Source organism: Pelophylax lessonae, assembly GCF_965119305.1.
Source record: "Pelophylax lessonae genome assembly, chromosome: 9".
In the NCBI taxonomy this organism is placed as follows: domain Eukaryota; kingdom Metazoa; phylum Chordata; class Amphibia; order Anura; family Ranidae; genus Pelophylax; species Pelophylax lessonae.
In genome coordinates, this window is record NC_138776.1 from 135,294,189 (window position 1) to 135,432,455 (window position 138,267).

The 138,267-nt window shown below is 44.8% G+C and overlaps 2 protein-coding genes across 2 annotated transcripts in view; both read right to left on the bottom strand.

Moving 5' to 3' along the window:
- Positions 1-34,496, bottom strand: part of DNA2 (DNA replication helicase/nuclease 2) — a gene marked incomplete at its 3' end in the record, with an annotated part of 82,032 nt that extends 47,536 nt beyond the window's left edge. The window contains exons 1-7 of the mRNA XM_082269275.1: positions 34,362-34,496; positions 21,406-21,579; positions 21,128-21,311; positions 20,887-21,032; positions 16,975-17,097; positions 6,183-6,384; positions 1,272-1,389 (exon numbers count right to left, since the gene is read on the bottom strand). Of these exons, the coding sequence (XP_082125401.1) occupies positions 1,272-1,389; positions 6,183-6,384; positions 16,975-17,097; positions 20,887-21,032; positions 21,128-21,311; positions 21,406-21,579; positions 34,362-34,483 (1,069 nt within the window). The 5' untranslated portion in view covers positions 34,484-34,496. The remainder of the gene's footprint in view (positions 1-1,271; positions 1,390-6,182; positions 6,385-16,974; positions 17,098-20,886; positions 21,033-21,127; positions 21,312-21,405; positions 21,580-34,361) is intronic.
- Positions 34,497-52,891: 18,395 nt separating this feature from the next.
- On the bottom strand, positions 52,892-121,079 carry SLC25A16 (solute carrier family 25 member 16). Its single transcript, XM_082266702.1, has 10 exons — positions 120,887-121,079; positions 103,871-104,012; positions 98,919-99,011; positions 90,417-90,550; positions 78,836-78,899; positions 70,270-70,391; positions 69,941-70,007; positions 67,051-67,213; positions 64,960-65,028; positions 52,892-53,342 (listed from the first exon to the last, which is right to left on the bottom strand). The coding sequence occupies exons 2-10, from the start codon at positions 103,962-103,964 to the stop codon at positions 53,168-53,170; spliced, it is 981 nt and encodes a 326-aa protein (XP_082122828.1). The 5' UTR covers positions 103,965-104,012; positions 120,887-121,079; the 3' UTR covers positions 52,892-53,167.
- Positions 121,080-138,267: the final 17,188 nt, after the last annotated feature.

A 138,267-nucleotide genomic window follows, 5' to 3' on the forward strand; every position in this document is an offset into this window, starting at 1 on the left:
AAAATAAATAATGCAGACACCAGATCTAATAATTGGTAGGCTGAAAAATTTTACAGTTTTTGATTTTGGGTTAACACTGCTTCAAATGCTTTGATGTATGTCTTGACAACAAATTTTGTAGCTTATATAAAAAGGAGTTTGTGAGTGCCATTGCATAACATTCCACTTCTTTCCCTTAAACTCTTTGGTTGCTTTCGCAGTATGCTTCGGGTCATTGTCTATCTGCACTGTGAAGCGACGTCCAATGAGTTCTGAAGCATTTGGCTGAATATGAGCAGATAATACTGCCCGAAACATTTCAGAATTCATCCTGCTGCTTTTGTCAGCAGTCACATCATCAATAAATACAAGAGAACCAGTTCCATTGGAAGCCATACATGCCCACGCCATGACACTACCACCACCATGCTTCACTGATGAGGTGGTATGCTTTGAATAGATGAATAGATACCCAACACGTCAAACCTTAAAAAATTGTGTGCATCCGTGAAATGGTGATAAACTTCAGCACTATAATTTTACATAGTGACACTTTAGAAGCCCCTACAGGTCACAAGTTTAGAGTTATGCAGGAGATCTAGTGCTAAGCTTATTGCTTTCACTCCGGCGTTGATATGCAACATGTGAATCACAATCAACAATTTTGTGTGTAGGCGCCCACGACTTTGCAAGTGTATGAATGGTGAGGGGGCAAAGACTCAAAAAGATTTTTTTTTTCTGGGGAGGGGAGGATTTCATGTGTTTGGGTGTAACTTTAAATTTTTTTTACCTTACCAGGGGAGTTTGGAAGCGATCAGGCGGCAGCTGCAACCAAGAGTGTGTGTAAAACCCCTGATGTCAGTCTGCAAGATGTACAGACCTTGCAGTAAAAGGGTTATGTGCTTTTTAAAAAGATTATTCCTTTTTCTTAAGGACAAGGCAATCTAAGTGGGCAGAATTTCAGGAATACTGAAAGTGACCAAAGCATCTATTAGTATTTGTCTGATCACAATCAGAATCCACAATATCTCAGGGAATGTTATAAATGCACTTTAAAAAAAAAAAAAAAAAAAAAAAAAGGTATACACGGGGAGCAACCTCTCTACTAGTTCTGGTAAATTTCTTCTTTTTCGCTAGACTTAATTTTGCTTTAACATATTTCTTTTCCCTTTTACTACTACTTTATCTGTATATTTGTGCAGAATTATTCGTGTCTGAGCCGTTAGATAAATACAGAGTCTCCTCCCATTCACAATACAATACAATATTTAACCCAGTGTTATGTCACACACCTCTTTTGTCTAGATGATTTGCAGGTACTGTGTACATTTTTCCAGTCTTCAGATATAGGAGTAGACCAGACTCGGGATCCTCTCTTCTTTCCTGACTTAGCAAAGTATACAGAATAACCTGACACAAAAATTGAAAGACTAATATGAATGACAGGATCAACACAGCTCTATCAATGATCACACACTGTGTGTAAAAAGATACAGTGTTTGAACACAGATTTGAACATCTTTATCCTTTGAGTTTAATACACTTTTGTTTTTTTATATATAACAAACACAGGTTATACTTGCCTGCTCTGTGCAAGGGTTTTGCACAGAGCATCCCCGATCCTCCTTTTCTGGGGTGCCCCGGCATCGCTCCTCCTCTTAATCGGGTGCCCCCATGGAGAGCGGATTTAAATGGGGGAACCCAGGAGTCCCATTGCTACGTCCATTGAAAGACAGCAGGACTTGGCCCGGCCCCTCGTTCCCTCATCACTGGATTTGATTGACAGCAGTGGGAGCCAATGGCTCCTGCTGCTATCAATCTATCCAATGAGGACCCGAGACAGTGGCTGGAGCCGCTGGGCTAGTGCTCATCGCTGGAACATTCAGGTTCAGATACGAATAATGGGGGGTCTGGGGGACATCTGCAACCAAGAAGGTTTATGCAAAGAATGCATTAAGGTGAAAAACCTTGAGACTTTACAACTTCTCTAATGTCTGTTTAGCTCATACCCTCAGTTATACTCTTTAGTTTCACTGGCTTATTGCAATACAACAAGCAGTTAAACTTAAGTTAGCTAATTGGATTCAGTCAGTTACTAAGATACAACAAAAAGATAGGTTGACATTTAATGTGATCAAATTAAGCACTTGACCTGTCAGCCATTTTAAAAATTTGCCTATAGTAAAAACTGTAGGCTTGTACATATTTCTGACCAAGTTCATGTTATATCAAGTTTAGGGTGTAACATTAAATATGGTCCCAGTCTGCAGCCCCCGCTGTTTCCTATCTAGATTTGGTTGTGTGTGGCTCCACCTGCTTCATTCATTCACAGGAATCAGAAAATGTAAAAAGAAGCCCAAAAATGCCAATCTGCCACAACAATGTTCCCGTGTACTCCATTGATACTTCCTCTAGTCCCGTCTCAAAGTCATTACCTTGGTGCAGACCTGCAGTTGGAGGAATAGTCTGCAGGTGCCAGAGCCTTGTTTCCCGCAATCCACTGATCATGATTGCAATGCTTTGCCGGCTCAAATGCAAAAAAAAAAAAAAAAACACACCACACATGTTACATGTTCCTGCAGCTGTTCCCCCATCGCTCCCCGCCTCCCTACGACAATGGCCAAGGGATCATCTCTCCACACACACACTGTCACTATTTTTTTTTCTAAAAGAGTGTGGCCGTGTCTTTCAGAGTTTTGTGAATTAATGAACTACAAGCCTTTCAGGATGATGGCTTGTAGTTGTCAAATGACCTACCAGGGCGCTGTTGAGTGCTCTAGTAGTTCATGGATTCTTCGAAGTGCAAGGATACAGATACACCGACAGTCTGGAGGAGCCCTATACAGCACCCACTATCTGCTGATCGCAGGTGTGATGGTTTCAAGGCTCCTACAAAGAAAAATCGTAAACGCACTTTTTACCTGAAAAATAAAAATGCTAATTTTTTTTTTTGCTTTTTAAAAGTGAACTTATCCTTTAATGTAACTGAGCAAAAAGGAAAAGATGTTCTCTTGCATAAACATTTTACTTAGAAGCAGCAGCATCACAGGAGCATTATCAGTAGTTTGACACCTACCCAATACTGCTTTCAATTACTGGATTACATTGATGCTGTCATCAGGGCTAAATTATTGAACAGGAAGAGCTGTTACGGAAAAACACTGTACAAGAGTAGAAATGCCTATTGCAGATACACACCATTTACAAGGACTTGTCTAAACTGTTTGAAGGATAGGGTTGCCCAATTCCAGGTCTGCTTTAAAGCGTAAATAGCCTATAAAAACGCATTATTCAACATTAGTTAAAGCAGCAGAGTTTGTTTTTAATCTATAAAAACCCCTTACCTGCATTAGCAGTTTTATTTTGTAAAGGTGAACTAACCCTTTAAAAGTCCTGCCTATGAGCAAACATAACAAATGACCTATAATATATAGGAGAATATCCTACTTTGTTTCCTGGAGCTCACTACACTTGCCCTCTGTCCTCTCTCCTGTAGCCTCGCCAAGCTGGGCGGAACGTCGGATGGCCGCATCGATCATTGGCCTGCAGAGATGAGGCTTGGAGTGCTCTGCACACTTCCTGGAGTGGCAGTATGCGTTCCACAGGAGTTGGCACACATACACCAGGCTGTAATGGGGGCTGTCACCTATGCATCACATAGTGGTGTGCACACAGGACCCACCTATCACATGGCAGTATATGAAGAGAGTAGATTGCACATAGTTCACCGTGCGAAGGAACAGCTGGGGATATCTCTAGGACTGCCCAGGTGAGCCCTGTAACTATTAACACAGTATATATGGCCCCCAGTGTTTATGCAGACTATTGCTCTTCCCTGCAGACTATTGCTGTGGTGATGTACAGGCTGGTGAGACAGGGGTCTCTATTAACAATACGATTACCCCTACTCCTGTAACTATAACAATATATATAGCCCCCAGTGTTTATGCACACTATTGCTCTTCCCTACAGACTATTGCTCTTCCCTGCAGACTATTGCTGTGGTGATGTACAGGCTGGCGATACAGGGGTCTCTACTAATAATATGTATACTCCTACTCCTGTTGGTACTGCTTGGCAGTAGTATATGCACTGCGCTGATCTGGACCTAAGTGTTTTCTGCTTTGGCTTGTCACATCTTGCGGTGTGGTGCCTCCATCTCCGATTTTGTTTTCTGCTGCCTTTGGCTAATTTATGTTCTGACAGCAGAGATGTATAGTAACGAAGTAGAACTACTTAAGTACTGTACTTAAGTACCGAAATGCGAATCTGTACTTTCCTGGAGTAGAATTTTTTTCTCCTACTTCTACTTTTACTTCACTACATTTTTTCGATGATTTCGATACTTCTACTCAAGTATTTTTTTTTTGTGCTGCATAGTTACTCGTTACTTTTAAAAAAATTACCACTGTCAGAACAGTAGATGGCAGGTTTCATAAAGCTCAAAAAACTTGACTGAGCTTCGTCACTCTCACAGCCAGGCAGATCACTTGAAGTTGAAGGGCCAGGGGTGGAAGGTGGTGTTTTTGGTTCGTCCATCTTTTCAGCTGATCAAAAGACTGCGCATGCTCCTGTTCTGTCTTTTGATCAGCTGAAAAGATGGACGAACCAAAAACACCACCTTCCACCCCGGCCCTTCAACTTCAAGTGATCTGCCTGGCTGTGAGAGTGACGAAGCTCAGGAAGGAGACCACCCCTGGCTTTAAAAGGTGGATGCTTTAAAAGGGGAAGGGAGGGACATACTTTATCTGTTTTTTGTTTACAAAAAGTTACAGCCTAAGGAATTGTGATTGTCCTTTAGGTTAATCATTTGAATAAATCATTTGAAATAATAAAAAACAATATGATGTTCAAACTTTTGACTTCTTTCTTTAATAACTACATAACACAGTACTTCTACTTCTACTTTCAGTACTTGAGTAGAAATTTTTTTTCAAAACTACTGGTACTTTTTACTTTTAGTACTTAAGTAGCAATTTTTTTGAAAAAACTACTTGCAATACTTAAGTAAAAAAAATGTTGAATACTTTAGTACTTCTACTTAAGTAACTTTTTCTGCGAGCACTTCCACTTCTACTCAAGTCACTTTTTGATCGAGCACTTGTACTTTTACTCAAGTAGAAATTTTGAATACTTTATACAAGTCTGTCTGACAGTAATACTACCATTACTTCATGTTTATATCATCTTATTGAGTAACATATCACTTCCTTCTTGGGGGTGATATTCCATCACAATGGATGGATATTTTGTGGGCAGGGACCTCATGCACACGCCCTGGAGAGGGAGGTTCCCTATCCAATTGTATCTGGTTCTTTGAGTCATTGTCTAGTATATAAAAGCATAGGCTTAGACATGCTTTTTCAGGCAATGCCTCGAAATGCGTAAGCCTTTACAGCTTTGGGGGGACGATCCAATCTTGATCTCGATGCTGAGGACTCTGTATTTTGTCTGATATGCCTTTATCAAGAACTGGTTTGTGAGTATTTTTATTCCATTTTTTTAATAAACTTTTTAGTGCCGTTCACATTTCTGCGATGCGGGAACGCTGCGAATATACAGCATGTTGCCGCATCGCATCCGCGCCCCTGGCAGTTCACCACTGCCATATGCGATACGCTGGGGGTGTCAATTACAAGTTAACGACACCCCCAGATCAGATCGCATATCGCAGTGCGATCTGAAAGTTCGCACAGAATTGGATCGCACTAGTGTGAACCACCATGCGATCCGATTCTGCTGTGCGTGTTTCAGCCATACAAACTGTATGGCTGAATTTGCACCGCACAGAGATCGCATGTTAATTTTAGGAGCAGCGCGCCTCTGTGATCGCACAAATGTGAACCGGCACTTAAGGATAATGCACTAGGCCGGTGCGCCCTTGTGTTTGTTTTGTTTGTCGTTTTTAGTGGTCCCAGACTACCCTGGTCTTGAAAGGGGCTGCAAGGCCAAAGCTTTCCAGATTTGCCAGGTCAATAGTTCTCAAACATCTGCAAGTTTGTAGCCGAGGTGGATAGAGGATTGCATCACTCAGAGCGCAGGGAACAGGTGCATTGCACCAAAGTTTTACTTGTTTGCATTAAAATCCCTGCCTGTTTGCCCATTTTGGTTTTGTATATGAAGTCCCACTTTAAATACAGTATTTTCACACTAAATATGCTGGAGATGAAGAAAAAAAAAAAAACTATTACAAAACAACTTACCTGACTTCTGTGCTCAATGGAATTTGACTCCTTTCCAGTTTTAAGCTCCAGAGGCATGATTTTTAAATGGCTTTTAGTTTTCTGGTGTATTTTTACTTTGGCCGTTACATCAATTTTACCTTTCAAGCCAAATCTTGATGACCAAATGTTTTCTTCAATGTCCAGAAACTCAGACACTCGAGCTGCAGTTCCACCAGCCGATCTAGAATTCAACCAATATATTACACTGATACATAATGTACATAAATCTCTCACACAAGACTCACTTCAATATTAATATTTTAAAAACAGTTACAACTGTAAATACTTTGGCAAAAAAAAAAAAAAAAAGAGCGTAAAAGGCTTTCTTGTAATCTCCCATGTAAAGAAATATTGCTGGTATAGATATATTGTGGCAGATTGTGTTGTACATCTCATCTAAGGTGTATGAAAAAAACTGAGAAAAGTCAAAATGGTGACAAATTTTATCTCCACTGTGCAGCAGTTTAATAAGCTGCAATAAGTGGAGATGCTATTTTCTTCTCATTGTAGCACAGTGAAAAGCTGCCAGTAAAAAGCCTACACAAAGAACCAGTTTAATAAGGTGCAATGAAAATTATGTAAGTTATCTCCCTCCCTGCTTCTCCACCTCAGAAGTGACAAGAAAGGAAGAGGGAAAGGGCAGGAAGTAGTAATTATATATATATGCATATATATATATGCTGCACGATTCTGGCCAAAATGAGAATCACAATTTTTTTTGCTTGGAATTAAGATCACGATTCTCTCACGATTCTCTGTGTAACATCTTTTACATTATAAAAAAAAAATTGGGATAACTTTACGGTTTTGTTTTATTTTTTTATTCATTAAAGTGTATTAATTGCGTTTGAAAGACTGCTGCGCAAATACAGTGTGACATAAAAATTTACGACAATCCCCATTTTATTCTGCAGGGTCTCTGCTAAAAAAAAAAATATATAAATGTTTGGGGGTTCTAACTACTTTTCTAGGAAAAATAAACTGATTTAACTTGCAAGCAACAAGTGTAGGAAAAAGGTTTAGTCTTTAAGAGGTTAAAGTTCCTTCCTCCGGCAGAGGGAAAGAAAAGATACAATGTAATCATTTGTGTTTACAGCTCAGTGGGAGACTAATGCCGATAGGCTTTTGCGGGAGGCTCTTTTTTTTTTTTTTTTTTGACAGCTGCTCCCTCATGTCATGTTAAGATCGTCAGGGGGAGTGAATCGCGATCTCGATTCTGTTATGATTAATCGTGCAGCTCTAATATATATATATATATATATATATATATATATATATATATATATATATATATATATATATATATACACACACACATACATATACATACATACATACATATATATATGCCACTTTATTAGGAACACCTGTTCAATTGCCTTGTAACACAAATTGCTAATCAGCCAATCACATGGCAGGAACTCAATGCATGCGGAATGGGAAAAAAATCCACAGGTATTCTTTTGTGAGATACTATATATTGTATATGGTTGGAAGGCTGTATCGTTTTATTTTGAAAGCCCTGCCCTCTACCAAGATGGCCGACTCCATACACAATGCAGAACAATGGGGGAAAGATCAGCTGCAGAGAGACCACAGACAATACTGTGTAATACCAGTATTGCCTGTGGCCTCTCTGCAGCTGATCTTTCCCCCATTGTCATCGCTCCCTTCATTTTAAATAAGCCTTATTATAGGCTTACCTGTAGGTAAAAGTAAACAAAATTACTATACTACTGCTTTAAGTAGCTTTGAACGTGGCATGGTTGTTGGTGCTAGACAGGCTCTGGTCTGAGTATTTAAAAAACTGCTGATCTACTGGGATTTTCATACACACACAGCCCTCCCTAGGGTTTACAGAGAAGGCTCCGAAAAATAAAATATCCAGTGAGCGGCAGTTGTGTGGACAAAAATGCCTTGTTGAGGTCAGAGGAGAATGGGAAGACTGGTTTGAGATGATAGAAAGGCAACAGGGACTCAAATAACCACTTGTTACAACCAAGGTATGCAGAATATCATCTCTGAATGCACAAAACATCGAAACCTTGAAGCAGATGGGCTACAACAGCAGAAGACCACACTGGTTGCCACTCCTGTCAGCTAATAGGAAACTGAGGCTACTATTCGCACAGGCTCACCGAAATTGGACAATTGAAGATTAGAAAAACTTTGCCTGGTCTGACGAGTCTCGATTTCAACTGCGACCTTTAGATGGTAGGGCCAGAACTTGGAGTAAACAACATGAAAGCATGGATCCATTCTGCCTTGTATCAAGGGTTCAGGCTCGTGGTGGTGGTGTAATGCTGTGGGGGACAATTCTTTGCGCACTTTGGGGCCTTGTGTACCAACTGAGCATCATTTATACTAGGGATCGACCGATTATCGGCAACACTGATATATCGAAGGCCAATATGCACTTTCCCTGATATATCGTAATCGGCCCAGGCAGTTACCGATATTGCCATGACATCATTGCGTATGTTGCGCCATGCGCCCCCACGCACTGGGACAGGTTTTGCCTTCTTAGGCCTCCTCCCTCAGCCTCGTTTGCAGTCTTAGTGCGTTTACAGCCGCCGCGGCCACATACTGGAGTCTGCACTGCAGTCGGGACAGTCAGTAATTCTCTCTCAATCATACAGTACAGCTGCAGTGACCAGTCAGTCACAGTGCACAGTGTGTATAAAACAGCCCCCGTGGCCACCCACCCACAGCTGCCCGGTGCCAGCCATCCACCCGCACACAGCCACAGGCCTGTACCAGCCATCCCCTGTACCAGCCAGCCACCACACAGGGTGCCAGCCAGCCAGCCACCACAAAGGGTGCCAGCCAGCCACCACAAAGGGTGCCAGCCGGCCAGCCACCAAAAGGGTGCCAGCCACCAAAAGGGTGCCAGCCAGCCAGTTTTTTTAAGCCTATATTCAATTTCATTAGCGTCTTTCAAATCTCAATGGAGATGAATGCAGATAGAAAAATTAAGTGTGGTCTGGGACTATTTCTCATCTCCCGGAAAAGCAGCAGTAGTGTGCAACACGTGCAAAAACAATGTAAGCATGGGATCAATAACTGCAGAAAACAAAAATACATCAAATCTTTGGGCCCAAAAACAAAATGAATTACAAAGGTGAAACATCACTATCTCAGGCAATAACAACAGATATGTTTCAGAAAAAAACAGGTGGCTAAAATCAGATGGAAGATCCCAACTGCTGGACAGAGTAATCACAGAGATGGTCACTGATAACCCGCCATTTACAATGGTTTACTGACTCTGGATTTAAGCGGTTGATGTCCATAGTTGAGCCAAAGTACACACTGAAGAGCGACAAGTTTTATCGAACTGAAATGCTGGGAAAGATTCACCAAAAAAGGTATTTGAGAAAGTAAAGGCTATGCTGCAACCAGAGAATGCTGGCAACTCACTTTTTTATTCACGACTGACTGCTGGTCAGGAAAAACAGAATCACTAATGAGTCTTACATGCCACTTCATTGACAGCGGATGGACAAGGAGGCATTTGGCGTTGAATACAAAAGTGATGCAAGGATCCCACACTGGGGAGTACATTAGAGAAATGTTTCTAGGCATGCTAGAAAAATGGGGAATCAGCAAAGACAGAGTGATGCTTGTGCTTCGAGACAGCAGAGCGAACATGGTGAAAGGAATGAGACTTGCTGAAGTGTCAGACCTCTGTTGCATGGCACACTCCCTCCAACTGGTGGTAAATGATGGTCTGTCAAACCAGAAAGCTTTGCTTGACATAATTAGCATGCTGAAGAAGTGCGCAGGCCATTTCCACCAATCAATCCTTGCCAAGCAGCGACTGAGGTGCATTCAGGTAGACATTGGCCTACCCAAAAACAACTTGATTCAGGCTGTTCCAACACGATGGAACTCAACACTTCACATGCTGCAAAGAATGCTGGAGCAGAAGCGAGCTCTTACCATATATTCAGGTGAATATGGACTTGGAGGACATTCTTGTCCTACTGCTGATCAGTGGGACATTGTAGCCAATGTCATTGAGCCCCTCCTCCCCATAGAGGAAGGGACACTAGAGGCGAGTCATTACGACTCATCTGTGTCATCCCATGTGTGAGAGTGCTGAAGATGCTTCTTCAACAGAATGAAGGATTCAACACACGTGGCATTAAAACATGTAGGCAGGCCATGAGGGGCAGCCTCACCACGTTTTGAGAAGAATGAAGAGAATAAAAATGTTGTGCTTGCATGTCTTTTGGATTCTCGATACAAGAACCATCCTCTCTTCTGATGATGTATTGGCCAAGGCAAAACAATGGCTGACAGAAGATATTCAACAAAAGGTGCAGGAGGTTCCTGCCGAAAAGAAAAGTCAAGAAGAGAAGGTTTCTAATGTGGAAGAGCAGGATGCAGGAGAAAAAATGTCCAAAAAGACAACGGACAGAAGAGAAACTTTATCGTGGTCAAATAGATGCCATGTTCAGTGTTTTATTGAGGCCTCATGCGGAGGATTCTTCTGAATCTGCAATAATGAGCCTGGATGATTAACTTCATCTCTATTTAAAGGAACCAGTAATTGACAGAAGTATTTATCCTCTTCAGTGGTGGAAAGACAATGAGGCACGCTACAAAAGACTTGCTTCTCATGCTAGAAGATACCTTTCTGATCCTCCTTCCTCGGTACCAAGTGAGCGTGTTTTTAGTGAAGTGGCAGCAATTTATGAAAAGAAAAGAAGCCATTTAACTGGTGAACATGCTAAAATGTTATGCTTACTACGCTAGAATATTGTTCTACTTAACTGAGAGTATTGAAAGTGTAGTAGTATATAGTACTAGTGTCCACTCCACTCCATTCCACTGTCTAGCTTTTTTTCTAGCAGTTTTGCATGGACTGCAGTTAGTGCACTACTGCAGCAGTAGTCCACTGACTCCTCCAATCCACTGTCTAGCTTTTTTCTAGCAGTTTAATTTGCACTGACTTCACTGCAGTAGTGATTTAAAATCATTGCAGTGAGTGCACTACTGCAGCAGTAGTCCACTGACTCCTCCAATCCACTGTCTAGCTTTTTTCTAGCAGTTTAATTTGCACTGACTTCACTGCAGTAGTGATTTAAAATCATTGCAGTGAGTGCACTACTGCAGCAGTAGTCCACTGACTCCTCCAATCCACTGTCTAGCTGTTGTCTAGCTTTTTTCTAGCAGTTTAAATTTGCACTGACTGCAGTGTTAAAAATGTTAATAAACATTAACATGTTCGGTAACAGATGTGTCTAAAATTGTATTTGGCAAAACTGTAAATGTTCAAAATATTGGCGCATATCAGCAAATACTAATATGCATTGGCCAAAAAAATTGGTATTGGTAACGAAAAACCGATATCAGTCAATCACTATTTTAAATGCCCAGGGCCTACCTGAGTAGTGTACCCATCTTCTGATGGCTGCTTTCAGCAGGATAATGCACCAAATCACAAAGCTCAAATCATCTCCATCTGGTTTCCTGTACACGACAATGAGTTCACTGTACTCCAATGGCCTCCAGTGTCAGCAGATCTCAATCCAATAGAGCACCTTTGGGATGTGGTGGAACAGGAGATTTGCATTATGGATGTGCAGCCAACAAATCTGCAGAAACTGCGTGATGCCATCATGTCAATATGGACCAAAATCTCTGAGGAATGTTTCCAACACCTTGTTGAATCGATGTCACAAAGAATTAAGGCTGTTCCAAGGCAAAAGGGGGGTCCAACCCGGTACTAGCAAGTTGTACCTAATAAAGTGGCCAGTGAGTGTATATATATCTCCATGCTAAACCCCCCCCCCCCCCTTTTTGCTTTCATGGCCAAAAATATTGGCACCCCTGCAGTTTTGTCAGATAATGCACCACTTGCCCAGAAAATTGGTGCAATTACAAATGTGTAGGCATTCTCATGTTTATTGCTTTTCTTTGTATTGGTAGGACACAAATAAGTGGAGACAAAGCAAAATCTGACACATTCCACGCAAATCTCCAAAAATGGACTGGACATAATTATTGACAACTTTTCAAAATTTAAATTAAATAATTGCATTCCAAGTTTTTAATGTTCCTGTAATTTGTTATTAAAGTCACCGGTATCAATTAACAGGTGCTGACAATATAGAAACCAGTTAAAATGGTGTAAATTGTGGAAAAGTGTGGACAATCTATTCTAGGTTACAAGTCCACCTCCAGAGATCTTAATGTTCCTGTGTCCACTGTGCGCAACATTGTCAAGAAGTTTACAGCCCATGGCACTGTAGCTAATCTCCCTGGATGTGGACGAAAGAGAAAAAAAAATTGACCAAACATTGCAACGAAGGATTGTTTGAATGGTTAACCACTTAAGCCCCGGAAGATTTTACCCCCTTCCTGACCAGGCCCTATTTTGCGATTCGGCACTGCGTGACTTTAACGGACAACTGCGCGGTCGTGCGACGCTGTACCGAAATGAAATTGACGTCCTTTTTTCCCCACAGAGCTTTCTTTTGGTGGTATTTGATCACCTTTGATCATGCACTATAAACAAAAAAAGAGCGACAATTTTGCAAAAATAATATTTTTCACATTTTTTTTATATGAAATTCCACCCCCAAAAAAATGTAAAAATCAAAATTTTTTAACATTTTAGGCCAATTTGTTTTCTGCTATATATATATATATATATATATATATATATATATATATATATATATATATATATATATATATATATATATATATATATATAGATAGATATATATATATATATAGATAGATAGTTAAAAAAAAAAAAATCGCAATAAGCGTATTTTGATTGGTTTGCGCAAAAGTTATTGCGTTTACTAAGGAAAAGATTTTTGTCATTTTTATTGTTTTTTTTAACGAGTTATGGCGGCGATCTGCGAACATAAAAAAGCCAGATTGGAGTTTGCCAAAACATACCTGAGGAAGCCAAAAGCTTTTTGGTAAAGCCCATCATTCTACTGTTTTCAGAAAAATAAATAATGCTTTTTAAGAAAAGTCCCTACAGTCAAACGTGGTGGAGGTTCACTGATGTGTTGGGGTTGCTTTGCAGCCTCAAGCACTGGATGTCTTGACCCTGTGCATGGCATCATGAAATCTGAAGACTACCAAAGAATTCTGAGGTGCAATGTAGGGCCCAGGGTCAGAAAGCTTGGTCTCCATCAGAGGTCATGGGTCCTACATCAGGACAATGACCCAAAGCACACATTAAAAAGCACTGAGGCACTTCCCACCACCGCCCCAGTTAGCCCATTGCGACTCCATATACATTGGCCTGTAAGTATTTGGCTCTCTCTTTGAGCCCCTCATATTTACACAATATTTTTGGCATTATATTTTTGATTATTGTTGATTATTGTTTTTTAATTTACTGCTTTCCAATACTAGCATGTCTCTTTCGTTCTAGACATAGTTCTTATGCATTTACCCTGAAGAAGCGAGTTATAGCTCGCGAAACGCGTCAGTTGAAGACATTCACTACGATATATGTATTTATGGCTATATTGATGAGACTGATATATTGTACCATTACAATGTATACATTTTGGGGTACACCATTATGTACTTGATGTATCTTTTATCTACTGTAATAAAAGTAATTATTTTATTTATTTCATTTGGTTTCAGTTCCTCTTTTCAGCCACTGCTACACACCTCATATAAAGTCCCACGGGCCATTTCCCCTTTTTTCCATTACTACAGTAATCAGTGCTATAAATATGCACTGTTACTGTAATGACACTGGCAGGGAAGGGGTTAACACTGTTGGTGATCAAGGCGTTAAATGTATGCCTCATGCTTACTGACTTGTGTGGGGGGGTTCTGTGACACAGACAGAGATCGCAGGTTCAGTTATGCTGAATCCTGTGATCTTTCCCTGTTTACACAAGCGGGCGGATCTTCTCTCTTCCCCGATTGTCGGGGAAAGTGTGAGGCGGCAAACGCCGCCTTCTCCTCCTCTGGCTGACTCCCGCTGTGTCTAAACACAGCGGGAGCGCACCACCGAGACCACTAGGACTCCAGCGATGTAGGTCTACGTTGCTGGACCCAGGAGAGCCGCTGTGCCGCAGTAGCAGCACAGTGAACGGTCCTAAAGTGGTTTAATCAAGATGACAGCGATTTTCGTTACATTAACACTAACCATACAGGTGGTTGTTATAGAAACAAAAATGACTGAGCAAGGCTCTGGAATAGTAAAGCTTTCCAAATAGCGCCTTCCGCACAATGTTCATTAAGCGGTTCTCTGTTCGGGACAAAAATAAATAAATAAATAAATGTCAGCAGCTACACTTACCTGTCCAGGAATCCGGCACTGTCTTCATCTGGGCTAGTTCTTCACTACTGAATGGTCCTGCAAGTGACAAGTCTCAGAAGACTGCAAGGAGGGAGGGGGAGCAGATACCTGTCAAAACTAGGTACCTGCTCCCCCTAAAAAAAAAAAAAGAAGAAGGAGGACAAGCCAAATGTGGCAAGGGATGGGGGGCGGCGAATGGGTGAGGGAGAATTTCAAGCAGAACTTCCCTTTTTGGGGAAGCTCCACTGTAAGGGCTCTTTCACACGGTCCGCTCCGTAGGCGGATCCGTGTTGCTCAGCGGGGATCGATCCGCGATCCCCGCTGAGCCGGCGGATGACAGCTCCGTCTTCGCTTGCAGAGCGGAGAGGGAGGTGTCTCAGCCCCCGCTGCCCTCTATGGGGGATCGGATGAGAGCGGACCGCTTGTCCGCTCTCATCAGATCCGATCCGATTACTGAACGGATGGAAAAATAGGGTTTCCATCCGTCCAGATTTCACGCACAGGATCGGATGCGGATGGCAGCGGAGGTGTCTCCGCTGACACCCGCTGCCCCATAGAGCTGCATGGAGGATCCGATCAGATCCGCCTAAAAAACTGACAGGCGGATCTGATCGGATCGCCCGTGTGCAAGAGCCCTAAGAAAGACAAATTGTATAAATAAATAATATCACTCTTATTAAAATAAATACATGTGGGTGAATAATAATTACATAAAACTCATATAGGTGACGGTAAAGTGCTCAGTGCTCAATAAATACACACGTGGGTGAACCCATTATAAAATCTTGGTATTCAATCCTTATAAAGTGCTTATAGTGTCCAAAATCACCCACATGTATTTATTTTAATAAGAGTGATATTTATTTATTTATACATATAGATTAACTCTTTAAGCACTTGTACACTTTTTATACATATATTAATTTTGAAGAGATTTTTATGGAGTTTTATTGATATTTAATGTATTGAATATTTTAGAGGTACACCCAGAAATTTGCAGGAAATGCTTGAATTATTTTGAGCACTATCACAGTAATTGAGCACTTGGAGTGTTTTTATCAATATTTAAGATTAAGTGGTCTGCGACACTTCCCTGAAGCGCGGTACCCCTCCACTTCTAATATATACCTAACACTGTATGGTTTACAGAACCAGTACACGCAGCATCTAGGAAGCTTAGACACAGATTCTCCAGACAGCGCGAGACTCATACCTATGTTATACACACACACATATATATATATATATATATATATATATATATATATATATATATATATATATATATATATATATATATATATATATATATATATATATATATATATATATACATACATACATACACACACATTATATATTTTTTTTTTTTTTATTTATTTATTACACACACATATACACATATATACATATACACACGCACGCCATATATCCCCACAAGCTAGATGAGCAGCATGTATCTCCGCCAATAGCAGAAGGGCGAGGGCGGGAGCCAATACCACACGTCATCAAGAACGCTGGTTGAATAGCGAGTGGCAACCAGCGTTCTTGATGACGTGGGGTATTGGCTCCCGCCCTCGCCCTTCTGCTATTGGCGAAGATACATGCCGCTCATCTAGCTTGTTTGGGATATATGGCGCGTGTTTTGCGCCTGGTAGTCACACCCAGACGTCTTGATGATGAAACGCCTTGGCGACACCAGACGCAACGTCCACATGCCCCCTTACTGAGCCGGCTTACTGTTTTCTTATGCTGACCTATTACAGACGGGACCCCGCAATAGGATCCCCAGCCACCATTTTTTATGTGTTTGCCTGTATCGTACCATTGTGAGTAGTCCTTTTAATACATTTTACTTCTGTTGTTTACAGGACTACGCTATGGTCTTCTGTATATTTTCTTCTATGCATCCATCTGATCATTACAGAGCCATCTTGAGGAATTAACCCTTCCACGGTGATATCCATGGTCCCTTGGAGTCTTCGAGATTTATGTGATATTTCTTACTTGGCGAGGTTCTCATATTCATTTGAGTAGCCATGGCACTCTAGTAAGCTGCCCTCTATACTTGTGCACTGTGGTGTCCCCACTCCACACATTCCCTGGGTGTCACAGGAAGGAAGGACTGTTATCACACTACCACTCCTTGGATTCAGTTTTTTTTTGGATTCTCACCATTATCTTGTTTGTTCTTTGGGACTTTAGTCACTTTTTATTCCTTTTGTTTTTTTTTTCATTCCGTTGGATGATGTTTAGTCATTGTACTATTTATGATGTTTTTTATTATTAGCACTGCATTTTTGTTATTATTATTGTATCTTTGATCACTGTCTGTAGATCTTGTGCTAGCTGCTTTTTTTCCCCATTTGCACTCATTTTTTCAAATTTTTTCATCATTTATTATTAGCGCAGAAACACCCTCCCTTTTTTTTATCTAAAAGTAGAAACATGCCAGTTGCATGAAGGGTAGCTTACAGGTTTGTAGACCCCAGTTGTTGGTGCGCAGGGATCATGGAGTCACTTGCCCACTTTTCAAAAGATGGAAGATATTCCCCCACTTCTTGCATTACATCAGCTTGGCTTAAATTCAGCTGGTACCTGAGAAGATAAAAAAAAAAAAAAAAAATATTGCGTAAAACAGCAGACAAACCAGGAATTGTCAGCATGCTTGCTAGTCCATTTCATTCACAAGGCGAAATCCCCCTACAAAGAATCACTGCTACAAAAACGACATATATACAGCTAGGTCAATGTATATTAGTACACAGGTACAATTTTTGTTTTTCCAGGTATTTACCAAAACATATTCAAGCTATAGTTATATAATGGATATGAAAAAATGGGGGTATTGCTGCGCTAAAAACATCGATATAAGATGTGATTACAATAATATAAAAAGTCACAAGGACTACAATACTACAAAGTATATGTAAAATGCTGTAAAAAGTCACAAAGACTACAATCACATAAATTGCATACAGCTGCCAACACCTGATCTTAAATTAGAATATAAGGTCATAGATAAACATATAACAAATATGGTGTAGCGCTCGTATTGATAATAAATTGAACTAAACAGTCCAGATAAATATAGTATAAAATCAAAATGGTTGGAGATCAAGTCCATCAAAGAAAAAGAGATGTGCTCCCCGTAATGAATGTCACACTTTCACCATCCTGAAGTCTAGTGCATATAGACCACCACCAAATGGAGAGAAATGGCCCCTTACCGCAATGCAATGATCCCCACCACAGAGATCATTAACCGCCTGTATTGGAAACCGGATGAACCATGAAGATGACAGCCCAGCTCACTACGATAACCACATCAGCTCCGCTCGATAAGAGTGCATGAATAAAGAAAGGGGACAACTCCCATAGTGAAGTACAGTCACAAATTTATTACTGCAAGGACTAAAGTGGCAACTCACATTTAGAAGGAGATAATAAGACATATCTCTCTGGGGAGCGATCCCGGGACCTGGTTCCCAACCAAGAAAATGGCCGCCGCGTCCCCTCGTGTGTCCCAGCGTGGCGTGCCGCAGGCTCCTCCTACGCGTTTCGTCAGCCAATGACACGAGGGGGCGCGGCGGCCATTTTCTTGGAGCGCTACACCATATTTGTTATATATAATGGATATGGGCTGAAAGTGAACTCGGGTTTATAATCAAGGGTATGAATATCCAAATCAGAGGAAGGGTTTAGGAATAACAGCTCTTAACCACTTTACCACCGGAGGATTTTCCTGCTAAAAGACCAGGGGGTTTTTTGCGATTTTTTACTGCGTGACTTTAACGGACAATTGCGCGGTCATGCGACGCTGTACCTAAACGAATTTCACGTCCTTTTTTTTCCCACAAACAGAGCTTTCTTGGTATTTGATCACCTGTGCGATTTTTTGATCACGCGCTATAAACAAAAAAAGAGCGTAATTTAATAACAAATATTTTTCACTTTTTTTATATGAAATTCCCCCCCCCAAAAAAAAAAAAAAATGGAAAAATCAAAATTTTTTAACATTTTCGGCCAATTTGTTTTACGCTACCTATGTTTGGTTAAAAAAAAAAAAATTGCAAAAAGCGTATTTTGATTGGTTTGCGCAAAAGTTATCGCGTTTACTAACAAAGGGAAAGATTGTCATTTTTGGTGTTTTTTTTTTTAACGAGTAATGGCGGCGATCTGCGATTTTTTTTGCGGTACTGCGACATTGCGGCGGACAGATCGGACCCTTGACTGACATTTTTGGGGGTACCAGTGACATTACTGCAGTAATCAGTGCTATATATATGCACTGTTACTGCAAAAATGACACTGGCAGGGAAGGGGTTAAATGTATTGGACAGGGAGGGGTTAAGTGTGTCCTAGGGGCGTGCTCCTAACTGTAGTGGGACATGGCTATTGGTGTAAAAACAAAGATAAACGGTTCTACATAGTAGAACCGTCTGATCTTCATTTTTACACAGGGAGAACTGACAGGCGGCTTGTTTACATAAGCCGCTCTGTCTTTCTCCCGCTGTACCGGCGATCGTAGTGTGACCGGCGGACATCAGGTCCGCCAGTCACACTCCCGCACTCCTCCGTGAATGAGCCGAGGCGGGCACGCGCCTCAGCGGGCGCGCGCTCGCTATTGGCTCTAGAAGGAGTGACAGGCGAGCGACGTAGACCTACGTCACTCTGCCTGGCCCGACTGCCGCAGTAAATATACTGTGAGCAGTCGGCAAGTGGTTAAGAATAGCCATCCGCTCTTTTTCAAGGGACCAAAAGTAATTGGACAACTGAATCAAAAGCTGTGTCATGGTCAGGTGTGGGTTAATCATCTGTTTATCATCAGTTCAGCAGGTACAAGGTGTGGAGTTGATTCTAAGTGTGGTATTTGCATTTAGAATCTATTTCTATGAACCTACATCATGCGCTCAAATGAGCTGTCCATGCAAGTGAAACAGGCCATTGTAAAGCTTCAACATCAGAGAGATAGCAGCAACATTAGGAGTGGCCAAATCAAGTTTGGTACATTGAGTAAAGAAGACACTGGTGAGCTCAGCAACATAAAAAAGGCCTGGACTTCCACAGAAGACAAAAGTGGTGGATGATCGCAGGATCCTCTCTATGGTAAAGAAAAACCCATTCACAACATCCAGACAAGTGAAGGTCACTCTCCAGGAGGTGGGTGTATCATTGTCAAAGTCTACAATCAAGAGAAAACTTCACGAGAGCAAATACAGAGGGTTCACCATAAGGTGCAAACCATTCATAAGCCTGACGAATAGAAAAACCAGATAAGACTTTGCCAAAAAAACATCTAAAAAAGCCAGACCAGTTCTGGAAAGTATTCTTTGGACAGATGAAACGAAGATTAATCTATACCAGAACGATTGGAAAAAAAAAAATGTGTGGAGAAGGCTTGAAACATGATCCAAAAAGCACACAAAGTCAGACGGTAAAACATGGTGGAGGCAGTGTGATCGCATGGGCATGCATGACTTCCAGTGGCACTGGGTCATTGGTGTTTATTAATGATGTGACAGAGGACAGAAGCAACCAGACAAATTCTGCAGTGTTTAGAGATACACGGTCAGCCCAGATTCAGCCCAATGCAGCAAATTGATTGGACAGCGCTTCACAGTACAGATTGACAATGATTCAAGGAGCTTTTGAAGGAAAAGAAGTGGAATATCCTTCAATGGCTGAGTCAATCACCTGATCCCAACCCAATTGAGCATGTATTTCACTTGTTGAAGGCAAAACTAAAAGACAGAAAGACCCACAAACAACAACTGAAGACAGCTGCAGTTAGAGCCTGGCAAAGCATCAGAAAGGAGGAAACCAAGTCTTGTAATGTCCATGGGTTCTAGACTTCAGCCAATCATTGCCAGTAAAAGGATTCTCAACAAAATATTAAAAATTATCATTTTTTCTTTCTGATTATATTAATTTGTCAAATTACATTTGAGCCCCTGAAAATGGGGGGGGGGGGGGGACTGTGTAAAAAAAGAAAACGGTTGCAGTTCCTAAAATTTGTACTTGATATTTATTGTGCAACCCCTTGAATTACAGCTTAAATTCTGCACTTCAAACTCATTTGGATTGTTTTGTTTTAATTTTGGTGGCATACAGAGCCAAAAGTATAAAAATTGTGCCGTGTCCAAATATATATGGACCTAACTGTATTTATGCAATCTTTTTCTCAATTTGGTTAGTTTTATTTTTAAATAATTTTAAGTGAATGCTTCCGAAAAGAAAAGAGCTGTGCGCTTTAGAACGGCCAGTTTCCATCTCCCATTTCCAACCCACAGTGGAAACAAGTATAACTGGAATTGCATGAGCAAACCACCAATATACAAGCCCCTCTGCACAGTGTGGGGAATAAAGGATAAAGTAGTTACTTACATTTCTTTCAGATATTTGGGTCCATGTACAGTTTGAAGAGCAAGCTTTTGCAAAACATCACCACCAAATCCTTGTGTAGTTGCTTTTTGAAAAAGGTCATGTAACATTGTACCAATCAGCATTTGCCGCGATCCTTTATCGGAAGCCTGCAAACCATTTTCAAAAGATGCAAACATATCAAAATCATTAAATAGTGGAACGATTTAAAAAATAAATAAATAAATAAGATAAAAAGACCAACCTTGAATTTTTCACTTAACACAGATCTTCTCAAACATCGTATGGCATTGGCTATGCTAGTACCGGATATAAGCAGATCAGGGTTTAAAATAAGATAGCCAGAGTCCCTGCCTATAGTCCATGTATTCTGTATACAGTCACCCTCGAGATGAATTAGGTCACCAGGCTTTACAAGTAGATCAAACCTGTGAGAAAAATAAACATTAATAGGAACTTGGCACAAAAAGCTTATAGAATATTTGGTATAAAAAGGTATAGCTTATATTTAGGAAGATATACCAGTCATCTTTGAGAATGCAGAGCTCTGTATCCTCCCCGTCCTGGCTTGCTGTAATAATAAGATGTTTCTCTTCTCTGAGTCCCTGCATCTCCTTTACATCCAGCACACAGTATCTGTTATAGAAGCCTCTGCACAGTTTAGTCCTGGGGATTATTTTCTTCAGGGACCTGGAACTAGTAGGAGAACATTAAACTTAACAGGTCATCAATACAATACACTACGTGGCCTAATGTATTAGTGGAGAGGAGGGAAGAATGCCAAAATGGTGAAGAGCCGCTTTAAAAATCCAGTTCTCCATTCTCACCATTGTGCCAAAAATCAGAACCACTAGAGGCCTGCTGCTCACTCACTCGGGGCTTTAGCAAGATGACCTCTGGGAAAAGGAAACCAGAGCAATTCTGGAGACAATTTACAGCCCACACTGATTTTGTTAGCATAATTATTAATGTGGAATGTATGTTCCTTGCGAAAGCACATTTTATCAAGTTATGTGTAAAGTTCCACATTAAGAAATATAAAAGCTCACTGCCTAAACCCTTTCTTAAAGCGGTGGTAGTCTAGGAAACAAAAAAATAAATAAAGTTTCCCCCTGGCAAGGAAATATAATTTGAGAGTAGGAACCGCATACTAGAACATTATGAAAGACTTACCTTTAAACAAAGCCTGCTAGCGTTGCTTTGTCTTTGGTGCTCAGGCTTCCATCTTCACCCAGTCTTCCTTCCTTCGGTGTACACATTTAGGAGATATTCAAATTCCACGGAGCCAGCGATCGGATATGCTGCGAAGGTTTGCAGTGTCCGGTCGGCTCCTCCCCTACTGCACCCCTCGCCACCATCCCTCAATACCCCCTTCTATGGGGACAAGCATATGACTGATCTTATGATAGTACCCCTATGTGGGTCACTTAGCAAAGGGGTAAGTCTGATATAAACACTAATCACCTTGGACACTGGCTGGATAGCATTTGGATAGATCCCAGCAGGCCAAATTAGCCATCTGGGATCCCCATCTGTCCTGCCATAACATTCCTAGAGGTACATGTGGGGCATGCACATGTTCAGTAATATACCAATGGTCCCCCAATATCAGTGAAAGTCTTTTGAGTGCTTTTTATAAATCACATTTAATATCAGTTTTATCCTCAGTGTTACTGTGCGTAATATGCTATTATATATGGATGCTAACAACTGTAGCTGCACTTTGTGGATCAATTTTAATTAAATTTTCTGTATAATTGTTTTATTTTGTTTTGATGATGAAATTGTGGTACATTCATTACATGGGTTCCATGAACCAACCCTGTCGGCGGTTAAATGGCAGTGCTACGAGAGGGAAGGGTATAGTATCACTGCCACACCCCTAGAGGGAGGGGCTCCTAAGATCTGAGGGAGGAGGTTTGAGCAATGCATTGCTATTTAAACTTGCGAGTAGGTCATGACACAGTGGCTCTGAGGAAGAGGCTAAGCCACGAAAAGCATCAGCCGTCATCTTAATAGGACTATGGACTAATACATGGACTATTCCTGACACTGGAGCGATTGAGCTTGACATGATTATTTCCTACCTTTGTTTGTGAGTAGCCATTTTTTATGCTGTACTAATAAAGCCATATTATTGAGGATAATGCGCTAGGTCGGTGCACCCTTTTTTTGTTTCTTTTTGCCTGTAGTACTGTTGGACTACCCCAGTCCTTTTAGGGCAGCAAGACTCTAGCCATCCGAGACACCATATGCGAGTCCCATGGGAAGTGTGGTCGGGGAGCTTGGATTCTAAGTGCAGGAGAAAGGTGGTATCACCATATCGTTTTGGAGCAGGTGTGAATGGAGTAGGAGATTGTTTGGCCTTTTTCCAAATGTCAGTTTCTGGGGATCTAGGGACACAAATTCCCGTAACTCTTTGAATATGGTTACAAATTCTTCTTCAGAACCTAGATAATTCAGGGCATTGCCACCATATGTGGTACATGGTGCCTACTTGGCCGCAATATCTAAAGCAGTTTGCTCTCGTGGGCACCAGGCACCATCTTAAAACAAAATAAAATGGAAGGCATATGCACCTAGTGCATTACCAAAAGACATTTATTCATTAGAGGGTCAATAAAAAATAGATACTCATCAAGTGGCAAATATTAGTGAGCCATAAAAACACACAACGCTGAGCAGTGTGGAAACACGTGCCGTAATCACATCGCAGGGTATACAGCTGACATGTTTCGGGGGCGCAACCCCCTACCTCAGAGCTACGGGTCAGCTGTATACCCCGCAATGTGATTACAGCACGTGTGTCCACATTGCTCAGCATTGTGTGTTTTTATGGCTCACCATTTGTCACTTTGTGGGTATCCATTTTTTATTGATCCCATTATGAATAAGTGTCTTTTGGCAATGCACTAAGCGTGTGCGCCTTCCATTTTATTTTGTTGTAGTATCAGATTACCCTGTCTGAGGAGGGCAGCATCTGCTCAGTTTTTGGAATTACCATTGTCCTTGCTGTTCTGCACTTTCACAAGACCTCATAGCTCTGAAAGTGACTGCATGCCTTTGTACCGTCTTAAAAAGTTTTATAAAATAAAAAGTTGATTCTATTAGGTGGTGTTTACAGATATTTTAGATAAACCATTGGCGATTTCCTGCTAATCAGAGTTTGAGCGAGGTGCCTATATCTTTCTCATACCGTTGTATATATGGCTAGCATGCTATATAGGAAAGAAATGCGCCCCTTGGTTATAGCTCTGGATTTACAAGATGACTCAGTGTCGATGATGGGTCTGCAAGGAGTTTGATCTTAGTTTTGATAGAAGATGGAATTTAGTTGTACTGAAAATAGATCAGCAGGGGGTAACTGCAGCTTATTTTGGTAATATTCCAGAGAATGTTGGTCCTTGCTCTTCAAAATCTCCAATCCGAAGAACTGGTTTTTCCCATTAATAAAACTGGTATGGTAGTAATCCTGGGACGAATTTCAAATTATTTAGAATAGCTGCCATGAAGAGAAGAGATGAATGAGCAGAAGCAAGCTAGTTCTCCGTTTGTCCCAAATAGCAAGCAACTATAACAAAGCGTATAAAATAGGAGGGCGCAAGTAATTAGGGATCCAAATTCAGCCCTCAATTGATCACAGGGGGCACGAGGGGGCTTTTATAGGAACCCATGGAAGAGGAGGACCTTGGATGGTGGTTTATATAAGAAAGTGGTTACACAATTTCTAAATGTATCATTTAAAAAAAGGGACAGCACAACACAGTTTGTTTATGCAGGTTTCTTTGTGTCCAAAAATCTTCCTAAATTGTCTCCTTCCTGCAATTTGCGGTCTGTCCATACCCATCCCCACTCCTATTCACTACAGCATTGACGCCACTCTGGTAATTGCATTCATTTTAAAACAGATTTTAAATAACATTGGCACAAATGCTTCACTGTTTTGGCACAACTGCTGCAACATCTCATAGAACTTGTCTTGCAACTTTATTCATCAAAAACAAAAAAGAAAGCATTAAAAAAAAATTTTTTTTTTACCTCAAAGCGGTTGTAAAGTCAGACGTTTTTTTTATCTTAATGCATAAAGATAAAACTCCTTCTGTGTGAAGCAGCACCTCCTAATACACCGGAGGTCCCTTTCTATCCAGTGATGTCCATGAGTGCCTCAGTTGTCTGGGACTCTCTCCTGGTTGGCTGAGACATAGCAGCAGTCCTCCTGTCCCAGCGGAAGCCCATTCGGGGGAAACGCATAGGATTTGAGGAGAGCAGCGCCATCACTATCCTTTGCACGGTCTGCACTGCAAGCGGCCGCGCCGCCTTGAATCCATGCTTGTATTTTTCGTCTGCTTGGCTTCAGGTGTAAAACTAAGGAGAAGAGTGATCCTCCCAATTCTTCTGGAGGCTGGATGGGAACTACTTTATAGGAAATAAACCAACACGTTTTTGAGCTCCACATATGTTATCTCTGGTAAGGAGCCATACATTTTTATTTTCCCCACGAACACGAGGTGTGTGTGTGTGGTGAGGATGGGAAGATATACTGTGAGGAATTAACCCTAGAGTCACCTTTAATGTTGCTTGCTAGCAGTTTCTGGTAAGAAGCCATGCACAGTACCTATCCCTAGGTGAAGAATTTGGCGTTCTGGACTTTCTTTTCACTTGTCACGTTTTGAGAAGAAATTATTGGAATTGTGTAAAACGTTTTTCCCAGGATTTAGTTGGGAAATCACTAATATACTGTTTTTTCATTGATTTTTATTATCACCAATATATTGTTCTCACATTGCATTTTGGTGTTATTTCAGTTGATTATAATCCAGCTATACATTTGTCGTTTTTTGTGTATATATATATTGTGACGGAAGTGTAGGTAAGACAGAACGCACATGGAGAGCAGGAGTGCCAACAAAGCCTTTTATTGAACGGTAGCGGGTATGTTCACAAAGAAAGGGCCAAACAAAGGTGCCCAGGGTCAGACCCAACGTGGGTAGGACAGAGTTGCAGATAAACGGGTTAGTCCATAACAAGGGGCTCCCAATAGAATGGGCAAAGTCCTGGCCAGCGAGGGATTGGGCCACACACAGATCAGGGCAAACAATGAGGTGACAAAGTTCAGGCAGAGTTCTGGTAGGCCCAGTGTTAATCCACTCACCAGCAGGCAGATACAGGATGAATCCAAAATCCAGGTTGTAGGAAGGGACAGGGTAAATCCAAAATCCAGGTTGTAGGAAGGGACAGGGTAAATCCAAAATCCAGGTTGTAGGAAGGGACAGGGTAAATCCAAAATTCAGGTTGTAGGAAGGTTTGAAGAGGCCCACAGGAACCAATAGGGGATTCTGTGTTCTCTGGCCGCAGCTCAGAGCCACACAGTCTTCCAAACAGCAGAGATGAACTACACACAGGAGAGACTCTCACTCAGCTAAATATATTAGGACTTGTGTCCCAGCAGGTGGGACAGGCAACTCCCAGCCTGGCGTCCAGTTGCCCCAGCAACCAGCCCCGCCCCCCTCTATTTGAGCCCACACAAGGAATGTGTTCATTGTCCACAGTGAGCATGAAGGCGGAGAAGCAGACATTCAGGCACCTTGCTGGGGAGGGGAGAGGGACAGCACAGTGGGGGGGGCAGGCAAAGGAGTGAGCAGCCAGGGGGGAGAAAAGAATCCCATGCTGGGGAAGATAGTAAAGTACTGGGGGTGCAGAAGAGAGGAAAAGAAGGGGGGGGAAAGTAGGATCCGTGACAACCCCTCCCCCTTTTATTTTACAAGTGCCGACAGGGGGACCTCGGCAGGTCTCCTTGGAGGCACTTGTGGTAATAGGCTCACCTACTGAAGGTCCTGCTGCCGGGTATGGTGGGACAAGGGGATAAACACTGTAGACTCCCTGAGGAGGATTGGGCGCCATGGTGGTCAGCCAGTCACTGGGAGGTTGGGGTAGAGGTCCTTCCGCTGGGGCCAACTCTGGGTAGTTGACTGGGCGACTGTGGCTGGCGGATGTGGTGCGACGGTTCTGAGGGCAGCTGGCCTGAAGATGCCCAGGTTGGTTACACCTATAGCACCGGAATTTGCTCAATGTGGGGTCAGAGTCTAGTTCCTGTTTAAATTTCTCACGGTCCCAGGTCAGGGTGGTATTCTGGTCAGGGTTGGTAACACTCACCGGATCCAGGGCAGAAGGGGAGTCCCGTTGGGTTTTCTCGGCAGGCAGGCCGTGGCTGGCTTGGCTCCTGGTCACAGCTCTGACGTATTGGCACTGTAGCTCTCCTAAATCATTTCCAAGCAGAATGTCCGCAGGTAGTCCAGCCATGATTCCAATTTGGCAGCGCTTTTCCCCAAACCCATAGTCAAGGCGAACCGACGCCTTGGGGATGTGTTTCGTAGTACCACCTGCCATTTCAATAAAGAACCCGGGGCCTGGCTTGATGGCTTCTGGTTTTACCACGCGGGGATCAGCAATGGTGAGGAAGGCCCCAGTGTCCCGAAATCCCGTAGTTCTCTCTCCATCAATCAGGACCTCCTGCAGGTGGCGCTGCCTCTGCTCTGGGTAGGATGGGACAAGGGGATGAACACCGTAGACTCCCCGAGGAGGATTGGCAACAGTGGGAGTCAGCCAGTCACTGGGAGGTGGGGGTAGTGGTTCTTCCTCTGGGGTCAACTTTAGGTAGTTGACTGGGCGACTGTGGCTGGCAGACATGGTGCGACGGTACTGAGGGCAGCTGGCCTGAAGATGCCCGGGCTGGTTGCACCCATAGCACCGGCGGTCCAGAAATGGCCCAGAAGTACGAGTTCGGTAGGAAGGGGCTGTGGATGGTGTTGGGGCGACAGGGCGCTGGAGGAGTGGCAGGGGGTTGCTGGGAAGTGGTCTGCCTGTGTTCTGGGCTTTGAGCGGCTCGACTACCAGTCTCTTCCAATGGGGTTTAATGGCAAGGGCCTCGTCTGCCAGTGCAGCAGCCCGCTCAAGGGTGCCAGGGTCCCTCTCCTTCACCCACTCCCGCACCTCTGCTGGGCATTTGGCAAAGAATTGTTCCTTTAGAAAGGCCTGGACAACTTGTTCAATAGTAAAGGCCTGCTCCCCCTCCAGCCAGCGTCTGCAGGCCTGCGAGATTTTGTGCGCATACATCTTGAAGGAAGGCTCAGAATGACAGGAGAGGTCCCGGAATTTGATCCGGTGGGTTTCTGAAGTTACCGCGTAGTGTTCTAGTATAGTCTGTTTGATCCTACTGTAATCTCGATTCCACTGTGCGTTCATTGTCCGGTAGGCAGCAGCCGCACCCCCTTCCAGCAGGCCCACTAGGTGGCGTACCCAGTCTCCACGGGGCACCTCCAGCAGCTGACATAAGTGTTCGAAGTCCTGGAAGAACCCTTCCACACCCCCTGTAGCTTCACAAAATGGCTTGAAGTCTTTACGAGTCACCCTTGGCCGATCAGGCCCACCGACTCGTGGGCTGGGGAGAGGGTCATATCCCCTGAGGCCTCTCATGGTTTCTCGCTCATGAGCCCTTCGGATAGCCTCCCGCTTGTCATCCAAGGTGGCCCCGGGCCCCAGGATAGCCATCTCCTCTTCGTACCATGTGATCCAAGGGCTCCTGGGACTTGAGACGGTGGATGCACTCTGTTCATTCTCTGACGGCGGAGCATTCAAGCTTTCAGTTCTCTGAAGGCCGGCTTCCTCAATGGCGGTGACCAGCTCTTCTTTGGACAGGCCCCTGTAGGTAAGGCTTAACTCCTGAGCCTTTTCTTGCAAACTTGCCACAGTCCAATTTCTGTACTCCCCACCCCGCATTGGGTCCAATGTGAGGGGGCTGCTCTCCATCCTCTTCAGCGTTCTGATCCCGCCGCTGCCAACCAGTGTGACGGAAGTGTAGGTAAGACAGAACGCACATGGAGAGCAGGAGTGCCAACAAAGCCTTTTATTGAACGGTAGCGGGTATGTTCACAAAGAAAGGGCCAAACAAAGGTGCCCAGGGTCAGACCCAACGTGGGTAGGACAGAGTTGCAGATAAACGGGTTAGTCCATAACAAGGGGCTCCCAATAGAATGGGCAAAGTCCTGGCCAGCGAGGGATTGGGCCACACACAGATCAGGGCAAACAATGAGGTGACAAAGTTCAGGCAGAGTTCTGGTAGGCCCAGTGTTAATCCACTCACCAGCAGGCAGATACAGGATGAATCCAAAATCCAGGTTGTAGGAAGGGACAGGGTAAATCCAAAATCCAGGTTGTAGGAAGGGACAGGGTAAATCCAAAATCCAGGTTGTAGGAAGGGACAGGGTAAATCCAAAATTCAGGTTGTAGGAAGGTTTGAAGAGGCCCACAGGAACCAATAGGGGATTCTGTGTTCTCTGGCCGCAGCTCAGAGCCACACAGTCTTCCAAACAGCAGAGATGAACTACACACAGGAGAGACTCTCACTCAGCTAAATATATTAGGACTTGTGTCCCAGCAGGTGGGACAGGCAACTCCCAGCCTGGCGTCCAGTTGCCCCAGCAACCAGCCCCGCCCCCCTCTATTTGAGCCCACACAAGGAATGTGTTCATTGTCCACAGTGAGCATGAAGGCGGAGAAGCAGACATTCAGGCACCTTGCTGGGGAGGGGAGAGGGACAGCACAGTGGGGGGGGCAGGCAAAGGAGTGAGCAGCCAGGGGGGAGAAAAGAATCCCATGCTGGGGAAGATAGTAAAGTACTGGGGGTGCAGAAGAGAGGAAAAGAAGGGGGGGGAAGTAGGATCCGTGACATATATATATATATATACATATACACTTTTTTTGGGGAAGCGCACTTATATTTTCTTCCATAGCAGCAGGGTCATTGGCTCCCGCTGATGTCAAACTCAATTAGCCAATCGGGATAGAGCGGAGGACGGGCCGAAAGGCAGATCTGTCTCTGAATGGATACACGGAGCTACACCTCGGCTTGGGTGCCCCCATAACAAGCTGCTTGCTGTAGGGGCATTCAACAGGTGGGAGGGGCCAGGAGCTCCAGCCAGGGACAGAAGAAGAGGATCTTGACTGCTCTGTACAAAACCACTGCACAGAGGAGGTAAGTATACCATGTTTGTTATTTTACCAGGGAAAACAAAAAAAAACAAGACTTTACAATCTTTTTAATGCATTCTTTGCATTAAAGTAGTTCTATAGGCTGAAGGTTTTATACCGTCATGCATTAAGGTAAAAAGCCTTCAGTGTGCAGCTTCCCCCTCAGCCCACCCTTAAAGAGGAAGTAAACCCTCCTCAGTAACTTTTACCTATAGGTAAGCCTATGATAAGGCTTACCTATAGGTACTGTAAATATCTCCTAAACTTGCACCGTTTAGGAGATATTTACCTTACATGCAGCCAGTGACGTCACTGGTGCATGCGCTCTGAAGGAACGGCCGATCGTGCCGTTCCTTCAGAGACCCGTGCCGTGACTGTCGGCTCCCGCACGCGCGAGTGACGTCACCGCGGCTCCGGGCAATCAGATGGCCGGATGCCGCGATCCCGGAAGATGGGCGACTGGACATGTCGCCTGTCATGCAGGTAAGCGGATGGCACGGCGGGGGCTCGTTCTAAGGTAAGTATTTCATAATGAGCTAGTATGCGATGCATACTAGCTCATTATGCGTTTCTCTTGCAGGTTTAAAAAAAAAAAATGTTTTGGGGGTTTACAACCTCTTTAAGCCTTGTACACGCGATCCGATCAGACAAAATTTCTTTAGTTTTTGTTGCATGCTACCGGTAGTCTCATATGGAAAGTGAAGAGGTTACTTTCATACGAAAAATCTCGTACGACAGAATTCAACTTCAGAAGTGATGTCATGTGTTGAATTGTTTTGTATGTATTCTTTAGTTTCCACGCATGCCTAGTCTTGCTTGCTTATGATTTTTTTAGGACAAAAATTGTACTAAAATGAAAATCCGACGTTGTGTTGACGTACGATAAAAAAAAAAAATGTATAGCCTGCACATCCAGTTTTTGTCGTCCGAAAATTCGTAATCAGCCGTCGAAAAGCACTATACTAACAATCCAAAAATCGGCAGATCGTTTGTCGGACAAAATTTTACTTCTGATTTTTTTATCGTGTGTATGGGCCTTAACCACTTGCCGACCGCCGCACGACTATCTACGTCGGCGGTCAGCCCCTCACAGGCAAAACTAACGTAGGGCTACGTTGTTTGCTTGTGAGGGTCTAGGGAGCGAGCGCGCGCGCCCCCCCGGGGCGCGCTCCCGCTCCCGCGTGGTCACGGACCCCCCCGCGCGTGTGACCAGCGGACCCGATGTCCGCCGGTCACTCGGCGATCGGCGGGGGAGAGGGAGAATGTCAGGCAGCTTGTGTAAACAAACTGCCTGTCATTCTCCTCGCTGCAAAGACACTGATAAAACGGATCTGGTATGTAGATCCGTTGATCAGTGTCCTTACAGCTAGAGCCACAGCCAATCACAGTAGAAACCACGCCCCTAGGGACACACACAGCCCCTCCCTTCCAAATAAAGTTAACCCCTTCACTACCAGTGTATTTTTACAGTAACAGTGCATATGTATAGCACTGATTACTGTAGAAATGTCACTGGTAACCCCAAAAGTGTCAAAAATGTCAGTCAAGGGTCCGATCTGTCCGCCGCAATGTCGCAGTACCGCAAAAAAAATCGCAGATCGCCGCCATTACGCGTTAAAAAAAAAAACAACAAAAATGACAAAAATCTTTCCCTTTGTTAGTAAACGCGATAACTTTTGCGCAAACCAATCAAAATACGCTTTTTGCGATTTTTTTTACCAAACATAGGTAGCATAAAATAAATTGCCCGAAAATTTTTAAAAATTTTGATTTTTACATTTTTTTTTGGGGGAATTTCATATAAAAAAATGTGAAAAATATTGCTATTTTTGCAAAATTGACGCTCTCTTTTTGTTTATAGCGCGTGATCAAAAAATCGCACAGGTGATCAAATACCCCCAAAAGAAAGCTCTGTTTGTGGGAAAAAAAGGACGTCAAATTCGTTTAGGTACAGCGTCGCACGACCGCGCAATTGTGCGTTAAATTCACGCAGTGCCGAATCGCAAAATACCCCCTGGTCGGAATGGGGGTAAAATCTTCCGGGGCTTAAGTGGTTAAGACTCACCTGAGCCTGATTCCGATACAGTGATGTACACGAGAGCAGAAGCTCTCCTGGGTCTCTGCCTCTTTATTGCTGTCATTCACTGCCAGTAAGGAGGGAGTGGGTGCCGAGCCATGCTCTCTGTGTCGCAGACACACAAAGGCGGCTCAGGAGTGAGTACTCACGAGTGCCCCCCAGAGAAAGCAGCAGGGTGGAGGGGCAAGCAGCATGGGCGGGGGAACCAAGAAGAGGAAGATCGGGGCTGCTATGTGCAAAGCCACTGCACAGAGCATAAGTAGGACATATTTTTTTATTTTAATAAGAGGATGAACATTTACAAACCCTATAGGCAGGGCTCGACAAATCCCAGACACCTGGGATTCCATGAGCGCACTCACCACCAGCTTAACTTCCCTGGTCCGACGCCCCCAAACATGCAGTACACGCGCAGTGACTTGGGATGGACGCTTATTGAAGTCTCTCTGCTCGTCACAGGCTTCAAACCAGGCTGTCAATAGCGCACGCCCCTCCCACTCTCAGATCGGCACCGGGGGAAGTCCTCACCCTTCAACTGCCAGCCGGGGATGAGCCATCAGTCCAGGAACTGGAGTGCTTCTTTCCATACCCTGCACCTTCCAAGATGGCGCTGGTCTCAGCGATCTCCATGCGGGACAGCAGCTCCCCTAAGTTAGCCGCGACTCTGAAGACAGTCAAGGCCTATTCCGATAATCCGCTCCCTGCTGGCCGCTCCCTGGATGCATCTCTCCTTTCCCAGCTTTGTGAAGTGGTGTGAGAGGCGCTGGCATCGTTACCGCTGAGATCCAAGAGTTTGGACACTGCACTACCTCACTGGAGGTCCGCATGGATGCCCCTACTACAGTCCTGGAGGAATACGAGCAAGTCTTGGAGGAGGCTCAGTATGAATTACAAATCCTCAAAGTCCAGCTAAAGGACATGGAAAACAGGGCGAGGAGAAGCAACCTGCGCTTCCCGGGCACACGGGCATCTGGGGCAGCAGTAGCACCTCCTGAGCACCTGCTACACCACCCCCTCTGAAGAGTGATCCACCATGGATAGCTTTTCAGAAGACACAAGCCCCTTATAAGGAGCATGGTGGTCACATTGACCTCACCCATGGAGGACTGTCTGCCTCCACCATCCCCTGACATTACAGCTCTGGGTGGAATGGCCGGTCCTTGTCCTAATAGTAGACATACAGAAGAGACAGTACATGGCTGCCACTTCTCTGCTCTGTGTACTGTCCCCATAGCCACACCTGTCCCGTAGATATACCTGCCCATATAGCCACACCCATCCCCATAGCCACACCCACACCTGTCCCCATAGCCACACCTGTCACCACAGTCACACCTGTCACCATAGCCACACCCACACCTGTCACCATAGCCACACCTGTCCCCCCATAGCCACACCTGTCCCCCATAGCCACACCTGTCCCCATAGTCACACCTGTCCCCCATAGTCACACCTGTCCCCCATAGTCACACCTGTCCCCCATAGCCATACCTGTCCCCCATAGCCATACCTGTCCCCCATAGCCATACCTGTCCCCATAGTCACACCTGTCCCCATAGTCACACCTGTCCCCATAGTCACACCTGTCCCCATAGTCACACCTGTCCCCCCATAGCCACACCTGTCCCCCCATAGCCACACCTGTCCCCCCATAGCCATACCTGTCCCCCATAGCCATACCTGTCCCCATAGTCACACCTGTCCCCCATAGCCATACCTGTCCCCATAGTCACACCTGTCACCATAGCCATACCTGTCCCCATAGTCATACCTGTCCCCCTAGTCACACCTGTCCCCCATAGCCATACCTGTCACCATAGTCACACCTGTCCCCATAGCCATACCTGTCCCCATAGCCATACCTGTCCCCATAGCCATACCTGTCACCATAGTCACACCTGTCACCATAGCCATACCTGTCCCCATAGTCATACCTGTCCCCCATAGCCATACCTGTCCCCCATAGCCATACCTGTCCCCCATAGCCATACCTGTCCCCCATAGCCATACCTGTCACCATAGTCACACCTGTCCCCATAGCCATACCTGTCCCCATAGCCATACCTGTCCCCATAGTCATACCTGTCCCCCTAGTCACACCTGTCCCCCATAGCCATACCTGTCCCCCATAGCCATACCTGTCACCATAGTCACACCTGTCCCCATAGCCATACCTGTCCCCATAGTCATACCTGTCCCCCTAGTCACACCTGTCCCCCATAGCCATACCTGTCCCCCATAGCCATACCTGTCACCATAGTCACACCTGTCCCCATAGCCATACCTGTCCCCATAGTCACACCTGTCCCCATAGTCACACCTGTCCCCATAGCCATACCTGTCACCATAGCCATACCTGTCCCCATAGCCATACCTGTCCCCATAGTTATACCTGTCCTCAGGCTTCTCCTCCGGCTCAGTGAAGCTCCTCTCCATCATCATCTCCAGCCAGTCCTCCTCGGTGGGAGCGGGGTGCTCGGAGTTCTGTGAGTCCATGGATGATAATGGCGCTCCCCGTTACTCGACCGACTCTTCAGTCACTCCCCGTTGTTGTCGCCGCCGTTCAGTCACTTCCTGTTGTCACTCCCCGCCACCTTTCAGTCATCCCCCGTTGTCGCCCAGGGCCACCGTTCATTCAACCCGCGCTGACGGGACGGAGAGCTGAGCGGGACAAACGTGCTTAGAGGAGCGCTCAGGAGGGCGGGGCCAGCCGCTGCGTCTGACTCCTCACACAACCTCCGACTCCTCATTAGCTGGGCGCCTTTCTGAAGGCGGCTATGGAGAGCTGCTGTAGCTGCTGCTTGTGGGCAAACTATGTGAAACACACCATACAAGCTAGAAGAGGGAAAATCTATCATATACATTTCTTGTAGGAATAAAACCTGACAGAAATCTGAACTCTTCCCCACTCCATCCAAAACAATAAAAAAAAAATCTTAGTTGGCCATAGACGGATAGAATCTTGAATGAAAATTCTTAGGAAAAGTCTAGGAATATTCATACATACATTCTCAGGACATTCAAAAGTCCTTCAAAATCATTTGGTTGTTTTTAACATTTCATTTTGGAATGAATGGACTTTACCGAACGAAAAGCACGTTCACTGTTAGAAAGTCATTCGTTCCTGCTCCTTCGTATTTTCTGGTCACTGCAGCTGAAAGCGAATGTCAATATGACCTCATTAATGATTAGAAAAATGAACAAACTTTCTTACAACCAGGGCCGCTGCAAGGTTTTTTGTCTACTCAGAGGGAGTGGCGGTGCTGGGGGGCCAGCCGCACTGGGTGCAAAATCCGGGGGGGGGGGGCAAACCCCACCAGTGTCACTACGCGACCGGTTTAGTTTTTTTTTTAATGGAACACTGGGCCCACCGTGCTCCTGAGACTACTTAAATTTAAAAATGGCGCTTCCCCGCGCCAGCATGTCACCGCGCATGCGCCGCCATCGTTCGGGAAAGGCCGTACACGTTCGGCTATTCCCGGGAATAGCCAAACATATACGAGCTTTCCCGAGCGGCGCATGCGCAATGACGCGTTGCCGCCGGGCAGCGCCATTTTTAAATTTATGGCGTCTCAGAAACAGGTAAGTGTGAGACTCCTCCACAGCCGCACTACCTGCCATTATGTGGGGCTGCGGGCATACTACAAGAGAGGCAGTGCTGCGGGCATGGTACACCTGTACCATGCCCGCAGCACTGCATCTCCTGTAGTATGCCCGCAGTCCTGCATTCCCCTTTACCATGCCCGCAGCACTGCATCTCCTGTAGTATGCCCGCAGCCCTGCATTCCCCTGTACAATGCCTGCCGCCCTGCATTCCCCTGTAAATGCCCGCAGCCCTGCATTCTCCTGTAAATGCCCGCAGCCCTGCATTCTCTTGTACCATGCCCGCAGCCCTGCATTCTTCTGTACCATGCCCGCAGCCCTGCATTCTACTGTACCATGTCTGCAGCCCTGCATTCTCCTGTACCATGCCCGCAGCCCTGCATTCTCCTGTACCATGCCCGCAGCCCTGCATTCTCCTGTACAATGCCCGCAGCCCTGCATTCTCTTGTACCATGCCCGCAGCCCTGCATTCTCTTGTACCATGCCCGCAGCCCTGCATTCTTCTGTACCATGCCCACAGCCCTGCATTCTACTGTACCATATCTGCAGCCCTGCATTCTCCTGTACCATGCCCGCAGCCCTGCATTCTCCTGTACCATGCCCGCAGCCCTGCATTCTTTTGTACTATGCCCACAGCTCTGCATTCTCTTCTACCATTACCATGCCCACAGCACTGCATTCTCCTGTACCATGCCCACAGGGGGGGGGGGGGTCAGTGTAGGAGGGGTCAGTGTAGGTGTCAAGGAAGGGGTCAATGAAGGGGGGTCAGTGTAGGTGTCAGTGAAGGTGTCAATGAAGGAGTCAGTGTAGGTGTCAATGAAGGGGGGGGGGTCAGTGTAGGTGTCAGTGAAGCGGTCAATGTAGGGGGGTCAGTGTAAGGGTTCAGTGAAGGGGGGTGTTAGTGTAGGGGGGGTCAGTTTAGGTGTCAGTGTAGGGAAGGGGTCAGTGTAGAGGGGTAAGTGTCAGTGTAGGGGGAATCAGAGTGGGGGGGCAGTCTAGGTGTCGGTGTAGGGGTCAGTGTAGGTGTCAGTGAAGGGGGGCCAGTGAAGGAGGGGCAGGGAAGAAGGGTCAGTAAAGGGGGGCCAGTGTATGTGTCACTGTAGGGGGGTCAGTGTAGGTGTCAGTGAAGGGGTCAGTGTAGGTGTCAGTGAATGGGGTTCAGTGTAGGGGGTTCAGTCTAGGGGGGCCGGTGAAGGGGGGTCAGTGAAGGTGGGCCAGTGCAGGTGTCACTGTAGGGGGGTCCGTGTAAGGGTCAGTGAAGGGGTCAGTGTAGGTGTTAGTGAAGGTATCAGTATGGGGGGGGGTCAGTGTAGGGGTGTAAGTGTAGGGGTCAGTGAAGGTGTCAGGTAGGTTAGTGTAGGAATCAGGAATGTCAGTGTGGGGGTCAGTGTGGTAATAAGGTAGGTCAGTGTAGTAATTAGGTCGGTTAGTGCAGGAATCAGGTAGGTCTGTGTAGTGTTGAGGTAGGTGTCAGTACAGTAATCAGGTAGGTTAGTGTAGGAATCAGGTAGGTCTCTGTAGTGGTCAGATATGTCTTTGTAGGTGTCAGTATAGTGATCAGATAGATTAGTGCAGGAAACAGGTAGCTCAGGGTAGTGGTCAGTGTAGTGGTGAGGTAGGTCTGTGTAGTGGTGAGGTAGGTTTGTGCAATTGTCAGTATAGTAATTAGGTAGGTCAGTGTAGTGATCAGGTTGGTGAGTGTATTGGTCAGGTAGGTCTGTGTAGTGATGAGGTAAGTCAGTGTAGGTGTCAGTATAGTAATCAGGTAGGTCTATGTAGTGGTCAGATAGGTCTCTGTAGGTGTCAGTATAGTGATCAGGTAGGTTAGTGCAGGAAACAGGTAGGTCTGTTTAGTGGTCAGTGTAATTGTCAGGTAGGTTTGTGTAGTGGTCAGGTAGGTTTGTGTAGTGGTCAGGTAGGTCTGTGTAGTGGTAAGGTAGGTCAGTGTAGGTGTCAGTAAAGAAATTAGGTAGGTCAGTGTAGTGATCAGGTTGGTTAGTGCAGAAATAAGGTAGGTCAGTGTTGGAATAAGATAGGTCAGTGTAGGTGTCTGTGTCGTGGTAAGGTATAGGTTTGTGTAGTAGTCAGGTAGGTCTGTGTAGTGTCTGGCTAGGTCAGTGTAGGTCAGTGTAGGTGTCAGTGTAGTGGTCTAGTACATTTGTATACAGGGCGTAAATTACTTACCTTGCCCCGGGCGCTGACAACTTACGCTACGCCACTGCTCAGAGGAAGGATTTGCCCCCTTAATGACCAGGCCATTTTTTGCTATTTGGCACTGCGTTACTTTAACGGAAAATTGCGCGGTTGTGCAACGCTGTACCAAAATAAAATTGATGTCCTTTTTTTCCCACAAATAGAGCTTTCTTTAGGTTGTATTTGATCACCTCTGCGAGGGTGGGGTCACATGAGGGGGGCACATCATAAGGGGGGTTGTTGAAGTGATCAGCATCTTCATAGCTACTTGTATCACTTCCACATTGAAAGCCAAGAGTCGGCTTGTTATAAAAGCACATGTCTACAGCATGTTAAAAATCCGAATCCCCAGCAGGTGGCGGGGGATTCAGATTTGACCACCACAACCCCCCCACCTGCATTTACACGCACATGAGCTTTAATGGCATCCCAGTTTTAATCCATAGGGTTTAATATTGAGTTAACCCACCCTTTGCGGCTATATCAGCTTCAACTCTTCTGGGAAGGCTGTCCACAAGGTTTAGTAGTGTGTCTATGGGAATGTTTGACCGTTCTTCCAGAAATGTATTTCTGAGGTCAGGCACTGATGTTGAACGAGAAGGCCTGGCTCGCAGTCTCTGCTCTAATTCATCCCAAAGGTGTTCTATCGGGTTGAGGTCAGGACTCTGTGCAGACCAGTCAAGTTCCCTCACCCCAAACTCTTTCATTCATGTCTTAATGGACCTTGCTTTATGCACTGGTGTGCAGTCATGTTGAAACAGGAAGGAGCCATCCCCAAACTGTTCCCACAAAGTTGGGAGCACGAAAGAGTCCAAAATATCTTGGTATGCTGCTGACGCCTTAAAAGTTCCCTTCACTCTAACTAAGGGGCCAAGCCCAACCCGTGAATAATTCCCCACACCATAATCCCCCCTCCAGTAAATTATTTGGACCAGTGCACAAAGCAAAGTCCATAAAGACATGGATGAGCGAGTTTGGGGTGGAGGAACTTGGCTGGCCTGCACAGAGTTTTGACCTCAACCCGATAGAACACCTTTGGGATAAATTCGAGTGTAGACTGTGAGCCAGGCCTTCTCTACAACATCAGTGCCTGACCTCACAAACGTTCTTCTGGAAGAATGGTCACATTTTCACATAGACACACTGCTAAACCTTGTGGACAGCCTTCCCAGAAGAGTTGAAACTGTTAAAGCTGCAAAGGGTGAGCCAACTTAATATTGAACCCTACAAACTTATGCCTCGTACACACGTACCGATCGTCGGCCGACCGATTGGTCATCTTTTGTCCAGGGCTGTCCTGTCCGCTGAAAAGTGCAAAAGACTGCACACAAATTTTGTCCGCCGACTGCAAAAGTGATGTCATGTGAGGGTTAACTTTCCCTGTGTTTTTTCTTCTCTGAGCATGCCCAGTCTTGCAAATCTGCTGATTGTCGGCCGAATTCTGTACTGACTGGCGAACAATCGGCCGTTCTGGTGTTGGCCAACAAAAATTTTAATGCTTGCACGACAGATTCTTTTCGGCCGAAAGTGCGCTGTCGGAAGCATCATACTAACAAGCCTACAATCGGCCGATCGGTCGTCGGCCGAATATTTGCGGCCGACAATCGGTACGTGTGTACGGGGCATAAGACTGGGATGCCATTAAAGTTCATGTGCATGTAAAGGCAGGCGTCCCAATAATTTTGACAATATAGTGAATGTTTGTCCTTTCTGCTCTGTACAGCTCTATGACAGGTACAAGTTCCAGCTGTGTGTCATTACTCATCAGTCTGCAGTCTGTGTCTTTGATGTGTTTGATATCATGAAGCTGCCACTACGCATGGCAGTTTTTCTTAGATGTTAACCGCTTGCCGACCACCGCACGATGATTTACGTCGGCAGTCAGCCCCTCACAGGCAAAGCGACATAGGGCTACGTCGCTAGCCTGTGAGGGTATAGGGAGCGAGCGCGCGCTGCCGGAGGCGCGCTCCCGCGCGGTCACAGGCCCCCCTGCGCGTGTGTCCGGCGGACCCGATGTCCGCCGGTCACTCGCGATTGTCCGTTAGAGCAGGAGAAAGGCAGGGGGCTAATGTAAACAAGCCGTCTGTCATTCTCCCCTGTGTATGAATAGTGATCATACGGTTCTACTATGTATGCACAGGTGATCAAATACCACCAAAAAAAGCTCTGTTTGTGGGAAAAAAAGGACATCAAATTTGTTTAGGTACAGCGTCGCACGACCGCGCAATTGTCCGTTAAAGTCACGCAGTGCCGAATCGCAAAATAGGCCCTGGTCAGGAAGGGGGGTAAAATCTTCCGGGGCTTAAGTGGTTAAAGGAGAACTAAAGGCAAAAATTCTTTTCATTTTTAATTTGCTATCTGTGTCCCATAGGGGAGATTTCCCTTCACATCATGTCTCATAGCCAAAACAGGAAGGGAAAGGAAATCCCTGCACATTAGAAGAATCTCTTGAGGACCCCCAGGTCACCATAACTAGTGTCGCCATTGGAAGATTTCCCTGCTATTATTTTTCTGGGCACTACCCAACATTTGTGATTTTCATTTACTACCTACTTTTAATGATAATACAGACAGCAATAAAAACTGACAGGTGTTCTATTCGCTCTCCACTCTATCAAAAGCTAAAAAAAATTTTGCCTTTAGTCATATTAGTTATACCTTAAGGCCCTTTTCACACTTGTGCAACTTGTCCTGCGACATGGGACAGCAAAGTCGCATGACAAGTCGTACCCTGTGATTTCCAGTGAGTACCACTCATATCTGTGCGACTTCAAAGTAGTCCCTGCACTACTTTAAAATACAGAAAGGGGTGCAGCGCTACAATATAAAATAATATAAAAATGTACACTCAAAATGTATAATGTGAAAAAAGTCAAGTAAGAACAATCCAATCACAGATACTGTGTAAGCATAAAAGTAAAGAAGAGTCTTTTAGATGCCACAGAGCCAAGCCATAGGATTAAGGGAAACCCGTGCTGTGAAGGATGAAACTATTGCACCTCTTCATATGTGACTCCATCACCAGAGTGTGTGCTAGCCTCTCACCTCAATTCCCAGACCTCTAGGGTCATTACGCAGTGTGATATCAAACACCAGATGGGCTCCCAATTTGCACAGCTTTGCCTCCTACCTCCAACCTCAGACCAATCACATAGTAAGAGATTCCGCCATATAGAGGAGGGAACAAAAGGACATCTAGTGCTCTCCGTATATTCAACAATTTATTGCTTAGTAAAAGGTAATGCACTTACAAACATAGCACTTTCCAAGTGCATAACGAACAGCAGATATGTAGAAACAGCACAGCCGGCTGGCCGTCCAATCGTAAACGGCATAGATTCTGTAACGGCAAGGTTAGGTCAGTATATCGACCACTATCTACAACCTTTGGTATGCGGTACATCCGCATACCTTAAAGACACCAAACATGTTATCCAACTTCTTGGGGACCTAACGGAAATTTCAGATAGCATACTGGTGACTGCTGATGTGGGGTCGCTTTACACCATTATAAATCATGAAGATGCTTTGAATTCTGTGAAGTGGGCCCTAAGTAAGTCAGATTTGACTTCTAAACATCGTAAATTCCTTGTCGAATGTTTGGATTTTTGTTTACTAAAAAATTACTTTTGGTACCACCGAGAATACTTCCTACAAGTGAAAGGAGTTGCTATGGGAGGACGGTTTGCTCCCAGTGTGGCAAATTTATTTATGTCGCACTGGGAGGAAGAGGTGATCTTCACAAACCGTCCTCCCCAACTGAGTTGTTACCATCGTTTCATCGACGACCTCCTCCTAGTCTGGAGAGGAGATATGACCAGTCTGCAGCAATTCATGAACCATCTTAGTTCCAACAATAGGAACATTGAACTAACTTGGAATGTAAACACCGAAAGTATTATATTTTTGGATTTGGAGATATTTAAAAATGAAGGGTGTTAAAAAACTCGTACCTACTTTAAACCCACTGATCGTAACTCTTATATACCGACAGGAAGTTGCCATCATAATCTTTGGTTATGTAACATACCCAGAGGGCAATTTCTGAGGATGAAACGAAATTGCTCTCAGGAAGAAGACTTTCGTTCTCAGTCAAAAATATTGGCCTCTAGGTTTTTAGAAAAAGGTTATGATCCAGAGCATATAGAGAAAATACTGTCCAAAGTGAGTGAGATCGAACGAGAAACAACTCTCATGCCTTCTACAAAAATGGCTCCCAGTAATGAATTTTGCTTTGTGCTGGACTATAATGTCCAGTACAAGAAGTTTGAAAACATTGTGGCCAAGTATTGACCCATTTTACAACATGACAGGGTACTGGGCCCGACCCTTCCAGCAAAACCCAAATTTGTCTACCGAAGGGCACCAACCCTTAGAGATCAGTTGGCACCAGGGGTTCTGGATCCTCCCATTAAATCTGATAATAGGCTTTTTCCATCTATGAAAGGTTTTTACGCCTGTGGAAGGTGTGCTGCATGCAAAACCTCAAAAGGTAATATTAAAAGAAGGAAGGAGTTTCTGGCTACAGCTACACAGGAAGTGCATGTTTTGAAGGATTTCATTACATGTGAAACCAAAGGTGTAGTTTATATGCTCGAATGCAAATGCGGATATCAATACGTGGGCAGAACCACGAGGGCATTGCATATCCGAGTAGGAGAGCATATGAACAGAATCAGACAGGGAAAGGATAAGCACAATGTCCCCAAACACTTTAAAAGATACCATCACTGTGACCCCACCGGATTAAAGTTTTGGGTGATTGAGAAAACTACTAGACACTGGAGGGGAGGTAACTTTACTAGGCAACTAAGTCGAAGGGAATCATTCTGGATTTACCAGACCAAAGTTTTAGTACCGGGGGGATTAAATGTGGAATTTGATCTGAATTGTTTTATTTCCAATAGATGATAAATGCTGATTTGTAGGTGATTTATATGTTTTTTGTATGTTTTTTTGTATGTATATGTGTTTGTAAGATCCATACGGAGCATCGCGGTTACACGTCTCTTTTAGCTTTTATGAGAGGATTTTAGAATTGTATTTACTATCCTATTTTATAAAAAGTTTTATAAAAAGTTTTTTGAAAAGTTTTCTTTAAAAAGTTTTTTTTAAAGAATTTTTTAGAAATTTTTAGGTAATTTTACCTTTATGGAATAAAAACCATTAAATTTTAGAATATATTATGCACTATGTATGGTCGCTCTATGTCCTGATAAAGGCTTTGTGCATCCAGCATCTATGAAGTGCAATATTATATCTACTTGCCCTTTATTACATTGACAGAGTCTGGGAGGAATTGATCCGTGTTTTTTTCCCCAGTTTCCGGTCTGTAATAAGAGTTTTTTGCTGGCTCCGGAGTCCCCAGGAAGTAGGGCTGGTTTTCCCTATTTCAAAATGGAAACCTGAGAGTTTCCTGTTCCGCCCCGGGATGATTTGTCCGGTTGCCTAGCAGCATCGATAAATAGTGTGCGGGTGCCGCCCTCCACGTACCCCGCTGAAGAAGTCACGCCCACTGACGCAACGCGTACGGGGGAGGAGCTGTGACGTCACCCGCGACGCTCCGAAGGGATCGCACACCGAGCGGCCAGCCGGCTGTGCTGTTTCTACATATCTGCTGTTCGTTATGCACTTGGGAAGTGCTATGTTTGTAAGTGCATTACCTTTTACTAAGCAATAAATTGTTGAATATACGGAGAGCACTAGATGTCCTTTTGTTCCCTCCTCTATATGGCGGAATCTCTTACTATGTGATCGGTCTGAGGTTGGAGGCAAAGCTGTGCAAATTGGGAGCCCATCTGGTGTTTGATATCACACTGCGTAATGACCCTAGAGGTCTGGGAATTGAGGTGAGAGGCTAGCACACACTCTGGTGATGGAGTCACATATGAAGAGGTGCAATAGTTTCATCCTTCACAGCACGGGTTTCCCTTAATCCTATGGCTTGGCTCTGTGGCATCTAAAAGACTCTTCTTTACTTTTATGCTTACACAGTATCTGTGATTGGATTGTTCATACAGGACTTTTTTCACATTATACATTTTGAGTGTACATTTTTATATTATTTTATATTGTAGCGCTGCACCCCTTTCTGTATTTTATGCTCTTTCTGGGTTTTGATAGATTTGACCTATACTGGTGTTCAGCAGCTTTTACTCCATTTTGCTGATTGTAGCGCTAAATGCGTTTCTATTTCATTCCTGCACTACTTTAGTCCGACTTTGATGTGACCATACACCTCAAGATTACTAAGGCATTGTTTCAAGTCTCGTCAAAAACACGACTTTCAGGTCGTACAAGTGTGAATGGGGCCTCAGGCTTATTCACATGGACGACCACCGGTAAGAGAAATTACCTCCATGCACACTGTGTGCAAACAGCCATACACAAATCAATGGTATGCACAGCCACTGTTCACAGGTAACATCCGAGTAGCTGCATGCGATTAGGGGCCCTGGACGCATAGTAGCTCTGGCTGGCCCTGGAAACATAGAAGCTCTGGGTGGCCGTGGACGCATAGTAGCTCTGGGTGGCCGTGGACGCATAGTAGCTCTGGCTGTCCCTGGATGCATAGAAGCTCTGGGTGGCTGTGGACGCATAGTAGCTCTGACTGGCCCTGGACGCATAGTAGCTCTCACTGTCCCTGGACGCATAGTAGCTCTCCCTGGCCCTGGATGCATAGAAGCTCTAGCTGGTCGTGGACGCATAGTAGCTCTGGGTGGCCGTGGACACATAGAAGCTCTGGCTGGCCCTGGACGCATAGAAGCTCTGGCTGGCCCTGGACGCATAGAAGCTCTGGCTGGCCCTGGACACATAGAAGCTCTGGGTGGCCCTGGACACATAGAAGCTCTGGGTGGCCCTGGACGCATAGAAGCTCTGGGTGGCCGTGGACACATAGAAGCTCTGGTTGGCCCTGGACGCATAGAAGCTCTGGGTGGCCGTGGACACATAGAAGCTCTGGCTGGCCCTGGACGCATAGTAGCTCTGGTTGGCCCTGGACACATAGAAGCTCTGGCTGGCCCTGGACGCATAGAAGCTCTGGCTGGCCCTGGACGCAGAGTAGCTCTGGCTGGCCCTTAATTCTGGCAGTGCAGTTACCATGGTGTGTGCAGTAACTCTGGCAGTACAGGTATCATTGTGTGTGCAGTAATTGTGGCAATGCAGGTACCATGCTGTGTGCAGTCATTCTGGCAGTGCAGGTATCACACGCTTAAAAGGCCAGCAGAAGAACATCTCAAAGGACTGCCCCTCCTGTAATCATTTTTCTGCAAGCCCTCTTTGTTCCCCTTTGCCCTGAGCTACCATCCTCCTCTTCTGGAAAGTGCATACTAAGCCAGTCTAGGACTAGGATTTCCACCATAAATGTGCTCAGGCAGTATAATTCCAGCACTTGGTAGATTAAACTTTATTACTGTTCACTGCTGCACTTGAGGTGGCCTTGCTAATGTTTATGCTGATCTGAAAGTCAAATGTTATCTTTTACTTAGCCCTTACTTTTAATCACTTTGTATGCTAAATTGTGGTATTGCCATTGTTAATCCTTCTATGCTTGCCTAGTTACCAGCCATAGTGGATGCCCTTATATAAAGTTTGCCTTTTCTACCTGGTTTTGTCTGGTTTCTTTGATATAACACTACTATTGGGTACTAAGTATTACTTTCAATGATTTCTTGTGATATTGTATGTATATGTGTCAGAGGAGCTGAGGTTCTTGAGAAGGTTCAGGCAAAGAACAGAGGACACATCTTATCCAGTGGCTCCTACGGGGGTAGCTCTACATTAGTGATTGGGATATGAATGATAGTGATTATACAGTATAACAGAACAATATTATCAGTCATTATACTATTAAGCCCATATATCGACAGTCCCATAAAAAAACTGCAAAATTATTCACATCCCGTCACTGCCAATCGTCAGTGCTCAAGTGCCTCCACCCCACTGAAGTGAATCACTCACTAGAGCAACATGACTTCCTGGGGCTAAGAGGTCAACAAGCTCTTTTTTGTATTGAGATAACTTTTGGACTACTCTACAGACAAAAGGATTTACACATGTATGTCATCTATGGGCCAGCATCTTGGACCATGAAATAGATAGTGACTGAAATTGATACCCAAATAAATCCAGCTCCCCTTAGTCAGCCAGTGGCAGCTGCAGGGGAAAGGAGGGACCACTGACAACGGCTGCACCATGGAAGCATATAGATGACGACTCCTGTCTTCCGTAGGCTTTGTTGGGCGCTCTTTCAATTCCTCTGCAGCCACCACTGACGGACACAGGGGATCACATGACCAGGCTGAAAAAAAGGTAAGTATATACATTTTTTACACAGGTTAGTTAGTATAGGCGTTAATAGGAGAGAGGGAGCATGGTTAAGACTAATTTGACTTTAGATGGAATTCTACTTTAAGGCATTTTGTTTAGAAGAGTATTTTAAGTTTCTTTTACAGAGCTGTTGCATAGTAAAAATATAGCCTAATTTTGTAACGCCATTTATTTCAAACTGTATACAGTCGTTTCAGACTTTTGGGTCACCACTAGTGCATTGTATAGAAACCATATCTTCTATAGCATTGGGCTTGGGATCCAATTAGACAGTATAACCATAAGCGCACTTTCACGCTGATGGTGTGAAAAGCAAAGTATGATATGACACATTCGATGTCTAAATACCTCCATCCCCATATATATTTTTAAAGCAAAAAACAAGTTTTGGGACTTTGAATGAAAAGTTAATCTCATTTAAAGTCGCAAAACTTGTTTTTTGCTTTACTGATGCAGTGTGGTTTTCCGGCATCTCATGTGCAGTGCAGTATACCCACAGATATTCGTGCAGGTTACCTGCGCTTTGCCATAGACTTCTTTTGCATCTGGCAGTTTTGGTGCATTTTTTGAAAGCTGCACCACGTCAGTGTGAAAGTGCCTTAAAGGTTACACAATGCTCTAAAATACCATCAGTTCTGTATGTGCATCTGGCTGATGGGACATAAAGTAATGATTTGCATGGCTCCGCCCACTGCCCTGAAATGATTATAAATACTCCTATTTTTTGGATATGTGAATGAATGGGACATGTAAATACCTTCTGTACTAAGAAGGCTTTACCCTGCAAGTAAAATGAAACAAATACACACTATCATTAAAAAAAAAAAACTGACTTTTCAACTCCTTTTATGCATTCTATACATTAAGATAAAAAGCCTTCTGTGTGTAGCAGCCTCCCCAGCACCCTCTAATACTTACCTGAGCCCCATCTCTCTCCAGCAATGTCCACGAGTCCCTCAGCCGTCCGGGACTCTATCTCCTGATTGTCTGAGACACAGCCACGTGGCCATTGGCTCCCGCTGCTGTCAAAGTCAGTCAGCCAATCAGGAGAGAGAGGGGGCAAGGCCTAATGGTATCTCTGTCTGAATGGACACAGGGATCTGTAGCTCGGCTTGGGTGCCCCCATAGCATGCTGCTTGCTGTGGGGGCACTCGACATGAGGGAGGGGCCAGGAGAGCTGAAGAGGGACCCGAGAGGAGGAGGATCGGGGCTGCTCTGTGCAACACCAACTGCACAGAGGGAAGTAGAACATTTTTTTTTTTTTTTTTTTAAATAACAAACAAGAACAAGACTTTACAATCACTTTAACATCCATTTATTGAAATTATACAGAAATTCTAAAACTGTATAATGATTATATTCTTCAGTCATCTCAACCTATTGGCAAAAATCAAAAACTTTATTGTAACACCACAAAATAAAAGAAACAAAAAACATACTAAAAAAAATTGTTCATGTGCAAAAATAAATACATACAAGATCAGAGAAGAGAACATACCAGTGTTTTTACACTGGTAAAATTCAGTAGTCCAGATACTATTAACTACAGTACCTCCAGGAAAATGGTGCCTACTGCTTATTGCAACATAAAAAAAAAAATGGTGATATCACTTTTAAATTAAATCTCTGATACTGGTTTTTCTTCTATAGAAAAATGAACAACAAATGCAATAACTCATACAGGAAATGTAGATGGCAAGCGACAAAACTCATCACACAATTAAAACAAAATATACAGAAATTGACACGAAACCAAAATAAATCTTTTATGTGATTACTTTTTCTTAAAATAGTGAACCTTCTGTTACATTAAACCATGACACTATTCGAGGGTCCTTTCACACGGACTTTCCGCCCGGCGGACTCGACCTGCCCATTGAGTAGACAGATCCTTCTCCGCTCTCTGTGCTGAGACAGACCTGTCAGATCCCCGCTTTCCTCTATGCGAGATCGGATAAAAATGGACCGCCTGTCCGTTTTCATCCGATCCTCCAGATAGATGAAAAATAGGGTTTCCATCCGTCTGGATTTTATGGACAGGATCGGATAGAAGTGGGTGTCAGCGAACATGTCACCGCTGACATCCGCCGCTCCATAGGGGTGCATGGAGCATTCAATCAGGTCCGCCTGAAAAACTGACAGTGCCCGTGTGAAAGGGGCCTAAGGCATAAGAAAAGGTTACAAAAATATTGAGGCAATAACTGAAAATGCAACATTTTAATATACTGTATTAATTCAACAAAGATGACACTAAACTAATCACAAAAGGTAGAGGTTTTGGCTGGAATCATTAACAGCAGCATTTTCCATGTATCATAACTACCTAAATTTACTTTGGAGTTAATTTACTAAAGGCAATCAGGCCATTCACTCTGCAAAGGAATTATCTCTTAGCTTAGTGAATTAGGTGAAGCTTTGCTAACTTCCATCATCCAATCATGTGCAAGCGAAAAAATACTTTATTTTTTTCTTTGCACATGATTTGTTGTTCCTTGCAAAGTGAGTTTTCACCACATTCACTAAGCTAAGAGAAAAATCCTTTGCAAAGTAAATATCCTATTTGCCTTTAGTAAATTAATCCACTTGTGTCAGTCAACAGGTAGAGGTTTTAATGGGTGACACAGCCAGAGTGCATAGCACATGGCTCTACTCATGAGCAGCTGGTTTGCTATTTTACACAAACCAGAATGAAAATGACTTACAAGCAAAAAGACAGCTAACCAAGAAAATCAACGCTGTCCTTTTTTTAAACTGACTCTGATGCAAAAGTAGAATAGAATGACTACGCCACTACCGTGTACTGTAGTAATGTAGTGAGTGGCAGGTGGACCAGGCACTAGACACACTCTAGGTGTGTTGGATTCTAAAGATTCCTTAACCTGGAGTAGCTTTTGAAGAGAGCGAAAATCGGAGGTACAGGCTATGGACACCCAGATATCATTCCGTCTCCTTTTTCATTTTTTGCTGCAAATTTGCTTTAAAGCTACACTTTAAGTACGATCTTAATTGCATACTTACATTGGTCCACCTTGGCGCAATGTAAGTATAAAGATCTAATACCTGGGGATCAACCGAGGAAGCTGTCAGTCACTGTAGTAGTCAGCACCACCACTGATCGCTGAGATCTTCTGGGTCCTCTGCCGAGCAGCACCACAAGTGGTCACTTTCCCAGCATTACCGTCATTCACAGAACACCTTGTATTTTTTTCAGGAAATACAAGGCGACTTCTGATTGATCAAGGTGGAGAGGTTGGGGGGATGGTCATCAATACATAAAACCTACTTTTTCATCTTTGTTGGGAGATTGGCTTTAATGAATCTCCATGGTAAGAGCAGAATATATATCCAACTTTATGATCTGCTTCTATCACTTGCTGAAGGCATATTACTGCAAGTTATCAGCAAATTCTCTATTCAATTTTATATTCTATACGGTGCAAATTATGAAGGTGAAAAGATAAAACTTCAGGGTTTAATATAAAGAAATGATTACATGAGCGCATGGCAATATTTGTTCTTTGTCTGACCAACAGGAATAAAAAAATAAAAAAAAACTTGAAATACTCAACAATTAATTTTTTGTTCTTAAAATACTTTCTAATACAACCAAACAGTGTCCATCTTGATAAAAGGTTACACTTGATCTTTAATAAAAAAAAAAAAAGTGATAGTAAGAGAAGGAAGATTAGAAAAAAAATCCTAAAATGAAATCAATTGGAACCCAAGGATGAAATGTTGGTGCCTTCATTTCTATATCTGAATTGGAACAGCTGAAGGCTGACTGAACAAAAACAAAGTGGACAGAAATATTTTGGACTCATGAAATTTTCATTTAAATGACAAAAACCACATGCAATTCAAGATCTAATACTGCATCATGTATTTGAAATGTCAAGCTTATATCTGCAGCAATATAATAGAAATAAGTGTTTGCCATGGACATAAAAGCAAACCCATTTTGGACAAATGGGACATAATAAAGCACGAGTTACTAAGATGTATGCCAAACTGCATTCATGAAGCTCAAATCAGCTAAAATATTCCTGCTGAATCATCTGAAATGCAAGCCATGGTTGGCCCTGACGGCAGCAGCTGATAGAAAATTGCTGACCGAGCAGTGACCTCATCCAATCAGATGCAGTCGCTGTTCGGGTTTTCTGATGGCTATGAGTGTCGGCATTCACAATGCAATAGCCAGCAGGGTAGATGCTTCCATCTATCAGATAGTGCAAATCTCTGTACAAGTATGACTAGCTGTAGCAAGGTCTAAATAAAAATAAAAGACTAGTATAGATAATCTGTGTCCTTTCCACACAAAACGACGGAAATGTGCTATCTGTAGGGAAAGTTTAGTACAGCTGCTGTGTCAATAAAAACTGCTTACAGTTTATCCCTAGATCTAGCAAAATAATATTTTATAAACTACATGGCAACACAGGAACTGAAATTCACAATTATATGTACACAGGCGCTACATTGTGCCCAGTAATTGCAGCTATTTATTGCAGGGCAGGTTAGCACACAGACTGCTATTGTGCTACAACTAGAATCTCGTTTCAGGTGAATTCTAATGGTCATAGGCCATTAGATTTCTGTTTTCTAGTAATGATCAGCTGATCTGATGTCTTGCCTCTCCTAAAAATACTAGTTGCCTGGTTGTCCTGCTTATCCACTGGCTTCAAAACTTTCTAAATTACTGACCTGCAACAAGTTTGCGGATCATTAGTTCTGATTTCACTTGCTGCATGCTTTTTCAGAGTCAGTGACTCAAAGTACTAAAGCCAGAGACAGTCAGGCAACTAACGTTTTTAGAAATAAGTGGGTATTGGCTGCCTACATCAGTCTCTCAATATAGGTTTGCTTTAAAGCTAAACTCCAGGCAGATACACACATTAAAGCAGAACTCCAGCCATAAATAAAAAAAAAATTCTGCCACTAGAGGTCTTAAAGTAGGATTTCAGGCTAAACCTGACTAGTCTTAAAAACTCCCCTTCCCCTCCTAACACCTATTCTAATTAGCCCATGTAAGAAAGATGTATAGATTTACTTATGTTCTGCCTGTGTCAGCCAGCTGCAATGAAGAAGAGAGCATTTGACAATGGCTAGGAATGCCTGGGAGCGGTGATTTCACCCGTAGGCTCCCATGGCCCATCCATGGTCAACAGTCCGTCCTCTCCCCTGCAGCCAGCGCTGACACAGGGGAGCTGGATCATGTGACTGGACTGGAGCAGGCTTAAAATAGGTAACTATATGCATCTTGCATTCACAGGTTAGTCAGCATGGTTATTAGAAGGGGGGAGGGGATAGTTTTAAGACTAAAAGTAGAATTCCCAAAACCCAAGTTTGATGACCAGCATCACTCAACCCATTTCTCAGAGTCCAGGTCACCCTGGATCTTCCCCAGCACTGGGCAGTAAAAAGAGAAGCAACACAGTGATGAGCTCATGTCTCTGTCACTTTGCTTTCTCTTCCTACCAGCATGATTCTTGTCCGTACATTTACTGACTGGCTCCTCGTGCTGTTTCTTCCTCTCAAATTTCAGCCCTGCCAGTTAGGGACAGCAAGAAATTGATACATTTATATATTAATGATTACCGAGCTGCATTATTTTGTATCTTTTTATTTTCCTGGAGTTCAGCTTAAATGCAGTTCTGTATTCATTAATATATTCTTCAATATATTTTTTAAAGCGCAAGCACGTGATTTTGACTCGTTATCAGTCTCTTGCATTCATTTGTATAGCAGATCCCAGACAGGGGGAGAGAGAAGCACAAGGAGCCAAGCAGTTGTACTGCAGTGCAAGGAGCATGGTGACAGGAGGGGAAAGCCGAGTGACAAAGTACGGAGCTCATCGGTCTGTTGCTTCTCCACTTATGGCACTTTTCCACTGCAAGTACCGGCTCGGCTCTACTCGGCCCTGCTTGGCTCTGTTTGGTTTTCCACTGCATGGTATGGTTTGCTTTTCCACTAAAGTAAAGTGGGTGGGATAACAACGATTCTCTGACCAATCAGTGGCTAGTAGTGACAAACAGTCAAGGCTGCATGCAAAGGATTGTGGGATATGGTACCAGTACGGCCCTCTTGGAACCACAACTGAGGTGGTACTGTTTAAGCGAGCCGTACCGTTTAGTTCCATGTAGTGGAAAAGCGCTGCCGAACCGTACCGAACCGTTCCAACACCGTACCATGCGGTGCCATGCAGTGGAAAAGCGCAAAAGTGAGCCGAACCGCTCGGTTCCATGCAGTGGAAAAGCGCCTATATTGTCCAGTCACAGGGTGGAGAGAAGATCTGCGTTACTGACATGCAGCAAAAAAGAAAAATAAACCTCAGATCTCCTCTCCAGCCAGACAGGACTGTATAGAGCCGCAGCAGCTGTGTAATTCTCAAGACTGGATGGACAGAAATACATATAAGAGATTGGTTTTACATTTTAAAGGGATTGTATTTCTTCTGTATAATAAGTTCTGTATATTAAGTTCAGCTTTAGGATCCTGTGTGAAACACGTCTCTTATAAGCAAGATATTGCAGTGTTCTTAATAAATTGTCTTCTGGCTTTTGCATTACAAAGCCTAATTTTTTACATTTTATTTCTCAAAAAAAAAAACTAAATTGTAATAAAGAAATCCAAAACTGCACAAGAAAAAAAAATAAAAAATTATACAGGTTAAAGTTACTCCAGCGAAAACATGGAGAACTACTAAACAAAGTTCAGTTCAAGATTTCTAAATCATTTATATATTTATAATATTTTACAAAGTCAGCCAGCTGGAATTTTCTATTCCGTCAGAGCTAGAAGTGTATCATTAAATTACGATGATCTATAAATATAATTAGACATCTTTATAAAAATCACTCTTTTTAAAAAAAATGTTTATATATTACAAAAAGAGGCATTTACTTGATACTGCCACAATGTATCTAATAAAATTTATTCATTTAACCCAATATTGTAGAATCAGCTGTGGAAGAGAACATTAAACTGAGGATCGCTCTTCTGCAAATATCCTACTATAAAAGGATTTTGTTGCGTAAAGCTTCAGATGTTGTAATCTTGCTACTTTGGTGGTGGAGATTCATTTAGGTGCAGAATCTGCCTCATAAATTCATATGTTGTAAAAGCCACAGCTTGAGAAGGAATGCAGCGAATGTAGTTAAGAGACAGACCTCGGTATAGTCCTTTCCGTATGCCATGCTCCATGCAGACATATTTCAGGGTTTGAAACATGGTTCTGTTAGGGGAAAAATAAAATACATTATTTTAAAGTGTAAGGTAACTTGATTTTATTTTTTTTGTATGATCACATCACATGCATATTTTATTTTATCAGCATTTCTCAACCACGGTATCCTAGTAAAGCATTGTTCTATGCCAGCGGTTAAGCCTCTTTTTTTTTTTTTTATGCAGCAGTGCTGTCCAGTCTATCAAGCTTGTATAAACTGCCGCAGCGACTCTGAAAGCTGTGCGGGCCGCCCACCAGCTTCCCGACAACCAATGACATCATCGGTTGCTAAGGACATGTCAGGCCTATACAGCTTTCTGCGATGTGCTTTGGTGGCATTTGGGATGTGTTGGTTGGCGCTCGTCTGTCCGTGTAGATGGGGAGGCACATGCAAGTGCGTGATAGGTGATAAAAAGTTCTGCAGGCTGCATAGGAGCTCCTGGAGGTACAACAATGTTTGTAATGGTAGTAATTTAATTCAAGCACAATTAGACATTAAAATGTATTCTTACTAATTGCAGGAATGGTGATTTTACTACCTTTAGACTTCGTATTTGAATTAATTGATTTTAATTAGATAATATTTTCATATGTGGTTATCATTTAAGTTGTTTCACATATTCACAATTATATATATTATGAGGGAGGGAGAGAGGGGGAGTGGGGGAGGGAGAGGGCTACTGCCAGCAAAGCAATGCAGGCCACCCGCCCGCGTCCTACCACCTGATGACATCGGTTTTGTTTAGTACTGATAGCAGAAGGGGGAGGAGAGAGCCAGGAGGAGGTGCACTCCGTCTCTGTCTGTGCATAAGAGTTAACAGAGGGCAGCTCTCACATCTCAATGCACATGGTTTGGTTACCGCCAAACCTAGGGGGAAGGGGGGGTTTGGGGGCAGGGTTGCACTAGGGGGGAGGGATTTGGGTGGGGGGGGGGTTTGTGCTAGGAGTGGGAATTTGGGGGAGAAAAGTTACAACCTAAAAATCACTGAACTCTGCCTCACAGAGTACATTTTAGGGCTTGTTCACACCAGGTGATAACACATGCAAAATCCCATGTTATTTCAGACAGCACAAAAATGTGCTGCCTTTTGAGGTTGTGCGTGAGTGCAATTAATTCGACCCCACGCATCAAATGTACGTATGTTTGTGTCCATTAAAAAATGCAAAGTATGGGAACACACAAAAAAACAGACAGAGCTTGGAAGCACCTCCTGAAGGAGACCTCAGAGTGGTGTGTCCCAGGATGGTGCCTTTATGTAATTCTTCCATCGGAAGTACCTGGTTGATCCTGCCAGTCACCTTTCTTCACTGACCACACAAAGCACAGAAACTGATCTATGTTAGCGTGGTCAGTTTTCATCCTTTGGTTGCCCATTCAGAATTGCAAACACACAGCATTCCTATATTAGGTAGTTTGTTCAGCCACCACACCCTCTGACACAGCCTTCTTGAACGTGCCCCCTGCATCTTGCCTCAGGCAGACTATGGAATACAGGCACACAGTGGGGCTGATTTACTAAAACTGGAGAGTTGCACCAGATTTTGCACTCTCCAGTGTGTCTGCACAGTTTCCTATGCGAGAAATAGGTCACCAGCACACGATTGATCTCCAGAATGGATCCAAAGCTTTATTCAGTGGTCACATCATAGTTACAAAAACAACGTTTCACAACTTTGCAGGATCCCTTCATCAGGTATGCAATGTCACATGTCTGATGAAAGGGTCCAGTGAGGCCCTGAAACATTGCTTTTGTAACTATGATGTGACCGCATTGGACCCATTCTACAGATCCTTGGTGTGCTGGTGACATATTTCTCGCTTTGAATGTCTTAGGTTTTCACCTGGTGGTCGCTGCAGTGCCCACTTACAATTACAGCCAGTTCCAGGAATGTGTGCATTGGGAATTTTGTGCTTGTGCCATATCCTATAACCCTGCCCCTACTATCGGGAAGAAGAGATGCAAGTTCACAATACAGAACTTTTTATTCTTGTAAAAAAAGGAAATGAAGCGGAATCAGTTCTGGTGCCTGCATAGTTATAACATTTTATGTTCACATCTACTTTAACTTTTTAACTTTACTTCATGCCTGTTTAGATACTACCACAACGTCCCTCTGCAGAATATTACAGCCCAACTGCAGATTGTTGAAGTCTTAGAACCTCTGTCAACTGCATATTGCTGTCTGTGTCACTCTACAAGAGTTTTCTCCCTCTACTTCCTCTCTATTTGACAAGTGTCAGACAGAACAGGAAATTAGGGGAAATGTTCTCAATGGGGGCACAGACAGCAGTAAAACACTGACTGTAACCCTTCCCCACTCTATTCAACACTTGCTTGGATGGTCATAGTCTGCATTCTTATTTAGCTTAAGTGTTGCTAAGGGTTTACAAACTGCTCCATTAGTCCCCATTCACACTAGCGCGACTTGTCAGGCGACTTGGTCACCTGACAAGTCGCGGTGGGTCGTCTGCCATTGATTAGCACAGGACCCGTTCTAATAGGAGCAAAACAAGTCGCTCCGACTTAGAAAAAGGGTCCTGTACTACTTTGGGGCGACCTGGAGGCGACTTGCATTGACTTCAATGATATGAAGTCCGTGCATGTCACGCCGAGGTCGCGGTGCACACTGTGCACCGCGACTTCACAGGTCGCCCCGGCAAGTCGTGTCGCCCCTGTGTGAATGGGCTCTTAATTTTAATTCCACTAAAAAAAATGCCACCAACACAGCAACAAAGTGCGCTTAAACAGTTGAAGGACCTACATAACTGCCACAAACTGTTTTACTGTTAAGTGAAACATTAAAAGGAAAAATTTGGAAACTGGATAGGAAACACTCAATTAAAAGATATAGTTCACAAGAGTTGTATTAAGACACTTCAAGATTTAAAATTAAATGATAAGGTATGAAATTGGATGAATGGAGATACCTCCAGTTCAGCCACTTTGTGAAATCATTACCACAACCGATTAGATCAGAGAAAACATTAAATACTACTGAAAAAACGGAATTTTTGTAAAATCTTACCTGTAAAATTCCTTTCTCCGAGTCCTCCAACAGTCGCCGCCTCTTCATATTCGTCACATATGGGGTATTAGACTTTGCTCCGAAGGAGTAGCTAGGCAACAGAATATGTTAACATTAAAGCTTTTAACATATCCCACCCTCAAGGGGTGGTCCCCTCAGTCAATACCCTCCTACTTCCTGCAACCATATCTCAGTTTTAGTGGAATAGCAGTAGAGTATAAAACCAAACCCCAAAAGAGGGGCGGGGGCGGCGACTGTCGGAGGACTCAGAGAAAGGAATTTTACAGGTAAGATTTTACAAAAATTCCGTTTTCTCTTACGTCCTCCGACAGTCGCCGCCTCTTCATATTCGTCACATATGGGGACGTCCCAAAGCAGTGCAAACATGAGGGGTGGGAAACGAATCCGCGCCGAAAGGCAACGCAGTCTCCACATCAAAGAAAGGAACCCTACCAAAGGAAGGAACCCAGCTGGGCAACAGGAAAAAACAGGTGCTCAACAGGAGCAACAACCCAGGAAAAGACAAATAACCAGGGGATAAAAAACTTATCCCAACAGCCAGTGGTCCCCACAAGGGACCCTAGGGAATCGCCGCACTAAGAACCTTGCGGCCAAAGGAAGCATCCGCCGATGCCTGAACATCTACTTTGTAGAATTTCGTGAAAGTGTGCACGGTCGACCAAGTCGCCGCCTTACACACCTGGGCTACAGAAGCCCCATGACGACAGGCCCAAGACGTACTCAGAGATCTAGTAGAGTGCGCCTTCACAGGCACAGGGGGAACCTTCCCCTGCAAAGCATAGGCCTGTTCAATGGTCTGCCTGATCCATTTGGCGATGGTAGAGGCCGACGCCGCCATGCCCTTCCGAGGACCCTCTGGAAGAACAAACAAGGAATCCGTCTTTCGAAAAGACTCAGTCGATTTAAGGTAAACCCTTATCGCCCGAACAACATCCAAAGAATGTAATCTCACCTCCTTTGGATGTTTAGGCTTCGCGCACAGCGAAGGCAAGACAATATCCTCATTAAGATGGAATTCCGAAACTCGTTTCGGAAGAAAAGAAGGATTAGGTCGCAAGACCACCTTATCCAAATGAACAACCAGATACGGAGACTTGCAGGACAAAGCTGCCAGCTCCGACACTCTGCGAGCCGAAGTGATCGCCACCAAAAAGGCGACCTTTTTGGACAACATAGACAACGAGATCTCCCTGATCTGTTCAAAAGGAGCATGTTGCAACACAGATAGAACGAGATTCAAGTCCCAAGGGGGCAGAGGATCCCTCCTAGGAGGAACCAGATGCCGCACACCCTGAACAAAAGTGCCAACCAAGGAGTTGGAAGCCACGGGACGTTGAAACAGAACGGCCAGCGCAGACACCTGACCCTTTATCGTAGCCAGCGCCAAACGCTGATCGACACCCGTTTGAAGGAAGGACAGCACTCGGGAAACCGAGTACGTGCGGGGAGAAAATCCCCTGGACTCACACCAAGCAAAATAGGCCTTCCAAGTACGGTAATAAACCTTCCCCGAGGAAGACTTCCTCGCGTTGATCAAGGTATGAACGACCTCTGGGGAGAGACCCTTCTCCCTCAGGACCTCGGTCTCAACAGCCAGGCCGTCAAAGCCAGCGACTGTAAAGCAGGATGGTATATTGGTCCTTGAGACAGGAGATCGTCTCGAAGAGGCAGACGCCACGGGGCGTCGACCGCCAGATTCACGAGGTCTGCGTACCAGGACCGGCGAGGCCAGTCCGGTGCCACAAGAATCACCGTGCTGCGTTCCGAGTGTAACCTGCGAAGGAACCTGGACGGCAACTGAATCGGTGGAAACGCGTACATCAGCCTGTACTGATGCCACGGGGCCACTAACGCGTCCCACGCGTCTGCCCGAGGGTCGCGCGTCCTTGCCACGAACCTTCTCACCTTGTTGTTGAGACGAGACGCGAACAGGTCCACATCTGGAAGACCCCACTTCGCGCACAACATCTGGAAGACAGCCGGGTGGAGAGACCATTCCCCCTGATCCAGGGTCTGGCGACTCAGATAGTCCGCCTGCCAGTTCTCCACCCCCGGAATGTGAACCGCCGTTATCGCCGGGACAGGAGTCTCGGCCCACGACAGAATGTCGGCCACTTCTCGAGCCACTCGGGCACTCCTGGTGCCCCCTTGGTGGTTGATGTAGGCCACCGCCGTGGCATTGTCCGTCTGCACCCGAACCGGGCAGCCCTGCAGCCGGTCCGTCCAGAGATGAAGACAGAGATTTATCGCACGCAATTCCAGAATGTTGATCGGAAGGGAGGACTCCCCCTCCGACCAAGTCCCCTGGGCGGACAGAACGCCCAGAACACCACCCCAGCCCGACAGGCTGGCATCCGTGGTGATTACCGTCCACGAGATAGGACGAAACGACTTGCCCCCGGACACCATCGGGGACTGGAGCCACCACAGAAGGTCTCTTCTGGTGCGATGACTCAACGAGATTTGAAGATCCGGAGATTGAGGTCGCCCGTCCCACATGGACAGGATCTCCGCTTGGAGACCCCGCGTGTGAAACTGGGCGAAGGGAATCGCCTCGAAGGCCGAGACCATCAATCCCAGACATCTCATGCACGTCCGCAGAGACGAGTGCGGAACGTCCCTGAGGGACCTGACTTCCTCCTGAAGAGTTCTGAGTTTGTCTTCCGGCAGGAAGACCTTCGCCTGCACCGAGTCCAGAATCATTCCCAGGTAGGGAAGACGAACCGACGGACTCAGCGTCGACTTTGGAAAATTTATCGTCCAACCAAACTCCTGCAGAGTTTGCATCGTGACAGACAGGTCCTTCTCCAGACCCTGGCTGGTCGCAGACCGAACCAGAATGTCGTCCAGATACCCCAGGACAGAAATGCCCTGGGCCCTCAATAATGCCAGAACCGGTGCAAGCACCTTGGTGAAGACCCGCGGAGCCGAGGCGAGACCAAAAGGCAACGCCACGAACTGGTAGTGATCCTCCGCAATGGCAAATCGAAGGTACCTCTGGTGACCCTCGAAAATGGGGATGTGAAGATACGCATCCTTCAAATCGATGGAGGCCATGAATTCCCCCGGAACCAGGGCAGCCACCACCGATCGCAGGGATTCCATGCGGAAATTGCGAACCCGCACAGAGCGGTTCAGAGCCTTTAAGTCCAGAATTGGACGAACCTTGCCCTCCTTTCTGGGCACGGTGAACAGATTGGAATAAAACCCTCGAAATCTGTCCCGATGAGGCACCGGAACTACCACTCCCTGAGCCCTCAGGTCCCGCACCGCCAGGTGCAGGTCCCGTAAACGCTCTGGAGACAGTTGAAGATTGGAGGGAAAAAATCTGCTCTCCGGCCGAGAGAGAAACTCGATCTTGTAACCAGATCGAACGATCTCCTGAACCCATCTGTCCCGCACGCGGGCCAGCCAGGGCTGAAGAAAACCGAGCAAGCGTCCCCCCACCCCAAAACTGGGTGAGGGCGCCCCTTCATGCCGCACTGTTATGGGCTGCGGATCCGGATTGACCGGACTTCTGTTTACCAGACCAGGGCTTCTTCTGAGAGCCTTGACCTTTGAACGGTTTGCCCTTGTAGTGCGACCGAAAGGCACGAAAGGACCCCTGAGGGGGCCGAAAATTAGCATGCTTCTTCCCAGAAGCCCCCTTAGCCTTGGGGAAATGGGGCAAGAGAGTGCTCTTACCTCCGGTGATCCCCTTAATCAACACATCCAAGGACTCCCCAAAAAGGCGAGACCCATCATAAGGCAGATTGGCTAAGGTCTTACTTGAAGACTGGTCCACCGACCAACATTTCAACCAAACCAGGCGGCGAGACAACACCGCCACGCTGTGCACACGTGCAGCCAACGGAACTAGGTCCAAGTCCGCATCACACAGATACATGACACCCTGGTGGATTTGATCCACCATATCCAGGGTCGCCGGCGAGGCCGAATCGGCCACTAGGACGCGCCTAAGCATCTGCGTCCAACTTGCGATCGCCTGGGCCGCCATGAGAGAAGCAAACAGAGCCTTAAGCATAGAACCCGTAACAGAATAAGTATGACGGGCAAGAGACTCCAATCTCCTATCCGTGGCATCACGGAACACAGGGGAATCCTCTGCAGGGATCGCAGTGGATTTGTTTAAAACCGCAATTGCGTGATCCACTGGGGGAGGCACACACCAACTTTCATCAGTGGAAGGCGAGAAAGGATAACGCAGCTTGAACCTACTTGGTACAGCAAAAGGTTTGCGCAGATTGCGCCATTGTTCCTTAACAGCGCGCTGAAAATCATCATTGCAGGGAAAAACCTGCGGCATCCTGCGTTTTCTCTGCGTCCCATAAGCCGCCAAGGCAGCGGGGGGACACACTTCATCCTGCAAACGCAGCGTTTGCTTTATGGAAGCAATCAATTCATCCATGATTGCAAGCTCTTCAGGCGAGCCAGGGGGAGAATTATCAACCCCTTCAACTTCAGCCTCCACCTCGGACCCCACTAGATCCAGGGAGGAGCGGGACCCCGATAAGGAGGCCCCCGCCATAACAGCCCCATCACCTTCACCCTCAGAATCAGAGGAAAGAGCAACTCTGGGTCTTTGAGCAGCCACCAGCATCTGCACCTGAGCAGCAAGGCCAGCCACAATAGTGGCTAAATCCCCCCCTGGGGGGGAAACAGCGGTCCCCTGGCTTTCCACCAAGGCGGTAGGAAATTTGCCCTCCTGAGAATCCATTGCCCCTATAACAAATGCCGGATAATAAAGGGTTAACTGCCCCTTTAACAAGCGCGGCGAGCGCAGCCCACCGCACCACACACAAGCACAATGAGACCCCCACAGGGACAATAAAACTGACACAGGCAATGGATAGGAAGGATATAACCTGAGGAGACCCTCGCCGCTGCCTCGATCGGTGTTCCTGGAGAAGAGGAAGTGATGCTGCCAGGGCGCTCTATGAAAGCCTATGGGAGGCTACAAGAAAATGGCCGCCATGCATGTAGAACATGCGGCCGGAGCGAGTGTAGGCAAAATGGCGCCGTTTGGCGCCGAAACCGCCGCTCCACAGTACAGTAATGCACACATGTCATCCATGTATAAAAAAACATGTCAGATCGCCGCAGCGATCACTGTATAATGCCCAAACATGCCACAAAACATGCCCCACAGCACACAGCTTCTCACACTGACAAGGCTGACACACACAGTGTCACACAGCTCCCCCCCCCCCCCTTGCAGCCCACAGCATGCAGCCGAGAGATAGGGAGACAAACAGTGTGAATAGAGGCAGGTTACACAGTCCCAGACTGACACCCCCCCAGACAGACAGGTCCCCACATAAATACACTTACCTCACAGTGGCGTGGGGGACCCGAACAAGCCGCTGCACATGAGGCAGGGAGAGTCGCATACAAGACACACAGAATGGGGGTTAAGAAACCGCACAGCGTCCAGTGAGGTAGCCACCTCACCAATCATCCCTGCACCGAACAGGGATGGGTCGTTCACTGTGCCAGGAGCGTTACCTGGCTGAACGCTCGATGGCAGGCTGGGAAGCCACTGACCCACGACCTGCGACCAGGGGGATCAGCCCGAGACCCAGTCCGCATGATCCTCTTCATCCGAAGAACTAACTAACGCTGACAAAAAGAACAGCTAAGTAAAGGTAGAGAGAAAACTCAAACAAAAAATCAAAAAAGAAGAAAGAGTCTGGGGCACAAAGCCCCAGCACAGAGAGAGCCAGCCACTCCTGACAAGCTAGACATTAAAACTGAGATATGGTTGCAGGAAGTAGGAGGGTATTGACTGAGGGGACCACCCCTTGAGGGTGGGATATGTTAAAAGCTTTAATGTTAACATATTCTGTTGCCTAGCTACTCCTTCGGAGCAAAGTCTAATACCCCATATGTGACGAATATGAAGAGGCGGCGACTGTCGGAGGACGTAAGAGAAATTATGTTATACGTCAACTTTAAAACATGGAACATCTAAAATATATAAGATGTTGACAGAGTGGCACTGTATGGAGAACCCTCCATTCATGGCAAAATGGGAAAAAGAAATTGGGACACAATTATCAAAACAAGAATCAGATGTTGTACCGAGGGTGGCCGGATGCGTAGCCATAGACGTAGGCACTATAGAACTAAATTATAAATGCTTGTTAAGATGGTATATTACACCGGAATTGGCACATAAATATCAATCAGTTAAAACGGATAAATGCTGGTGGGAATGTGGAGGGATTGGAACAATGTACCACATGTTGTGGGAATGCCCTATAATCAGAGAATTTTGGACAAAGGTACGACAAATTACTGGTGAAATTACTGAAACAACGATCCCAAATGATCCATGGGTCTGTTTATTTCATAAAACCACAATACAAAAACAACTTTGGTCCCAACCTTGCAACGGGAACAATACCGAGGAAGTGGTGCGAAGCAGATGGCCCAAAGTTAAAAGAATGGTGTAATAGGATAAACTACGTCTTTAATATGGAATATATTAGTAGTAGTCAGGAGGAAAATCCAATATACATGGGGAAAAAATGGGAAAAATTTATAGATTTAAAAAAAATCAATTAAATATGTAGAAATGAATACCTAAATACCATGAAAGAAATAGGAACAGAAGAGGCAGTAGAGTAAGTTAAGGACAAATATGGGAGAGATGGGGAGGGGGGGGGGGGGGGGGAATGTACTATAAGGTAATTTTGTGATTTTTTTTTTTTTCCTTATTAAGGAATTTCCTTTCTTCTTTTAAAATGTTTTGTAAGTTTATATGATGAAGTTAATAAAGAAAAAATGTAAATATTAAAAAAAATGAAACATTAAGTTCACAGTAAACCTATTCTTATTAGAACGGTCTACTATGCTCCATGTACCTTAGAAAAAGGTGGCCCCCTGGTAACATACCAAAATGTACTATGAAGCATTTTTTTTTTTTAAATAATTGTCTCATTTGCATACATTTGTTGTGCTGCATTACTTGATCAGCATACAGATTTGCAAGTTACCATCCTAGTGTCTATTTTATGTCAGTGTACAAAAAGCAAAATGTGGCTACACCATTGTACAGCCTTTCTTCATAATTTAAAAAGAGAAAAATACTTTGTTTCCTGTTTACAGTACTAGAGGGTACTCATTCAGCTTTACACCTTCTATAAATATGCTGCAATTCCTTTGCAGAACAGAACCTCTTTGTTTCCTATCAGCAGTGCCCTTTAGTTTAAGGCTCCATGCATACCTGAGCAATCCAGATTGCGGGTGGAATTGCCACAATTCTGCCCGCGATTCCAAATCGTGGCAAATCGTGGGAAGCTTGTGCGATGCCATTACTTATTAATGGCAGCCCAATCACGCCACAGTTTTGCCACGAAAGCCGCAACGCGAGACACGGTTGCTCCTTTTTGAGGCGACAAGCCTCGCACTTTGCGATTTGTGGCACAATTTGGGTGCTATTAGGAAGTAATGGCATCGCACAAGAGTCCTGCAATTGGGAATCATGGGCAGAATCACCGCGATTCCGCCCGTGATTCTAAAAGCTCAGGTGTGAATGGAGCCAAAATCAACTAAACCCATGCCTGGTTCATTAAAACAAACAGGTGTGTAAGGTCGTATAGTTTTTTAAAAAGCAGCCATAGCCAGAGTAAAAAAGAAAAAAAAAAAAAAAAGTCTGTTCTCTCCCAGCAGCTGCACAATAAAACCATTACTCTGTGTAAGTATGTCCGACCTGCCCCCAGCTGATTCAGAACCAGACCTCTCCATTCAGCAGGGAGAATGAGCTTTGCTGATTGCAAAGATAAGTAGCGACCACTTTCTCCACAAAGAGAACAAGGACCCCAATCTGCAGTTGCTGGCAGGGGACAGGCTTCCTGCTCAGGCAGTAGCTGCTTTGGAAAGAAAACAGTGAGCCTTAAGCATCTTTTTTTTTTATGCAACTTAAACGCTTTTAGCCAATTTTAATTGAAAATGTATTTGGGCTTTAAAATTTGAAACCTAGGAGAGCATGCATTACCGCCCCCATTTGCTCTGTGTTTCTGTCTCCCCTCCTCTGCAATGTTACATTCTCCCTTTGTCTGGGCTCTTCTCTCTGTTTTCCTGCCATGCTCATGCAGCTGTGTTTGAACATGGCCATATTACTGGATCTTATATGTTGCTGCCCAGAAGGCATCCTCTGTGTTTGTGAGGGGCATTTGGTACTGTAGTACACCGCAGCTATAATGCTGAACTGTCATTTTCCATGTTTTCCAAAGCTTACTAAAAAAAACACTATTCTTCATTTGTTATTTAAGAAACAAACTGACACACTTCTATAGTCTGTAATTAAATCTAAGAACAGAAACAAGTTGTTTTTTTAAATATTAACCTATGGTGCAAAAACTGTGAAGCGTATTAGGCTGGCCATACACTATACAATTTTCTTGTTCAACTTTCCTTTAGATTTACCAAAACCATGTAATATAGGGTCAAACCTAAACACTTTCAATTTGTATACAATCAGGCAGGCCCTTGCACTACATAGTTAAAAGGTAAATCTAAAGGAAATTGAATAAGAAAATTGTATAGTGTATGGCCAACTTAGTGGTGAACTTACCGACACTTTTCAGAATCCGGCAAGATTGCAGACAGCTGCATCCGCCGCCGCGTGACATCCAGAGGGTAACTAAAGGAGGGAAAAGGTAAAATTACTATTTTGTGATTTGTTACTACACTGCAGCAAACCCTAAAGCAGAACTCTAGATTGAACTGAAAAAATATATAAAAGAGCATGACCATGATGTAATTAGGTGCAAACACATTATGGTAGAAAAAAAACTTGCAAATATGCTTAGCAAACATTGACATTGTAAGTCAAAGCTTCCCTGAGGAAAGATGAAGAAAGGAAGTTATGTAAATTTGTGTTTCATGAGTTTATGGGCACCTTACTGTGACAACTACGTAAGTTTGTGTCAATTCTATGGAGAGGCTGCCTCTAAGCTTTTGTAACTTACAGCCTCAAATCTTCTAGGAAGGTTTTCCACAAGATTTTGGAGTGTGTCGGATGGAATTTGTGGCCATTTATCCAAAACAGCATTAGTAAAGTCAGGTACTGATGTTGGAGGAAAGACTTGGCTCCCAACCAGCAATCAAAGTCATGTCAAAAGGTAAATAGGGTTAAGGTTGAGTCTTCTCATCCAGCAGACCACTCAAGTTCCTCTACACCAGGGATATGCAAACTGTGACCCTCAAGCTGTTTCAAAACTACAACTCCCATCATGCCTCTGCCTCTGGGTGTCATGCTTGTGGCTGTCAGAGTCTTGCTATGCATCATGAGACTTGTGGTTCTGCAACAGCTGGAGGGCCACAGTTTGCATATCCCTGCTCTACACCAAACTTTTCAAATCATGTTATTATAGACATGACTTTCTGCACAGGGGTACAGTCATACTAGAAAAGAAAGGGATTTCCCTAAAATTATTGCCATGGATAGTAGTGCACAATAGTCTAAAAAGCCTTTATATACTGTAGTAGTAACAGCACCCTTCACTGAAAAATACTTAAACTCAATCATGTAAAAGGGTATTTACATAGTATTGGGTATACATAAGTAGGTGCAATGGTCGAGTGTCCACAAAGTTTTGGCAATAGAGTGTATTTAGTTTTTATTGCAGCTTCAGATTGCTGTATATATTTGCTATATGCACAACACCATCTAGTGACTGAAACAAGGAATCAGGGAACAAAGACATGCCATTTCCTGCCATGCTCTTACGGCTGTGTTTTGGCCGTAATACTAGACCTTATATGTTGCTGCCCAGAAAAGAAGGGGCTGATAAAAAAAAAAAAAAAGGGCTTTCCCTAAAATTGTTGCCATGGATAGAAGTGCATAATAGTCAAAAATGCCTTTATGTGCTGTAGTATTACCAGCACCCCTCACTGGAAAAATACAAACTCAATCATTTAAAGGGGTACTCGCATAGTATTGGCCACATAGGTACGTGCAATGGTTGAGTGTCCACAGAGTTTTGGCCATAGAATGTATTTTTTTTCCTGTTGGTGCTGCAGATTATAGACTTGCTATATGCACAACACCATCTAGTGGCTGAAACAAGGAATCAGGGAACAAAGACATGCCAGGTTTTATTTAGCCATTGTGAACATTACTAAACTGCCTGCAGAGATTTGCCGAAAAGAAGGGGAACCCACACAAGACATCCATCCAGACATGCTCTTTGTATGCATTTTCAGAGACAGTTACAGCCATGTGGACACAGTAGGCATTTAAACATGGAATGAGTTGTTATTTTTCTCAAACTGCAAGGTGGTGAACAATGAAGCAAAGCCCATCACTGTGACATCCATGGACGGGGGGGGTAATATGTCACCACTCTAAGCCCGCATGGAATCTCCACCTCTGGAACTCGGGAGTGACAGCCAGTTAGGAGCCCAAACCAAAGTCTGTGGAGTCAATGAGGAAGCAGTGAGCTGCATTTCAATGATGTCAAATCTCATCCAGTTTTATTAAAAACTGGACATAGCACACATTAAATGAGTATCACCCTCCAATGGGCTTGATCACAGTTATCCAGTTATGTGATCATGCCTTCCCCTGCTTTCTATTCTAACGTAACTAGTTTAAGCAAGAGGGTTTATGAATCAATTATATTTACAGATTTAAACTCCGGACACACACGAGTCTACATACGAGATAGTCTGTGAAATGGCCCCAGCAATCCCACCACAGCATAAGCTGACGGGTGTCTTTAGCACCATGACATCTGGATTGTCGTAGGATGGTTTGCCCAGCAGTTCTGGGGCATGTTTGAGTCCGGCGGTCTTTAAAGTCTCAAAAGTGAAAAATGAGAAACCTGTCAAAGAAGGAAACAATCGTCACTTGACAATTCATAAAAAACATACCTGTTTACAGAACACCAGATTATCCAATCCAAAAGCACAAACTGTGATTTCCCGGGGAAGCTGCCCTCACTGGGAGAACACAGTAAATTATTGCTAGCAGCTTTAACAGCTGCTAACAATATTGCAATGTATTAATTGCATGTAAAATCCAGCATGCTGGTTGCACCCAAGTTGATCGATCAACTTGGGTACATTCAGACTGCCCATACATGGTTCGAATCTCAGCCAGTTCCTGCCGAACCTGCCCGAGATTCCAATTAAGGCCGACAGCCTCCATAATAACCAGTGACAGGTAGGAAAGGGGTAGTGGGGACAAATACACCACTCTGCTACACAGCATACAAAGACATGCCCTCTGCCTGTCAATTTATAGATGGTCTTCATTAACTCCATAATTTAAAAACTAGAAGTAATTGTTTCTGAATCTGGTGCAGTAATAGCACTACTTTGTAAAAGCAGCACTGTTAAGAACTACCTAAATCGGCTGCATGTGATGGTAAAGCTACGGAAACAGGTGGCAGAGATTTTTTATTTGGGCGCGCCATTTTAATAGGGCCATAGTGCTGGAAAAGCGTTGTTTGGGATTTATAAATTCCCCCAAAAGTCTCTATATGCCTTTTTTTTAATAATCCAAGCATTTGGGTAGGACTAAAGTAGGGAATAGCGGTAATTCATTTTATTTTGTTTGAAGAAAGCTACTTCCAAACATTTCTAAGCACTATGTACTTAAAAAAAAACAGAAATGTATTTTATATTTGTTGCTAATTCTATACCCTTGTCTTATCAATAAAATCAATGCCAATCATCTTGATCAACAGCAGATCACAAATCCTAGCAATTGTAAAAGAAAATGCATGAAACAATAATAAAAAAAATATAAAGCATACATATGATCAGATTGGTAAATCAACCCTCACAGGCTAATGTACTGCATCCCTATTGTTGTTTACTGGAGTGTATGTAAACCCGAACAATAAACTTCCATTATTTGCTCCCTTTTGCTCCGTTTAAATATATAATTGAAAATGTTCACAAATACAAAACAACCTGGAGATCCTGCCAGAAATGTTGTGAGTTGATAGAGAACAAAGGAAATTATCTGTGCTGATTGTTCTCCTCTGCAGACTAAAAATCACCACCCCCTATGTTATGGATATGAAGAAAGTATTGGCTGTTCTATTGTCTTAGCCTAATGCTCCTACTACATAGGTACTGAACTGTGAGTGGGAGTTGTCACCCTAGGATAGAAGTGTGTTACCTGCAGGATCCCCAAGTACAAATAAAGGGAAAAAAAAGCCTGCAAACAGAAAACTAATGCAGCCACCACATCTAAGCACTGTTCGGTTGCAATATGTTAAAATGTTGTTTTTTGGTTTAGGTACGCTGTGACTCCATTAGCACCAACCTCGCTGCAGGACCTAGTCTGATCAGTCAGCCTGACCTTTTTTCTATAGCGGTTTCAGAGTAGCTGTAAGGCAGACTGAGAATATAAAGCTTTCTGACTTAAAGTGGTTGTAAACCTCAGGCATGAAATATAAACAAAGCATATGCCTCTATAGTAAGTACTTTATTTCAATCCACAGCACTTATGCCTCGTACACACGCAACGATTATCGGCCGACCCATCGGCCGTCTTTTGTCCAGTGTTGTTGTGTTGGTTGAAATGTGCTCTAGACTGCACACGAATTTTCTCGGCCAACAAAAACCAAACTTCAGAAGTGATGTCATGTGCTGGTTTACTTTCCGTGTGTTTTTTCTTCTCTGAGCATGCCCAGTCTTGCTCATCAGATTTTTGTCTGCCGAAATCTGTACTGATTGACGGAAAATCGGCCGTTCTGTTGACGGCCAACAAAAATTTTATAGCATGCACACCAGATTTTATTCAGCCGAAAAGTCGCAGTCGGTTGTCGAAAGCATCATACTAACAAGCCAAAAATCGGCCGATCGGACGTTGGCTGAAAATTCACGGCCAACTATCGATGCGTGTGTACGAGGCATAAGTGTCATTTGTCTGCTGCCTTGTTCTCTGCATGAGTCACTTCTGACACCAAGAGAAAAATGGTGACGGGGGGCACAGTCTGTGATTGAGATCCTCAGCTTTGTTTCCGTGTGCTCTGTGATAGGGGCGTGTCCCTTCCCTCCAATCAGCTTTCAGAGCTCTCCTCACTGATATAACTTCAGCTCTCCACCCCCTGCCTTTCAGAGCTGACAGATGCTGTGTAAATTCTGCACTTTGAATGGATGTAGGAGATACACAGCTGTAGCTAAACATGTACAACTTATGCAGGAGGATTTGTTTCACCTCTGTGTATTACCCGAGGCCACACTGGGTATATATAAGAGTTTACAACCACTGTAATGTTTTTTGCGGTTGCAGCTGATTTGTGCCAAATGGTTTTCTGGTCACAGAGACACATTCTGCTGGAAACAGCTAAACAGTTCCATCAGCCTCATTGGATGTGTTCTAAAACCACGTGGAAAATTCACACTCCGACCCCAGATATTGATAAAAGTCAGATAACTAGTGTGCCTAAAACAAAAGTACATCTAGTCATGTAAAAGCACAATTCACCAAGTTTGTAAACCAATCCAGTTAGATCTTGATGACAGTTTTTAAAGGCTACATCGTCTTCTTTAGCCACACTTGATTATTGGATTGGAGGATCCAGGTAACTTACCCGCATAAGGTGCCATTCCTATAACAGTGGGAACAAGGCCTCTGTAATATCCACGGAATCCTCCCTCCTAGTAGTTAAATAAAAGCAGAATATAAACCATTTCAGTGCTTTGGATGTATAAAAGGTGTTTGACAGTAACATTATATTAATGTCTATCTTCTTCCATAAGCATTTCAATGCTCTGACACTGATAATACAAATTCCATAAACACTCACGGTACCTGGAAGATGGATAGTCAACCTAGGTGCATCCATGTACACATCAAATGCAGAAAGATTGAGCATTAAAAAATCCAATAGAACTGTTTATTTCTATAAAAGAGACATACCTTTGTGTAAATACTCCTAAAAGCATCTATGATTCCATTGTACTTGTGTTCTCCTTTTACTTGAAATGCGAGACGAGCTCTGACCATATCCAGTGGATAAGTGCACATAACTGCAGTAATACCTATAAATAAAAGACAAAAATTAAAAAAGGAAAAACTGAAAGGGAAAAAAAATAAAAACTGAAGGAAGGCTTAGTTTCCTGGTTATGCATTTATTGGCAGAGCCCCATAGGGAAGACTTTCTCATACTTCTTGTTTCCGTGATAAAGGGGTGTCACTTGGACAGGGTATGTGACATAGGGTGTCACTAGTACAGGGAGTCTAACATAGGGGGGTCACTGGGACAGGAAGTGAGAGGTAGTGATAATCATATACAGCATTTAAGAATCCGAAAAAAGATTCTAACTCTTCCCAAATTGTGGAAAAACAGATCGTTTCACATATTGCTTATACTTTTTGGCTTACCAGCACACTGATGCACTTGATTATTAGCACCTTAATTGTTTAATATTTATTTATTTATTTTAGCTACTGAATTTATGCAATATACCACTTTATGTATTGATTTTATTAATGTGTTTCAGAATTGGATCAGATTTATATATTTTTTATTGTCACATACCGAATCCATTTTTATCACTTATATTTGCACTAATATTTATTATTTATTCACGATAGACCTTTATCAACTTTTTAAACATATAATAATTTAGTTTTACATATACATTTTACACTTTATAATGATCCATTATATCACGTTCTAATTTATGATTTGACACTTTTACTTATTTATTTCACGTCATCAGTGTACCCATTGATATATTTATATTCCCTAATTTATATGTCTGACAGCGCCATTTACCTCCAATTTTCCCACAGGCATATGAAATGTCTGCTGGGATTGGAGCAGTGGATCAGGCGATGCTGGCACTATAGATATTGATAAGCTTAATATCATATCCTGTTTGAGTACACATCTATTTTTTTCTTCAATAAAAAGGAATTACAAAAAGGTAATGCATAAGGCTGGTGCGCCCTCTGTTTCTGTTTTTCCAGTGTTCCCTTTGGGCTTCCCCAGTCCTTATGGGGGTGCAAGGTCTAGCTTAGCTGCAAGGTGAAAGGTTGACCATTGCCAGAACATCCACCTTGAGCTCAGGTGGTCGTTCGTTTTGTTTGTTCTTCCCAAGTGGTATTACTGCTTGTGCCTCTGTTGAAGTCATTTCACCTAACTTCTTTTCGAACTAATGTGGAGAAGAAAGTTCGGGGGAAATCTCATTTAACAGGAACATTGACATGACAGCATTCAAAGCTTCCTCTCTCCATTCAAAACTAAAAAACAAAATATGTTGGCTGAAATGCACCTGCATTGTTAATTCAATGCATATTCTGATTGGTATTTCTGCTATGAAGAACTTCACCTAGGTTATCTAAGTGCAAGTGGGAGCAAGTACCTCTCAAAACTAGGTACCCATGCCCCAAACCCCCCCCCCATAAAAACATGTTCCAAATTTAGCAGAGGAGAAATAGTTTTTAGAAGCAAATTCCCTTGCATTGCAAGCTGCTATTCTTTATAGGGAATTACAGTAATACATTTCCAATAAAGAGAGAAGGAGAGTAGCTTAGATTAGCCTATATCCTCTAACAACTCATTTACATTGAATGTGACTTTGAAATTGTGTAACTTCATCTGAAATTGCACAATATCAAATCCTCATGTCAGTGCAACTTCAGGTGTGACTTGGAAGACATCTGTGTGGATTCATGCACAGATGTCTGCATAGAAAGTTGCAAAGATTTGCCCTTGGGACTTTGAATGAGGTGCGACACGCCCAATGATACAATGTACAAAGCAAGGTTATTGGAACATACAATATCAGCAAGTAAACACAGGCAAGTACCATATTACGAAACAGATGTGATGTTATACATAGTATAATAACATTCATAGTCAAATTCAGTATTCCATAGAGCAATCCATGGTAGGTATTAAAATGCATCCTGGTAACCCAACGCATTTCATGAACAACCGTTCACTTCCTCAGGGGTTGATGCGATACATGGTTTCTAAGAAATAAACAATTTGTAGCATGTAATAAAAGGTAAGAGGCCCATACTTACAAATCTGTTAAAAGAAATCGTATGCTCATGATCCATTGGCTGCCGCTGGTAATGTCCATCTGGGAGCTGTGGGCCTAGGATCCAAGAGGGCCCGGCAGGAATAAATTATTATTCATGCACAGATGTCTATGCAAGTCGCACCCCTAAATCTCCAAAAGTAGTGCAGGAACTACTTTTAAATCAATGTGGCGCCGCAAAGTCAGCGTCACACCGATTTGAACAGTGCCATTGCCAATAATAGGGTGCGACTTGTCCTGCAATTTGACCTGTCAAATCGCAGGACAAGTCGCTCCAATGTGAACAAGGGCTTAAGCTACCATACACATTACCATCCGATGGTACAAACTTTGAACAATTTATAACCACATCAATGTTACATAAGAATCTACCTGAACTATCCAAACAAAACGTGTCCAGTAAGGCAGGTCCTTGTACTTCATAGTCATTTGTAAATCTAAAGGAGAGTGTACAGTCAGATGGAAATGTGTTCTGTAGGTCCATAAAGCCTCTATTGAATTTAATGACAGACCACATGCTACAACTACAAAATATAAACAGTCAGGAGTCTGCAGTTGAATGAATACACAATAACAGCGCCAAACACTGCTTTTGCTTTAGTGTTTGGCTGGCAAAGGATAATGCAAATGATAAACCTGGCTTGTTGTACCATGCATATTATGAGAAAAAAATGGTGCTCTTTCACCCAATTCCATTTCAAGTTCTAGTAAAACAGTGCAAGCACGTTTGCCAAGTGTATGCGTGATATAATAAAATGCAGGAATGCAAAATATTTCATCATTCCAAAATAGTACACTCTTGTTAAAAATTGTGAACCTTATAAACTAGACAATAAATGGATATTCTATCGGAACATGACACTTTGAAAGAATGAGAATTTTATTCAGCATAAAGTTCAACTTTTGGGAAAAAAATAAATAAATGCGCATACACTATATTACCAAAAGTATTGGGAGGCCTGCATTTATACGCACATGAACTTTATTGGCATCCCAGTCTTAGTCCGTAGGGTTCAATATTGAGTTGGCCCTCCCTTTGCAGCTATAACAGCTTCAACTCTTCTGGGAAGGCTGTCCACAAGGTTTAGAAGTGTGTCTATGGGAATATTTGACCATTCTTCCAGAAGCGCATTTGTGAAGTCAGACGCTGATGTTGAACGAGAAGGCCTGGTTTGCAGTCTCCGCTCTAATTCACCCCAAATGTGTTCAATTGGGTTGAGGTCAGGACTCTCTGCAGGCCAGTCAAGTTCCTCCACCCCAAACTCGCTTATCCATGTCTTTATGGACCCTGCTTTGTGCGCAGTCATATTGGAACAGGAAGGGGCCATCTCCAAACTGTTCCCACAAAGTTAGAAGCATGAAATTGTCCAAAATGTCTTGAAATGCTGACGCCTTAAGAGATACCTTCACTGGAACTAAGAGGCTAATGCCCCATACACACGTGCAGATTATCTGCAGACTTTTGTCTGCAGACTTACCAAAACCATATAATATGAGGTCAAACCTAAACACTTTCAATTTGTATGCAATCCGGCAGGCCTTTGCACTACATAGAAAAGGTAAGTCTGCAGACAAAAGTCTGCAGATAATCTGCACGTGTGTACGGGGCATAAGTCCCAACCCCTGGAAAAACAACCCCACACCATAATCCCCTCCTCTACCAAATGATTTGGACCAGTGCACAAAGAAAAGTCCATAAAGACATGGATGAGCAAGTTTGGGTTAGAGAAACTTGACCGGCCTGCACAGAGTCCTGACCCCAACCAGACAGAACACCTTTGGGATGAATGTAAAACCCTCCGCTGTCAGGTCTGTATGACATACTGACCTGGCAGCAAAAGGGTTAAAGCAGTATTAAACCCAAAACCAAAAACGTCATATATTGCAACTTACAAAATTATAAATGTGGTTGCTGCATGAGTTTTCTTTTTTTAGGATTGCTTTCCTCTGCTTTCACCTGATGATCTGGCCAGTAACAGACCACGTGTATTAGAGTGCCTCCACTCTGGATGAAGATGCACAGGGAGCACAGCAAACAGCAGCATTGTCAATCGAAGGGAGAGGGTGGTGTTGCAGTGGGTAAAAGATTTGATCCCCAGCAGATTTTGTACGTTTGTCCACTTACAAAGAAATGAAGGGTCTATAATTTTTATCAAAGGTGTATTTTAAATGATAGACAGAATATCTACAAAAAAAACACATGATACAAATGTTATAAATTGGGTTGCAGTTCAGTGAGTAAAATAAGTATTTGATCCCCAGGCAAAACATGACTTAGTACTTTGTGGGGAAACCCTTGTTGGCAAGCATAAGGTAAGAGGTTTCTTGTAGTCGGTTACCAGGTTTGCACACATCTCAGGAGAGATTTTGGTCCACTCTTCTTTACAGAACTTCTCTAAATCCTTAAAGCATATGTTACCCCCAAAAAAAAAAAAAAAATTGATCCTGCTACTTTAAATCAAGTTATACAGCACAGTGCTCGTGCTGTGTCATTTGGCCCCTTCTATCACCTAAACTACCTGGCTGATACTGCCAGTTTCTGCCCTCCCCTCTGTACACTGACCACACTGTATCATGGCTGCTGAGCCCTGACACCGTGGTCAGTGTACGTGCCTTTAGTCATTCGCAGCCCTGCTCTCTGCTCTCCTGTGTCCCCTCTGTCCTCCTCCCCCCTTTCCCTCTCTGCCTGTCAGCCCTGGTGTCACGTCCCGCCCCCTCCCCTCCTGCTGCTCAAATAACTGTTGATATGTTATATAATCCTGTTTGTCTCGGTATCTGTGTTTTATAAAAAAAAATGCTGTATATACCTGATTGCAGTTTGCTGCTCGGCGATCACATGACCAGCTGGCTCTCTCTCTCTCTCCTACTCTCCTCCAGAGTGACAGGAGCAGGGGAATCTCGGCCCCCTGCAGCTGTCAGACGGGGAGAGGAGAGAGCCTGTCAGTCATGTGATCGCCGAGCAGCACACTGCAATCCGGTATATGCAGCATTTTTTTTTTTCTTTTTTATAAAACACAGAGACAGAGGCACACAGGCTTAGGAGACAAACAAGATTATACAAATTCCTGAAAGTGGCTTAACAACCACTTTAAGGTTTCCTTGATTTCGCTTGGCAACTCAAAGTTTCAGCTCCCTCCATACATTTTCTATAGGATTAAGGTCTGGAGACTGGATAGGCCACTCCATTACCTTAATGTGCTTCTTCTTGAGCCATTCCTTTGTTGCCTTGGCGGTATGTTTTGGGCCATTGTCATGCTGGAAGACCCATCTACGACCCACCTTCAGCGTTTTGGCTGAGGGAAGAAGGTTCTCACCCAAGATTTTACAATACATGGCTCCGTTCATTGGCCCCTCAATGCGGCAAAGTCAGCCTGTACCTTTAGCAGAGAAACAGCCCCAAAGCATAATGTTTCCACCTAGATGCTTGACTGTAGGGATGGTGTTCTTAGGGTCATAGTCAGCATTTTTCTTCCTCCAAACACAGCGAGTCGAGTTAATGACAGAAAGCTTAAATTTTTGGTCTCATCTGACCACAGCACTTTCTCCCAATCCTTCTCTGAATCATAGTTACATAGTTACATAGTTAGTGAGGTTGAAAAAAGACATCAGTCCATCCAGTTCAACCTATGATGTGTGTGTGTGTGTTTGCTGTTAACCGTACATTGTATACCCCTCTATGTTGTGGTCTTTAAGGTGTCCATCTAATAGTTTTTTGAAACTATCAATGCTCCCTGCTGATAGGACTGCTTGTGGAAGAGAATTCCACATCCTTACCGCTCTTACAGTGAAGAACCCCTGCGTATTTTAAGGTTAAACCGCCTTTCCTCTAGTTTTAGTGAGTGGCCACGTGTCTTATTGTATTCCCTTTCTCTGAATAGGTTTTTCCATATGCTAGGGTTGCCAGTACAGTATTTGTACATTGATATCATATCCCCCCTCAATCGTCCCTTATCCAGAGAGAAGTTCAGTGCTTGTAGTCTTTCCTCATAGCTGATGTCCTCCATTCCCCTAATTATTTTTGATTATTTAGATGTTGATTGGCCAACTTAAGTCAGGCCTGTGCATGTGCCTTCTTGAGGTGGGGGACCTTGTGGGAGCTGCAGGATTTCAATCCATCGGGTTGTATTGTATTACCAATGGTTTGTTTGGTGACTCTGGTCCCAACTGCCTTTAGATCATTCACAAGCTCCTCCCATGTAGTTCTGCACTGATCCCTCACTTTTCTCATGATTATCCTTACCCTATGAAGCGAAATCTTGCATGGAACTCCAGACTGAGGGCGATTTATGGTTTATATCTCTTTAATTTGCAAATAATCGCTCCAACGGTTGTCTCCTTCTCACCAAGCTTCTTGCTAATGGTCTTGTAGCCCATTCCAGCCTTGTGCAGGTCTAAGATCTTGTCCTTTGACAGCTCTTTGGTCTTGCTCATGAGAGTGGATGTGAATGGAAGAAAGAGATTCTGTGGACAGGTGTCTTTTATACACATACGTTGTTGTTAGGAGCACCTTCTTAAATTGAAAGGACTAATCTGTGTAACACATGAGATACTGTAGCAAGTCTGTGGGAGCCAGAATTATTGTTGGTTGGTATGGGATCAAATACCTCATTTACTCACAGAACTGCAATTCAATTTACAACATTTGTATCATGTATTTTTTCTGGATTTGTGGTTGATATTCTGTCTCTATCATTTAAAATACACCTACGATAAAAAATTTTAGACCCTTCGTTACTTTGTATGTGGGCATCTTACAAAATCTGCAGGGGATCAAATAATTATTTTCACCACTGAAAATGTATTAGTAGATTTAAATACACTAACAAATTTAAGTCAAAACTCCATTTCATACTTCTATTCAGTTACAGCAAACAGTTTTTTCTTTTGGGATAAAGGTACAAAGGCTGATCATTTTAAGCACCCCTACCAGTGTTAAATGGTCTGTCTCATCCCTGTAACTGATGCATTTTGCTGGAGAGATTGTGCTTTTGAAATACAATACTAAGTGGTTGGATCACTAGATGAAAATTGAAGAAAGCAAGCCTAAAAAAAAAAAAAAAAAAAAAGAAAAAAAAAAATGCAGCCATCTCATCGAAAACGGTTAAGCTGCAATATAATAAATACCGTATTTTCCGGCGTATAAGATGACTGGGCGTATAAGACGACCCCCCTATTACATGATCTACCGGTAATACTTATATTTAGGTTACCTTGGAGATATTATACTCGGCGTATAAGACGACCTCCCATTTTTGGGGGATTTTTTTGAGGTTCAAAAGTAGTCTTATACGCCAGAAAATACAGTATTTGCATAAGAGTTTAAAACTGCTTTAACATCTCCCCGTACTAACAAAAAACCTCCAGTAATAAAGCAAAAAATGCTGGGTGTGGCTAGATTGTGCTAACATGGGGTATAATTCTTGCTGCGGCCGAAGCATGTGTACACCCCCAGCCGCTGCGTCTTCAGCTAAAGGTGGAAGTAGTTGGAGGGGGGTGACTTTACCTCTCCCCAACCTCATTAATGAGCCCTTATAAGATTTCATTCTTTGATTGATAGATACTTTTAGGATTATAAATGTATCAAACATAGAAAGTTTCCCCTTTGACCCAGCAACTTTGTTCCGGATTTTATAGGATCATAACTTGGCTTTGCTGTTCCGGTCTTCTATCTGAGGAAAAGTCCTTGTTTTACCTTATACACCTCCACTGAGCAAGCAAACAAACAAATCAGAAAGCAGAGTAAAATATGGCAGACTGGAGTGAATCTCAATACATGATCCATGGCATGGTACAGAATGGAGACCAACCCTGCCCTTTGTCAAATGTGTATGGTGTAACCCAGCAACACTCTGAGGTTCTAGTTATTATCTTTACAACTAGAAAATCATAGAGAGCCTCAATGCAGAGCATTTCTGCACCTCAACGTCCAAAAATGTTGGTGCTGCTACATTTTTTGCAGTGTATCACAATGCACACTGAAGAAGTTAGACTACAATAACCCCAGCATTGGTGTCAGTGAGTGTAAACTAACCCCCAGCTTTGTCAGGGAGTGCAAAATAAAGCCCCAGCATTGGTGCCAGTGGACACAATAGCCCCCCAGCACTGGTGTCAGGGGACGCAATAATACCCCCCAACATTGGTGTCAGCAGAGGCAATAATTACCCCCAACACTGGTGTCAATGGACGCAATAACCTCCAACATTGGTGTTAGTACTATTAAACACACACACAGCTGGTCACTGGTGGTGATGAAGGGGGGTCCGGCAGCTGCAGAAGTGGTGCGAGGGCCACATGAAATGGCCTGGAGTGCTATATTCGGCTTATGTGGGCTATGTGTGCTTTACAGGGAATTTCTACGTTAAATAGAAATCCCCCCTAAGTATTAGCAGACTACAGGGCTTCCATAACTACTTTTGCTTACGGATACTTACCAGCCATTGATCCAGCCAATAATCTGTGTAGATGCTCAGATCTGTTGATAGTCTTGCGTACGAACTGTAAATAAAAAAAAGTTATTAGTCAATTGGATTCTAAGCTGGGTGAAGATAAAGTATAGACTGTGGTGTTGACATCATGTAAACCTACATTGGCCAAACAGGATATGAAGAAATGAACGCTGTTGCAGAACATTGTAACCAACCTTTATCCTCAAATTGTTCTACTTATTTGGTTTTCAGTGTTTGTGTTGTTACATGGCCAGGATGGTTATTTAATCAGTATTTACATTGGACTATTTTTACAAACCAGATGCCAATGGGATATGCAAGCTTGAGCAAACTGCTTTCAAAACATATTACATTATAAAAGAGGAGCTCCAGTCCCCCCAAAACATATTACATTATAAAAGAGGAGCTCCAGTCCCCCCCAAAACATATTACATTATAAAAGAGGAGCTTCAGTCCCCCCCAAAACATATTACATTATAAAAGAGGAGCTCCAGTCCCCCCCAAAACATATTACATTATAAAAGAGGAGCTCCAGTCCCCCCCCCCCCCGCAAAAAAAAATTAAAACTCAGCAATTACAATGACTTTTATTATAAGGACACTTACCTATCCAGGGATCCAGCACTGTTCTCACCCAACCCAATTCTTTAATGGGCTTTTGGTCCAGGCACCGGCATTTTATTGTGGGAAGCCAGCTGTGACTTCTTGCAGCTTCACAGTTGACTTCCCACTTTGCATTCACGAGCCGCACTGCACTTTTTGAATGGTCCCGCTGACTTCTGGGTCCTGTGATATGTCCCAGAAGGTTGAGCAGAAGAAGGGGGGGGGGGGCGAATTTCCACTTGGATGAGGAGGAGGAGGGAGGAGGCAAACAAGCGTAAGTTCCCCTTTTGGGTGAAGTTCCGCTTTAAAGTCTGAGGAAGTAGGCAGAACATGGAGACACCCCTGGAAATGTTAGGGGAGGTGCGTAGACCTACAAACATTCCCTGATTCAACTCTGACCACCAGTCTGGGAAAACATAAGGGTAAAGTCTTTCAGCACCTCTACACACACACACACACACATCTATCCAAGTTTTCATTGAAATACGCTCAAACAATTTAGGCCAGTTGCACTTGGGGCCATCCGCCTGTATTGCATTCCTCATGACAAAAACCTTCATTCAAGATCATCATCCCTGAATGCATCGGCCCCTAAACATGGATACTACTCGGTACAGCACTTCAACTTGTCCAGCCAGTGAGGGAGGCACTGCAGTTGGGAATGACCCAGTGTGCAAGGGGCCTTAAGAGAGTGCTTATATCCTACTATTTTACAGTTTCACACACCACCTTCTCATTTGTGAACTATAGTTTATTAGCCTATACCCAAGCCAATTCTGACATTTCTGTCATACGTGGAAAAAAAAATCATCTTTTCTTTTTTTGCTAGAAAATTTCTTAGAATCCCAAGACGTAGCAGAGGCCAAGAGAAGAAAATTGTGGTTGTTGGGATTTTTTTATGTCACACAGTATTTGCATGGAAATTTTGGGGGAAAAAAAATAGAATTTTTGTAAGAACTTAGTGTAAAATTATTTTCTCTGAGTCCTCTGACAGTCGCCGCCCACTCATACAGTCTTCACTATTGGGTATTGGTCTTATCCATAGGAGTAAGCTAGGCAGAAGATTTTGTTAGAAACGTTCACAAAAACTTTGCATAGACACACCTACAGGGGGCTTTCCCTCGGGTCCAATACCCCCATGCTAGCAGCATTCCCAATTCAGTTTGGTAGCAAGCAGTAGATAGTCCACGAACCCCAAAAGAGGGGCGGCGACTGTCAGAGGACTCAGAGAAAAGAATTTTACGGTAAGTTCTTACAAACATTCTATTTTCTCTTACGTCCTCTGACAGTCGTCGCCCACTCATACAGTCTTCACTACTGGGATGTCCCAAAGCAGTGTAGATGCGAGGGGTGGTAAACGTAACTGTATAAAAGGCAACGCAGCACCCAGTTCAGAGAAAAGAACCTTAACTGAACCAGAAAGGTAAAACACTGGGTAACAGGAAAGCTCAACAGGAGCAAACAAAACCCAGGAAAGCAAAATAACCAAGGGGTAAAAAAAACCCCAACAGGAGGGGACAGGCGAAAAAACGCAATGTCTCCCCTAAGGCACTGCCGCACTCAGAACTTTGCAGCCAAAGGAAGCATCTGCTGATGCCAAAACATCAAGTTTGCGTTGCACAAGCATCACAAAGGACTCAGGGACCCCCGCAAACCCCCCCACACCGCGGCAGAACTGCTATACCGCCCCCGCAGGGACCGTGAAGGGACACACGGGAACCATACTGACAGACATGAGGGGGATATCACAGACTCAACATAGAATGCCATCCCCATAACAGAGGACCCACAGACACCCCCCGACAGATAATGCCATAGACAGAGGGGTAGCATGGTACTCACCGGGCCAGCGAAAAACGCGGGTACCGCTCTGTGACAGGAAGCCTCCCACTCTGGGTGGGGGTGCCGTCAGCCGAACAAGACGCTAGTAACACACGGCGTACCGCAGTTGAGACATCCTAGCAAAGTAGCCACTTTGCAGGCTTTGTCCCTGAGGATAGGGACAGGTCGTTTGCGAAGCCAGGGTGTACGCATAGCCTGCTAACGCTCGATGGCAGGCTGGGATTCCGTAAGGCTCTAGGACAACCAGTGCGATTCCCAGCTCCGCAAATGCTGTAGTCTTCCGAAGTATGACTAACTAAGCGCAGGAACAAATAAAAAGCTATAAGCAGGGTTCATACACATTTTTACCAAGAAAATTCCATGACTTTTCCATGACTTCACGTAAATATTCATGACCTAAAGTTTCATGAAATGTCTATGTATACATGTTAAATAAGAAGAAAATCCATGTCACACCCAGCATATTTTCACTAAAATAAATGACAATCTTTGTAGTGTACAGTACCTCTGCAGTTAGGGGTTTCGTTTCTGGATACAGCGTGACTCAAAATGGTCCCTTGTTTTACAGTGGATGAGATGGAAGCACCACTGCCACAGCTGGGAGCGGGTGTCACTTCAGGCGCACGGGTGAAAAAGCTGAGAACTCTGATGTAGGGGGGACTCTGGTGACCAGGGTCCTGATATAAGGAGGAACCTTTATAACAGTGCCCCCTTACATCAGTGACCCCCCTCAGACTGGCCGGGCAGCACTGTCACTGACCTCCTCTTAGGTGAGATAAGGTAAGATAGAAGAGCACTAGGGGGGGGCGGAGAGCACAGGGGAAGCAGAGAGCACTGGATGAGCTGAAGGGCATGGGGGGGGGGGGGGGAAGAGGGAGAATTAAGGGGGGGGTTGGAAAGCATTGCAGGGGGGTTGGAAGGCACAGGGGTGTGGAGAGCACTGTCTGGGGGGGGGGGGGGAACAGGAAATCACTGAGGGGGGAGCCAGGGAGCACAGGGGGGTGGAGAGCAATGGGGGAGCCAGAATAAGAGCACGGAGGGGGCTAAGAGCAGGGAGGGCTAAAAGAGCACTGGGGGGGCCAAAAGAACACCCAAACAGAAAATGACGTTCCCCCCCCCCCAATTATTATTAAAATAGTAGGCAAGGTTAATTACCCATGGTATTTGTATTATGCAGCATGAGGGGGTTAATGTATTGCCACTGGTCACTGATGCATTAATGACCGACCAGTGGCAGTTAATTAACCCCTTTCTGCTGCATTAGTGGCACCAGTGTCAGTGTTAATTAACACTGGTTGCACTGACAGTGATACTGGTTGCACTAATGCAGCTCACTGATACTGAATAGATACTGAATTAATAATTATAATTAATAATAATGAAAAGATACTGACTCCACACCACATTCCACACCACATTCCACAACACGGGCAGTGGCTTCTACATTCCATATCACAGTATGGGCAGTCGGCTTTTACATTCCATAGCACATACCACAACATGGGCAGTCGGCTTTTACATTCCATATCACAGAGAAGCAGTCGGCCTGACACCCCCCAGTGCACGCCCCCATATGTCCCTGAGAGCAGGACAGTGAATGCACGATTTCTCAGTTTCAGGTTTCAGCGGATCAATCCACCGCAGGGTTCCCAGCCTGTCACGGTCTATTCATATTGAAGAGACCAGTGATCAGGCTTCAGCGCTGCGGCTGATTAATCCGCCTAAACCCGAAACAGAGAAAATAGTCCACTTACTGTCCCCCACTCCCACAGAATACAGGGGGCCCAGAGACAAAATTAAAAAGTTGCACAACACTTTTCCATGACTTTTCCAAAACTTAGTAAGTTTACTCATTTTCCAGGACTTTTCCAGGCCTGGAAAGTGTCATGTCAAAATCCCATGACTTTTCCAGGATTTTCATGACTGTACGAACCCTGTATAAGTGTAAAGAAAAATCACTTTTGCAGAAATAAAAATTAAGAAGAAAAGGCTGAGACTGCAGCCCCAGCCAAGGGAAGCCTGCCTACTCCTAACTAGGCAAAAGACAAACTGAATTGGGAATGCTGCTAGCAGGGGGGTATTGGACCAGAGGGACAGCCCCCTGTAGGTGTGTCTATGCAAAGTTTTTGTGAATGTTTCTAACAAAATCTTCTGCCTAGCTTACTCCTGTGGATAAGAGCAATACCCAGTAGTGAAGACTGTATGAGTGGGCGGCGACTGTCAGAGGACGTAAGAGAAAGTATTGCTCTCGCTCTGATGTTTGTGGTGATACCTCACATGTGTGGTGCAATCACCTTTTACATATGCTTGGGGGGTCTTATGTGAGCACTGAAGGACAGGGGTGCTTTAAAAAATGTTTTTTCTTTTTTACTTTTTTTATTCCTTTGACTGTTTTTTTTTTTCCCCAACTCTATTGCTATCACAAAGGATGAACAATATCTCTTGTGATAGCATGGGCAGTATCAGGTCCCCTCTTTATGGAGATATCTGGGGTCTTTTAGATCACAGATCTATCCTATGTAAACCAGCAGGTCAAGTCGATTTTGAGCAGGATCGATTTGATCAGATGCTTGTACAAGCCACTAATAGCTTGTGAACATTAAACGGAAAGTGACAAAATCCTTGTTGTTTGTTTCTGTTCTCACAGAAAGGTTGGAACCACATAAGTTCCTCTCGTTCTGTTCATTCAAAGGATGCCGCCGGTCAGATGCTGGGGGGAAAAGACAGCAGCGACGACAGGAGGGGGTGCCCCCCCCCCTCCATCACCTATAGAAAAGATCAAGTGGTTATACAGGTAATCACCTTTACAACAACTTTGATACCAGGATGCCTACAGGTACAAGCATCATCCCAATATAACCACGGAAACCCTAGGACATCATATAATGTCCTATGGGTAGCAAATAGTTAAAATGCTTTTAGCCTGTCAGAAACAATTTCTTTCTGAAATGGAACCTCTTAGAAAAACCTTTATGGTTTTGTACTGTACAATTGTAAGCAGCTACTAATAAAAGATCCTCAAATTAAAAAAAATGTGGATTAAAGTGGAATTTCACTCAAAAAGGGGAAGTTACGCTCTTTTTCATCTCCACTCCTCGTTCACATTTGGCCCTTTATTTATTTTTTTTGGGGCGGGGCGGGTACCTGGTCTGCGGCGATCCAAGCAGACATTGTCCCCCTCCTTCCCCCACAGCCTTCTGGGGCACGTCACAGGTCCCAGAAAGCCGCGGACCCATTCAGGCTCATGCATGCACAGTGATTAGCCGGCTGCCCACAGTTAGTGTGCCGGTGACCAAAGCCTGGTGAAGAAACCAGCTGAGTGAGGACATCACTGGATCCTGGGACAGGGGAGTGTCCTATTAATATTCAGCAGCGACAGTTTTTGTTGCTGCTGACTTTTAATTTTTCAAACAATGTTTGAACAACGGCTGTTATGCAGCAGTGAGAGTTTATCTGCACAACTTTAAAGTGATTGTAAAGTCAGAAGGTTTTTTGTATCTAAACGCATTCTACACAATAAGATAAAAAGCCTTCTGTGTGCAGCGGTCCCCCAAGCCCCCCTTAAAATTACCTGAGCCCCCTCTCGATGCAGCGATATTGCAGGAGTGCCTAGGCTGCCCGGGACTCCCCTCCTCAATGGCCGAGACAGCAGCAGGGTGCCATTGTCTCCCGTTGCTGTCAATTAAAGTCAGTCAGACAAATAGAAGAGAAAGGGGGCGGGCTGCAACTTTGTATCTGAATGGACACAAGGAGCTGTGGCTTCGGTGCCCCTATAGCAAGCTGCTTGCTGTGGAGGCACTCAACAGGAGGGAGGAGCCAGGAGCACGGAAGAGGGACCCAAATAGAGGAGGATCCAGGCTGCTCTGTGCAAATCCACTGCACAGAGCAAGTAAGTATTACATGTTTATAATTTTTTTTTTTAAGGTAAAAAATACTTTACAATCACTTAATATTTAGTTATTTAAGTGATTTTCAAATACACAATCAAAATCTGCCCATGACTATTTGCCAAGTGTAGTACAGTGACTGTAGGTTGTGGATACTATGTAGCCTAACCCACATACAATTAATTGTATGCAGCTCAACAGTGTCTCAGTGCAGAGAGGCAGTTTGCCAATATATGTTTGTATCCTACACATTTGCTTGAAAATGTCCGAGCAGTAAATATCCATTCATAGGCCATGCACTTGAAAACAAATGGAGGATACAAATATTATTAGGCAATCTGACAATCTGCATTTTACTAATTCAACTGTTTTCTTTTTACATGCAAGATCCAGTTGCCACAGGCTCTTTGTCAGTTCAGAATCAATATTCTGCCGTCATTCAGAAGCCTATATTGTAAACTCAAGTTTTATTTGCATGATACAACATTATCATAAGAAATGTTTGGTGTGAGATTTCCATGTTTGTTTTGCAGAACAAAATTGTGGCATCTCTGATATAGGAGACAAACTTGCTGTGCTTCTGCATTACCCTTTGAAGAGCGACTCGCGGTGGGCTACCTTTCAAAGGACAACTGACACATGGTGTTCGGTCTCCACCGCCTGTTATAATCCCTAAAAGCCTGCACTGCACCGCAACCAATTCAGTCTGTACCCAGGGTCAAATTTCCATCACTTGAGCCGGTGTCCTGTCGAAAACTCCAACCTACCAAGATCTCCAACCACGTTATTTCTGGTGACTGTACACTGGGAATATTTGGAAATTTCGAGCACTTGGTGTTTTCACACAACACTGGCAGCCTATACACCCGAGTACCTGTATAATTAGTGCACATTCTTACACCACCCGCTAGTAACCAAAAACATGGCTGCCTCAAAGGTGGCGACAAGTAGCGGGCGGAATAAGAATCTGCACAATTATACCATGTACTCGGGTGTATAGGCTGCCGTTGTGTGAAAACACCAAGTGCTCGAAATCTCCAATTATTCCCAATGTACAGTCACAGGAAATAACGTGGTTGGAGATCTCGGCAGGTTGGAGTTTTCGGCAGGACACCAGTATGTACTCTCTCTCTCTGCTACTTAACCGATTGTCGAATGCGCACAGTATATTTACTGCGGCAGTCAGCCCCGGCCAGGCAGAGTGACGTAGATCTACGTCACTCGCCTGTCACTTGGATTGGAGCCAAAAGCGGGCGAGCGCGCACCCGCCCGCCTCGGCTCGTTCAGGGAGGAGTGCGGGCGTGTGACCGGCGGACCCGATGTCCGCCGGTCACTCGCCAATCGTCGGTACAGCGGGAGAAAGGCAGAGCGGCTTATGTAAACAAGCCGCCTGTCATTCTCCCTGTGTAAAAATGGAGATCAGACGGTTCTACTATGTAGAACCGTTGATCTTTGTTTTTACACCAATAGCCATGTCCCACTACAGTTAGAAGCACGCCCCTAGGACCCACTTAACCCCTCCCTGTCCAATACAGTTAACCCCTTCCCTGCCAGTGTCATTTTTGCAGTAACAGTGCATATACAGTGGGTATGGAAAGTATTCAGACCCCCTTAAATTTTTCACTCTGTTATATTGCAGCCATTTGCTAAAATCATTTAAGTTCATTCTTCTTCCTCATGAATGTACACATAGCACCCCATACTGACAGAAAAACACAGAATTGTTGACATTGTTGCAGATTTATTAAAAAAGAAAAACTGAAATATCACATGGTCCTAAGTATTCAGACCCTTTGCTCAGTATTTAGTAGAAGCCCCCTTTTGATCTAATACAGCCAGGAGTCTTTTTGGGAAAGATGCAACAAGTCTTTCACACCTGGATTTGGGGATCCTCTGCCATTCCTCCTTGCAGATCCTCTCCAGTTCTGTCAGGTTGGATGGTAAACGTTGGTGGACAGCCATTTTTAGGTCTCCCCAGAGATGCTCAATTGGGTTTAAGTCAGGGCTCTGGCTGGGCCATTCAAGAACAGTCACGGAGTTGTTGTGAAGCCACTCCTTCGTTATTTTAGCTGTGTGCTTAGGGTCATTGTCTTGTTGGAAGGTAAACCTTCGGCCCAGTCTGAGGTCCAGAGCACTCTGGAGAAGGTTTTTGTCCAGGATATCCCTGTACTTGGCCGCATTCATCTTTCCCTCGATTGCAACCAGTCGTCCTGTCCCTGCAGCTGAAAAACACCCCCACAGCATGATGCTGCCACCACCATGCTTCACTGTTGGGACTGTATTGGACAGGTGATGAGCAGTGCCTGGTTTTCTCCACACATACCGCTTAGAATTAAGGCCAAAAAGTTATATTTTGGTCTCATCAGACCAGAGAATCTTATTTCTCACCATCTTGGAGTCCTTCAGGTGTTTTTTAGCAAACTCCATGCAGGCTTTCATGTGTCTTACACTGAGGAGAGGCTTCCGTCGGGCCACTCTGCCATAAAGCCCCGACTGGTGGAGGCCTGCAGTGATGGTTGACTTTCTACAACTTTCTCCCATCTCCTGACTGCATCTCTGGAGCTCAGCCACAGTGATCTTTGGGTTCTTCTTTACCTCTCTCACCAAGGCTCTTCTCCCCAGATAGCTCAGTTTGGCCGGACGGCCAGCTCTAGGAAGGGTTCTGGTCGTCCCAAACGTCTTCCATTTGAGGATTATGGAGGCCACTGTGCTCTTAGGAACCTTAAGTGCAGCTGAAATCTTTTTGTAACCTTGGCCAGATCTGTGCCTTGCCACAATTCTGTCTGAGCTCTTCAGGCAGTTCCTTTGACCTCATGATTCTCATTTGCTCTGACATGCATTGTGATCTGGAAGGTCTTATATAGACAGGTGTGTGGCTTTCCTAATCAAGTCCAATCAGTATAATCAAACACAGCTGAACTCAAATGAAGGTGTAGAACCATCTCAAGGATGATCAGAAGAAATGGAAAGCACCGGAGTTAAATATATGAGTGTCACAGCAAAGGGTCTGAATACTTAGGACCATGTGATATTTCAGTTTTTCTTTTTTAATAAATCTGCAACAATGTCAACAATTGTGTTTTTCTGTCAGCATGGGGTGCTATGTGTACATTCATGAGAAAGAAGAATGAACTTAAATGATTTTAGCAAATGGCTGCAATATAACAAAGAGTTAAAAATTTAAGGGGGTCTGAATACTTTCCGTACCCACTGTATATAGCACTGATTACTGCAGTAATGTCACTGGTACCCCCAAAAGTGTCAAAAATGTCAGCCAAGGGTCCGATCTGTCCGCCGCAATGTCGCAGTACCGCAAAAAAAAAAAAAAAAAAAAAAAATCGCAGATCGCCGCCATTACTCGTTTAAAAAAAAAAACACCAAAAATTACAAAAATCTTTCCCTTTGTTAGCAAACGTGATAACTTTTGCGCAAACCAATCAAAATACGCTTTTTGCGATTTTTTTTTACCAAACATATGTAGCATAAAACAATTTGGCCGAAAATGTTAAAAAATTTTGATTTTTACATTTTTTTTGGGGGGAATTTCAAAGAAAAAAAAGTGAAAAATATTGTTATTTTTGCAAAAATTACGCTCTTTTTTTGTTTATTGTTTATAGCACATGATCAAAAAAAAAAAAAAAAAAAAAAAAAAAAAAAAAAAAAAAAAAATCGCAAAAAAACCCCTGGTCAGGAAGGGAGTAAAATCTTCCGGGGCTTAAGTGGTTAAAGCAACACTTTCCCAATAAGATCACTACTTTTATACAGAACATTTTCTTTTCAGTTTTACTTGTCATATCCTGGCTTTTAAAGAATTCCAGGCATGGCTATATTATAGTTACGTTAGTCCAGCTTAGACAAATGTAACTGCAGTATGTATATACTAGTGATCGACCGATATCGTTTTTTCGTTGCTGATACCGATATTTTGGCCATCGCATATCGGCCGATATTTTTGAACATTTAAAATTTTGCAAAATAAACACAAATTTAGACACAAACAAATCTGTTAGTCCCCGTTCACACTGGGGCGACCTGTGAGGCGACCTGGTCGCCTCACAGGTCGCCTTCCATAGGTAAGCTGTTAGGGACCTGTTCTAATAGGAGCGACACAAGTCGTAACGTAAGCCTCGCGACGTAAGCCTCGGGGGATCGCGTGTCACCACGGCTTCCTGCTTCCTACATGATTGCGTCACCACGCTCTGACGCGTTTCGTCATCAAGTGACTTCCAAGTGACTTCCACCGAGACGCCCTGGCTGGCTTGCTGTAACACTGTGTGGTCACTGGTCACGGTGGCGGGTGGACGCCCTCGATGGAAGTCACTTGATGACGAAACGCGTCAGTCGTGGTGACGCAATCACGTAGGAAGCAGGAAGCCGTGGTGACACGCGATCCCCCGAGGCTTACGGCCAGGTACCGGGCTGTATTAGTCTAGGACAGGACATAGCGGTAGGAACTAACGGCTGACTTTCCTGACATGTTTAAAGAATTGTCATTTCTGTAAGTGCAATGTGTGAAGGGTTTCGGCTGGGAATAAAGGCATACATATTTTAGCAGTACTACACTATGTTGCTGTTTTATTTCCCACACATATGTTCTATGCTGATGAGGGGATATACATGAGATACTTGCTGGTGGTCCCGGTTGGTGGTCTCTACGCAGAGGAGTAAGGAGTCCAAGGCATTCCCGCTTACTATATTCTGCTTATATACAGATTGGTTCTGGTAAGTGTCCCCACTACTGGGTGTACACAGCGGTGTGGTGAAGGCTTTTTTGGGGGTCTGCAAGGATATACCCACTGACATCATCTTCTCACAATCTGGGACTGCATGCATGGATTTTCCTTCATTGATTTTGTTCATCCATACATTCAATATTTGATTCATGGTTTATTTCATGGACTGTAGCGCTGCTAGTGCGTGAATGAATCTGTAGCGTTGAGCTGTTTTGAGTCTAAATGGACCTATATACACATATACCATACCTAGCCGATTCCCCTGGAAGGTGGAAATTGCTGAAGTAGACACCGGTACCCCAGAGCTCTCCTCTTGCTGCATGTCCTGTGCTGAGCAGCTGCACTCCTGCTTACTGCACACAGGAGGTCGGCTGCTTGCCACAGGCGCGATTCAGAGAATGCTTTGCAGCTAAAATGGATCTATATTGATACTAGCAGTACCTATTAATCTCTTTATCAATATTTAGTTATGATTTTTTTTACAGGAATGAGGAAACAATACCTTTTTGTATCTGTCAAATGCCATAAACTGTATGGCTCCATATGGGAAGATCCTGACCATCATGGCTCCATTCCCTTTATAAAATCCTAAAAAGCCTTCTTTTTGTTTCACAGCTTTTATGGTGGAGAGTACACCTGAATACATAAATGATTTGAAAAAAAAAAAAAGAAAGAATAAAGTTGAATTAACATTTTTATGAAAGACTTTACTGGCTAATTAAAAAAAAAACAAGACAGCACAAAACTTATCCCAGAGACACATTGTTGCAAAAGTCAAGTTTTCAAAAATGAATGCTTTACCACTGGTTCACACCAGATGCATTCCAGTGGGGGTTTTAATCTGCATCAAAAACACATGCACAGTATTTTCCATGTATTCCAATGGCCCTATAGCCATAATAGCTATGACTAAGCACTGACACAAGTGCAAAATGCAGATGTCTTTGTTCCTGTACCTCTACATGCTGTATGAATTTTATCCACTTCAATAAATGTGAATTGCATTGAAGTGCGGTTGTCCAGACATCCTTTGTTTCTATATGGTTTGCATATAGAGCCAGCACCCTCATTCTGTGATTAGACAAGGCTAATTAGAGGAACTCTTACCTTCAGCGGTAAATTTTTTTCATTGTTTTCATTCCAGTGGCCATAGTTTAACATCAGTGCAGTGCATTCCAGTGGAGTCAACAAAAGTAGAACATGCTGCATTTTTTCTGTTTGGACATGAGCATTCTAGCGCTTTTTGTCGTGTTCCAGATGCTTTATGTGGAACACAGCAAAACGCACTGGAATGCATATATTCTGAATTTAGATGAAGAACAAGAGGGGGAAAAATGCACCAGAACACATAAAAAATGCACGTAAAATGTGCATGCAGACATGCATCTGGAATGCAGAAATTGCGGTGTGAACTAAATGTTGTACACTGCGAGCAGACAGCTTCTTTATCGCAGAAGAGACACAGCGACATTTACTAAAACTGGAGAGTGGAAAATCTGGTGCAGCTGTGTGTGGTAGCCAATCAGCTTCTAACTTCAGCTTGTGCAAGCTTTGACAATAAAACCTAGAAGCCGATTGGTTTCTTTACAGAGCTACACCAGATTTTTCACTCTTCAGTTGTGGCAAGTCAACAACATAATGTCTTTTCTGCAAAAAATGACCTGTCTGTTCACAGAGTCCCCAGGCATATTAACAGTGGCTGACCCGACGCCCAGTGTGCCAGAATGACGGCCTCCTGCGCAAAGAGTGATATCATCCCTCGAGGGCCATTGAAGATGGCCAAAAACCGGAACACAAGAGATGATGCCAACATGGGCGAAAGGACAGGACCATTGGAGGAAAGGTGTATAAAGGCTCATTTTACTTCTGCTTTAACTGGTCAAATTTTAAGGAAAAAACACTTGCCGTTGCGCCACATGGTTTGGATGACTGTCACTGCCCCTACCCTTCAAGGAAAAACTTTTTTTTAGTTTTGGTTCGAGTGGAGAGAGATCAGAACACCTGTCAGATTTGTACCATTGTTTGTGTCCACGTTGGGAAGATTCACACTCTCTTTTTGTCATGTTTACCACCTATAAACTTTATCACCAAGTATACTTGAAAGAAAATCTCAGATTTTTGCCATCAGGACAGGAATAGAGGAGGAATTTTCCTATGGGGACACTAGTTCCAGTGACCCTGGTGACAATAAGACATTTCTCCTCACTTCCTGTTTTGGCTCTAGACAGGAAGTAAAGGGAAATATCCCCATTGGGACACAGATGGTAACAAAAAAAAAACACATCAACATGTTGTAACTCACCCTTACTCTATTCAAAATGGGGGGAAAAAAAAAGGAACAAGACCAGGCTTTATTTAGGACGATGTGCACTAAATTTTTATGAATGTGTTTTCATGAAAAACTCTGTGGCGATGAAACAGTTTAATTTTAAAACGTATGCTTTGGCGACATAGAAAGAAAAATTCTGAACATCCGCTCCATACATACACTTTTCCCCATATTTTGTCTTTTTAAAAACACTGCAAGTACAGAAAAACGGAATTTTTGTAAAATCTTACCTGTAAAATTCCTTTCTCTGAGTCCTCCGACAGTCGCCGCCTCTTCATATTCGTCACATATGGGGTATTAGACTTTGCTCCGAAGGAGTAGCTAGGCAACAGAATATGTTAACAATAAAGCTTTAACATATCCCACCCTCAAGGGGTGGTCCCCTCAGTCAATACCCTCCTACTTCCTGCAACCATATCTCAGTTTTAGTGGAATAGCAGTAGAGTACACAATCAAACCCCAAAAGAGGGGCGGGGGCGGCGACTGTCGGAGGACTCAGAGAAAGGAATTTTACAGGTAAGATTTTACAAAAATTCCGTTTTCTCTTACGTCCTCCGACAGTCGCCGCCTCTTCATATTCGTCACATATGGGGACGTCCCAAAGCAGTGCAAACATGAGGGGTGGGAAACGCATTCGCGCCGAAAGGCAACGCAGTCTCCGCATCAAATAAGGAACCTTACCAAAGGAAGGAACCAGCTGGGCAACAGCAAAAAAACAAGTGCTCAACAGGAGCAACAACCCAGGAAAAGACAAAAAACCAGGGGATACAAAACTTATCCCAACAGCCAGGAGTCCCCAACAAGGGACCCTAGGGAACAGCCGCACTAAGAACCTTGCGGCCAAAGGAAGCATCCGCCGATGCCTGAACATCTACTTTGTAGAATTTTGTGAAAGTGTGCACGGTCGACCAAGTCGCCGCCTTACACACCTGGGCTACAGAAGCCCCATGATGACAGGCCCAAGACGTACTCAAAGATCTAGTCGAGTGCGCCTTCACAGGCACAGGGGGAACCTTCCCCTGCAAGGCATAGGCCTGTTCAATGGTCTGCCTGATCTATTTGGCGATGGTAGAGGCCGAAGCCGCCATGCCCTTCCGAGGACCCTCTGGAAGAACAAACAAGGAGTCCGTCTTTCGAAAAGACTCAGTCGACTTAAGGTAAACCCTTATCGCCCGAACAACATCCAGAGAGTGCAATCTCACCTCCTTCGGATGTTTAGGCTTCGTGCACAACGAAGGCAAGACAATATCCTCATTAAGATGGAAGTCCGAAACTCGTTTCGGAAGAAAAGAAGGATTAGGTCGCAAGACCACCTTATCCAAATGAATAACCAGGTACGGAGACTTGCAGGACAAAGCCGCCAGCTCCGACACTCTGCGAGCCGAAGTGATCGCCACCAAAAAGGCGACCTTTTTGGACAACATAGACAACGAGATCTCCCTGATCTGTTCAAAAGGAGCACGTTGTAACACAGATAGAACGAGATTCAAGTCCCAAGGGGGCAGAGGATCCCGCCTCGGGGGAACCAGATGCCGCACACCCTGAATAAAGGTGCCAACCAATGGGTTGGAAGCCACGGGACGTTGAAACAGAACGGCCAGAGCAGACACCTGACCCTTTATCGTAGCCAGCGCCAAACGCTGATCAACACCCGTTTGAAGGAAAGACAGCACACGGGACACCGAGTACGTGCGGGGTGAAAACCCCCTGGACTCACACCAGGCAAAATAGGCCTTCCAAGTACGGTAATAAACCTTCCCCGAGGAAGATTTCCTCGCATTGATTAAAGTATGGACGACCTCCGGAGAGAGACCCCTCTCCTTCAGGACCTCGGTCTCAACAGCCAGGCCGTCAAAGCCAGCGACTGTAAAGCAGGATGGTATATCGGTCCTTGAGACAGTAGATCGTCTCGAAGAGGCAGACGCCACGGGGCGTCGACCGCCAGATTCACGAGGTCTGCGTACCAGGACCGGCGAGGCCAGTCCGGTGCCACAAGAATCACCGTGCTGCGTTCCGAGTGTAACCTGCGAAGGAACCTGGACAGCAACTGAATTGGTGGAAACGCGTACATCAGCCTGTACTGATGCCACGGGGCCACTAACGCGTCCGACGCGTCTGCCCGAGGGTCGCGCGTCCTTGCCACGAACCTCTTCACCTTGTTGTTGAGGCGAGACGCGAACAGGTCCACATCTGGAAGACCCCACTTCGCGCACAACGTCTGGAAGACAGCCGGATGGAGAGACCATTCCCCCTGATCCAGGGTCTGGCGACTCAGATAGTCCGCCTGCCAGTTCTCCACTCCCGGAATGTGAACCGCCGTTATCGCCGGGACATGAGTCTCGGCCCAAGACAGAATGTCGGCCACTTCTCGAGCCGCTCGGGCACTCTTGGTGCCCCCTTGGTGGTTGATGTAGGCCACCGCCGTGGCATTGTCCGTCTGCACCCGAACCGGGCAACCCTGCAGCCGGTCCGTCCAGCGATGAAGACAGAGACTTATCGCACGCAATTCCAGAATGTTGATCGGAAGGGAAGACTCCCCCTCCGACCAAGTCCCCTGAGCGGACAGAACGCCCAGAACTCCACCCCAGCCCGACAGGCTGGCATCCGTGGTGATTACCGTCCACGAGATCGGACGAAACGACTTGCCCCCGGACACCAACGGGGACTGGAGCCACCACAGAAGGTTTTCCCTGGTGCGAAGACTCAACGAGAGCTGAAGATCCAGAGATTGAGGTCGCCCGTCCCACCTGGACAGGATCTCCGCTTGGAGACCCCGCGTGTGAAACTGTGCGAAAGGAATCGCCTCGAAGGCCGAGACCATCAATCCCAGACATCTCATACACGTCCGCAGAGACGAGTTCGGAACGTCCCTGAGGGACCTGACTTCCTCCCGGAGAGTCCTGAGTTTGTCTTCCGGCAGGAAGACCTTCGCCTGCACCGAGTCCAGTATCATTCCCAGATAGGGGAGACGAACCGACGGACTCAGTGTCGACTTTGGAAAATTTATCGTCCAACCAAACTCCTGTAGAGTTTGCATCGTGACAGACAGGTCCTCCTCCAGACCCTGGCTGGTCGCAGACCGAACCAGAATGTCGTCCAGATACCCCAGGACAGAAACGCCCTGGGCCCTCAATAATGCCAGAACCGGTGCAAGCACCTTGGTGAAGACCCGCGGAGCCGAGGCGAGACCAAAGGGCAACGCCACGAACTGGTAGTGATCCTCCGCAATGGCAAATCGAAGGTACCTCTGATGACCCTCGAATATGGGGATGTGAAGGTACGCATCCTTCAAATCGATGGAGGCCATGAATTCCCCCGGAGCCAGGGCAGCCACCACCGACCGCAGGGATTCCATGCGGAACTTGCGAACCCGCACAGAGCGGTTCAGAGCCTTCATGTCCAGAATCGGACGAACCTTGCCCTCCTTTCTGGGCACGGTGAACAGATTGGAATAAAACCCCCGAAACCTGTCCCGATGAGGCACCGGAACCACCACTCCCTGAGCCCTCAGGTCCCGCACCGCCAGGTGCAGGTCCCGCAAGCGCTCTGGAGACAGTTGAAGATTTGAGGGAAAAAATCTGCTCTCCGGCCGAGAGAGAAACTCGATCTTGTAACCAGATCGAACGATTTCCAGAACCCATCTGTCCCGCACACGGGCCAACCAGGGCTGAAGAAAACCGAGCAAGCGTCCCCCCACCCCAAAACCGGGTGAGGGCGCCCCTTCAGGCCGAACTGTTATGGGCTGCAGGTCCGGATTGGCCGGACTTCTGTTTACCAGACCAGGGCTTCTTCTGAGAGCCTTGACCTTTGAACGGTTTGCCCTTGTAGTGCGGCCGAAAGGCACGAAAGGACCCCTGAGGGGGCCGAAAATTAGCATGCTTCTTCCCAGAAGCCCCCTTAGCCTTGGGGAAATGGGGCAAGAGAGTGCTCTTACCCCCGGTGATCCCCTTAATCAACACATCCAAGGACTCCCCAAAAAGGCGAGACCCATCATAAGGCAGATTGGCTAAGGTCTTACGTGAAGATTGGTCCACCGACCAACATTTCAACCAAACCAGGCGGCGAGACAACACCGCCACGCTGTGCACACGTGCAGCCAACGGAATCAGGTCCAGGTCCGCATCACACAGATACATGACACCCTGGTGGATCTGATCCACCATATCCAGGGTCGCCGGCGAGGCCGAGTCGGCCACTAGGACGCGCCTAAGCATCTGCGTCCAACTTGCGATCGCCTGGGCCGCCATGAGAGAAGCAAACAGAGCCTTAAGCATAGAACCCGTAACAGAATAAGTATGACGGGCAAGAGACTCCAATCTCCTATCCGTGGCATCACGGAAAACAGGGGAACCCTCTGCAGGAATCGCAGTGGCTTTGTTCAAAACCGCAATTGCATGATCCACTGGTGGAGGCACACACCACCTTTCACCAGTGGCAGGCGAAAAAGGATAACGCAGCTTGAATTTACTCGGTACCGCAAAAGGCTTGCGCAGATCGCGCCATTGATCCTTAATAGCGCGCTGAAAATCAGCATTGCAGGGAAAAACCTGCGGCGTCCTGCGTTTCCTCTGCGTCCCATAAGCCGCCAAGGCAGCGGGGGGACACACTTCGTCCTGCAAACACAGCGTTTGCTTAATGGAAGCAATCAACTCATCCATGATTGCAAGCTCTTCAGGCGAGCCAGGGGGAGAATTATCAACCCCCTCAACTTCAGCCTCCACCTCAGACCCCACTAGATCAAGAGAGGAGCGGGACCCCGATAAGGAGGCCCCTGCCAGAACAGCCCCATCACCTTCACCCTCAGAATCAGAGGAAAGAGCAACTCTGGGCCTTTTAGTAGATTGAGCAGCCACCAGCATTTGCACCTGAGCAGCAAGGCCAGCCACAATAGTGGCTAAATCCCCCCCTGGGGGGGAAACAGCGGTCCCCTGGCTTTCCACCAATACTGTAGGAAATTTGCCCTCCTGAGAATCCATTGCCCCTGTAATGCCAGACAACCAAGGGTTAACTGCCCCTTTTAAGCAAGCGCGGCAAGCGCAGCCCACCGCACCACACTCAAGCACAATGAGACCCCCACAGGGAATATGCAAACTGAACACAGGCAATGGATAGCAAGAACAGAAGGATAAAACCTGAGGAGACCCTCGCCGCTGTTGCTGCCTCGATCGGTGTTCCAGGAAAGAGGAAGTGATGCTGCCAGGGCGCTTCTATGTAAGCCTATGGAGGCTACAAGAAAATGGCCGCCATGCATGTAAACCATGCGGCCGGAGCGGGTGTAGGCAAAATGGCGTCGTTTGGCGCCGAAACCGCCGCTCCACAGTGCATTAAAACACACATTACATTCCAATATCAGAATACATGTCAGATCGCCGCAGCGATCGCCGTATAGTGCCCAAACATGCCAAAAAAAAAAACATGCCCCACAGCACACAGCTTCTCACACTGACCAGTCTGACACACACAGTGTCATACAGCTCCCCCCCCCCCCCCTTGCAGCCCACAGCATGCAGCCGAGAGATAGGGAGACAAGCAGTGTGAATAGAGGCAGGTTACACAGTCCCAGACTGACACCCCCCCAGACAGACAGGTCCCCACATAGATACACTTACCTCACATGGCGTGGGGGACCCGCACAGGCGAACAAGCCGCTGCACATGAGGCAGGGAGAGTCGCAATTCAAGACGCACAAAATGGGGGTTAAGAAACCGCACAGCGTCCAGTGAGGTAGCCACCTCACCAATCATCCCTGCACCGAACAGGGATGGGTCGTTCACTGTGCCAGGAGCGTTACCTGGCTGAACGCTCGATGGCAGACTGGGAAGCCACTGACCCACGACCTGCGACCAGGGGGATCAGCCCGAGACCCAGTCCGCATGATCCTCTTCGTCCGAAGAACTAACTAACGCTGACAAAATAACAGCTAAATAAAGGTAGAGAGAAAAACTCAAACAAAATATTAAAAAGAAGAAAGAGTCTGGGACAGAAAGTCCCAGCACAGAGAGAGCCAGCCACTCCTGACAAGCTAGACATTAAAACTGAGATATGGTTGCAGGAAGTAGGAGGGTATTGACTGAGGGGACCACCCCTTGAGGGTGGGATATGTTAAAGCTTTATTGTTAACATATTCTGTTGCCTAGCTACTCCTTCGGAGCAAAGTCTAATACCCCATATGTGACGAATATGAAGAGGCGGCGACTGTCGGAGGACGTAAGAGAAAATACAGTAGCCGGTAGGGGGGCACGTTCCCCCTGTCAGAACACAATAGCTCAGCGGGGGAAGATCGCTGTCCTAACATCGGACTGTTAGTACAGTGGCTGGGTTGAAAAAAAAAAAAAAAAAAAGAATGATGTGTACTAGCCTTAAGTCCCTGCTTTGAAATTTGCAGCAGCATTGCTAGCCTGCAAAGCAAGAGCATTCACTGGCCAATGGGTTGCCTATCCTGATGCGCAACCCAATGGCCAAATGAAGGAGCATGCAGAATCTGCAAATAGGGAACTATGCTTAAGAAAACCATTGTTTTGGGTTTACATACACTTTAACCAGATTCAGGGTTTCAATTTAAAATATTAATTTTTTTCCATCATAAAAACAAAATTGCAAAAACGCCAGAAAGAAAAAATACACTATATAGAAGGAATGTATCACTGCCACATCCTGAAATGTAACTGCTCTTACCCAGGTGCCTGTAGTGGATATTTTGTGCTTGAAAGAGAATTTTAATCCGATCCAAAGGTGCAATGGTTGATTTAGCACAGCAGCTGGCAACTCCTACAATACAAAAAAAACACAAAAAACAGGGTTTTTACTGTAGTCATACCACTAAAGATAATGAAACCTGAACTTAAGCCTAAATGCTGTTTACATTTTTAACACACCATTTAAAGAGGTGCTCCAGTCTCCTGTGTAAAAATTAGAAGTCAGCAGCTACAAAAAAGTGCAGCTGCTGACTTTTAATAAACAGCCACTGACCTGTCCCACGATCCAGTAAAGGGCTCACCCCAGCCGGTCTCCCTTCCTGTCTGCCCCCCGCATGTTAACTGTGGACACCTAGCTGTGACAGCTTTCGGCTTCACAGCCGTGTGCCCACTGTGTATGTGCGAGCAGCGCTGCGCCTTGTGAATAGTCCTGTAGTCTTCTAGGACCCGTCACTTATCCCAGAAGACTGCAGGGAGGGACGGAGCTTAGGCAATCATAGCGGAAGTGGGAGCAGGTACCTGTCAAAATAAGGTACCTGTCAAAATAAAGTACCCGCTCACCCCCTCCCCCCCAAAAGTGCCTTTTATATACCAGGAGCGAGGGAGGGTGCCTTAAAGCAGAACTTCCCCTTTTGGGTGAAGCTCTGCTTTGAATCTCGTAATTGAACTAGTAATACATTTTGTCTGGTCTTCTGAAGCAGACTATATAAAAATTGACTGAACCCCTAAACCAGGCATCTCCAGCCTGCGGCCCTGGGGCCGCATGCGGCTCAGAACCTCAGGCAATACGGCCCACTGCCCCCTGACAATTATTTTTTTTTTTTGCTGGGGAGGAAGGAAGTTGGGTCGGGGCACGGACACAGTGGCTTCCAACTAACTGTAGGCAGAGGCTGCCTCAGAAGGGATCATCCTCTAGTTGTGTTAAATTAGTGCTGGGGAGGGGGGGGGGTTTATTACTTATATACCTTAACTATAGTATATATTTTATATGCGGCCCGAGAAAATTTCTCTACACTCAATGTGGCCCAGAGAAGCCAAAAGGTTGGACACCCATGCCCTAAACCAAGGCCTCTGATTAATTTGTTTTAAGCTTAATGGAGGCAAGATGGAAGAGTCCCCACCCATTATCATTGTATGACACGCACAATAGGAGGGGGAGCAGTGGCCACACATACCTCCGCTCAGGAGGACTTCTACTAGTTTCATATAGACACGGGGACCTAAAACATAAGTATAGGACCCCGCCACAGGAATAAATAAGGCTGTGGCATGCATGCGAAGCGGGGGGGGGGGGGGGGGGGGGGGGGAGTACCCAACCAGGATGTTTTCTTTGCAAAGGCTGTGTGGAGCCAATCAAGGCTGCACAGTTAAGATTCTGGGAGCAGCAAGGAAAGCAGAGCTAGCCATACACATATAGATTTCTCCATACATGTTGAACAGAGTGGATAAAGGAATCTCCTGGTGCTGGCTACTATATTCTGATAACCAGCATCCATGGCTGTGAGAATTCTCAGACAGTGACTGTGTGTGATTGGATGTAGCCAATGTTTGGATGACAACTTTCCACCTAGGTCCTTGGACAAAAGTCAATTGAAAAATCAACTTTTCTTGAGCTGTGGGGTGCCAGCTGGCTTAGGTATTTTCCAGGCAGGGTGCATTCAGCGGCATGGTGAGCTTTAGTTAAAAAAAAAAAAACAAAAAAAAAACAACTTGTCCTTAAGATGGTTATTTTACTATGTCCTTTTAACATATCCAGACAGCTGGTATTTAAAGGGAAGTATAGAGAATGTAACAGGAGTAGCTGGAATGCTCCATACTCCCAGGCAAACAGGAACAGTGTAAGAAGATCTGTTTCAGTATCTAATATATACAAGAAGTCAGGGTCTAACTCAGCCTGCCAGGTTCTATATAGAACACAAATATTACTTTTGAATGGTTTGAACCTTTACGTATTGAGGAGATGCGGTCACATACAGATCATCACTTTTTAAATTCCTTCAAAGGTTCTGTCAAAGTGATACTAAAGTCTTGTTTGTTATTAAAAAAAAAAAAAAACAAGTCATAGTTACCTGCTCTGTGCAATAGTTTTGCACAGAGAAGCCCAAATCCTCCTCTTCTCGGGTCCCTTTCCGGTGCTGCTGGCCCCTCCTTCCTGCGGAGTGCCCCCACAGCAAGCAGCTTACTATGGGGGAAGCTGAGCCACTGTTCTGTGTGTCCATTCAGTCACAAAGCCACAGCTCAGCCCTGCCCCTCTCTCTCTCTCCTAACTGGCTCACTGACTTTGGTTGACAGCAGTGGGAGCCGACCAGGAGGAAGAGTCATGGCCAGCCAAGGCTTTGGTGTAACTTGGTTGGATTGAGACGGGGCTTAGGGTAAGTATTAAGGGGGCTAGGGGAGCTGAGGGGGCTGCTGCACACAAAAGCTTCCAAGTAACAAGAAAAGCCGAAACACGAATGCTTCATTTTGATGCGAATTATTGATAAATTAGTGTCCAAATGAATAAATCACTAAAAATCACAATAGTGTATAAAAAATGTCCAATTGAATGAGTCTCCAACGAAAAAAAGACTGATGTGGAGAAAAAACTTAAATCCGCAAGTGCAATAATCCAAAGGGGGAGGGATTCTTCCCGGGACACCAAGGGTACGTGAAGGAGGGGTATATTAAAAAAGAATAGCGCGCAAATGCAAAAGAAATTACTACCAAATCTGAAGAGAGTCCATAAATAAAAATGGGGGTTTGGTCCCACCATATGGCCATATCGTGCTCAAGCCCACTACTGCGTCAAAGTACCCCATTATCAGTGGGTCCTACACTATCCATGAAAAAGAGATGAATCCAGCCCTTCTAACCCTTGGAGATAACACTCCTTGCTGGGGAAGATGTGCAAATGCACTACAGGGGACTCCTCCTATATCCACTTGATGGTGGACACTGATTGAGTACAGGTGTGTGTGGGGGGTGGGGAGGGCTGCTCAACCTCGATAGTCTGGTCAGACCGAATACATAATAAACAGGCAAAAAAATCACTAAAAATCACAATAGTGTATAAAAAATGTCCAATTGAATGAGTCTCCAACGAAAAAAAGACTGATGTGGAGAAAAAACTTAAATCCGCAAGTGCAATAATCCAAAGGGGGAGGGATTCTTCCCGGGACACCAAGGGTACGTGAAGGAGGGGAACACCTCTGTGATGGAATATGATAAGTAGCTTACCAGATTTCCATGGCTGCTCAGATTAGTGAGTCAACCTCTCCCAGCTGTTAATCCAAACCACTGAAGATCAGAAATTACATAGGTACTTTATCAGCTCCAAGGAATCACCACTTGAGATGCAGGAGGATCAGTATAGGATTGGCACTCATCAATATATATCATCAATCATAAATGAATATGTGAAAAGAAGAGAGAGGCAAAGCCCATAGCGTAATCCCATTTAAAACTTGTAATCTTGTTTATTAAAAGTTATACTCACAGTATTTCATAAAATAACAGGCATATCAATGGCTATGTCAGGGATAGAGATGCGGCGTCCCGCAAGTGGTCCCAGATAATAGATGATGAAGGCCGGCTAATTTCAGGGGGCGTGTGGATGTTGCGTCTGGAGTCGCCAACGTTTCGTCTCAATAGACGCCCAGACGAAGTCTATTGAGACGAAACGTTGGCGACTCCAGATGCAACGTCCACACGCCCCCTGAAATTAGCCGGCCTTCATCATCTATTATCTGGGACCACTTGCGGGACGCCGCATCTCTATCCCTGACATAGCCATTGATATGCCTGTTATTTTATGAAATACTGTGAGTATAACTTTTAATAAACAAGATTACAAGTTTTAAATGGGATTACGCTATGGGCTTTGCCTCTCTCTTCTTTTCACATATTCATTTATGATTGATGATATATATTGATGAGTGCCAATCCTATACTGATCCTCCTGCATCTCAAGTGGTGATTCCTTGGAGCTGATAAAGTACCTATGTAATTTCTGATCTTCAGTGGTTTGGATTAACAGCTGGGAGAGGTTGACTCACTAATCTGAGCAGCCATGGAAATCTGGTAAGCTGCTTATCATATTCCATCACAGAGGTGTTCCCCTCCTTCACGTACCCTTGGTGTCCCGGGAAGAATCCCTCCCCCTTTGGATTATTGCACTTGCGGATTTAAGTTTTTTTCTCCACATCAGTCTTTTTTTCGTTGGAGACTCATTCAATTGGACATTTTTTATACACTATTGTGATTTTTAGTGATTTATTCATTTGGACACTAATTTATCAATTTCACGATTATCATTTTTTCTTTAGCGCTACACTTTTACGTTATATTGCATTTTGAGTCACTGTTGGTTGATTTTGTGTTGGCTGCTGATATTTATCATTCCTTTTTACTCATTATACTAGCGCGGAAATTTTTTATTATTTTTTTCTTATATGATGTGAATTATTCCAGCACGACAGCAGTATGCACCATGGCAAAATGCTAACGCGTTTCGGCCATAGCCTTACTTGCTATGAGTAAGGCGACAGCCGAAACGCGTTAGTATTTTGCCATGTTGCATACTGCTGTCTTGCTGGAATAAATCACATCAAAAATGAAGCATTTGTGTGTCGGCTTTTCTTGTTACTTGGAAGTAATTGTATGCATCTGGACGTTGCAGCCTGAGCACCAACACTCAGTTACATATTCATTCCATTATGCGGTAGAGCTAGGGTGAGTCTGTATCTGCACACAAAAGTTTTTTTCTATCTTATTGCACAGAATGCATTAAGATAAAAAAACCTTCTACCTTTAGAACCACCTTAAAGCCACAAACCCCACAACCCACCATATGTTTTCACAGAAAGAGTTCTGTAACTGTACTGTTGCATTCTACCTGGTCAAACATATAGTTCTTCACAGAGTTCCTAATTTGAAAAAGTGCAAACATTTCACCTCCTGCCACGAAAGAACGGAGCCAGTAGTAGTCTCGATATCCTGAGTTTGGCAGCTTGCTCCTTGGTGGAGCAATCGTAGCTTCAGAGGTCATTTCAGTGTAGAGTACGACCCTCCTATCTAGGAGATTCACAGAGGAGATCTGAAAAAGCCAAAATGAGAATTTAAAATAAAAAATGTTGTGGGGTATAAAATATGAGATTTACATAAAGTATAGAAGAGAGAAGGCAAAGACTTTGGCAGCCCAAGGAGTATACAAATATAACACTACAAAATTTTGTTTTATCCAAACATTGTGAGTTTGCATACAAATGGCAAATGCATGGTCATTCTGCATTGCAAGTTACCTCAGTTGGCTGCTGGGCTTCCTATATTCCAGATCTGATAGGCAGCCCAATGGCCAGCTGAAAAGTGCACATGGCAGGCTGACAACGCTGCTGCTAATTTTAAAGTAGTAGTTTAGCATTGTCAGCCTGCAACAGGAAGGACATTACAGGTAAGGACTCCAGGTAGAAAAATCCACAAAAATTATTTGTCTTTATACAGTGAGACATGATGACAAACATACTGAAAGAATAAATTTGGCGTTTACATACATTTTATGTTCAATCTAAATTTATTAAAAATATTTCCATACAAATTTATACAACAAACAGTATACATAATCCATAAAAAAAAATCTGAAAAGGATGTTACATTATAGAAATGTGCTTAATATATGCCATATAACATATACACACCCTACGACAATCCTTACCCATATATGACCTAAACTAAAAATATTATTGGGAAAGGCAGACCAGTACCAGACTATATCTATACTAAAAAAATAGAGTGATACACCGGAATGCTCAAATTGTTGAACCCGTGAGAAGAATAGCTATAGCGTATCATCATCATCATACCAACCATGGTCTGCTAATCCCCATCTTCAACTCCCACGAGGGTGTAAAACACATCACAAAAAAAAAAAAAAAAGGCGTTTACGTACATTTTGAGCAGAGACTTAAAGAGGATTTCCACCCAAAAGTGTAACTTCCACTCATCTGTTTCTCCCCCCCGCCCCCCTTCGGTGCCACTTTTGGCACCTTTCAGAGGGGGAACGGGTAGCAGTTTTTGACAAGTACCCTTCCCTACCCCGGGAGACAGCGCTGCGGTGCCGTCCCTGGGAAGTTCTGTCCCTTTTCCTTCCCTCGCCCGTTGAGCCAATTAGAATGCGCAGCGCACTTCGAGCATGAGCAATAGGGAACTTGCTGTGAAGCTGAAAGGCTTCATTGCCGGTTTCCCATAGAACGAATGGCGGCGGCAGCCGATCCAAAAATCGGCTGGGGTGCTGACATCACAGGCTCCTTGGACAGGTAAGTGTCTATATATTAAAAGTCAGCAGCTACAGTATTTGCAGAAAATGCACCAAAAACACCTGATCCAATAGAAAGTCTATGGGAACCTAAGAGTTAACTGCACAAAACCCATAGGTACACCCTCGCTACATCTCAATGCGCCAAAACAGCACCAGAGCAGTGTGAAATGGTTCTTAATTCACAGAGTTGAAAACTCCAGAATAAGAATCATTTTTTCAGCCTAGTTCGATAAGATTAACAAATTGCAGTCACATGACTCCTATTACTTCTGGTTGTGTCTACAAGACAGGAAATGAAGGAAATTCACAGAGAAATAAACAGACCTTAAGGCTCCATTCACACCTGAGCATATATTTTTCAGGCATTTTTTGCAGGTGTTTGGAGGCAGGCATTGACATCTAACAAAAACGCTTGTAATCTGCCAAAAAAGAAGCTCCTGTCCTTTTTTGCTTAGGGCGACAAAACGCTTTTATGTGAACGGGGCCTATTGAAATAAATGGGATTTTGCTTGTTGGGCGCTTTGAGACTTCAGAGATGAGCGCTTTACGAGCTGAAAAACGCTCAGGTGTGAACAGGGCCTAATAGTGGTTTTAAGCACTACCTTCTCTGTTCAAAAATGAGAGATGTGTGTGTGTATATATATATATATATATATATATATATATATATATATATATATATATATATATATATATATATATATATATATATATATATATATATATATATTAGTGATCGACAGATATTGTTTTTTTAATGCCGATACCGATATTTTAGTCATCAGATATCGGTATCGGCCGATATTTTCGGACTTGTAAAAAAAATTTTATTTATTTTTTTTTCTTTCAGGTACTCCTTGTGGAGGGATCTGGGGGTTTAAAAGACCCCAAACCCCTCCTCGGCACTGAAAAGCATTCAAAACGCCAAGTTTGGCTGTTTTGAATGCTGTCAGTTTTTTTAATTCGGCGCAGAGTACCCGGAAGTGATGTCATCATCACTTCCGGGTTTTTTACATGGAGACCGGTGTAATGTTAAAAAACCATACCCCGTGAAGAAACCATACCCTCGTCACTTCCTGTGTGAAACAGCTGAGCAGCGCGCATGCTCAGAGCCACGAAAACAGCATGGAACAGCTGTGAAGATTAGAAGTGCGCATGCTCGAAGGGTAGGAAATCATAACGGAAGTGTGTATAATCAGATACTTGCGGCGGGTACATAAAAACAGTTCGGCAGCAACATTAATCATCTCCTCTGCTATCCCTGTCACCTCCCTGATGTCGGCTAGTAAATATAAAAGCGGCGGCGGGTGTATGGAATCGATATGACGGACATCTCGTCTCCGTGATCCGCTTTTATATTTATTAGCCGAGAGCAGGGAAGTGAGAGGGGAAGGAGCGGAGATTATTCATGTTGCAGAGGAGCTGTTTTCTTCTAACCGCGGCAAGTTTATGTACTGTGAGAAATCCATACCCTCCGGAAGTGACGAGGGTATGGTTCTCACGGGTATGGTTTTTTCACGGAACACCGGCGCATGCGCACTTGCAGCAGGGATACCAGCTTTCACGGGGACACATCTTCATGCTACACCGGGGCTTCTCTGCGGCGGTTGAGGTAGGATGCCCGGATCTCCCGGTGGGACGGGAGACCCGGGTGAGCCGTGGAAGGCGGCAGGAGAAGAGACGCCCCCTCCCGCTCCTTGCAATGACAGCCGAGTGGCTTCTCAGCCGCATCGGTTGTCATTACAAGTCAGCCGACCGTTGGCTATGGACACCGGTACCGGGGTGAAGCCTCTAGCTGCAGGCATCACCCCGGTACATGCACTTTCCCGAAATATTGGCAATATCGGTAACCTCAGGGGCCGATTCCGATATATCAGGGAAAGTGCATATTGGCCCCCCGATATATCGTGTTGCCGATAATCGGTCGATCTCTTATGATATATATATATTATACACACACACATACAGTATCTCACAAAAAGGAGTACACCCCTCACATTTTTGTAAATATTTTATTATATCTTTTCATGTGACAACACTGAAGAAATGACACTTTGCTACAATGTAAAGTAGTGAGTGTATAGCTTGTATAAGTGTCGGTTCACACTATGGCGACACGACTTCGGGGCGACTTAATGAAGTCGCCATGCACCACGACTTCGGCGCGGCTTGCACCGACTTCAAATAATGGAAGTCAATGCAAGTCGCTCCGACTTCGCCCAAAAGTAGTGCAGGAACCTTTTTCTATGTCAGAGCGACTTGAGTCGCTCCTATTAGAACGGTTCCAATTGCACAGAATGGAGCACGACTTGTCAGGCGACCAAGTCGCCTGACAAGTCGGAACAGTGTGAACCGGCACTAACAGTGTACATTTGCTTTCCCCTCAAAATAACTCAACACAGAGCTATTAATGTCTCAACTGCTGGCAACAAAAGTGAGTACATCCCCAATTCAAAATGTCCAAATAGGACCCAATTAGCCATTTTCCCTCCCCGGTGTCATGTGACTCTTTAGTGTTACAAGGTCTCAGGTGTGAATGGGGAGCAGGTGTGTTAAATTTGGTGTTATCGCTCTCACTCTTCTCATACTGGTCACTGAAAGTTCAACATGGCACCTCATGGCAAAGAACTCTCTGAGAATCTGAAAAAAAAAAAGAATTGCAGCTCTACATAAAGATGACCTAGGCTATAAGAAGATTGCCAAGACCATGAAACTGAGCTGCAGCACGGTGCCCAAGGCCATACAGCGGTTTAACAGGACAGGTTCTACTCAGAACAGGCCTTGCCATGGTCGACCAAAGAAGTTGTGTGCACGTGCTCAGCGTCATATCCATAGGTTGTCTTTGGGAAATAGACGTACAGTATGATTATCTATCAAGCCTAGCAGACTCCAGAATGCAAATATCATGTGCATGCTTACAACTCACAATATCACAGTAACTATGGGCAGCATGGACTAACTGGAGCAGATGTCTGGGTTGATCTACCGATCATCTTTTGTTCAACCGCCCTGTCAATATTTTCTCACTTGATCAGTGCTGCAGGCTTTAGCCTGCAATGCTGATCAGTGTATTCTGGTGGTGAAAAAAGTCTGCTCGCTGTCAGAATACAAAGACACAGCAGGGAGGATTCTGCCATCCACCTTGAATGTGTGGATGGGGTAACCAGGTCAGTTTTTTTGTTCAAGCTGCTAGTTGGCAGCCTAAGGCTGGCCATACACTATACAATTTTCTTGTTCAACTTTCCTTTTGATTTACCAAAACCATGTAATATAGGGTCAAATCTAAACACTTTCAATTTGTATGCAGTCAGGCAGGCCCTTGCACTACGTAGTTTAAGGTAAATCTAAAGGAAATTGAATAAGAAAATTGTATAGTGTATGGCCAGCCTAAGGCCTAGATTACACTTACGGATGGGCGGGCGGTAAAAGCAAGCAGCTGAGATGGGTTTTTCTTGCCCCCAAACAGCTGCAAAGGCAGCAGTAGGAGGCTATACACGTGCCCCGGCAGCGATGCAAAGCATTACGATGCAACAAAAATATTCCCTTCTGTTGAATTTAGCAGGCAGCACCATCTGCTAAATGCAACCCATTCAATGAATGGGGCTTTGCAACAACCATATGGACAATGGGGTTAAAAGAGCCGGTGAAGAGGGAACATAGAACCACTTCATACAGGGTGAAACTAGAGTAAAGGATCTCTAAATCACTTCTCACACATAAAAAGTTCATTTAGCCTAATGTGAAATAAATGAAACAGTTTCAGATATCAGAGAAAACCAAAAAACAAATACAGTGTGGATAATAATTGAACAACTCGATCTTTGTTGGTTGGAATCTATTTCATGTGATTGTGCTCATGTACTACAACCACAGAAAGGCCTTTGTATACAAATACTGTGTGTTTGCCCATAGAGGTAGAGCAGAAAATGACTCTAATCACCGGGTGTTTGCTTCAGATGAACAACTCCTGGGTGACCAAAAAATGCAGCGACCCAGATATCTACTCCAGCCAGTCCACGCTGCCCACAGTCACTGTGATACTGGGAGTTGTAAGCATGCACATGATATTTGTATTCCGGACAGACTGCTAGGCTGGATATATAAATCACATTCTTCCTAGACCAACAAAGAAAATTACTAATCCAGGTAAGCCCTGGTTCATCTCAGTGCAGCTTTGAAATCGCACTATTTCAAAGCCGCAGATCACTGCGATTTGCACCTTCCATTTCATTGCGGCTTCATTTAACAGATGTCAATGCAAGTCGCAATAAAATCGGAAAAAAAGCGATGCAGGAACCTTTTTCAAAGTCACTGTGACACGAGTCGTGGCGATTTTAACAGTTCTATTGCTGGCAATTGGGTGCAACTTGAACTTGTCATGCAATTTGCAACTGTCAAATCGCATGACAAATTGCACCGGTGTCAACGAGGGCTTAAGATGCTTTTCCCTGAAATAGGAGCTGTAAACAGAAGAATAGTTACTATGTATATAACACAAGAATAGATCCATAATACTTACACACAGGAAGATCAACATTTTTGAATAGCAAATGTAAAGTCTTGACCACAAAGTAGTATTAAACCCTCAGCGATTTTTAGTTTGACAAGTTAGGCACAATAAAATAAACATTCCCCAGTAAACTATTTATTAAAATTGTTTCCCCCAGTACTGGATGTTTACAACATTGAATGCTGCTGTCTCCTGTTCTCTCAGTGCCGCTTCCTTCAACTTCTGGTGTTTGCAGGAAAGAGTTAAACGTGGTTGTAAAGGCAGAAGGCTTTTTTATTTCAATGCATTCCATGGACCTGGGCATCACGTTGTGTCATGCCCAAGGAGGCGGCAAGCGGGCAGTGCCACTTGAGCTTCAGCACCCCGCCACCCCCCCTCTGCCTCCCTGCTGTGGAGTTCCCATGCGTTCCTGCAGGACTTGAGCCCTGGTTCCTCCAGATCCATTCAGGTAAAGGTGACAAACAGCACTGCAAAATATTTTCTCCCCACCTTTACCCCTTTAAGGAGGGCTTCTCTTGTAAATAAAACACCATATGGAAATATTTTTTTTTTAATGATCCTGAAGAGCACACAGGCTGGTATCAGAACAGCCCAACAGCCATTTGATGCTTATCAATGTGCCTGATATGTAGGCAAGTATTAGCTGTGATGGGAGCATGTCTTTTTATAATATTTTTTAGGCTAAATCACAATTAGGGCTTCTTTTATACCTGTGACAGCTCTTGTTATAGATTGCAGATCGCTTTTTCAGAGGGTATTTGACAGGTGGCAGGGAGGCAATATGATCCTTCTCACTGAGTATTTTCATCCTGAAAGCCTGCAGTATTGTGCCACACCATGGGCATTGCACACAGTCTTAGGGCAGTTTGGGCACAGCCCCATTCACTTTAATGGGTCTCATTCTGCAGCGGTACTGCCCATCGACTGCAATACAGGATATCATTTTTGCAACATCCACAATGCTTTGTGTACAGCCTCTTCTGGCATCGGTGTTGGGTTCAAGGGGGGCTGTTGGGTGGTGGTTAAACAGCAGCTCAATCACCAGTTTTGTTTCCAATAATTTTGATTATTTTTATAGTAAGGGTACAAAACAAGAGTAAACTCTTGCAAGAACAGTTAGGCCAGCCATAAAAAAGTCAAAAACCAAATGAAAATTCTTGGTCATTTTTTTTTCCGCACCATTAGTGTGCCAGCTGCGACAAGCTCTTTTCGTGCCATTATCAAAAGTGCCCGGTCTGGTATTGTATGTACCATGTTCATTTTTAACTCAAAACAACGTTCTGTTTTTGACTCGTCCTATTTAAGAGACACAGGCAGTTATAAACCAACAGTTTTTACTGCCCCCCCCCCCCCCACCACCAAGTGTAAAAGCTTAAAGCGGAGTTCCACCCAAAAGTGGAACCTCCGCTTTAGGTAGTCCTAACCCCCTGACATGCCACATTTGGCATGTCATTTTTTTTGGGGGGGGGGGGGGGGGGGAGAGAGGGTACCTAGTTTTGACAGGTACCCGCTCCCACTTCGGCTTGGAGCGCCGCGGAGCACTGAGCGGAAGTTCTCACCTCCCCCTCCCTCCTATCTTTTGGGACATGTCAGAGGTCCCACAAGATTGCCGGCCAATCAACCCACGCATGCGCAGTGCGGCCCGCAAGCTGTGGCAGCCGGGGGACCACACCAGTGATGCCGGCGCTGCCCAGACCAGAGGGAGAGGATGGAGGCTTCGGGCGGCCGAATCGCTGGACCGTGGGACAGGTGAGTGTGTGTTTATTAAAAGTCAGCAGCTACACTTTTTGTAGCTGCTGACTTTTGATAAACACAGAAAAGGCTGGAACTCTCGTGCTGCATGATCTCAACTTGTTGTAAAGTTTAAAAAAAAAAATGAGAGATTAAACCAGAGATTAGGCCGGGTAGACTCCACTGTTTCGCAATAGATTTTTTTTTTTTTTTTATCTTAACTACTGATAAACTTGTAGGACAGCTTGTTCTGCTGAAAAAACAACAGACATACTGCACAGATTACTGGGAGAAAAGAAAAGAAAAGAAGCTTAAAAAGAAAACCAATGTAGCCATCACATCTAAGAATTGGTAAACTGCAATATAATAAATTCTTGTTTTTGGGTTTAACTCCACTTTAAACATTTTTCATGTTAAAGGATGCAGCTTATCGCTTGGGAGGGTTGTTGTTTGCAGCCTGTCACCTTGGGGGGGATGCATGTTATCACGAGAGGGGGGGGGGGGGGAAGAGTGGTCTAATCAGTCCTTTGAGATTCTGTAGCAGGCCCAGCTCACCTCCCTCCCCTTTTTCTTTGTGACAGCAGAGAGGGAAGGGAGGGAGAAGGGGAGCAGGCACCCTCTTGTGGTTGGAAGGTGGAAGTACAGGTTGTGCCGGCTTGGTGTGCAAGGTCACGGACCAGCACCGGTCAATGGTCCTGGGGGTTGGAGACCCCTGTGTTAGAGGGTCCTCCATGGTCCCATTGTATGTGGGAACGTAGCCACCATCTCTTGCTCACTGCTGAGATAGTCTAGGTAGGGACTATGGGATTTGTAGTGTGCCGTACCCATAATAACTAATGTGCACTGCTCTTTCTAAACAAACAGAAGTGAGATGGAAAAGGAGAAGTTTGGGAGGTTACACATAATTTTAGACAAAGGCAGACAAAGAATAACCAACTTCATTAAAAATGGATTACAGGGCCATTAAAGCGGCTAAAGAACCTCAGATATGAAATATGTACAAAGCATATCGCTCTATAGTGTGTACTAGTCTCAATCCAGAGCATTAGGTGTAATTTCTCTCTGATATCATCATGAGTCACTTCTGACAGGTTTTCCTGACACCAAGAGAAAAAAAAGGTGACAGATTGACAGCTCAGCTCTGTTCCTGTGTGCTGTGTGGAGGGGGTGTGTCCCTTCCCTCCAATCGGCTCTCCAACCCCTGCTTTTTGGAAGCTAAAGCTGTATGAATTCTGCACTCTGAAAGGACGTAGAGAAGAGAAGACTGTAGATAAACAGGTATAACTTATGTATGAGGATTTCTTTAATCTCTGTGTATCATCTGAAGCCAGTCACTTCACTGGGTATATTTAAGGGTTTACAAACACCTTAAGTAGTGGATGAGTATGAATTATTTTTGGAGAATAGGGATATCATTTAGTGTCACATAAATAGGTGAAACTTTGTAAATTATGAAGGGAAGGGGGGATTCCAATGAAATGTATTATTGTAGTAAGGCCTAGCGATAAAATCAGGCCGATGAACTGTGGTTTTACTGTCCCCTGACCAAACAAAGTCTTAATGACAGCCAGAGAAAGCGGTTTGCATGGAGCAGCCATGAAAAATGTATTACCTTGTTGCTGACCTCACACAAATAAAAAAAAATCAGCTTCCAGCTTTTTTTTTTTGTCAAAGCTAAACTTGGAAGCTGATTGGCTACCATGCACAGCTGCCCCAGATTTTGCACTCTTCAGTATTAGTAAATCAACCCCCATTTGTCAAACCCGGCCATTCAAGTCAATGAGGCCACGCTGTAACCGCAAGACAAACACTGGGCTGCATTACAGTTGTATTCAAAATTATTCAACCCCCCCAATGCTGTAAAGGGTTTTAGGGAATTTAGTGTACATTTGTAATTGTATTCAGAATGAAATCCTACAAGGACTTCTTAACCACTTAAGCCCCGGAAGATTTTACCCCCATTCCGACCAGGGGGTATTTTGCGATTCGGCACTGCGTGAATTTAACGCACAATTGCGCGGTCGTGCGACGCTGTACCTAAACGAATTTGACGTCCTTTTTTTCCCACAAACAGAGCTTTCTTTTGGTGGTATTTGATCACCTGTGCGATTTTTTGATCACGCACTATAAACAAAAAAAGAGCGTCAATTTTGCAAAAATAGCAATATTTTTCACATTTTTTTATATGAAATTCCCCCCAAAAAAAATGTAAAAATCAAAATTGTTAAAAATTTTCGGCCAATTTATTTTATGCTACCTATGTTTGGTAAAAAAAAATCGCAAAAAGCGTATTTTGATTGGTTTGCGCAAAAGTTATCGCGTTTACTAACAAAGGGAAAGATTTTTGTCATTTTTGTTGTTTTTTTTTTTAACGCGTAATGGCGGCGATCTGCGATTTTTTTTGCGGTACTGCGACATTGCGGCGGACAGATCGGACCCTTGACTGACATTTTTGACACTTTTGGGGTTACCAGTGACATTTCTACAGTAATCAGTGCTATATATATGCACTGTTACTGTAAAAATACACTGGTAGTGAAGGGGTTAACTTTATTTGGAAGGGAGGGGCTGTGTGTGTCCCTAGGGGCGTGGTTTCTACTGTGATTGGCTGTGGCTCTAGCTGTAAAGACACTGATCAACGGATCTACATACCAGATCCGTTTTATCAGTGTCTTTGCAGCGAAGAGAATGACAGGCAGTTTGTTTACACAAGCTGCCTGACATTCTCCCTCTCCCCCGCCGATCGCCGAGTGACCGGCGGACATCGGGTCCGCTGGTCACACGCGCGGGGGGGTCCGTGACCACGCGGGAGCGGGAGCGCGCCCCGGGGGGCGCGCGCTCGCTCCCTAGACCCTCACAAGCAAGCAACGTAGCCCTACGTTAGTTTGCCTGTGAGGGGCTGACCGCCGACGTAGATAGTCGTGCGGCGGTCGGCAAGTGGTTAAAGAACCATATGCAACTAAAATGACATCAATTGGTTTTGTAATACAGTAGTAAATGTTTCTTTTGTGAATTCTTCATTGACACAATTATTCAACCCCTTAAAGACTACCACTCTGAAGAACAGAGGTTCATTGAAATGTTTTCAATCAGGTATTGAAAACACCTGTGGATGTCAGGGAGCAGCAATAAAGCCTAATAAGCACCAATTAGGCAGCTCCTTCTAGACATTTACTGGTGTGGTTTAGGGCTGCAACTAACGATTAATTTGTCTGTCGACTAATCTATCGATTATTTTTACGATTAGTCGACTAATCTAACGATTATTTAAATTGTTTGTTTTTTTGCTTAATTTAGTGTTTTTTTGATTAGCTAATTAATCCTGTAATTAATACAGACCCCTCAGTAAGCCCCCCTCCCACTACAGACCCCTCAGTAAGCCCCCCTCCCAGTACAGACCCCCTCAGTAAGCCCTCCCACCTAGTACAGACCACTTAGTAAGCCCCCCTCCCAGTGCAGACCCCTCAGTAAGCCCTTCCACCTAGTACAGACCACTTAGTAAGCCCCCCTCCCAGTGCAGACCCCTCAGTAAGCCCTTCCACCTAGTACAGACCACTTAGTAAGCCCCCCTCCCAGTACAGACCCCTCAGTAAGCCCTCCCATCTAGTACAGACCACTTACTAAGCCCCCCCCCCCTCCCAGTACAGAACCCTCAGTAAGCCCTCCCACCTAGTATATACCACTTACTAAACCCCCCTCCCAGTACAGACCCCTCAGTAAGCCCTCCCACCCAGTACAGACCACTTAGTAAGCCCCCCTCCCAGTGCAGACCCCTCAGTAAGCCCTCCCACCTAGTACAGTATGTACTGGGTGGGAGGGCTTACTGAGGGGTCTGCACTGGGAGGGGGCTTACTAAGGGGTCTGTACTAGGTGGGAGGGCTTACTGAGGGGTCTGTACTGGGAGGGGGGGCTTACTAAGGGGTCTGTACTGTACAGACCACTTAGTAAGCCCCCCTCCCAGTACACTAGTACAGACCCCTCAGTAAGCCCTCCAACCTAGTACAGACCCCTTAGTAAGCCCCCCTCCCAGTACAGACCCCTTAGTAAGCCCCCCTCCCAGTACAGACCCCCCAGTAAGCCCTCCCACCCAGTACAGACCCCTTAGTAAGCCCCCCTCCCAGTGCAGACCCCTCAGTAAGCCCTCCCACCTAGTACAGGGCTTACTGAGGGGTCTGCACTGGGAGGGGGGCTTACTAAGGGGTCTGTACTGGGTGGGAGGGCTTACTGAGGGGTCTGCACTGGAAGGGGGGCTTACTAAGTGGTCTGTACTGTACAGACCACTTAGTAAGCCCCCCTCCCAGTACACTAGTACAGACCCCTCAGTAAGCCCTCCAACCTAGTACAGACCCCTTAGTAAGCCCCCCTTCCAGTGCAGACCCCTCAGTAAGCCCTTCCACCTAGTACAGACTGTACTAGGTGGGAGGGCTTACTGAGGGGTCTGCACTGGGAGGGGGGGCTTACTGGGGGGTCTGTACTGGGAGGGGGGCTTACTAAGTGGTCTGTACTGTACAGACCACTTAGTAAGCCCCCCCTCCCAGTACAGACCCCCCAGTAAGCCCTCCCACCTAGTACAGACCATTACAAGCCGGTGTAGCGCCGCAAATGTGACATGTCTAAGTAGCTGGGTGATCGGTGGAGGATGGCGAATGTGTGTTGCGGCAGAAGCTGTGGCAGTACAGGGAGTACAGGGGTGCTGGAGACGGTCAGCGCTCACCTCTCGTCTCCGACGGAGCCCGGGGGGGGGGGGGAATTTCACCCGGCCGGCAATGCTTCAAGCGGTGCGGCGGCCGGCCGGGGGCGTGGGACGTCACGCGTTGACGCGTCGACGCTTTTTCCGCACGTCGACGATTTTTTGTAGTCGACGTGTCGTGGCAGCCCTAGTGTGGTTACAAACATGGTGAAGTCAAGAGAATGGTCCAGGAAGACAAGAGAAGAGGTGATTACTCTTCACAGGAAGGGCAATGGCTAGAAGAAGATTGCAAAGATGTTAAACATACCAAGAGATACCATAGGAAGCATCATTCGCAAATTCAAGGCAAAGAGCACTATTGAAACGCTACCTGGTCGTGGCAGAAAAAGATGCTGACTTCGACTGCTGTGCGCTACCTGAAGCATAGAGTGGAGAAAAGTCCCCGTGTGACTGCTGAGGAACTGAGAAAAGATTTGTCAGATGTGGGTACTGAAGTTTCCCCTCAGACAATACGGCGCACACTGCGTAATGAAGGCCTCCATGCCAGAACTCCCAGGCGCACCCCCTTGCTGTCTCCAAAGAATAAGAAGAGTCGACTGCAGTATTCCAAAAGTCATGTGGACAAACCACAGAAGTTTTGGGATAGTGTTCTGTGGACTGATGAAACAAAATTAGAACTGTTTGGGCCCATGGACAACGCTATGTTTGGAGGAGGAAGAACAAGGCCTATGAAGAAAAGAACACCTTGCCTACTGTGAAGCATGGCGGGGGGTCAATCATGCTTTGGGGCTGTTTTGCTTCTGCAGGTACAGGGAAGCTTCAGCGTGTGCAAGGTACCGTGAATTCTCTTCAGTACCAGGAGATATTGGATGACAATGTGATGCAGTCCGTCACAAACCTGAGGCTTGGGAGACGTTGGACCTTTCAACAGGACAATGATCCCAAGCATACCTCCAAGTCCACTAGAGCATGGTTGCAGATTAAAGGCTGGAACATTTTGGAGTGGCCATCACAGTCACCAGACTTAAATCCGATTGAGAACCTCTGGTGGGACTTAAAGAAAGCAGTTGCAGTGCACAAGCCTAAGAATGTGACTGAACTGGAGGCTTTTGCCCATGACGAATGGGCGAAGATACCCGTAGATCGCTGCAAGACACTTGTGTCAAGCTATGCTTCACGTTTAAAAGCTGTTATAACTGTAAAAGGATGTTGTACTAAGTACTAAGATTGAATAGCACTTGGGGGTTGAATAAAACTGATAATGATGTGAGCACAGAAAAGACATTTGTGGTTATTTCATTATAAATGTTATGTTATATTTGTCTGACCTACACGTGCCTCTTTGATTTAATTGTAAGCAGGATGACTGAATGATCAAAATCAATGTCAAACTGGCCAAAACAATCAATTTCAGTGGGGGTTGAATAATTTTAAATAGAACTGTATGTGGCGCATTAGCCCCATTGTAAATTCTAATTGGCAAAACAATTCCAGCATTGGTCACTTTTCAGAGCATGAGCTAGTGTGAACCTAGCCTACAGCCGGATACACACTATACAACTTTTGTTGGTAGATTTCCTTTAGATTTATGGGCCATACATACTATAAGATTTTCTGAAGACTTTTTCCTTTAGATTTACCAAAACCATAGAATATGAGGTCAAACCTAAACACTTTCAATTTGTATGCAATCTGGCAGGCCCTTGCACTACATAGAAAAGATAAATCTGAAGGAAAAAGTCTTCAGAAAATCTTATAGTGTGTATGGCCCTTAAGTCTAAAGGAAAAAATCTAAAGACAGTTGTATAGTGTGTGTCCAGCTTAAGGGCCAATTCACAATATGTCTGGTGACAGACGTTTTACTGCAGGGACACAAAGGAAACAATTGTTTCTCATTAACACTGCAACACAGCCTAAACCTGTTAGGGACACCGATGCTAGGTTCACACCTATGTGTTTTTGCTGGCACAGCAGCCCTTTAAATGAATGGGCGCGCGTACCTGCGTTTTAAAAAAAAAAAAAAGGTGCATGCACCTTTTCAAAAGCGCGGCTGCAGGATCATAATAATACATTCCATTCTTTGCATACCTGTTTGTTGCAACCTCACTTTTTTGAACTTTGACACAGTTCTTTGTATCTGTATTTCTTTCATAAAACCAATAACAACCACTAAAATGAAAAAAGTGAAAGAAAATTTTACATTTTGGGTTGTCACTAGAATAGTAAGGCTCCATGCACACTAGCATTTTTTTTTTATAAGCTCAAAAAACGCTGAATGAAAAACACTGATAATAGTAGTTTTGTGCCAGCTTCTAGTAGCGTTTTAGAAGCATTAGCGTTCTATTAGCATTTTTACAGCACATGGGGAAAAAAACGCTCAAAAATAGCCTTTGTCTGCCAGGAAAACGCTCCCAAAAACTCTACAAAAATCGTTTTTTTTTCTGCTCCTGGATGCTGAAGCTCAAAAAAAATGCTAAAAGCCTAAAGTAGTGTGCAAGGACACATAGGATATCACTATTTAGCTTCTAGGAGCAGAAAAAATGCTAATAACCACTTCTAGGAGCTTAAAAAACACTAGTATGCATGGAGCCTTAAACTCCATGCACACTATTTGGAGCCTTAAACTCCATGCACACTATTTGGAGCCTTAAACTCCATGCACACTATTTGGAGCCTTAAACTCCATGCACACTATTTCATAAGCTCAAAGAAAAATAGAAAAAAAAGCTGGATGAAAAATGCTGACAATACTGTTTTTGTGCCAGCTTCTAGTAGCATTCACATTCTATTAGTGTTTTGCAGTAGATGAAGAAAAAATAAAAATAAAAATAAAAATCTCAAAAAAAGCTGTTAGTAGCATTTAGAAGCAGATAGGATTGTTTAGGAGCAGAGATGTATAGTAACGAAGTAGAACTACTTAAGTACTGTACTTAAGTACCGAAATGCGGTATCTGTACTTTCCTAGAGTATAATTTTTTTCTCCTACTTCTACTTTTACTTCACTACATTTTTTCAATGATTTCGATACTTCTACTCCGATATTTTTTTTTGTGCTGCATAGTTACTTGTTACTTTTAAAAAATTTACCACTGCCAGAACAGTAGGCAGGTTGCATAAAGCTCAAAAAAATGTGTATAATGTCATTTGTAAATCAGCGCATACGAAAATAAAGGCTGTGTATAATAAAAACTGCTATACCAAATCTTTCCAATAAAAAGAAAATATGAAACAAACAAATAAATGGTGCTACAGCGCTTAAAGTGTATCAAGAAACTACTAACAAACACAGGTTAATCATTTGAATAAATCATTTGAAATAATAAAAAACAATATGATGTTCATACTTTTGACTTCTTTCTTTAATAACTACATAACACAGTACTTCTACTTCTACTTTCAGTACTTGAGTAGAATTTTTTTTTCAAAACTACTGGTACTTTTTACTTTTAGTACTTAAGTAGCACATTTTTTGAAAAAACTACTTGCAATACTTAAGTAAAAAAAATGTTGAATACTTTAGTACTTCTACTTAAGTAACTTTTTCTGCGAGCACTTCCACTTCTACTTAAGTCACTTTTTGATCGAGCACTTGTACTTTTACTCAAGTAGAAATTTCGAGTACTTTATACAAGTCTGTTTAGGAGCATCCAGTGGGGCAACTCTCCAAAAACAATTTTTTTTTCTGCTTCTAGACATTGAAGCTCAAAAAATGCTAATAGCCTAACATAGTGTGCATGGACACATAGGATAACACTATTTAGCTTTTAGGAGCTTAAAAAATGCTGTATGCACGGAGCCTTTTATAAGGGAAAACGTACATGTTCACCAGCACACCATGGATCTTGCACAGCAGTCCAAAGTACCTTTTTTTGCAAAGGGATCACATCAGGATAAGTGCAACGTTTCAGGACCCCTTCTTCAGGCGTGTGATGAGGGGAAATCTTCCAGTGGGGACACAAGTTTTAGTGACCCTAATGACAACCAGGGATTCCCAGACTTTGGAGAGATTTCTTCTCACTTCCTGTTTTGGCACAGAAAGTGAAGGGAAATCTCCCCAATGGGATACAGATAGCAATTTAAAAATTCTACTTTAAAATGGATGTATGGGGTTCAGTTTTTTTCCTCCATTCAACACTTACCTAGGTGGATGCAGCATTGGCCCCATGCTGCATCTGTCCCCTGGTGCCTTCACACTGAGAACCAAGAGATCAAACAGCGCTGATCGCTCGGTTCTGACAGCTCTGTGAGTAGAGAGCCGCTGTCAGTCACAGCTCTCTGCTCTGCCCCCTCCTCGCTCACTGGAGCGCTGGGCTGTGGAGGGGCGGGGAATGGCTCACTGAGAGGCTAAGCCGGGTATCCGTCCTGGCGGATCCTAACCGTGGTCGCGATAACGCGGTGCCTGGACCGACATCTGTCACATCATCAGAGATCGGACTTCAGCCCACTCTGCTGCAAACAGATCACAGGAGTGCAGAATGGACTGCATGCCTGTGATCCATAGGAGATTTACAGCCAAATGGGCTTTGGCTGTACATCTAAGAAACATTGCCATGCATAGTGGCAGCTTCATGATAGTAAACACATCCAAGACACAGACTGCAGACTGATAAGGAGTTGGAACTTGTACCTGTCATAGGGTTGTGCAGGGCAGGAAGGACACACATATAGTAGAGCACACAGCACGCTCCTTACTGTCCCCAAAAATAACCCATTGGCATAACTTACCCAAAGCCAACAAGACAGGAAATGACGATATCACGGAGCTGTCATGGTGCAGCAGTTTTGGCCAGGAGCCCACATAAGATTCACACTGACACCAGCCAGCAGACACTATCCGTCACCCAGCTACGTTCTACTATACAACAGCCAACAACCAGGAGCCCAGATGACCTCAGACAGCTTACACGCTTAGACAGAAGAGAAGCGCTAACTTTATCAAATATTGTCTCCTACGAAGACTATACAGCCAATAGGTGCCGCCATTTTTTCGAAGACGAAAGCTAATTAAACTCTGCCGGCGAGTCACACATAAAATGTCACCGTAATGAAGACGCTGATATGCTCATTAGGGAACCCTAAGAAGTTTCCCTCCTCGTGAAAAGCTATTGGTTAAAACAAGGGTAGTGGGAGGGGCACACCAGGTCATGTGATAGTCTCGGGAACACGTGGTTTGTTCAGGTGATGTAAATACAGGTTAGAGGGGATTATTATTACATTGTGGGATATATATTATATATCTGGCGTTCATATTACTTGGTTTCTGACATGTGCCCATAATAATTAAAAATTGTCCTGCGGTGTCATGTGACCAGCAGCATCTCAACCAGGAAGTGCGAGAAGACAGAGAACACCGAGGGTTGAAGCTGCCAGGAGCCCTGCAGTAATAAGGGCTTGTAGAGAAAAGGTACCTTTTGGTGGGAGGGTTGTGATAGGTTGTATTGGACAAGGAAGGAGCTCAGAGAAGACTGCTCACCATGGGGGAGGTGACGGTATATAGTGGGGGTGGGGCTGTTATATAGATGTGCATTGTGAATTTATATTTTATATACACCGATCAGCCATAACATCATGACCACTCACAGGTAAAATGAAAAAACATTGATTATCTCATTACAGTATCATCTGAAAGTGGGTGAGATATATTAGGCAGCAAGTGAACATTTTATCCCTGAAGTTGGTGTGTTGAAAGAAGAAAAATGGCCAAGCGTAAGGATTAGAGGGACTTTGACAAGAGATGAATTGTAATGGTTAGATCAGTGTTTCTCAACCTTTTTCCAGTTGGGGCGCCCTTGAAAAGCATTTTCAGTCTTGAGGCACCCCTGTCCAAGGCTTGTGTCATGCTACTGTGTGTCGCGGAACACGCGCAAAATTGCGCCATAAATTCTTGGCCCTGTAGGGGGAAGCAGAGAGCACAGCACACTTTCCCCCCTTTACTTTCACTTTTGAGGCTGACCGAGCTCTCTATCAGTGCTGATGTACAGTTTGGCAGGGGATCAGGAGATAGGGCTCATCTGATAGCCCTTCTCTCCCATGATCCTGTGGCACACCTTAGAACCTCTGGCGGCACACCAGTGTGCCGCAGCACACTGGTTGAGAAAGGCTGGGTTAGATGACTGTGTCAGAGCCACTCCAAAACTGCAGCACTTGTGGGATGTTCCTGGTCTTCAGTGATCAGGAGGACCTACCAAACGTGGTCCAAGGAAGGAGAACCGATGACAGGATCATAGACAGCCAAAGCACAGTGATGTACATGGGGAGAAAAGGCTGGCCTGTGTAATGTGATCCAATAGAAGAGCTACTGGAGTAGAACTATAGGCAAAGCTTTTTTTTTTTTTAATTTTGGATAGAGCAAGGGAGGGTTATAACCCCTGCCAATTTTTTTCTCGCCATCTGTGTCCCATAGTGGAGATTACCCTTCACTTCCTGTCCTTATAGCCAAACAGGAAGTGAGAGGAAATCCCTGTCAAAGGAATTCCTTGGGGGCCCCCAGGCCACCAGAACTAGTGTCCCCATTGGCAGATTTCCCCTCTATTACCTTTCTCTGGGCAACCCAAAATTTGGGATTTTCTGCCAGAAGACAAGTTAATACCCGCAGGCAAGTCCCTGTTGCTCTTGTTTTCCCAGTCCCTGTTCCTCGAACCTCCCTAAGAAAAGGTGCATTAGCGTGTGCTAACGTGCGCGCGCATCTGTGTGCGCACAGGCGAACCAATATGCGCCAGAATGTGAATGGATGTGCGCATGTGAGCACAATTGTGCGCAGCGCATCTTGTGACAGATGAAGGCGCCAAACCGCTTATTGAAGCTGGATCCGCACCTAGGATCAGTGCTGTCTCGTCTACAGCATTCTGTGATTGTCCTGTTACCTGCTTCTACTCCTGAAATACTGACCCAGCTTGCCTCTGAATATTCCTGCTCTCTGCCTGCATCGACTCTAGCCTGTTCCTTGACCCTTCTCCTGTCTCTCTGCCTGTACCTGATCTGATCGCTCTGTGGCTTGTCGGACTCTGCTTTTATTCCAGTCCCCCTTGGAGCTACCAAGTTGCTGCATCGGGACATCTGCCTCCTTCTGGTGCTCTACTCAGCCCGCAGTTTTGCAGCCTGCACGTCCACTGGCACTCATGCGACTCTGCACTCCTGCGCCACCTGTTTACTCTATCAGGGGCTCTGAGTCAGAGGTGTAAAGAGCGGCCTTCCTCTGCATAATCAGGCTCTACCCACCAGATATGTGACAGTGTGTATGTACCCGCTTGATTTCTTCAAAGCCAAACAGGGCAAAAAGCTCCTGATGCCTTGGGTACTAGAAAAAATAATTGGGGGATAACCCCCAGATTCTGTTCTCTTGGCGGCACCGGCACTATGGCCTTCTTGCAAGAATTTTTTTCTTCTTAAGATCTGTTGGTCGTGAATGAAATGATTTGGTGGTCGACTTTGGAATTCTCTGTTGTACCCCCACCTAAGTCCCACCCAAACCCTCCAGAAAGAGGCTGTCCTGGCTACCACCAGACAAGACTGGTTGAGTGCACCTTCATAAGACTTTTCAGCTATCTTAACAGTCTGCTCTGGATTTTATTCCATGTAAAAAAGATCTTTGAGCCTCCTCCACTGTGATCTGTTGCATTTTCAGCCTGGCCTTTAAGACTTGGCCTCCTGAACCCATCTGAAGTTGGATTGACTTTAGCCATCTTTTTGCTCCTTAAGCCCCGTACACACGTACCGATGGTCGGCTTACAAATGTTCCTCTTTTCTCCCCGGGATGTCGGTGTCTGCTGAAAAGTGCAAAGACAGCACAAGGACAGCACAAGAATTTTGTCCGCCGACTGCAGAAGTGATGTCATGTAATGGTTAACTTTCCCTGTGTTTTCTATTTTCTGAGCATGCCCAGTCTTGCAAATCTGCGGTCTGTCGGCCGAATTGTGTACTGACAGGCGAACAATCGTCCGTTCTGGTGTCGGCATACAAAAATTTTCATGTTTGCAAGAAAGACTTTTGTCCGCGGATTGTGCGCAGACATCTGTCGGAGGCACCATACTAACACGCGTACAATCGGCAGATCCTTCGTCCACCGACGTTTGTATGCCGACGATCGGTACGTGTGTACGGGCCTTTACTCTTATTAGTCTGTGGCCACAGTCTGGACTTTCTTCCTGTCTCTCACTTAATTGTGTCATCCAGTGTTTTGCAAAATAACCTCCCGCTATAGGGAATGGTACAGAAGGCTTGTGTGGAAGCTCCATCTGCCCTCCCATGATGCAACCACAAAGCTCTTTTGGCTGTGATTGAACGTGCCAGCAGTCATACTAAGTCTTTCAAAGCCTCCACCAAAATTCAGCCGCCAGGTTCCTCCCAAAACTGTGCTAAATCTTGCAGGGTCCACTTTGAATTAAAGCCATTTATTAATGCTTTAGACACCAAAGTTAACACTGTTGCTGGTTGACAGGCGAAACCTGCCACAATAAAGATTCTCTACAAATGTGAGGGTCAGTTCACCCAGTTTCTGCATTCCTGATGTATTTCTGCATAAACGTTTTTAATGCGTTCCGGTGCATTTTTGATGCCTTTTGTGTTGTTGCAGATGTGTTCCATACAGAAACATGTTCTACTTTTGTTGACTGCACCGGAACACACTTCACTGGTGGGAACTAGGCTATTGTAATCCATGGTAAACCCTGTCACATGTTTTTGAATGCAGAATAAACATGCACTGGACTGCATCCAGCCCTATGTCCACTTTTCCATCCATAGGATCCCTAAAAGCAACTGAGCTAAAAAAAAGAAGTACACTTGATGTGCCAGATGCTCGAGGCTCGCATCCACCCTGGAAGTGCATTGCATAAACATGCATCAGCCGCCTTCATCAGAAAAAGCTTAGAGAACCTGTTCTGTAAATTGGCCTTCTTATCAGGTCTTTCCCAGTCTTCATCAATGGGAATTTTACTCTGTCTATATGGGAAAAGAAGGCCCTTCCTTCACATCTTGGAAATATCTGTGTGCTTTTTGCAGTGGTGGGGCCTTTGACCCAATACTAAAGGGGCCATTGAGATCCAAATCAAAAGTATGTGCACCTGACCTTCCTTCATTCGTCCTTCCAACTCTAAGGGTCCTTTCACACGGCCGCTCCGCTGCTTTCCGTGTGTCCGCAAATCATCCTATTTTTTTGCGGATGATTTGCGGACTTTAATGTAAGTGAATGGCACTGCGGATGTCAGCGGAATACCATCCGCTGACATCCGATTTTCCTCCTTTCAGTTCTGTTCCGTTTTTTCGAACGGAACAGAACCCCATCTTTTCATCCGTTCCAAAAACGGAAAGGAAGGAAAATCGGATGTCAGCGGTGTCATCCGCTGACATCCGCAGTGCCATATACTTACATTATGTCCGCATATCATCCGCAAACGGATGGGATGATATGCGGGCACACGGAGCGGATGACAGAAATGTCATCCGCTCCGTGGAAAAAAAAAAAAAAAGTCCCGCAGCGGACCTTTCACACGGAGCGGCCGTGTGAAAGGAGCCTTATGCTCCTTTTTTTTGCCTTGCCTGTGGCATGGATATTTTCAGCATACTTTCCACTATAGCCTCCTAAATATGGACTTTTAATCTTGCGCATCCACTGCCTTATGCATTGCCACTTGAGGCAATCCATGCAAATGAATTTCCCCGCCACTACAGACTGCGTGCAAACCCAACAGGCACCCTGAACTGGGCGAGATATTTACTATCGTGCTGATATAAAAGTAGGGGAGCCATTGACATATAGCTTGCTTGGGCAGTATTAAAAGCTGCCCTGTGTAGGAATCTGAGGAATGTGTATTGTCCTGATCAGGAGAAGATGACCGATGGCGGGTCTTGGGTTTTCTGGAGTGTTTGTGTTTGTGTTTAGGGCTTCTGCTCTTAAAATAATGCAAAACCCCATACTTTGCAAGCACTTTTTTCCTTTAAATATGTCCCACACTGCCCCCTCGTACTTTTTTCCTAATCTTCTGTGCCATTGACTGGTGTGGCAAGCTCATAAACTAATCTAGAGAAAATCATATTGATCTCTCACTTAGAAAACCGCTATACTTTCCCTTTTTACCACTTGTACTCCAGAAGGTTTTACCCCACTTCAAAACCAGGACATTTTTTGCTATTTGGCACTGTGTGACTTTAACTGGCAATTGCTAAGTCATGCAAAACTGTATGCAAAGTACATTTTATATCTTTTTTTTTTTTCTTTTTTTTATGGTGGTATTTAAAAAAATTATCCACCAGACACAGCGGTCCCAGGAGCGGTGCTCTAAGTGCCCCAGGCTGAATGACGTACATGATCCAGCTACCCTATGCCAGCCACTCGCACTAAATGTACTGTGGGCGGTCAGCAAGTGTTGACTGCAGAGAGAGAATAAGCATCCAGTTCTTCTGCTGGCTTCTTTAGACTTTTTTTTTTTTCACCTTGCTTGATGACTGGCGGTCACTATCTCGGGTCTTTAATCTCCCTCTGAGACATTCTCCACTGCTACTCTCCGACTAAAAATAAAGCCAGAAGAGCAGCGTGGTGCACTGGCTATGCAAGACAGACAAAACCTCAAGGGACAGACAAATGGCCACGTAGAAGAGCTTACTAATATCACATCTGTACAATACCAATGCTGTTTAAGCATCATCGCCCACTCCCTGGCACCCAGTTTACTTCCAACCATCTGGGTCTACCAACACCAGGAGAGGCTGAACCTGGAAGAGTAAGAGCGCCCGGGGGGGGGGGGGGTATACTTGCATCAACCAAAGTACTTTCAAACTGTAATCAATAGGTTTCCTGGAGCATGACCACAAGAGTAGAATACTTCAGTTGAGGAGGGGGGGGGGGGGGCGGTGAGCTAGGAAGAGGTGATCCTGTGGATTCCAGAGGAGGAGTTAACCTGTTGTGTGCTGACCTGAGGTGGGCCGAGAAAAGGAGATTGAGGCAGGGTGCTGTGACATTTACAGGATTCTGCCTGCCCCTCCCACCCAACTTGATCTTATAGCAAAGCAAAAAACAGCAGATAGAGACACTGTGATGACATCACGGGGTCTCAACTGAGGTAATTCCTAAAAAAAAAAAAAAAAAATAATAATAATAATTTGTATTAAAAACTGTAGTTGCATGTTGACAAAGGGAGGGGGAAAACAGTAAATATACTATATGCATACATTGTACTTCAATCTTAACAAGCTCTGTCATTCTGGATGGACTGCATATGACATCCTCCCCAGAACATGCCCCGCGCATGGGCCATGCTACGGCACAAACTCCTTATTTGTGTCCGCCAGACACAGCAGATGACAGATCAGTGTACTGGCCCGCTGACCAATCCCAGCAGATCACATGTCAATTATACACAATGGATGGCCTCTATTCATGGCATTGTGTACTGTTGTGTTGATTGGCCACAGTGATCACATGGTACAGACATGTGATAGTGAACACTGAAGGAATCAATTTCATATAGTAAAAATGGTTGTTTATAACAGGGATACTCAGTTATAAGCAATCATGGTGTGCAAAAAAAAAAAAACCCTGATCACTTCCCCGGAGTAATAGTGTTACTATGGTAACACTGTTGCTCTGGTCACAGTATCCAAAACAAAAAAATGTAACATTTTTTTGCATACTGCCATCAGTTAGTGGCTAATCCTTGCCACAACAGTTGTATGATGACGCTGTACTGCTCTGGTGATAATGCATTAAAAAAAAAAAAAAAAAAAAATTTTTGTTTGACAAAAATTACAACTTAAAGAAACTGGCCGTGCCTCTTAGGCCCCTTTTCACACGGGCTTCCTGATCCGGTCCGCCTGTTCGTTTTTCAGGCATACCGGATCGGATGCTCCATGCAGCCCTATGGAGCGGCGAATGTCAGCAGAGACATCTCCGCTGACACCTGCTGCTATCCGATCCTGAAATCCGGATGTATGGAAACCCTATTTTCCATCCATCTGGAGGATCGGATAAGATCGGATGAAAATGGACAAGCAGTCCATTCTCATCCGATCTCCCATAGAGGAGAGCGGGGCTCTGACAGCTCCGCCTCTGCACACGGAGACTGAGCTGTCATCCTCCTACGGACTCCGTCGGGCGCAGCACCCGTGGAACAGGAGCCTTACTAAATACCTTGGACTACCTACTTTACAAAAAAGGGGTAATTTGGGGGTATTTGACTTGTACTGTCCTGGCATTTTCAGGAAATGAGATGGGCAGTCAATACATCAGGATTAATTTAAAGAGGAAGTAAACCCTCCTCTGCAACTTGTACCCATAGGTAAGCCTATATTAAGGCTTACCGATAGGTACTGTAAATATCTCTTAAACATGTACCGTTTAGGAGATATTTACTTTGCATGCAGCCAGTGACATCACTGGAGCGTGCGCTCTGAAGGAACGGCCGCTCGTGCCATTCCTTCAGACCCCCGTGCCTCCTGCGCGCAATCAGATGGCCGGATGCCGCTCATTCCGCTCATGCCGCTCATGCCGCTCATTCTGTGTTTGTCTTTCAGGTGTTAGTTTTTTTTTAAATTCTGAGGTTTACAACCTCTTTAATTTTCATATATATATATATATATATATATATATATATATATATATATATATATATATATCCTAGTTTTGTGGACTCTATAACTTTTTTACAGACAAAAATAAACACTGATTTGGGTTATTTTGCCCAAAGAAATGTAGCATTATAGTTACATAGTTACATAGTAGGTGAGGTTGAATAAAGACAATAGTCCATCCAGTTCAACCTATGTAGGCATGTGTGGCTGTAATCATCTCCCATACCCCTGAATGTTCTGATCCTTGAGATGTAAGTCTAAGAGTCTTTTGAAAGCCACCATACTACCCGCAGAAACCACCTCTTGTGGTAGAGAATTCCACAATCTTGTTGCCCTAACAGTAAAGAACCCCCCACGTTGCCTGAGGTTAAAACGCTTCTCCTCTAATCGCATTGTATGCCCTCGAGTCCTCATGCAATCCCTTCGAATGAACAGCTTTTTTTCTAAGCTGGGATCCCCATTAAGATATTTATAAATTGCTATCATGTCCCCCCTCAGACGTCTCTTCTCCAGGGAGAATAAATCGAGCGATTGTAGACGCTCTTCATAGTCAAGGTCCTCCAATCCCCTAATTAGTTTAGTTGCCCTTCTCTGGACTCTCTCCAGCTCCAACACATCCCTCCTGAGGACTGGCGACCAGAACTGGACGGAATACTCCAGATGCGGTCGGACCAGAGTTTTATAAAGTGGAAGGATTATAGTCTTATCTCTGGAATGCATCCCTTTCTTTATGCATGCTAATATTCTGTTGGCTTTGGAAGCTGCCGCTTGACATTGCATGCTGTTTCCTAATCTATCATCAACCAATACTCCCAGATCCTTCTCCATTTTTGATTCCCCCAAGGGCTCCCCTCCTAACGTGTATTGTGATTTTATGTTTTTAGTCCCCAAGTGCAAAACCTTACACTTCTCCACGTTAAACCTCATTTGCCATGTCGTTGCCCACTCTGTTATTTTGTCCAGGTCATTCTGCAGGATATCTGCTTCATGTTGTGAAGTTATTGCCCTGCCCAATTTTGTGTCATCTGCAAAAACTGATATCGAACTACTGATCCCGACCTCAATGTTGTTTATGAATAAATTGAACAAGGTTGGTCCCAGGACTGAGCCTTGGGGGACCCCGCTTACCACCTCAGACCAGTCTGAGTATGCGCTGTTTATTACTACCCTTTGGACCCGCCTTTTTAGCCAGTTCCGTATCCAAGAGCAAACCCTGCTATCGATACCTGCAGACCTTATTTTATAAATTAAGCGCTTGTGGGGAACTGTATCAAACGCCTTAGCGAAATCCAAGTACACCACATCCACTGGTCTCCCCCTATCTAGCTCACAGCTCACCTCCTCGTAGAATGTAAGGAGATTGGTTTGACAAGAACGCCCATTTGTAAACCCGTGCTGATTACTGCTGATGATGTTGTTGTCCTTAGCAAACTCTACAATATAGTCCCTTATCATCCCCTCCAGAAGTTTACATACTACTGATGTCAAACTGACAGGCCTATAATTTCCCGGGATATGCCTCTGGCCCTTTTTGAATATTGGAATCACGTTAGCTTTCTTCCAATCCCCTGGTACATCTCCTGTCCTAATACTGTCAGCAAAGATCAGGAACAGTGGTCTCGATATAACTTTACTGAGTTCCTTGAGTACTCTCGGATGTATGCCATCCGGTCCTGGTGATTTGTTTGTGTTAAGTTTATCCAGCCTTTCCCTGATTTCCCCCTCTGTTAGCCATGGTGGCAAGTCCTGTTTATTACTACTAACCATACAGTCATGGTCAGTGTACCCCTCCTTTTCCTGTGTAAAGACTGACGAGAAAAAAGCATTTAGCACGGTTGCTTTTTCAGTGTCCTCTGTAACCATCCTCCCATCATTGTTAATTATGTGTGCAATATGCTCTGCCTTAGTTTTTTTGCTGTTGATATATTTAAAGAATTTCTTTGGGTTTTTTTTACTATCCTCCGCTATTTGTCTCTCAAAGTTGATTTTAGCCATCTTGATTTCTTGTTTACTTTTCTTATTTGCCTCCTTGTATTGCTCGAAAGCCGATACTGTGCCCTCTGATTTATACTTCTTGAAGGCCAATTTTTTCCCCCTAATAAGTTTTATGACGCTACAGTTTAGCCAGCCAGGTTTGGCTTTGTCTCTTCTAAATTTGTTTCCCATAGGAATGCACTGCAAGATGCCTTTGCCTAATATGTTCCTAAAGCATTCCCATTTTTCCTCTGTGGTCAGGGATCCCAGGGTTTGGTCCCAGTTTACCTTTTCCATCATTGAGTACAATTTTGGAAAGTTTGCCCTTCTGAAGTTTAGGGTTCTTATGTTCCCCACTTGTCTTGTTATGTTGTTATTTACACTAAATGTGATCATCCTGTGATCGCTAGAGCCCAGGTTGTCCTGGACTCCTACCTCCGAGATTATGTCTGGGTCATTAGTGAGCAATAGATCCAGGACTGCGTTTTCTCTGGTGGGGGAATCCACCAACTGTGACATGTAATTGTCCAGTAAGGTTTCCGTGAATAGGCGGGCCTTCTGTGAGTGTGCAGTCCCCTCTTCCCAGTCAATGTCGGGGTAATTGAAGTCCCCCAATACGATGACTGATCCCAATTTTGCCACTTTACCCATTAGTGCTAAAAATTCCAGCTCTACCTCCTCCCCTTGGTTAGGTGGCCTATAGCAAACCCCCACAATTACTTTCCCCTTTTCTCCTTCCCTATGGAGTTCAACCCACACAGATTCTAAATCCATGCTCATCCCATCCGTAATGTCACTCCTTTCTGTCACCTTTATATTGTTCTTGACATAGAGACATACCCCTCCCCCTCTTTTTCCTACCCTGTCCTTCCGGTACACCGAATACCCTTGGATATTGGCCAGCCAGTCATGTGAGGGGTCGAACCAAGTCTCTGTTATTCCCACAAGGTCTATGTCCTCCTCATGTACTAACATTTCCAACTCATCCATTTTATTAGCTAGGCTCCTGGCATTAGCATATACACCTCTTAGTTTTAAGGAAGTTAAGCGCAATTGGCGGTTATGTTTATTCCTGTTTGGTCTGAGGTTCTCCCGCACAGACCTGCCAATTGACCTTGTGGACCTACTGTCGCTGCTGACACTACAGCTGCCTTCAGTCCTCTGCTTCCTCCTGACTGACTCTACTTCTGAGCCCTCCCCCCCGTCTCCTAGTTTAAAAGCCCCTCCAACTTGGTGGCCATCTTTCTCCCCAAAAGAGCTGTACCGTCCCCATTAAGGTGCAGCCCATCCTTACTAAAGAGCCGGTAGCCGACTGAGAAGTCAGCCCAGTTCTCCAGGAACCCAAACCCCTCCTTCCTACACCAATTCCTCAGCCACTTGTTAAGTTCCCTAATCTCCTTCTGCCTCTCCTGTGTGGCTCGAGGTACAGGCAGTATTTCAGAGAAAACCACCTTGGAGGTCCTTTTCCTCAATCTATTACCTAAGTCCCTGAAATCGTTCTTAAGGATCCTCCACCTACCTTTAACTTTGTCATTAGTGCCCACGTGCACCATGACCGCTGGGTCATCCCCAGCCCCGCACAACAATCTGTCTGCCAGATCTGCGATGTGCCGAACTCGGGCGCCCGGTAAACAGCAAACTGTTCGGTTCACGAGATCTTTTTTACAGATTTCCCTCTCTGTCCTCTTGATAATTGAGTCCCCCACTACCACAACCTTTCTAACCTTTCCTGAGTTACGGCCCCCCTTCTTCCTGGAGCCGTCCCTCCCCTGGCAGCTGGGGGAGGGTGCATGCTCCAGCTCTGCCACCCCTGAGCTGATATCCCCCTCAACCTGCAACTCGACAGATTTGTTAGGGTGTACCAACTCAGGATTGGCCTCCCTGGCTCTCCTCCCTCTACCCTTCCTAACAGTCACCCAGCTGCGTACCTCTGCTTCTTGCGTCTCCTCTGTTCCTCCCTCCTCTATGCTGGCCCCTACCAGCGCCTGATAGGTAATGTCCAAGCTCCTTTCCAGGTTGTTGATGCCACGCAGTGTTGCCACTGTGTTCTGTAGGTCCAGGATCTGGTCTACCAGAGCAACAAGTTGCTCACATCTTGCACAGCAGTATTCGCCCTCGAATGGTTCATCAAGGAACGCATACATGCAGCAAGAAGTGCACTGAGTGGCATCCGCAATCCTGTCGGACATTATTACCCTCTACTCTATGGGGATAATGTTAACGATCTGCTCTTCCTTACCTACCCTACCTCTAACTTCCCTGGTACTAAACCTGGGGTACTCACCAGTCGCTAATATACTAACCAGTCGCTAAGATACTCACCAGTCGCAAAGATCCAACAGACGCAAGATACTCACCAGTCGCAAAGATCCAACAGACGCAAAGATACTCACCAGTCGCAAAGATCCAACAGACGCAAAGATACTCACCAGTCGCAAAGATCCAACAGACGCAAAGATACTCACCAGTCGCAACGATACTCACCAGTCGCAACGATACTCACCAGTCGCAACGATACTCACTAACCGCAACGATACTCACCAGTCGATACATTTGGCCTACATTTTTTTCGAAATTTTCTTGTCATTTTTTATTTATTTTAGCAAAAAAGAAAAATCCAGCAGTAATTATATACCACCAAAAGAAAGTTCTATTTGCGTGAAAAATGCTAAAAATTTAATTTGGGTACAGTGTTGTATGACCGCGCAATTGTCATTCAAAATGCGACAGCACTGAAAAGCTAAAAATTGGCCTGGGCAGGAAGAGGGTGAAAGTGCTCAGTATTGAAGTGGTTAAAGGTGCACTCCAGTTAAAACTGAAAAGTAAACATTGAGTTGCATGCAGGGGGTATAACCTACCTTACTTACCTCACTGTAACCTTTCATAAACACATTACTGTTACACCTCAGTCTACTATGCTCCCTTTTATCAGTAATGGGGTGAGCTGAGAAACCTGCCTGTATTAAGTCAGCACAGACTTCAGGGAGCTCACTCTCAATGAAGTGCTTTTTGTAATTTTGCTTCAGTAGAATAAATAGAAGTTAAATTAACTGGATTTTCTGATATATAATATATATATATTTTTTTTTTACTAGTTATTTTATTAATGCTTATCTGCCAATATGACTTCCATATTAGTAACACAAAACAAAAAAAGGTTGAGACTGCAATGAACATGTAACATCGATGGGAAGGACTGTAGAGGTGAAAAGGCATCAACCACCTGAATTTCTACAACCCATCCATAAGACCCCAAAAACATGGTCAAATAAGGGTCACAGCATCATTGAGGGAAATTGGCAAAAATATACTAAATGTGGCCATCTATTTTAAAAATTAAATATGGGGGGAGGGCGAGTCCAAGATGGTGCCGGGAGCGGACGTGTTTTAGCTGAGCTCCCAATTCCGGCTATCATCCTGTCTTTTATCCTGCATAGATCTACACTCTGACAGGTTCCTTTTAACTCCTGATTGTCGCTTCGCCCCTGGGGGATGTACAAAGGCAGAGGAGGTGTGCAGACACGCCGCACGGCTGAAACTGTGAGTACCGGGGTGGCCTCGCGGGCCTACCACTCAAATCAATGGCATCCCAAACTGAGCGTGCGGACCCGTCCCGTGATCCCCCTGCCAATTTCGAGACCCTCATGCAGGCCATCTCTGCCTGCCAGACCGCCCTCAATTCCAAGATGGATAATCGTGACCTAGTGCTACGAGCTGCCCGCCAGCAGGGAGAGTTGCGCTATGAGAACACAAAGCTGTCTGTTTTTCCTGACTATTCAGTTGAGACTCAAACGCCAGAGGAAATCGTTTGACTTTGTCCGCGCTAAACTACGTGAGAAGGGGCTGAAATACAGCACACTGTGTTCAAGATGGCGACCGAGTGCACTTTTTCACTTCTCCTAAAGATGCGGCCTCCTGGATTGAGGCCTACAGAAAGCCCTGATGCTGTTCTTTGCTTGCTGCTCCCCATGCTAATTACTTTGTGACCTACTTCGCTGTCTCCTGGTGATCCTCCCTGCTGTTTTGTTCTCTCCTGCACTTTGTTCACTCCGCTAAATGGAGAGATTGCTTCCGAACAGCCCTGGTTGGTCCCTTTCTGCAGGTCCTATACCTTTATGTCCCCTCTGGGGTGACTCTCACTCATTGCTTTCACTGGCTGGGTCGGCCCGGGGGGTCCCCGGGCCTGGGAAACCTGCCTGTTCTAGTGTGCGTTTTGAACTCCTACTCCCCGAAGGGGTGACGGTGTTGCTCTTATGTTGGGTTGATTTTTCAGGAACCTTGTTTTACTTTATTACCATTACGTTTTGCGCCCCCAGACGTCTGGGTGATCTATTTTTATGCAGTTCGCCGGAATCCCTTTCCTTCTGCTGTGTGTGGGAGGAGGGGTAGTTCGGTGTCCTCTGGTCACTCACCTCCAAGTGCGACTGTGATGTCCACTGCAGTTGGGATGCAAGCCCTCTCCAGTTTTGGGGGGATGGGTTGGGTTGGGGGTTTGGGGATATTTGATTTTTATTTTGTTTTTTATTTTGTTGTGTTGCAATCAGTTTTATTTTTTATTTCCATGGCACAAATTCTCTTTCATGCAGATCTCTGTGTATGTGTTGCAGGACAATGCATAAGGGTACGTCCTCCATCCGGGTCCTGGGGGCTGAGGGAAGGGGTCGGCCTCCTTCTCCTGAACCCCCCTTTTCTCTTTGCCTACTTTTATGGCTAGCATAAACGTCGTTTCTTGGAATACTAGGGGTCTAAACTCCCCTGTGAAGAGGTCCCTGGTGTTTCAATACCTCAAATCATTTAACCCCCATATCTGTATTCTCCAGGAGACTCATCTTGTGGGTAGCAGGACGATGGCCCTCAAAAAGCCATGGATTGGCCACCACTATCACTTGACCTTTTCCACCTTTGCCAGAGGGGTCAGCGTGCTGATACATAAATCCCTCCCCTTTCGATTACAGGACCTGGCCTTGGACCCAGATGGACGATATGTCCTGCTTAATCTGAAAATTGAATCTTTTACTCTGCTGATGGTATGGTTGTATGTTCCTCCTCCTGCCTCGGCTAAACTGCTTCATAAAATTACTAAGGAGGCCGCCAAATTCAGCAATGATAATGTGCTTTTCTTGGGGGACTTTAATTTGGTCCCTGACCCGGGCATGGACAGGATGGCGGGGGGCCCCTCTGCCCATTCGGATCTTTCCGTTTGGGCAGAGACCTACGGGTTGACGGATTTATGGCGGTGGAGAAACCCCCACTCCTGGGAATATACCTGTCACTCTGCCACCCATAAGACCTTCTCCCGCATAGATTTGATGTATGCGGGGGGGTCGGTCCTGCCTCGGGTATGGGAGGTGCGGATTCTGTCACGGGGTATCTCGGATCATGCTCCGCTTCTGTTGATCCTGGAGCTGTCTGACAGCCCCTGGCAGCTATCTCGTTTTTGGATATCTGATACTGAGGTTGAACCTATTCTTGGGCCCCAGCTGGCCACCTACTGGGAGGTTAACCCTGGCACGGCCTCATCAGCTGCGGTGTGGGATGCATTTAAAGCATGCTCTAGGGGACATTACCAAACTGCTATTGGGCGGGTTAGGTGACGTAGGAAGGCTGACCTGACTCGGAAGGAACGGGAGGCCAAAGCCCTGGAACTTTTATATACCCGCACTAGGGACCCTGCCCAGTACGCTCGACTCCAGTCTCTGACGGGTGAAGCCCTGGGACTGCGAACTTCCCTGACCCAGAAGAAATTGCTCCATCAGTCCCAATGCATTTTTGAACAAGGGGAGCGGAACGGTAAACTGCTAGCGTGGCTGTCTAGGGAACAGTCCACTGGATATAGCATATCGCATATTATTGATCACATGGGCACTAGCCACTCTACCCCGGCGGCTATCAACCGTTGCTTTGCTGACTACTACCGGACACTTTACGTTTCCTGAGTTGACTACACTGACGTGGACCATTACGTAATGGGACGTGGATTTCCCGGTCCTGACTGACAGCTATCGTTTTAAATTAGATGCCCCCATCACCCTTGTGGAGCTCCAACGGGCGATGGCCTCACTACAACCTGGGATGCCGGTGGAGTTCTATAAGGTGCATATCGACCTTCTGGGTCATCACCTGTATGCCACCCTGACTGGGTCCCTGACTGCAGGCACCCTTCCCCAGACTATGAGTGAGGCGGTTATCGTGGTCATTCCCAAGCCGGTCAAAGATCCGTCATTATGCTCTTTTTACCGGCCTATCTCCCTGTGCTCAATGTTGACGGGAAAAATTTGTCCAAAATCCTTGCCAACCATCTTTATTCCGTCATAGTGGCCTTGATCCACCCGGATCAAACTGGCTTCATCCCCGGCAAAGGCACAGAAACGAACATTAGGAGATTAGTTACGCATTTGGCTTTGGCGTCGGGGGGGCGGACAGGAGCGGTGGCCTCTCTCGACGCCGAGAAAGCCTTTGATTCTGTGGAATGGCCCTTTCTCTGGAAGGTCCTTGCCTGCTTCGGGTTTGGTCCCAGGTTCATCTCGTGGATTAAGCTGCTTTATGGAAGGCCAGTTGCGCGGGTCCGCACCAACTCGTCCCTCTATGACTGGTTCCCCTTGGCCGGGGGTACCCGACAGGGCTGCCCGTTGTCCCCAGCTTTGTTTGCCCTGGCCCTGGAGCCGCTTGCTATCTTGCTGCGGGCGGACCCTAGGGTACGGGGCATCAGACTAGGTGTGATTGAAGAAAAATCGTCCCTATATGCGGATGACTTGTTGATATATCTGTCCAACGCCTCCTCCTCACTTCGCACTGCCTTAAAGTTATTTGATACTTTTGGCCACTACTCGGGCATACGTATCAATTGGTCTAAATCTGTCCTGTTCCCCTCATAGACACACAGACGCCGCTTCAGTGGGTCCAGGACATGACGTATCTTGGTATCAAGGTGAGCACTGTCTTAGAGGACTACAAGAAGGATAATATTGATCCTTTGCTTCTCCAACTGACTAGGCGGTGTGCAACTTGGCACACACTCCCTCTCTCACCGGTTGGAAGGATCAATTTACTTACAATGGTTTATCTCCCCAAATTCTTATATTTTTTTCGGAACTCCCCTACTGATATCTCTAAACCCTTTTTTTCGAAGTTAGACAGCACTGTGTCGTCTCTTGTGTGGGCCGGGCGAACTCCTCAGGTTGCCAGGCGGACCCTTAATCTCCCCCTTTCTGGTGGGGGTCTGGCGTTCCCCAACTTTCAGCTCTATTTCTGGGCGGCTGTGTTGGTGACCGTCCGATGGTGGTTCTCCCAGCCCAGACAGAATTCTGCGGTGAATCTTGAGGCGGCCCTTCTGGGCTCCTATGCGGCGCTGAGCAACCTTGTCTTTCAAGGGGCGCGTGCTCACTCCCTGGTCACCACCCCGATGCGGACAGTGATACGGATCTGGGTTCGAGCCCGTGCGGTATATGGTCAGCTCCTGCGCATTTCTCCTCCTGTTCCTCTGTGGGGCAACCCCTCCCTTCCACACCTGAACCAGATTCCCGATCCTCAGGTGTGGCCGGCTGGGGGTATTACCACCTTGAAACATG

Excerpts from the sequence above, each read along its gene's own strand:
- SLC25A16 (XM_082266702.1), bottom strand. The coding sequence starts at position 103,964 with ATGACCTCTGAAGCTACGATTGCTCCACCAAGGAGCAAGCTGCCAAAC. Across the intron at positions 70,392-78,835 it reads ATTGGCTGGATCAATGGCTG|GTATTACTGCAGTTATGTGC; the intron begins GTAAGTATCCGT and ends TTTTATTTATAG. Across the intron at positions 70,008-70,269 it reads TTAGGAGTATTTACACAAAG|GAGGGAGGATTCCGTGGATA; the intron begins GTATGTCTCTTT and ends TTTAACTACTAG.